Raw genomic sequence first — 144,179 nt, forward strand, 5'->3', positions numbered from 1 at the left:
TTATTTTCAAAACATGAATGGATAAGTTTTCAACATTGACCCTTGCAAAACTTTTGTGTTCCAAATTCCCCCCCTTCTCTCCAACCCTCTCCTCCAAATGGCAAGCAATCCAATATATGTTAAACATGTTAACAAATATGTTAAACCAATTATGGATATATATTTATTTATTCAATTATCCTGCTGCACAAGAAAAACCAGATTAAAAAGGAAAAAAATGAGAAAACAAAATGCAAGCAAACATTAAAAGTGAAAATGCTATCGTGTGCTTCACACAGTTCCTACAATCTTTCCTCTGAATGTAGATGGCTCTCTAGACCATAAGATTATTGGAACTGTCTGACCTTTAAAATTAAGGAAACCTAAGTGTAATACTGGCTCACACATTGAGTTAGCTTGGTGACTTATTTCCTAATTTATAAAAGGGATAATAGCATCTACCTCACAGAAGTTAATACATATAAAGTGCTTTACAGAGCAAAGTGCAATGAAATACTAGCTATGAGAGGATCTGAAGAATGATAGAACTAGGATTAGAATTTAGTCATTTCTAAGTGTTTTCACATTTCCTCCAAAGTAGGTCTGAAGCAATATAATCAAAGACAAGGATAAAAAGCCAATAAACATTTTGATACCTGTTATACTTCACAGATATTTTTTGTATTTAATAATCTAACAAGATACCAACTCAGCTCTATGGTACTTAACCAAGAAGTGATTAAAAAAAAAAAAAAAAAACAGTTCAAATCTCCAATAACAAAATGAAAAAATTAACTTCAGGTTCTTCATCTTTAAATAGTATCAGACTACCTCCAATAAGGCTATTATGAAAAATATGCTTTGTTAATTAATGCAGACAAGATTAGAAGGGAAGCAATAAATTGGGAAAACATTTTTACAGTGAAAGGTTCTGATAAAGGGTCCAAAATATAGAGAGAATTGACTCTAATAAGAAATCAAACCAATCTCCAATTGATTAATGATCAAATGATATGAACAGACAATTCTCAGAGGAAGAAATGGAAACTATTTCTAGCCATATGAAAAGATGCCCAAGTCAGAGCATTAGTCAGAGAAATGCAAATTAAGACAACTCAGATACCACTACAGACCTGTCAGATTGGCTAGAATGACAGGGAAAGGTAATGTGCAATGTTGGAGGGGATGTGGGAAAACAAGGACACTGATACATTGTTGGTGGAATTGTGAATACATCCAGCCATTCTGGAGAACGATTTGGAACTATGCTCAAAAAGTTATCAAACTGTGCATACCCTTTAATCCAGCAGTGTTACTACTGGGCTTCTATCCCAAAGAGATCTTAAAGAAGGGAAAGGGACCTTTATGTGCAAGAATGTTTGTGGCAGCCCTCTTTGTAGTGAGTGGCCAGAAACTGGAAACTACGTGAATGCCCCTCAATTGAAAAATGGCTGAATAAATTGTGGTATATGAATGTTATGGAATATTATTGTTCTGTAAGAAATGACCAACAGGATGATTTCAAAAAGGCCTGGAGAAACTTACAAGAACTGATGCTAAGTAAAATGAGCAGAACCAGCTCAATAACAATACTATATGATCAATTCTGATGGATGTGACCTTCAATAATGAGATGAACCAAATCAGTTCCAATAGAGCAGTAATGAACTGAAACAGCTACACCCAGCGAAAGAACTCTGGGAGATGACTATGAACCACTACATAGAATTCCCAATACCCCTATTTTTGTCTGCCTGCATTTTTGATTTTCTTCACAGGCTAATTGTACACTATTTCAAAGTCTGATTCTTTTTGTACAGCAAAATTACTGTTTGTTGCATTTAATTGGTACTTTAACATATGTAACATGTATTGGTCAACCTGCCAGAGGGGGAAGGGGGGAGGGGGAAGGAGGAGAAAAATTGGAACAAAAGGCTTGGCAGTTGTCAGTGCTATAAAATTACCCATGCATATATCTTGTAAATAAAAAGCTATAATAAAAAGAAAAAGAAAAATGTACTTTGTTGAGTAAACTGTAAAATGTTATATAAATACAAAATATTACAATTAATAGAATGGAAATTCATCGATGCTAATCTATTGATAATGATCCCTTAAGGAAATAAAATTTCCCAAAGCTATATTCTTCACTTTCATCTTGAAAGTCTCTAATTTCTTGAACATTGAAGGGTCCTGCTTCTCTCATCAATGGCTCTTCCAAACCCTAACAGAGTACTCTCTAAGATTCTACTCACAGTATTACAATTGGATTGGATGCAGAAAGGACTTTCAAAGCAATATAATCCAACTTTCTCTTTACTGGGAAGTAACTGAAACTGAGGGGGGGAGGGGTTACATAATTTACCCAGAGTCAACATATCTTGGCAATGCCAGAGACAAATTTGAACCTAGTTCTTGCTGACTTCTAAGATGTCATGATGTCTTTCTTACTCTTCTCTCTTTATATTCTCTCCAAAGTATACCCATTCTCATGACCTTAACTGGCACCTTGATAGCTTATACCTTTATGTAATGTCATAACAGTCAATGAAGAGCTTTCCTAATTTCATAATGTAGATAGTACAAATTCTATTTATTGTTCACTTTAGAAAGCAGACTCAAAGATTGTGGCTTAAGCATAGTAAGCCATATTTTACAGATTGAGGATATAAACTTAGTTCATCTAAATCCCATTTTTTTCCTACTGCACAGATGTGTCCAATTTCATATTGTATCAAGATCTCACTTCTACTCCAGTTCAGCATCTCCAATTTTATTGAACTATCTACTTTGATATCCATCCATCTAACCTATCTTCCCCTAAAAATCATATCCCAAACCAAAAGCATTATCCTCTCTATATTTTATCTCTATTCTCTTTTACACTTTCCTCTGCTGCTTTCTTCATATCAAAATAATCCCTAAAAAGGCAACATATTAAATGAGATAATATGTGAAAAGTGCTTGGCCAAGTTTTATAAAACTAATATACTGGAAAACAGTGGACTTGGGATCAGGTTGAAATTCTGGTTCTCTCCTGAGTCCATTCCATCACAGCCAAGGTGGCTTTAATGTCCCAGTCTGATCCATGCTATTCTATCTCAAAAACTTTCTCTTGATTACTATTACTATTACTCTTTCATATATTCTACATTTCAGCCAAACAGACTAATCTTCATTCTCAGATCATTCTACCCTTTTTCACTTTTGTACCTTTACATACGCTATACTGCCTTGGATAGAGAGCCTACTCTGGAGTGAGAAAGACCCAAATTCTAATTTAGTCTCAGGACTAGCTATGTGTTTGTAGCTATGTGTTCTTGGACAAGTCACAGAGTTGGATATGACTGGAAGATGAATGAACAACTGAACAAATTGTGTGCCAGGAGTCCTTTATTCATATTTCTCAGCATTCCATAGATATCAGTGTATCATATAGTTTAACCATTTTCCTCTCCTTATGTTACCGGCCCACAGTAATATTCCAGGCACACATCTCTTCAATGATATATGCTTCCAGCGTGTAGTTCCCCTATTTGTAATCCTCTACAAGCCAGGCAGTTAGGTGGCACAATGGATAGAGCTCTGGGTCAGGAGTCAGGAAATTTGAATTCAAATCTAGCCTCATATTCTTAACTAGTTGTGGGACCCTGAGCAAGTCATTTATCACTTCCCCAGTTTCCTCAACTGCAAAATAGGAATAATAAGATTATCTACCTTCCAAAGTGTGATGAGGACCAAATGAGATGATATTTGTAAAGTATTTATTATGTGCCAGACATTAGGATACAAAGGAAGTTATAAAATAGTCTTTGGCCTTAAGCAACTCACAATCTACATAAAAATAAGATGAAAAATATGAGAAGGTAACCTAAATCACTTTTGATCAGAGAAATACAAATTAAGGCACCTCTGAGGTACTACTATACACCCCTCAGATTGACTAAGATGACAGGAAAAGATGATAAATGTTGAAGGGGAAAACTGGGACACTACTGTTACCGCCGTTCTGGAGAACAATTTGGAACTATGTCCAAAAGGCTATCACACTGTGCGCACCCTTTGATCCAGTAGTGTTTTCTACTGGGCTTATGTCCCAAAGAGATCTTAAAGGGGGGAAAGAGACCCATATGTGCAAAAATGTTTGTGGCAGCTCTTTTTGTGGTGGCAAGAAACTGGAAACTGAGTGGATGCTCAACTGGAGAATGGCTGAACAATTTATGGTAAGGGAATATTATGGAATATTGTTGTTCTATAAGAAGCAATCAGCATGATAATTTCAGAGAGACCTGGACTTTTTCCCCCTTTTTTATTATAGCTTTTTATTTACAAGATATATGCATGGGTAATTTTTCAGCATTGACAGTTGCAAAACTTTTTGTTCCAATTATTCCCCTCCTTCCCCCCATCCTGTCCCCCAGATGACAGGTTGACCAATACATGTTCAATATGTTAAAATATAAGTTAAATGCAATATATGTATAGATGTTCATACAGTTATTTTGCTATACAAAAAGAATCAGATTTTAAAATAGTGTACAATTAAACCGTGAAGGAAATAAAAAATGCAGGCGGACAAAAATAGAGGGATTGGGAATTCTATGTAGTGGTTCATAGTCATCTCCCAAAATTCTTTCGCTAGGTGTGGCTAGTTCAATTCATTACTGATCTATTGGAACTGATTTGGTTCATCTCATTGTTGGAGAAGGCCACGTCCATCAGAATTGATCATCATATAGAATTGTTGTTGAAGTATATAATAATCTCCTGGTCCTGCTCATTTCACTCAGCATCAGTTCATGTGCATGACAAAAGCAAGATTGTATGATGATCAATTCTGATGGACATGGCTCTTTTCAACAATGAGATGATAGATATCAGTTCCAATGATTTCGTGATGAAGAGGCCCATCTAAACCCAGAGAGAGGACTGTGGGAACTGAGTGTGGTTCATAACATAGCATTTTCACTCTTTTTGTTGTTTCCTTGCATTTAATTTTCTCATTTTTTTCCTTTTTGATCTGATTTTTCTTGTGCAGCAAGAAAATTATATAAATATGTATGCATATATTGGATTTAACATATATATTTTGACATGTTTAATGTACATTGGATTTACTTGCCATCTAGGGGAGGGCATGGGGGAAGGGAGAGAAATTGGAACACAAGGTTTTGCAAGGGTCAATGTTCAAAAATTATCCATGCATATGTTTTGAAAATAAAAAGCTTTGATAAAAAAAAATAAAATAAAAGGGGGAAAAAAGGGGGGAAAAAAGATGAAAAAGGTTGAGGCATTACTGAGAAAAGGCAGGAAAATGATCTAAGGAGATGAGAGTTTCTTAAATAGTGATGGATATGGGAGGAGTTTTCCAATATTCATCTTCTACTCTTTTCAACCAGAGGGAAGGAGGTGCTCCAGGGGCCCAGTCTAACATCTCCAACTGACTTTTAGACATTTTGAACTTAATGTGCCTTAGATAACAAGTTCATTTTGTCTAAAATTGAACTTGTTTTCTTCACCCCTTCCCCCTTCTTAACTTCCTAACTATCCACCAAGGCTTGAAACCTTGATGTCATCCTTGACTCCTCACCTTTCTATGTTGAAACAGTTGTCAGGACACTAAATCACTGTTAGTGGAACTATGGACTGATCCAATCATTTTGGAAAGAAAGGTGGGATTATATCCAAAGAGTTAGAAAACGGTTTATACTCTCTGACCCAACAATATCACTATTAATTCTGTTTCCCAAGACATTAGAAGTGTAGGAAAAATAATTTATATGCTCTAAAATATTTATTGAAACTCTTTTTATAATGGCAAAGAACAGGAAATTGAGGGGATACCTATCAATTAGGGAATGGCTAAACAATTTCTAGTATGTGATTGTGATAGAATATTATTATGCTATATGAAATGATTATCTGGTTGATTTTTAGAAAAACATGGAAAGACTTTAATGAAATGATGAAAAGTAAAATGAGCAGAACGATGAAAATGTTATACATGGTAATAATGTTATTCGAAAAACAGGTTTGAACAGCTAAATCATTTTGAGTATTATAAACACTTAGATCAACTATAAAGAACCTATGAAGGAAGATGCTATCCACATCTAAAGAAAGAACTGTTAGATAGAAATATGAATAGTATGGTTTTATATATATCTATAGTTGCAGCTAATGGGTAGTTTTCTCTAGGTTAAGGTGAGGAAGGAGAGCAGGGGGAAAATGCATATAAGAGGACAAAAGAAAACTTAGAAGGAAACAAAAGCAAGGCAGCTTTGAAAATTATATGTAGTATTTATTATAATCTTTCAAAAAGTAAATGGTATAAAATAGAAATTCATGGTTTTATACTGAATCTTTTTATATTGTATTGTGTACATGGAAATGGCCTTTTATTTTGGTCTTTTTTGTATTTAAATGCAAAATGATTTAAAAAAAAAAGAAATAGTTGCCAATTCCTGTCATTTATACTTCCATAATCTCTCTCAAATATATTCTGCTATATCCTGTGACATTGCTACCATCTTGGTGCAGAACCCTATCACCGTACTCTGTACTATTATAATAGCTTGCTGCTTGATCTCCTTGCCTTAAGTTTCTTCCCCACTTCAGCTAATGCTCCATTTGGCTGTCAAACTGATCTTCCCAAAGCAATAGTCTTGCCAAGTCACCCTCTGCACCCCTACCTCCTAAGCAGTAAAGTCCAGTGACTCCCTGTTCCCTTTAGGAGCAAACTTAAATTCTTTCTTTGAATTTTAAAACCTCCTGTAACCTAGCCCTTTCCTACCATTTTAGTCTTCTTATAATTACCCTTCCATATACCCAGTAAATTCCTGTGAACCAAGATGATCCATCTCTTAACTCTGGCATTTTCAATGTTTTTGCCCCATGCCTGGAATTCTGTCCTTCTTCATCTCATTCCTAACTGCCCTGGCTTCCCTCAAATCTCTGATAAAAATCCCACTTTCTACAAGAAGCCTTTTCTGATCTCTTTAATCTTAGTGTTTTTCCTCTTAAATTATTTCCAACTTATCCTGTGTACATCCTGTTTGTATACAGCTGTTTGTTTGAGTGTTATCTCAACCATTTGACTGTGAGGTCCTTTAAAGTTACAAGCTGTTTTTTGCTTTCATATCACTTGTAACAGTGATTATTAGTATTTAGCATAGTGTCCAACATATAAGCAAGAATGTTTATTGTTAAGGAAAAACTTTTAGGTTAAAAGCATTGCAACACCCTACCAAGTGTCTGATAGCTATTCCCTATCATCTTCCAACTCAATTTTAGGCCTACATGCACAATTCTGATATAGCTATAATAGACTGTAGTCATATTATGAAAGCTTCAGTGCAAATTATTTTTTGTGTTATTTTGCAAAATATATATATTAAGTTTGAGAGCCTAGAGCCCAGAGCTATGAAAATAAAGGAGTGCAGTATTTCCCAGAACTGACCCCATGCTGCTTTATAGTTTTTGATTAATTTGAGGGGTGGAAGGGAGAGATTTAAAAAACCCTTCTATATTTTCCTCTATGGCTTCTATAGAACTTAATAAATGTAATACTTATTAGGCAGCTAATTTGCCTTGTATCACTAATTATCCTGATATATTATTACAAATTGTCTCTGATCATAGTTATTCCTCTACATTTATTATAGCTCCTATTCCATTGGAAGTTTCTCAAGGGCTGTGATTTTTTTGTCTTAGACATTTTTGTATCCCCTAGAATACCTTTTGCATAGCAGTACTTATTGCTAAGAATCTATTCAATTAAAAAAAAAAAAAAAGAATCTGTTGAATATATGGAGAATTGGAATTCAGTGGAGAAGCTGAGACCATATGCAACTGAGCAAATTACCTGAGTGTGTATATCAGAAGAATAAGAAATAAAAATGGAAAAAAAAAAAAAGAAAGAAAGAAAAATGGAAAAGGAGCTTACAAGTGAGCCAGAGAGGAGGAAAGCCAGAGAAGTAGTATATCAGAGCTGGTTCCTAGTATAGCTGTAAACATTAAGCAAGAAGGAGGAAAGATTATGACCATGTGCCCTGGTAAAAATAGAGACTGCTGTGAAGCTGAAGGCATGTCACTTAAATTGACAGTTCTGACAGTTGTGACTCTGTAACCCTCCTCCACCTTATCCTTACACACAATTAATCCACTTCTTGGAAACTGCCTACATCTCCACTTTCATTTGAAAAATTATTTGTCCTTGAGTCCTTGTAAATGCCCACCTACTGTCTTGCCTGGGACAGAACCCAACCAATTTGTCATGGAAGCAAGTACTGTCAGGCTTGTTTCTAGGGACTTAGAGATCATCTAGTTCAATCATTTAACAAATGAAGTGAAACTCAAGGAAGAAAAGTAACCTGGCTACAGCAAACAGCTTGAACCAAAACTTTGGCCAGGTTTTTTGCCCTCAAGTCCAGCACTTTTTGCACTATACACATAATTGTCCTGGTCTCTGATTATTATATCACTGACACTGACCACAACCAGCAACATTTACCATCTGCTTCTTTTCACCACCTCATCAGTCAGATAGTTTGTAGGCCAGTCATAATTGATCTAAGATCCTATAGGCTGGGTTCCCACTGGCATCCCCCTTAGCCCACTCTATTTGTCCTCACAGGAAGAGGGCCTCCAATGGAAATAGTGCTTACTCTGCAGCAGTAGCTGGCCACTCAGCAAACTCAAGAGTGCTGCTTGCCAAAAGCAACTGATCCAGCTCACAAGAGAATTCCAGAAAACTCAGTGAAATTGCTATGAGCTAGGTTACTCCTACTTCCCTTTGAGAAGAAAACAAATGCTTCAAGAGCAGATAGATACAAATGGATAACTTTTCATCAGAGTAATCAATATACTTGAGAAGGTCTCTGGCAACTTTCCAGACCTTTGATCTAAACCAGATAACTTTTTAGCCAAAAAGATTGTTGTATCTTCACAGTAATTACAACCTATCAATGGGCTGACCCTTTACTGAGCTGCTGGAAAGATTTTATTCAGTAACTGTGGGAGGCTTTTCATAACCTAGTTTACTACCTTGAAGTTATCCTTGACTTTTCCTTTTCCTTAAACCTCTAGTTCCCAAGACCTGTATATTCTACTTTCTATCCCTCACATTAGTCTCCACTCAATGAAAGCCTAGTTCAAGCCCTCTCAGCCTTTACTATTACAATATTCCTCCTAATTAGAATCCTAGCATCCAGTCTCTACTCTTTCCAAAATCATTCTCCATACACGTTCCTGTTTGATATTGTCAAAATACAAGTCTGCCCAAGTCAAGCCTCCTTAACCTGAAATTAGACATCCTCAACAATTCTTATTGTCTTTAAAACAAAAGACAAAATCCCAACATTTATCATCTGGTTTTCACCTACATTTTCAGTCTCACTTTATATTACTGTTCTTCAAAAACTTCATTTCAGTCAAATCAGCCTGATAATCTCAGAAAAGAAATGAAACAACTTATAAGTGAACTTTTAAAGAAAAATCCCAGACCAAATGAATATACACATGAATTCTAGCAAATGTAGTTGGTAGAGAAAAAAAAAGCAAAGAAGGAAAACTGTAGATAAATGTGATGTTTTTTCTAAAATATAATCATTCTCTTGGGAGAAGGTTTCTTGGGGAACTTCTGGAGGCAGCCTTAGTTTCAGTTCAGTTTCAATAATCACCTCAAATGCAGCCAGGAGTTAAAGCATAAATCTTTTGTTGTGTCTCTCAAAGTCCTGAATCTTTTCCTGGGGACAGTTAGCTTTCTTAGAGGCCTATCTCTCTCCTTGGTCCCTGAGAGCTCTTGTCTGAATGTCTCCAGCCAGCACAAAAGTAGAAGTGGGAATGACTCTTGATTCTCCTCCCAGAGAGTGGGCTTGTGGGTGGGCTTGTGAATCTCCAGAAAAGTTAATCCTAGTTATGAATCTCCCAAAGTCCCAGAGTGAGCTTTGTGAACTCTTCCTTATTTATTCTCTCTTAAAGGTGTGAATCTTATGGAATTATAGTGAAGTACTAAATACATGTAAATTAGAGAATCATTATCTCATCAATTCCACTAAGTACCTTGTTTCAAGTACTGGCCCATAACATCTCCTTGTAGGATCAGATCAATCATACTGAATCATGCTAAATTAGAGAATTATTGTCTCTATTCATTCCAGTGACTTAGCTCCATAAGAATCCTAACAGACAAATAGCTGTGATAAATATTTAATTTATAGGAATAGGTTCAGTGACATTACAATCAAGCTACTAAAGGATAACTCTGTAGAATTAAAAAAAAAAAAAGCCAGATTTATATGGAAGAACAAAAAGTCAATAATATAAAAAAAAAAACCATGAGAAAAGTAAAAATGAAGTCCTAATAGTATCAGATTTTAAACTCTATTACAAAGCTTTAATCATTAAAACTATTTCCCAAAAAGTTATCAAACTGTGCATACCCTTTGACCCAGCAGCGCTACTACTGGGATTATATCCCAAAGAAATACTAAAGAGCGGAAAGAAACATATATGTGCCAAAATGTTTGTGGCGGCTCTTTTTGTTGTGGCTAGAAACTGGAGGATGAGTGGATGTCCATCAGTTGGAGAATGGTTGGGTAAATTGTGGTATATGAAGGTTATGGAATATTATTGCTCGGTAAGAAATGACCAGCAGGAGGAATATAGAGAGGCCTGGAGAGACTTAGATCAACTGATGCTGAGTGAAATGAGCAGAACCAGAAGATCACTGTACACTTCAACAACAATACTGTATGAGGATGTATTCTGATGGAAGTGGAAATCTTCAACATAAAGAAGATCCAACTCACTTCCAGCTGATCAATGATGGACAGAGGTAGCTACACCCAGAGAAGAAACACAGGGAGGGGAATGTAAATTGTTAGCACTAATATCTGTCTGCCCAGGTTGCATGTACCTTCGGATTCTAATGTTTATTGTGCAACAAGAAAATGATATTCACACACATGTATTGTACCTAGACTATATTGTAACACATGTGGGGTGTATGGTATTGCCTGTCGTCGGGGGGAGGGAATAGAGGGAGGGGGGGTAATTTGGAAGAATGAATACAAGGGATAATATTATAAAATATATATATATATATAATTTAAAAAAAATGAAAAAAAAATCATTAAAACTATTTGTTACTGATTAACAAATATATAGGAAAGTCAATTAGTAGAACATTAGTCATTCAGAATCTATAGAATATAATACAGTATTTGATAAAACAAAAGACTCCATCTTCTGGGATAGGGACAGGGTATTTGACAAAAACTTCTGAGAAAGAGCAATCTAGCAGAATTTGGGTTTAGACGATAATTTACAACATAATACAATGGATAAATGACTCAAATATAAAGGGTTACTTCATAAAATTAGAGGAGTGGAGAGGGTGATACTCTTCATAACTATAGCTAATGAAAAAATTCTTATCCAAACAAGGAATAGAAAAGCCTAGGAGATACAATGACAATTTTGATTACATGAAATTTTTTTCTTCAAATTAAATCGATGCAGATAAAGTTAGAAAGGCAAGTTTTAATTGGGAAAATCTTTGTAGTGAATTTCTCTGATAAAAATCTGACCAAATATATAGGACACTGATGCAAAAAAAAAAAAAAAAAAAAAAAAAAAAAAAAAGTAAGAACAAGAGACATTCCCCAATAGATAAATGATCAAAGGCAATTTTCAAAGAAGAAAAACTAAATATAATTATAGGGGGCAAAGTCCCTAAATATTTAATAAGAGAAATGAAAATTTTAAAATGTTGAGGTTCCACATTAAACTTCAGATAACCCCAAAAAAGAAAAAAGGAAAAAAAAAAAAAAAAAGGATGACAGAACAGTCACACAAATACAATGTTGGTGGGACCATGAAATGATCCAATCATTCAGGAATGCAATTGGTACTATACACAGAATCACTAAACTGTGTCTGTCCTCTAGCCCAGAAATACAACTATTCAACTTATATCCCAAGAAAAACAAGGAAAGATGGAAAGAAAAGGACCTAAATGCATAAGGATATTTATAGCAGCACCTTTATTGTAGCAAAGAACTAGAAATTTCAATTAGGGAATTTCAAATAATTGAATTAGAAAGTTATGAAATATTATTACATCATAAGAAATGAAGAGAAATTTGGAAAGATTATACATAAACTATGAAAAGTGAAATGGGAACAACCAGGGAAACAATTTATATAATGCCTACAATATTGTAAAGGAAAACAACTCTGAATATTCAGGATCTATGATAAATAAAATGGCCAATCATAGCTCCTAAAGACTGATGATTAATCATACTTTGGTCCTCTTGGCAGAGAGACGATGGACTAGGGATATAGAATGAGACATTTTTAGATATGGCCAATTTGTAGATTCATTTTTTTTACTATAAAGATTTTTTTTTAATAAGAGGGCTTTTATTTGGAGGAAGAGGAAATTTAGGAGAATTAGATGGAAAGAAAAAAAAAGAAAATAGCATCAATGAATGGGGCAGGGAAGAGCAGAATAAAGTTTAGAAGAGAACACAGAGAAATGGAAATATTAGAAGTAGGTTGATAAATTTTAAATATAAAATCTGAAAAATCTACCACACTATACATAATAGACAGTTAGAACTTTGTATTCAGTCTTTTTGTTGTTGTTCTGTTTTTCTTTGTATTGACATATGCTTGTGTTTATTGGTCAAATTCATAATAATAAAAGGGGATATTTTAAAAATCAAGATAGCATCTATATGGGGCAGCTAGGGGGCGCAGTGGATAGTGCACCAGCCTTGAATTCAGGAGGACCCAGGTTCAAATTTGGTCTCAGACACATACCACTTCCTAGCTGTGTGACCCTGGGCAAATCATTTAACCCCAGCCTCAAAAAAAAAAAAAAAGATAGCATCTATATGGAGCATAGATTGGAGAAGAAAGAGATTTGATGTCACAAGATCAATTAGGGGGTTATTCCAGTAGTCCAAGTGAGAGGTGAGAAGGGTTCAAATTAGGGTGGTAGGCTATGTAAATGGGAGATAGTTGAAAGACATATTGTAGAGAATTGCTAGACTGTTTGAGGGAGAAAGTTATAAGGATGATTTCAAGGCTTCACACCTTGATAATTGAAGGGTTGATGATATTCTCAACAGAAATATCAATGTTAGGAAGAGAGAAGGGTTTAGATGAAAAAATGATATTTTAAATATGCTTATAGTGTATTAGGCCATTATTAGAACATATAGGTATGGAGAGATTGTTCTTGATCCTTTGCCTTGGCCTATACTTCTAGATTAGGGGATTTCCATTCTTTTGAAAGTTTTTGGATCTACAGGTCTCCTCATTTTTCTCCCCTCACTCATAGACAAAGTTACCTCAGAAATCAATACAGACAATTCCTTCTTGTACCATCAATTGAGTCTGTTTTAAATTTTATGCTATCTTAAATCAGTCTCTCTCATCCCCACACATCGCCACTATCACAATCTTATAACTTGCATGAAAATATTAATGGTATGATTATCAAATTTTAGAATGACGTGAAACTAAGAAGAATAATATAGTATGTAATCGATTTAGGAATTTAAAATCTCCACTGACTTGAACAATTTTTCCATTCTAACAAGATGAATTTTAAGAGAGATAAACATAAAGTCCTACACTTAAGTTAAAAAAAAAAAAGGCACAAATGCAAGATTGGAGGGGGGACAAAGCTTTATAGCATTTTAAATGTAAAAAATACCTAGGCGGACAAGGCTAGTCAACTTTATTTTTTTTTCTTTTTCTTTTTTTTTTTAATTTTTCTTTTATTTTATAATTATAACATTTTTTGACAGTACATATGCATGGGTAATTTTTTACAACATTATCCCTTGCACTTACTTCTATTCAGATTTTTTTCCCTTCCTCCCCCAACCCCCTCCCCCAGATGGCAAGCAGTCTTATATATGTTAAATATATTACAGTATATTCTAGATACAATATATGTGTGTAGAACCGAATTTTTTGTTGCACAGGAAGAATTGGATTCAGAAGGTAAAAATAACAGTTTACATTCATTTCCCAGTGTTCCTTTTCTGGATGTAGCTGGTTCTGTCCATCATTAATCAATTGGAATTGGATTAGCTCTTTTCTATGTTGAAGAAATCCACTTCCATCAGCATACATCCTCGTACAGTATCATTGTTGAAGTGTATAATGATCTTCTGGTTCTGCTCGTTTCACTCAGCATCAGTTGATGTAAGTCTCTCCAAGCCTCTCTGTATTTCTCCTGTTGGTCATTTCTTATAGAACAATAATATTCCATAACATTCATATACCATAGTTTACCCAACTATTCTCCAATTGATGGACATCCATTCATCTTCCAGCTTCTAGCCACTATGAAAAGGGCTGCCACAAACATTTTGGCACATACAGGTCCCTTTCCCTTCTTTAGTAGTTCCCTGGGGTATAAGCCCAGTAGTAGTATGGCTGGGTCAAAGGGTATGCACATTTTGATAACTTTTTGGGCATAATTCCAGATTGCTCTCCAGAATGGTTGGATTCTTTCACAACTCCACCAACAATGCATCAGTGTCCCAGTTTTCCCACAGCCCCTCCAACATTCATCGTTATTTGTTCCTGTCATCTTAGCCAATCTGACAGGTGTGTAATGATACCTCAGAGTTGTCTTAATTTGCATTTCTCTGATCAATAGTGATTTGGAACACTCTTTCATATGAGTGGAAATAGTTTTAATTTCATCATCTGAAAATTGTCTGTTCATATCCTTTGACCATTTATCAATTGGAGAATGGCTTGATTTCTTATAAATTAAAGTCAATTCTCTGTATATTTTGGAGATGAGGCCTTTATCAGAACCTTTAACTGTAAAAATTTTTTCCCAATTTGTTACTTCCCTTCTAATCTTGTTTGCATTAGTTTTGTTTGTGCAGAAACTTTTTAATTTGGTGTAATCAAAATGTTCTATTTTGTGATCAATAATGGTCTCTAGTTCTCCCTTGGACACAAACTCCTTCCTCCTCCACAAGTCTGAGAGGTAAACCATCCCATGTTCCTCCAATTTATTTATGATTTCGTTCTTTATGCCTAAATCTTGGACCCATTTTGATCTAATCTTAGTATGTGGTGTTAAATGTGGGTCCATGCCTAGTTTCTGCCATACTAATTTCCAGTTTTCCCAGCAGTTTTTGTCAAATAATGAATTCTTATCCCAAAATTTGGGATCTTTGGGTTTGTCAAAGATTAGATTGCTATTTTTATTCACTATCTTGCCCTGTGAACCTAACCTATGCCACTGATCAACTAGTCTATTTCTTAGCCAATACCAAATGGTTTTGGTGACTGTTGCTTTATAACATAGCTTTAAATCAGGTACACTTAGACCACCTTCCTCTGACTTTTTTTTTCATTAGTTCCCTTGCAATTCTCGACCTTTTATTCTTCCATATGAATTTTGTTGTTATTTTTTCTAGGTCATTAAAATAGTTTCTTGGGAGTCTGATTGGTATAGCACTAAATAAATAGATTAGTTTGGGGAGTATTGTCATCTTTATTATATTCGCTCGGCCTATCCAAGAACACTGAATGTCTTTCCAATTATTTAAATCTGACTTTCTTTTTGTGGCAAGTGTTTTGTAATTTTGCTCATATAATTCCTGACTCTCCTTTGGTAGATATATTCCCAAATATTTTATACTATCGACTGTTATTTTGAATGGAATTTCTCTTTGTATCTCTTGCTGTTGGATTGTGTTGGTAATGTATAAAAATCCTGAGGATTTATGTGGATTTATTTTGTATCCTGCGACTTTGCTAAAATTCTGAATTATTTCTAATAGCTTTTTAGCAGAGTCTTTGGGGTTCTCTAAGTATACCATCATGTCATCTGCGAAAAGTGACAATCTGATTTCTTCATTTCCTACTCTAATTCCCTGAATCTCTTTCTCGGCTCTTATTGCCAAGGCTAGAGTTTCTAGTACTATATTGAATAGTAATGGTGATAGTGGGCAACCTTGTTTCACTCCTGATCTTACAGGGAAAGGTTCAAGTTTATCACTATTACATATGATGTTTACTGAAGGTTTTAAATATATGCTCCTCATTATTTTAAGGAATAGTCCATTTATTCCTATACTCTCAAGCGTTTTTAGTAGGAATGGATGTTGGATTTTATCAAATGCTTTTTCTGCAGGCTAGTCAACTTTAAATTAAATATGAACTAACATTTTGACTAGATAGCTCCCAAAATGAACACAATATAATACTGAATTAATAAAAGTATGTCCACAATAAAGGAAATTTTGGTTTTACTACATTTTGTTCTGGTTAGATCATAACTGGAAAACTTTGTACTGAACTATTTGTCATATTTTAGGAAGGACATTGACCTTCAAAGTTAGAATAATAGTTGTCTTGACATAGATGAAAGATTTTTATGGAGAAGAAAAGGTTTATATATTTATATGATCAGTTGACTTTGCCACTGTCGCTGAATGGCAGTGGTCAAGCCAGCCAGCTTAGAAAGAAGCAATAAAGTCATCCTTAGGGAAACAGCATGAGCTAAGTCAATTAGACCATTGCCATCACCTCAATCATGCTTTCTTCAGACCCCCACAGAGGCAGCACAGGATCCAGAGTCCACAGTCCTTAGAAATAACAGTGCCCCTACACCAGTGGTCCCACATAGCCACTGTCTACAGAAGCAACATTTTTGTAGATGTTAACTGTCAAGTCTTCTTCAGGGACCTTGCCTCTCAGAAGGCACAGTTATTGAAAATCTAGGAAAGTTCTTGCCACTAAACACTTTGGTACTGTATCAGAAATAGATATGGTTTTTCATTATTATATTACCATTATTATTATATTAACCTCTTATACATTGTCTCTTTATTAGAATAGAAGCTACCTTGACAACAGGAGCTATCTTATATTTCCAGTTATATCCTCAGCACTTAGCACAGTCCTTTGCAAATATTAAGTACGTAATAAATGCTACATTCATTTATTTTCTGTGACTTTGGAAAAGATAAATAAGACCAACTCTTCTAAGTCAGAATAACTTCCTAACAAATAGAACTATGTGAAAACTAGAATGGATAGATGAGGTAGTAAGTTCCTCAATACTAGAGATAGGAAGAATGGCCACTTTTCAATAGTCTTACAGAAAGGATTCATGCACCCCCTAAGAATTCAGACTAGATAATATTTAAGTTCCTTTGAAATTTGAGTTTCTATGGCCAAAAAAATTAATAGATCTCACTTTTTTAATGTGTGGCTGAAATGACCTTCATAGTTAGTCACTGAAGTAACAACATGGGGAAAACTTGACAAGTTTTATTAAATCACATATTCTGATAAAAAAAAATTATTATCATTATGAGAAATTTCTGAGGAAGGCAAAGATAATATATTTTTCTAAAGATTTTTTATGATAGAAAATTAATGTCTTAGATTGTTTAATGTGAAGTCCTATTTAGAGATAAAGAACATAAACCCTAATAATACTCATGGATCTTCTGACAAAGGAGGTTGTCTAAATGGAAGCAGGTAGCCTAGCTCCTACATCTCTACTTCAGTAAAAATATAAAAGTAATATCAGATCAAAAAATTATAAATTCAATGAACAATTGAAATAAGTGGCTTATCTACCCCAGAACTGCATAAAAATTCAACCAGAAATTCCCAGGCAAAAACAAAGGGGTCCCACCAGCAAATATAGTACTTGTGCTCATACAAAAAAGCCAGTGACCTCCCAGTGCAATAGAAATCAGGAGGAGGCACAGATAAGTTCTGTGTCTTGAGTCAAGAGAAGAGATTCTCCCAAGAAAACCCTATTAGGCTTCTTGAAAGAGACTAAGAGCAGCAGTAACCAATGTTGTATGTCTGTGATCATGGCAATACTAACTCTGGGAAGGCCCAGGGCTCTGGTCTTCAAGGTCTCTGGTACTCTTTTCATTAGATATTAGCTATCTGTCAGTATGTTGGAATTAGCAAGAATTGGCTAGTAAGAGCTGATATTTTAAAATTTTTAAGTGTTAAATTTTTAGTGTGAGTATTTATATCTCCAATCTGAAAAGACTACAAATAAAGACTTAATTTATTGTTTCATTGGTTGTCCAGACATAGGAAGTGATGGAGAAAATGTTAATAATACAGATTAAACCTGTTTATGGAATTTTTGGAGAGGCACTTGCTAAAAACGTTTCTTAACATAGCCTTGTTTAGAGTGCCTTAAAGATCCAAGACTTTGAAATTCAAAGATTCAAGGGGGCCTAATCCTGACAGCAGGGGTGACTTAGTTTGAGACCAAGCAAGGCAGATCATTACATCCAAAAACATACCAGAGAGCAGAGCGAAGCACTGGCACAAAGTCCCAATTCAGTAACTAAGGCAGGAGAGATGAGTAAACAAAAGAATACACAGATGTCCCAAGAATTATAATAGATCCAAATATAGCTTAAGATAGAAATACACAGATGTCCAAAGAATTAGAATAGATTAAAATATAGCTTAGGATAGAAAATGGCAAACCTTACCTAAGTAATGGCCTCGCTGAAAATTATGACAAGCTAATCAAAAATCAAATGATTCCATAATACAGAATGAAATATTATAACACAATAAAAAAATAACTGACCTAGAAAACAAATCAAAGAGATATAGTTTAAGAATCATTAAACTTCCTAAAAGCCATGAGAAAAATTTTAGCACTATATTCCAGGAAATCATAAGTGAAAACTGCTCAGATCTATTAGCACCAGAGAGCAAAATGAAGAAAGAAAGAATACATATGCAATCTACTAAAAGATAAGGAAAGTTCCAGAAATGCCATAGCCAAAATCTAGAACTCCCATGTCAAAATAAAAATACTGAAAAAGCCCAAAACAAAGAGTTTAAAATACCAAAAAGCCATAATCAGAATCATATAAGAACCACTTCTAAGGAGAAGTAATTATAGATTGTGACATCCCGAGAGGCAAAAGCCTTGAGCTGAAAAATCTGAGTATTATACTACAAGTGAACCTTATTTTTTTTTCCTGAGAAAGAACATTTCAAAGTTAGGTATAGAAATATGCTAAATTCAACAGGAAAACAGGTGATCACATGGAGAGAGGAAACAAAGAAGGAAGATAATACCAAAGAGAATCATTGGAGGCAAAGCAAACTTCTCAATCCTAAATAGAGAATTAAAAAAAAAAAATAAGTAAAGAAATGAAAAAAATCTGGAAATTAAGGAGGGGTGCTCACCATCTAAGGACTAGTTGAACAAATTATGATATATGAATGTAATCAAAATTATTATATTGGAGAAATTATTACATTGGTGAAGTAATAAGAAATTATTACAAAGAATCCTGGGAAGTATAAACTGTTACAGAGTAAATAGAGCCAGGAGAACAATTTGTACAAAGACATAATGTTATAACAAAAAAAAACTTTTGTTCTGTTTTTCTATTCAACTAGTATTTATTGATTATTGTTCTATGAAATGATAAAGATAAAAAGGATACAGTTCTTGAGCTTAAAAAAGTCTTTTTTTGTACTTAATAGTATTTTTCCAATTACATTTAAAGATTGTTCCAAACATTCATTTTTGAAAGATTTTCCAGATTTTTCTCCTTCCTTCCTTTCACTCCTCTCTCCCTAAGACATGAAACAATCTGATAGGTTATATGCATGTACTATCATGTTAAACATTATAAAAATAAATCAGAACAAAAAGGGAAAACCATAAGAAAGAAAAAATCAAAATGAAGTGAAAATAGTATATACTTCAATGTGTATTCAGACTCCATATTTCTTTCTCTGAATGTGGATACCATTTTTCTTCATTAGTCTTTTGGAATCATTTTGGATCATTGTATTGCTGAGAAAAGTTAAATCTATAGTAGTTAATCATCACACAATGTTACTGTTACTTTGTACATTGTTGCTTGTTTTGCTTACTTCATTTAAGCATCAGTTCACATAAGTCCAAGATTTTTCTGAAATGTCTGTTCTTCATTTATCATAGAGCAGTAATATTCCCTTACATTCGGTACCACAATTTGTTCACATCTCCTCAATTTCCAATTCTTTGCCACTACAAAAAAGTTGCCATAAATATTTTTGTATATGTGTGTCTTTTTCCCTGCAAAACAAAACAAAAAGAATAATTTTGAAAGACTTAATTAAGAACTCTGATCAAAGCAATCATCAATACTATTCTACAGAACTTCTGACAAAATATGTTTTTCATTTTATGATAGAAAACTTATTGGCTCAGTTTGTGGAAGGATATATATATATATATATATATATATATATATATATATATATATTTGGAAGTTGCTAATGTAGGAATTTATTTGTTTATTATAATAGTTTGATTTTTCTTTTTTCAATGGGTAGGGTTGGAGAGGATCAAAGAGAGAAAATAAATACTTGGCAACTGGAGGAAAAAAAGAAAAAATAATTTCCGTGATCCATGATTACAAGTTCCTTCTATTACTAAGGTTTCGTGATTCTATTTTCCCTGACCCAAAGTATAAAAAGGTTCCGAATCTTCAATATGGAATTTATTCTTGGCAAGCACTATGATTCAATAATGACAAGCAACTAAACTAAGCATGTTTCATATCCTCTTTTAATAATACATTCATTAACCCACCACTCCCTTCTTATAGCTACTTTAAAATAATGCCAGAGGCTTTTTAAAACTGATTTGCTAGTAGTCAGCAGAACAAAATGCAAATATGAAAACATCTGAGTTGTGTCCTGACAGAAAGAAAATTCATATTATTCATTTCCCTCCCAAGTCATTGAAACTCTGACATTACCTATGTTCTATAAGATATGCTGTTTTTAAAGTCCCAACTATTATGATTGAAATAATAAAACAAGTTGGATTTATATATTTTTGTTTTAATCTTAGTAATCATAAATAGAAATTCTCTATGAAATTTTAGGTTATTCTTTTTAGTTTTCGTTTGGCAGGAATTTATAAAGAGTATATTGATGTTTGAGTTTTTATAGATGCTTTCTTAGGCTAAGGAAATTCTTTACTTAAACAAAGAGAAGGTAAAAGGTTCTCTAAATGGACAGGCAACTAGAGTTCTTATATCCGTGTGTCATTCTCCTCTCTAGCACTAAAATAAAATATAAAAAAAGAAAAGAATTTATGGTGACAATGAGGGGTGGTAATTTTTAGTATTGGAAAATACCTAAATGCCTTAGTGTGTTCATGGCCACATAGAGAAGTTATTCAATGTCACCAAATAAATTAGCATCTCTAAAATGATAGTGTGAATAAAGAGAAAATAGGATTAGAGTTACAATAATTCACCTTCAATCTATTTTTCAGGAACAAATTTTTAAGTGTGCTTAAACTAGATGATCATTGAGATCCCTTCCATCTGTAAATCCTATGAGTGTATGATATTAGATAAAGTGAGGAATCTGTATCCTCAACTTCTGCAGCATCAAAAGCTCCAAACCAGGTATAGGGACACCTGCCTGTGCCTCTGCTCCCTCCTCATTCAAACCAAAGCCAGGTTCCTAGAGAAGGAGCTGGTCAACCTTGCTCTTAGGAAGGATCTGGCTTAACCCAAAGACGGAATGAGATTCTAAGAAACTTTAGTGATAAGAGGAAATACAATGTAGTGGGAAAATCCTTGGACCTCAATTCAAGGAGTTCTCTCTAGGAGGAATAGGTTCTAGTTCCACTGTTAACTTGCTATGCCATTTTGGTCCAGTTATAGCTCCTCCTTAAGCTTTAGTTATTTCTGTAAGATGAGGGGGATGGGAATGATTTCTAAGCGCTTTTCAGCTCTGACATTCTATTTCCAAACAAGTGCCCTTCAGAAGGTCAAGAAAAGAATGTTTGTTCTATGGTTGTTAAACCAAACTGCTGCATGTTAAAATATCTGCAGCAACAAGTGGGAGGAAGCACCATTTCCAGGGTGAGCATTAGAAATTTAATTCAAGATAGTAGAATATTAAAATAGTACAAGTCTTCAGACTCATTTGGAAACAAAAATATCACCAAATACACCTGTTAGCTTGTCCTTTTGTTATAGATTGAGTTGTTATTCAATGATACAGGTAGGTCCTCATCTTTGTATGGTCCTCTTCAGACTTCAACTGCTTGAAGTAAGTTTACATCCATGTCTAAAGAGGTATTAAGAGACCCAAAATATATTTATCAAAGTTACAATGCAATACATAGAAAAAAATCAACCCTAGGGATCTGGGGAATTCTTTGCCCTACTGCTGTATTTCCTATAAGATAACTCTAATTCATATTCTATTTCTTTTCTTTTTTTAATTTAATATTTTATTTTTTCCCAGATACATGTAAAATATTTTTTTACATTTGTTTTTGTTGAGTTGCAGATTCTTTCCCTTCTTCCTTCCCCACTCCCTTCCCATTGAGAAGGCACATGTGACATTATGAAAAACATTTCCATAAAGGTCACGTTGCAAAAGAAAACATAGATGTCTCCTCACTCTCCCCAAAAAAAATTCTTAAGAAAAATAGTTTAAAAAAAAAGTATGCTGAATAGAGTGAACTCTCCCATAAAGTGGAGGCAGATAGTAGACTGGATTAAAAGCCAGAATCCTATAATATGTTATTTATAGGAAACACATTTAAAGAAGAGTGATACATACAGAGTAAAGGTAAAAGGCTGGAACAGAATCTATCATGCTTCAGGTGAAAGAAAAAAAAGCAGGAATAGCTATCCTGATCTCAGGTCAAGCAAAAGCAAAAATTGATCTAATTAAATGAGATAAGGAAGGAAACTATATCTTGCTAAAGGGTACCATAGATAATGAAATAATATCAATATTAAGCATATGTACCAAGTGGTGTAGCATCTAAATTCCTAAAGGAGAAATTAAGAGCTGCAAGAAGAAATAGACAGCAAAATTATAATAGTCAGAGATATCAATCTTGCACTCTCAGGATTAGATAAATTAAACAACAAAATAAATAAGAAGTAGACAACTCTGAGATACCACTACACACCTGTCAGATTGGCTAAGATGACAGGAACAAATAATGATGAATGTTGGAGGGGATGTGGGAAAACTGGGACACTGATACATTGTTGGTGGAGTTGTGAAAGAATCCAGCCATTCTGGAGAGCAATTTGGAACTATGCCCAAAAAGTTATCAAACTGTGCATACCCTTTGACCCAGTATTGCTGCTATTGGGATTATATCCTAAAGAAATACTAAAGAAGGGAAAGGGATCTGTATGTGCCAAAATGTTTGTGGCAGCTCTTTTTGTAGTGGCTAGAAACTGGAAGATGAATGGATGTCCATCAATTGGAGAATGGTTGGGTAAATTATGGTATATGAAGGTTATGGAATATTATTGCTCTGTAAGAAATGACCAGCAGGAGGAATACAGAGAGGCTTGGAGAGACTTACATCAACTGTTGCTGAGTGAAATGAACAGAACCAGAAGATCGCTGTACACTTCAATGCTGTATGAAGAGGTATTCTGATGGAAGTGGATATCTTCAACATAAAGAAGATCCAACTCACTTCCAGTTGATCAATGATGGACAGAAATAACTACACCCAAAGAAGGAACACTGGGAAGTGAATGTAAATTGTTAGCACTACTGTCTATCTACCCAGGTTACTTATACCTTCAGAATCTAATACTTAATGTGCAACAAGAAAATGGTATTTACACACATATATTGTATCTAGGTTATATTGTAACACATGTAAAATGTATGGGATTGCCTGTCATGGGGGGAGGGAGTGGAGGGAGGGGGGGAGATAATTTGGAAAAATGAATACAAGGGATAATATTATAAAAAAAATACTCATGCATATATACTGTGGGGAAAAAATTCTAAATAAAAAATAAAAAGAGAAAAAAAATAAATAAGAAGTTAAAGAGGTAAATAGAATACTATACAAATTACTAACAAAATCCAACAGCAAGAGATACAAAGAGAAATTCCATTTAAAATAACTGTTGATAGTATCTTTCTGGGAATCTATCTGCCAAGGGAATGTCAGGAACTATATGAGCAAAAAAATGGGTTCATGACCGGGGGCAGCTAGGTAATGCAGTGGATAGAGCACCAGCCCTGAATTCAGGAGGACCGGAGTTCAAATCTGGTCTCAGACACTTAACACTTCCTAGCTGTGTGACCCTGAGCAAGTCACTTAACCCCAGTCTCAGGGGAAAAAAATGGGTTCATGATTTAGACATAAAGAATGAGATTATAAATAAATTAAAAGAACATAGGATAGTTTACCTCTTAGACCTGTGGAGGAGGAAGGAATTTGTGACCAAAGAAGAACTAGAGATCATTATTGATCACAAAATAGAAAAATTTGATTATATCAAGTTAAAAAGTTTTTGTACAAACAAAACTAATGCAGAAAAGATTAGAAGAGAAGCAATAAACTGAGAAAATATTTTTACATTCAAAGGTTCTGATAAAGACCTTTTTCCAAAATATATAGAGAATTGACTCTAATTTATAAGAAATCAAGCCCTTCTCCAGTTGATAAATGGTCAAAGATTATGAACAGACAATTTTCAGATGAAGAAAATGAAATTATTTCTAGTCATATGAAAAAGTGCTGGTAAAAAAAGAAGGGAAAGGGACCTGTATGTGCCAAAATGTTTGTGGCAGCCCTTTTCATAGTGGCTAGAAACTGGAAAATGAATGGATGCCCATCAATTGGAGAATGGTTGGATAAATTATGGTATATGAATATTATGGAATATTATTGTTTTGTAAGAAATGACCAGCAGGATGATTTCAAAAAGGCCTGGAGAGACTTACATGAACTGATGCTGAGTGAAATGAGAACCAGGAGATACATGGCAACAAGAAGACTATATGATGATCAATTCTGATGGATGTGGCTCTCATCAACAATGAAATGATTTAAATTGTAATACCAGAGAAACTGAGCAGGATAGAGATTAGAGAACAATTTAACAATTTATTAAATGGAGAGATTTACTGGGACCAAATGGACCCATGGTTGGTCCCAGGGCTGAACGAGACTTTTGTCTCTAAGAATCCAACTATAGCCTAAGGTCTAAGATATAAGACCTTTATCCTAACATTAAAAGGGGATGGTTATAACCTGAGGCAGAGTAACTGAATAGGACAATTAGGGAAACTGGGTCAGGACATTAAAAGAGAACTGAGGCACAACAAAATCAGTTCTAATTGTTTAGTAATGAAGAGAATCAACTACACCCAAAGAAAGAACTATGGGAAATGAGTGTGGACCACAACATAGCATTTCCATTCTTTCTGTTATTATTTGCTTGTGAATAATAAGGAAGAAAACAAACATTTTTGTTTGTTTGTTTTCCTTCTCAGGTTTTTTACTTTTTCTTTCTAGATCCATTTTTTTTTTTTTTGGTACAGCAAGATAACTGTATAAATATGTATACATATATTGGATTTAACATATACTTTAACATATTTGACATGTATTGGACTACCTGACATTTAGGGGAGGGGATGGGGAAGAAGGAGGGGAAAAATTGGAACAGAAAGTTTTGCAAGGGTCAATGTTGAAAAAATTTACCCATGCATATGTTTTGTAAATAAAAAAATTTAATTTAAAACGAATGCTTCTATTTTCAGATAAAACAAATTCTTTCTCTGGGTATAGATAGTATTAGAAGATCTCAAAGCCCTTCTTTTTTTTCTTTTCTTTCTTTCTTTCTTTCTTTCTTTTTTTTTTTTTTTTTTTTGCTGAGGCAATTGGGGTTAAGTGACTTGCCCAGGGTCACATAGCAAGGAAGTATTAAGTATCTGAGTTCACATTTGAACTCAGGTCCTCCTGACTTCACAGCTAGTGCTCTATCCACTTCGCCACCTAGCTGCCCCCATCAAAGCCCTTCTAAAATAGACCATGCTCATATATGAATTTCAGTAATCTATGGCAAATCATTTGCTTTTTCTGTGCTCAGTTTCCTCATGTATAAAAGGGGGTTAGTTTGGAACAACATAAAGCAAAGAAAAAAAAAAAAAGAAAATTAAATATTTTTTTTTTTTTGCTGAGGCAATTAGGGTTTAAGTGACTTGCCTGGGGTCACACAGTTAGGAAGTGTTGTGTCTGAGGTCACATTTGAACTCAGGTCTTCCTGATTTTAGGGCTGATGTGAAATAATACCAGCTTTAATACTCTAAATACTCTAAAATAAGAATGACCAAGTTTGAACTTGGAAAAGAGTTTAGAAACGATACTTTTCTCTATTTTCTAGATAGGTATACAAGGTTGCATATATTGTCAGACATCAAAGGCTGAACTGCCTTTTTATCTTTCTTTTAAAAGAAAGATCTAGAGGATCCATCACTGCTTAAGGGAGGGAACAGGGATATATTTTAGGAAACGAAGGTCATTTAGTCAAAAGAATTTATTAAGTACCAGGTCCTATTTTTTTTGTGCCAGGTCCTATACAAAGCACTTCAGATTCAAAGAAAGGTAAAAGATAATCCTTGCTCTCAAGGACTTAACAGTCCAGTGACAAGCAATGTGCAAACAACTATGTCCAAACAAGATATACATATAATATAAATTGAAAATAAGCAACAGAAAGATAGCGCTCACATTGAGGATAGTATAGAAACAAAAGCTATTTATAAAAATTAAAATTTTAAATGAGGGAGTTGGATTAGGTGACCTCTAGGGTTCCCCTTCTGAAATCTATGATTGTAGATATGTAGTTATTTAACCTCTTCTTTAAAAGAGCCCCTCTGTTGTCTCTGCCACAGGATATTTCACTTTTGTACAGATCTAACATTTATTATGTTTTTATTATATCCAGCTGAAACTTCCACTTAGTTGTTTTACTTCTATCCTCTGGAGGCAAGCAGAATTAACTCCAATGCTCCTAAGAAACACTTTGAAAGTCAGTGATGGTGTGCTGGAGCCAGCTCTATCTGGCTTGGGAAGTTGATTGTTCAATATTCAATGTAAACATTTACACTTAGAAATCCTAATCATTACAAATCAAGGCTTGACTATTTATTTTGATTATCTGGACTTAAGAAAGCACATATTAAAGTATGAGTACATACTTTCCCCTTTACCCCCTTCCTCAGTTTAGGAATTAAACATTTACCAGAATACTAGTATACTTCTGAACTGCCCAGTAAACATTGAACTCACCAGGACTACAGAATAAAGCTCAGAGAATGGAAGTGTCACTAAGCTGAAGGCCTAGTTACTGTAAGTTAATGATGATCATGAGGATGATAATAATAATTATGATGATGACAACTGGTATTTATACAGAGCTTTAAGGTTTGCAGAGTGCTTTACATTCATAATCTCATTTGAGCCTCAGAAGAACTCCTGGACCTAAGTATAAATTTCAACATTCACCCTAGCAAGACCTTGTGTTCCAATTTTTTCCTCCCTTCTCCCCTCCCCTAGATAATCCAATATATGTTAAACATACAATTCTGTATATATTTCCACAATGATGCTGCACAAGCAAAATCAGGACAAAAAGGAAAAAATTGAGAAAGAAAACAAAAGTCAAGCAAACAACAATAAAAAAGCAAAAATACTATATTGTTGTAGTCAGGAAATGGGTGCAAATTTCAGCTGACACTGGCTGTGTGAGCCTAAGCAGTCATTTACTTTTCAATATGGCCCAGGCAATTCTGAAAAAAAATAAATAGCTGAATAGTTGCTAATCTGAACTGGGTAAGAAAATATCCTCTTTATCAATTTCCCCCACCAATGAAATCACAAGTTTAGACTAAAAAAATAAACAATGTGTACATAATGGGATTGTAATAAGGAAAATGCTTTATAACCCTTATAATATTACAAAAATGTAAGCTATGAAGACAGCATTAGCTGATGTCACCTATTTTTGGTTGCCCCATCACACTGTTTATTCGTATGGCCTATGAAAACTCTTAGCTCTTTTTTACTCAAATTTTTGCCTAGCTAATATCTCAAATTCTGTATTAGTAAAGAGGATAAAAACAAATCCTAAGTGTAGAATATCATTAATTCTATCTAAATCTATTAACTCTATTAAATTAAATCTTTGATTAGGTGTGGCTCAATAGCTAATCAAGACTTTTTTTTTGGATAATAATTCAGTTGTCCAATGTTTTAACTCTTTTAGCTGTCTCAACCACAAGTTTGATAAACATTCATTTATGCTTCTCTTCCAGCTACTGAATAAAATTGTCTAACAACACAGGATCAAGATAGAGGATCCCTTGAGTGCTCTAAATATGCCTAGATCATGGTCACATTGATTCATTAATCACTTTCCTTTAGGTCTATTCAATTCAATTCAATCAGTTTCTAATTTGCTTAACTACACTATCAACTACTCCTAGCTTTTCCATCTTGTTCATGAATGATTTTGTCAAATGTCTTACTGAAATCTTGATATAATAGATCTATAATATTCTCCTGATTTATCTATATAGAGTTACCATGTCTAAAACAAACAAACAAAAAAACAAATCAAAACCTAAAAACTCAATCCAACATGAGGTTAGTTGGAGTTAGTTGAATCCCATTAGTTCTTAGGGATCTTCCATTTGTAAACACTATTCCTTTAATAATACTTTCTAGAATTTTTCTAGGGGAAAAAGCTAAGCTTATTGGTCTATGGTTTGAAGAATACCTTTTTTTTTTTTCTCTCTCTCTTTTTAAAAAAATTATAACATTTTGCCATAAGCTCAGCTTCTCTGTTCTGCATGAATTTTCAGTGGACACAAAAGATCCTCATAGCCTCTAGTTTTATCCTTCAGTATCTCTAGTTTCAGTTTCTCTAAAATTGGTGGCTCTAATTCAATCATAGTAGTTAAATGCTCTCACTGTCTTCTCTCTCTTTTTCTTCCTTCTTTAATTCCATCCATCATTAATTCATCTCTTCCTTGATCCTTCTTATTTCTCCTTTATTCACTTTAAATAGTTGCTAATCTGAATTGGGTGAGACAAATGTCCTCTTTAAGGAGTTCCCCCCACCAAGGAAATTACATGTGTGGAACAAAAAAATAAATAATGTGTATTACCTAGGTCCTGAGGTTGCTGTAAGGAAAATGCTTTGTATACCTTATAGCATTATAAAAATGTGAGTTATCAAGATGTCATCTTGATAACGTTGGCTATTTCCTCCTCTTCTCTCCCTCTCTTCTCTCACTTCTCTCTCCATCTCTTTCTGACACACACATATCCCTCTTCCCCTTTCCTCTCGAGTTTCTACATATAATCTATATATAAATGAACATGTTTAGTAGATAAAGATCATTATTCTCCATTTTGAAGGAGAATAAACTAAGTTATAAAATACTAGGTAGGGATTATTCTCTATTTTGTAGGAGAATTAACTGAGAAGCAAAACATGTAGGTATATAAAACCTCTTAGCACAGTGGCTGATGGATGGTTGTCGTTATATAAATGTTAGCCATTAATAGCTATCAATTAACCTCAGAAGCCCTTTCCTGGAAGCCAAGAGACTTGGAGGTTTATCCCAGATCTACCTAAATTAACTTGCTCTGCGATTTCAGACGTCATTTTCCTTCTTTGGGTCTCAGTTTTCCCATCTGTAAAATGAAGGGGTAGACCTTCTGCGGGTTTTTGTAGATTACTGCGGGTTTACAAACCCAGATTTGACCTTCTGCGGGTTTTTGTAGATTACTGCGGGCTGTAGATTAGACCTTCTGCGGGCTTTTGTAGATTTCAGCGGGATAAGCCTAATTCTCAAATAGAAACATTAGCACCAAGAAATTCATGTTTTTTTACAGTTTGTGTTAGATTTTTCTCTCCTGGAACCCCCGCCCCTGGGATGAAGCCTAATGAAAGGTTGTGGTGAGATAAAGGAGAGGCAAAATAACCCGAGTCAGCTGGGATCCTCTACTGGCTAATTGCCCCAAATTGGCTGCTTTGTCAGCCTTTGGATTGACTCTATAGGACTCAGTCTTTCAGCCCCGGGGAAAAAAAAAAAAGGCAATCTGAATGACAATCAACAAAAGGACTGAGGCTGTTCCTGCGCATGCACGTTGCGGTGGAGGCAGGTCCGGTCCCGCCCGTTCGCTTGGTTCTGGCTGCTCCGTGGGCTGGCAATGGAGAAAGAATCGGTCGGTTGCTTATTAATTTTTTTTCAGACAGGGACTACTTGAGCAGCCTGAACCGAGTGAGTCCTGTTCCCTGTGGATTGGGAGGTAAGTTGAAGACAAGTGCCAAATGCCAGCAGTGGTCAGAGGTCTCCTCAAACAGGTTGCCAGGTTAAGAGGAGACGGCTGAATGATGTTTGTCGCTACAAGAGTTTGTGTGGGGGGGAAGCCAGATCACCCCGCCGAACTAGTCACCCGGCCAGCTTGTGGAGAGGCTGGGAGCAAGAAAAGATGAGGCTTGTCAGGAACGAAAGGACCCACACCGCCTGGGCTCGACAAGGCGATTAGGGGGCATTGTTTAGTGGCAGGCTGGGAATAAACTCTGGAAGTTTCCAGGGAATATTTAGGGGAAAAAAAAGCCACTCTCCATGCCCAAAGTCACGGCTCAATTCTGAATTTACACTGTTTCTTTTCACAGAATTGTGTTCGCTTCTTTGAAAAAGCAGGTGGTGTACTGTTAGCAGTCTTAAATTGGCAGCTGAGCAAATCTGGGTCTGTGGGCTGGAAGAAATTGGGGCACATCTCTGGTTTTAGGTGATATAAATAGCATTCTAACCGGGAGCCCCAGGAAACTCGAGCTCAGTCCTAATTTTGCCAACCTATCCCGTGAGATTTGGTTAGTCATGTGATATCCCTGAGCCTTGGTCTCCCCATTTTTAAACTGGAGATAACACATACTGTCTATCCCACTGGGTTGCTCTAAGGATTAAATGAGATAATAGGTGAGGAAAGAATTTAACATTTTATTTAACATTGTTATTACTCATAGCACAAATACAAATATACCTTTACTTAATCAAATAGGTTTTCTGTAAAAATTCTGTTATTTTTCCCGACACAATTGAAGAGGCATTACTTATGATGGGGAGGGAAATGAGTCCATTGTTATAAAGATCATATTTAGGACAACAGACCCTCAAATATTAAGCCTCCAAGATGCAGATTAGAAACCATTTATGCCTGACCATCTTGAGCAACCCTTTCCTATGATTCATTTATAGACTTTTGTCCTTGTGAATTACACAATTCATTTTTAGTAAGCTAATTATCTTTCTACTTCATTTTGGGACCACAAATTTTTGTAAATACTGCTTTACATATGTTAATAAGGGTTTTATTACAACCCAGATTTTTCTTTGTTGGGTTTTGCAACAATGTCACAAACTCTTAAGGTTATTGACCTAAAAGCAAATTTGTTACCATTTTTTATTTTCTTTATGAGCAACATAATAAAATAGTTTATACAAAATCTGATTATAATCTTTTCCCTCATCTTCCTTTGAATCACTTACATAATTTATGCCAACATGTCCCCTATCTCCAACTATTTTAAAGGTTTTAAAAAGCTATAAAGGAGAAGACTTTTTTGTATATTACTCTAAAATTCCCCTGTATTTCAAAATCATTATGGGCACTCGGAAATAGTGGGGGGAAAAAAAATTAATGAACACTGGATTCAGACTCAGAAGACCTTGGTGTTAAGTCCTGGCTCTGACAAAACTTACAGATTTTTTTTTTTTTTTTAAACACTTATTGTCTGTGTGACTGGGCAAGCTTGAATTCAATGATCTGCAAAATGGAGGTGGATACACAGGTTTTCAATAAGGAAAGTGCTTTGTAAATTGAAATATGTTGAACAATTGTGACTTGATATTGAAAATAAGAATAATGATGATGATAAAATATTTAAAGGAAATCAACAAATAAAGACTAATCTCTTCACATATGCCCTTAATCCTTTCTCTTCCTTTCTTCTCCAATAGACTACTATGTACTCAGTCATCCTCTCCTCCCATATAAGTTCCTTCCCTATTAGCTAGAAATATTTGTAAGTCTTCCTCATTCTTAAAAAAAAAAAAAAAAAAATCCTTGCTAGACTATATTGAGATATATTATCTCTATTTCTTAGCCAAACCCCTAAAAGAATTGCTTGTTGCTTCCACTTACTCTCTTTTCACAAGGCCATATAGGAAGGCAGTGGCAAAAACCTGATGCTTTTTTTTTGTATTATACTACATATACTGTATTGACTGGTTTGGGGCGTATGAAACTAGAAAGGGTAAGGGCTGGAAATTACATTAAAAGATCATATGACCCACTAGATTTTCCCATTAGTTGCATGTCCATAGGCAAGTGATTTTAATGCTTTTAACGCCACAGAACTGGGTAGTTAAGCTAGTTGATCTCCAGTGTCCTTTTCAATTTCAATTAAAGTGAAGACGTTTCACCTGGAGAAGACAAGATTGGAGGGCTGCAAAACTCTGAAAAAGGCATTCCACCCGAGCCATGTCTGTGTTCCAGTTCCTCATCTAAGCCTGAGGGGGCAAAGGCAGATATAGTCTAGAGAGCAAAAATTGATAAAATTAAGGAAAAATAAAGAATTATGTTGGGTTATGGTCAGGGATTTAACTGGGGTCAAAAAGCCAACCATTTGGCTGAGATTGAAGCTGGATAGAAGGGAGTGTTCAGGCTAGGCTCATGGACTGTCTGGAATAATTTGTGAGGATCCATAGAAAGCTCCAGGCTTTATACTGGAGGAATAAGATTGCCATTTGACTGTCTGGAATAATTTGTGGGGTTCCATAGAAAGCTCCAGGCTTTATACTGGAGGAATAAGATTGCCATTTGATGATACAGATTGGGTACTCCTCACCTTTCCATCTATGGGAAGGCTCCACGTTCTGTATATTACATCCAAGCAAAGTGTGTGGTGTCGAAGAATAGTCTGGCTTTGATTTATGCAAATTAGGCTAAGGAAGCAAGTTCTAGATTTACTGGCTCCCTCTCCCCTTACAGAACTGGTGACCACTTTTCTTGCTCCAGCAAGAAGCCAGGAAGAATGAAAAGGGACATAGTTCTGGCTCCCAGCTGTGGTTTCAGTCCCATTGTAACCCCCAACTATCATTTCATTCCATCAAACTGGCTTACTTGTTATTCATGAAAGTTGTCATTCCATCTTCCACCTCTTTACTTTTGCACAGGTGATCCTCCCTTCCCCTCATGCCCATAATATATTTCCTTCTTCCTTTTCTGTCTTGGAATCATAAGCTTTTTTTTCAAGATTCAGCTTCAGTATCACTTCCAATAAGAATCTTTTCCAAATGCTTGTGTTCTCTCCTTTCTCAAATTGTGTTTATTTGTGTATCCCTCATTTCCAGTTCCTCCCCCCAAACTCTTACACTCCTATCTTTCTGTGTAAACTTGATTGGAGCTATGTTTTCAAATTTTAGTTGTGTTTTAAGAACCTAACATAATGCCTTGCATAGGGTGAGTTGTTATTGACCTTTATTTTAATTTGTTGAATGTTGTCCTTTTCTCAGCCCCTTGTGCTGGGGAAGAGTGAAAACAGTGAAATTCTTTTCTCCAAGATTCAGGAAATTTGCTTGTGTCAACCTTGTGGCTATCATCTGCTAACCATTGGGCTGTTCTCACTTTTTTCTTTTTAGAAATAATGATTTATTATTAATGAATTAATATTATTATATTATAATATAATGAATATTATTAATAATGAATATCATTATTTACAAGTATAATTAATTTTTACAAATATTTATATTTCAATAAATACAATTTAAATACAGTGAATGTAACTTTAAATATCCTTTAGGATTCTTGGTTTGTCCATTTATTCCTGTTTATGATTTTTTTTTTTTATGGTCATGATTAATCTGTATTTAATCCTTCTGGTTTGGCTTATTTTCATTTTTAAATGCTTCATAAAAATCTCATTTTTCTCACACTTGTTCCTCTAATTCCATTATTTTATTTCATTCCATTAGCTTACCACAAATTAACTATTCTATTCACAAAGAGTAAGACAACTGAAATGACTGAAAAACTTTGCTCATTGCATTGATATGAGCTCTGATGTCTTTCATTATGGTTTTCCTGAGATTCTATTGTTAAATTCAGAGTGAGCATTTAAACCTCAGAAATCAGTAAATATCACAAATCTGGGCTTGATTTATTGTTTTGAGGATTGTATGAATTTTTTTAAATGGTGAAAATGTTAATAAAGCAGATTAGCCTTCAAAATGTGTCTTTTTATGGTAGATCTTGTTAAACATTAACTAACAAATCCTTGAGAAGGATTGTAGGGAGGGCCCAGTCTAGATTAAGTAACATAAATTTGTATCCAATCTCTTGGGCATAGTGCCATACAGATAAATTCTAAATAAATGCTTTTTTGGTTAGATGTGGATAAACATTTTTATTGTATTAAGTAAAGATGTCTCCAATTCTGTGACTTTTAGAATTTTTAACATAATTGATTAAATACTGTATTTTGTGCATGATTTTTTTCTACCTCTGGTGATACATAACCCTATGTTTTTATAAATGATAATAGCATAATGAGTTATGCTAATTATTTTCCTAATACTAAACCATCCTTGCATTTCTGGTATAACTACAATACGGTCATAATGAATTTTAAAAAACATATTGCTATATGTATTTTTGTTGTCGTTTAGTCATATCCAGCTTTTCATGACCTTATTTAGGTAGTCATATTCAATTCAACAATCTACTAAATACTTATTTTTAATAATACAGGTGTCTGGATCTTTTTTTTTTTTTTTCTTACCTAGATTTCCTCCATTCTCTTGTGAAGCCATTTGGAGCTTTAGATTTTAAAATTTTTATTCTAGAAGTTCTTTTATGCTTTCCCAAATTTCTCCTAAGATCAGATTATTATTTTGGCACTTTACATTCCTATAAATTAATTTCATTAGAGTTTTTTCTTTTATTGACATACTTCTATACATTTCATTTCTTCATCCCTTTATTCTATTTGTGGTGATTTCTCCTTTTTTATTTTACATTTATAAATTTGGTTTGTTCTCATTAAAAAAAAATATTTTACTTTTCTTCTAAAGCTCTGCAAAAGTGAAGAACTGGCCAGTGAGTCAAGAAGATCTAGATTCAAATCTTACCTCCTACATACACAGACTACATGATGTTGGGCAAGTCATTTAACCTCTAAGTGCCTAAGGTAATTCTCTAAAACAATAATACAAAAAGTACTGCTCTGCTTTAATGGATGGTTTTCCTCTTCATTGTTGTCCACTCTGATGAAATCCCAACTCTGGTTAAAAAAAAACAAAAACAAAAAAAAAACAAAAAAAAACCCAAAAACCAATAACTCATCTTTAATTATATTTGGAAACTTAATACTTTGATATTCTGGGTTTTTATTTTTTTAATTACATGTTCCAATTGTTTTCTCATTAGCTAATATATATTCAGGACAATATTTTGTCTTAAAAACTTCTTGAGCTGAATTCCATTAATTTTAGTTTGACAGATCTCCCTTCTTCCCATTCTCCTCTCTCTAACTAATTCTTGCTAGTTCTATTTTGTTATGGAATCCACTAATACACTTTGTAATACATAGTCAATGGTTAAAATGATGGGTCTGGAGTCAGGAAGACCCGAGTCTGAATTTGACCTCAGACTTTCACTAGCTAAATCACTTAACCTTCCTCAGTTTCACTTTTTTTCTCCTGTAAAATAGGGATGACAATAATAACATTTATATCCCCTGCTTTGAATTGGCCAGTAATCATCCTGATGCCCTGGATTAATCATTCTCCCAATGGGTAGAGCTTTGACCCTGGAGTCAGGGGGCACCTGAATTCAAATCTGGCCTCAGTTTAGCTATGTGATCCTGGGAAAGTCACTATTTGCCTCAATTCTTCATCTATGAAATGAGCTGGAGAAGGAAATGTCAAATTACTCTAGTATCTTTGCCCAAATAAAACCCAAATAGTGTCAAGGAAAGAACAGAAACCATTCAATAACAATTTTTCATACATTTTTATTGGGTTTTTATTTCCTGCTTGGAGAAAACACTTCTAGTCTTTTAAAGTCCCCTCCCTACAATCTGGCTCTAATCTACCTTTTTGATTTTATTTCATATATAGTGATTTCATATATATGTACCTCCAAATTCTCTATATACTTTCTTCTCCATACAGTTAAAAAAAAAATTAACCATCCAACATGGCTCATAAAAAAATGTGTATTTAAAAAAATAATGTTTTAATCAGAAAAAAGCAATAAAAAGGAAAAAAATAAAATAAAAAAACCTAAATACAAAATAGGAAAAAAAAAAAAAAGAAAGAAAAACAAAACATTTTTATGTGCCAACAAAACATCAGGAAGGGTTCAAATTATGTAATAATGAACTTCCATTTCAAGTAAGCATGTATAATAATAGAAGATATTATATTTATGATTATCCATCTTTGCTTTCTTATAGGTCATTCTTTTGTGCTCTGCTAAGCACTTTTCACTATGTTCTTTGTTCCCTCTTTTTATTCTCCCCTCCCCCAAGCAGTCTACAAACACAGATTGCATATATATATATGTGTGTGTGTATATATATATATATATATATATACACACATATGTATTTTATATATCATATATATTCACACCCACACATTTACCCACATACATATATATATCTACATACACACACATACCTATATGTAACCATTTTGTCTGTGTATATATATATATATATATATATACATATATTTACACATTTGTAGATAGACATGCATCTAAAACAATGTAGCTGACACATGTAGATTTTTCTCTTAATTGAATCTTTTAATTTGACTTGGTCTGAGATGCATAATTATTAGCCCTACTCTTTTTTTTTTTTTTTAAATAAATTCTACTCCTGATCTCTTCCCCCCCACCAAAAAAAATTAACCAAACAATAATGATTTTTTTTTTGTTTTGAATACACCATTTTATAATTGTATGGCCATGTGTACATATATTGTCTTTAACATCTTTAACATGTATTGGTCTACCTGCCACCTGGGGGAAGGGGTGGGGAAATGAGGAGAAAAATTGGAACAAAAGGTTTTGCAATTGTCAATCTGAAAAATTACCCATGCATATATCTTGTAAATAAAAAGCTATAAAAATATATCATTTTAACAAGGTATGAAATTCCCTGTCTCCTGTCTTAATCCCATATTGTTGATTAAATTTTAGAATACATATTGGCATCAACATCTTATTGATGAAGTTAACACTTGAACCCTAAATACATTTAGAATGTACCTTAAAAGTTAGTAAAGGAGTAGCTAGATGGCTACAGTGGATAGAGCACCAGTCCTGAAGTCAGGAGGACCTGAGTTCAAATATGATCCCAGATACACATCCTAGTTTGTGATTCTGGGCATGTCACTTAACCCCAATTGCCTTAGGGAGAAAAAAGTAATACAGAGTATTGACTAGAGGGAAATGGAGAAGAGTGGTGCCCTGTGCAATGATAGGTGAGAAAGGAGTCGTTGCATCCCAGAAGGTCCACTGGGAACCTCAGAAGCAGAGCAGGAAAGGATCTCTGAGATCAAGAAGAATTTCAGGAATAAGCCGCTGACTCAAAAAAGGAGCTGCTGAACTCTTCTGGACTGAATGGAGTAGTCCTAGTGCCAAACCTAAATGATAATCGGGGAGCACCAAATTCAGACCTGGCCCTTTATTAGCACTTCGAGTTATGCAGACTGAGCTGGTTTGAGAGAAAGGCATGAACCTTTTTAGTGACATCTTCCTCTCTCCACCACCAAGTGCTTCTCTTTTCTTTGGAAGATTCCTCTAGTACTGATAGAAATACTATAAGTCTTGAGGACTGTTAGGTTCCTGGGATGAGGTGGATGGGGCTCATTGTGGAAGTGAATTATTTGTTGCTCTGGCTAGCCCAAGTGAGTGCCTCCTTTTTGGGGAGACACTACCGAAAAGTAGGTGACACTTTCTGGTTATTGTTTGATATCTTGTTTGCCAGAATGCTTATGTGGGAGTTGAGAGTACGTACCCTTCTCGATAGACCTAATCATAAAACTAAATTCTGATGCTTCAGAGGGACAGCCTGAAAGAGGGAATAATTCAAAGTATTTATAAAACATGACCCCAAGATGGAATCCTACTAAAGAAATTTTGGGCCATGGATTACCATCATTATTCCCCTTTACATATTCCATTTTCCAAGTAATGCTAAACTATTCAATTCTTCCTCATTTCCACCTGTCACAATTCCTCTGGGCTTAGCTCAATTGCTACCTTTTCCATGAAGTTTTCCTCGCCCCTATTTTACCCCAACTCTCATTCCAGCTGAAAGTTTTCCTTACCCCTATTTCACCCCAACTTTCATCCTCTTTCTCACCTCCAATTTTCCTAGAGCACTATCTTGATCTCTTTTTTTCCCCTATTCTCTGTGCCCCTTTATATTTTGTTCATCTGTATTTCTCTCCAAGTAGTTTATACACTCCTTAAAGGCAGGAAAGTTTTTTTTTTTTACATCTTTGTATACTTGCCTATTTTAATACAGTGCTTTGTTCACAGTAGGCTGTTAATATCTTTAAGTGTAATTAAAGTGAATTTGTGTACCAATTATAGCTCCACCATGTTGCTATTTCAGGATGTTTTTACATAGATCCAAAGAAGTCTTAGGAGTTAGAAAAATGAGTTCTTTTGCAGGACAATTATTGACTTGTGGTTTTTTGGTGATGATGTGTGGTTGGTAGATCCTGGTCTAAGGGAGTTATAAGGGAATGGTAATAGCTCTGTCCAGGAAAGTTAGCCCAGAGTAGAGAGTTGGTAAGCCAGCTTATAGCTTACTTAAGTGCAATATAATCTGTTTTGGGAGAAAGGTTTTTATTTTGTTTTGTTTTTCTGAGAAGCCTTGCCAGGCCAGGGAATGTAACAGGAAAGGTGCCAAGATTACTCCAACACCATTTGGCCTTTGTCTGCATTAGAAATCAGGGACAGAATTAGTGAAATACTGAATGAATGTTGTAATCCCTCACACTGTTGAAAGCATTGTGCAGTTCATCCAGTGTGTTTTCATATACCTTGTCTTTTATGTTCACAACAGCCATTTTGTAGCCAGACAAGACATAAAGCATAATTGGGCTGGCTCACAGTTTTAGAAGCACATTGATAAGCTTTAGAGAATTCTGAGGAAAGCAGCCAGGATGGTGAAAGGCCTTGAGTCTGTGCCATATGAGGATATGATGAACCAACTGGGGCCATTTAGCCTTGGGAAGAGAATATGGGGGATAAGAGAAGGAAGAAGGTGATAGCTGTGCACAAGTATTGGAGAGATTGTCATATGGGGTAGGGCTGAAACTTGCTCTGTTTGGTCCCAAAGAGTTGGATCAGTGGGAGCAATGGGTGGGAATTGCAAAGAAGCCAATTTAGACCAAATGTCAGAAATAACTTTTTTTAGGTTTCTTTTTTTTTTTTTTTTTAATTTTATAATTATAACATTTTTTTTGACAGTACATATGCATAGGTATTTTTTTTTTTTTTTTTACAACATTATCCCTTGTACTCCCTTCTGTTCCGAATTTTTCCCCTCCTTCCCTCCACCTCCTCCCCTAGATGGCAGGCATTCCCATACATATTAAATATCTTATAGTATATGCTTGGTACAATATATATGGGCAGAACCGAATTTTGTTGTTGTTGTTGCAAAGGAAGAATTGTATTCGGAAGGTAAAAATAATCTGGGAAGAAAAAAAACAATGCTCACAGTTTACACTCATTTCCCAGTGTTCCTTTTCTGAGTGTAGCTGATTCTGTCCATCATTGATCAATTGGAATTGGATTAGCTCTTCTCTATGTTGAAGATATCCACTTCTATCAGCATACATCCTCATACAGTTTCATTGTTGAAGTGTATAATGATCTCCTGGTTCTGCTCATTTCACTCAGCATCAGTTGATGTAAGTCTCTCCAAAACTCTCTGTATTCCTCCTTTTGGTTATTTCTTACAGAACAATAATATTCCATAACATTCATATACCATAATTTACCCAACCTTTCTCCAATTGATAGGTATCTGTTCATTTTCTAGTTTCTAGCCACTACAAAAAGGGCTGCCACAAACATTTTGGCACATACAGGTCCCTTTCCCTTCTTTAGTATTTCCTGGGGATATAAGCCCAGTAGTAGCACTGTTGGGTCAAAGAGTATGCACAGTTTGATGACTTTTTGGGCATACTTCCAGATTGCTCTCCAGAATGGTTGGATTCTTTCACAACTCCACCAACAATGCATCAGTGTCCCAGTCAGAAATAACTTCTTAACAATTAGAGTTGACCAAAAGTTAAAATTTCTCTTACTCAGAAATCTTCAAAGAAAAGATAGATATCTGATTACTCATCTGATATTTTATAGTGGAGATTACACGGAGATTACAAATATCTGATTTTATGCTCACAATAACCCTGGGATGGGTGTTACTGTGTTTTAAATATAATAATAATAATGACTATTATTATTATTATTATTATTATTATTATTATTATTATTCCTGAATGAGAGAATCGAGGCAGTCAGAGGTTGTGACTTCCCAGTTCATCCAGCTAGGAAATGTCAGAGTTTAAATTTGAACTATGGGTCTTCCTGACTTCATTTCCTGTATCTATCTACTGAGTCCCCTAGCTGTCCCAAGAGGAAACTAGGTCCCTTGCTGAGGTCCCTTCTACTTCTTAATTTCTATGATTTCTCATAAGAAGCTCATCAGAAATCCCATCACTTATTCCAGGTCAGAAGGCTATGATGGACTTGAGCTGGTACTTCTGAGAACTATGTCTCAAGTCTTAGTCATGCTGGGGTTTTTTGTTTGTTTGTTTGTTTTGTTTTTTTTTACTATAGCAGGTGGACTTAAGCCTTGGTAAATATTTGTTGACCTTGGGGACAGATGGTGTCTTATTTTATCTTTATATATGACCTAGTTCAGAGTATCATGTTCTTTGTAAGGAGTAGGTACTTAATAAAAATTCCTCTTTGTTAAATCGAATGAATGAGGTTTGAAAAGTGAATGACAGATTTGCAGTTTGATGTGTAACCTTTTCTGTTTTATTGTATATACTGAAAGTGCTCATTTTAGTTGATGCTCGCTAAGTTCTTAGTTTTTAAAATTGGAAAAAAAATCTAAAATGAATTAAATAAATATAATTTAATTACTTCCACATTTTTAAGGCTACTAATGCCTGTTGTATTGATTCAGGTTTTCCCTGCCTTACTTTCAGGAAGAAAATAAACTTATTTTATATCAACTACTTGAATGTAAAGAAATATGCATTCTGCTAAGTACAACTGAATTTTATCTAATTTATAAGTAGACAGATATGTTGGCTCTCATAAATTCTGATTCATTTGTGTCCTCTTATAGATAAATAAATAGATAAATAAGCTTTTGCTACCAATTCAGGGTAGGGCCACATACCAGAAATGGGGAGACACCTGGAGTCAAACCCCAGGCAAGATTCAGGAATTGGGTGTGGGGCTGGGTCAGGAATCAAATAGGACCAGACTGACTGGTGACAACCTGTCTGGGCCTCTCTTTACTAAAGTTCATAGGATACCAATTCCCTCATTTTATACATGAAGAAACCAGTGCCCATTATGGTTATGTAAGTTGTCCAAGGTGCCAAATGTAATAAATGTTAGAGGTGGGATTTGAACCCAGGCCCTTTGCCAGTACTTATGCTATTGCATCAGCCCACTTCTTTTGTTTCCCTAGGCTGGTACCCTGTTTTCAGGTTGTGGTAAAGGTACTTTCACATTATGGCATGGATGTTCTGAAAACAGTACCTATGGAATTATAGGCCCTGGTAGGTAGGCCTGGCAAGCTGGAAAGTCTGCGGTGATCCTGACCTAAGGGTTGGGATAGTCGTGATAGTTAACAAGTAGGGAGGATCATCCCCAATTTCTGAATGTTTTTGGTCACAACAGTTGTCCAGAAGCTGTTCACTAGGGAAAAGGAAGCGGGGATTGGGTTCTGTGTTGGTCACGGTGAGAACTTCTACCTCTGGAACCAAGGATTTTTGGGAGTTGGAGGAAGGTCAGAATAGGGGATAACTAGGGTCTAGAACAAAAAACTTTGGGTGCTTTAGGACTCCAGACTCGGAAATTGAGGCTGAAATTTCATCTACCTAGATTAGAGGATGGAATTTGGGTTTCAGTTAAACAAACCTTGCCATTGCTTCTTGATCATAGCTTAGACATGAGCTGAAAAATCCTTTTGGTTTTATGAATAATCTTATGGTCGGTTAGTGTTCAATAGTTTTACAAATCTTCTCTTGAGAAGATGAATGACAGCTTACTGGGGATTTTGTAGAAGAGATTCATGTGATAAAAGTTTGTATTGAGCATCCCCAAAGGTATCTTTCAGATATGAGATCCTGAGATGTAGTCTGAAGCCATCCAAATATTATTTATATTCTATTACTCATTCAACAAGTATTTATTAAGCCTAATTATGTCCCAAGTACTATATTAAACTTGGAATAAAAAGAAAAAATGAAAAAAGCCCCTTGAAGAGCTTACATTTATAATGGGGAAAACAACGTGTGAACACACACACACACACAAATTTATAAGATATATGGAAAGTAAACATATAAAATAACTTAAAGAGGAAAGTGCTATCAGCTAGGGAACTAGGAAAAGTCCACTGTAGAAGATGACACTTATATTGAGTCTTTTTAAAAATTTTATTTTATTTTTAATTTGTGGAATAAAACAAACATTTCTGTAATATAGTATAATAAAAAAAAGATGATGGAATATGAAATTGCAAAGCTACTATGTGCAACTTGCTATTTTCTTTTAAATATATAATAAAGTTATCTTTTTTTTCTTCTCCTCTCTCTTGCCCTAGAGATGGCTACCATTAGACACAAATATGTGTGGGGGGATGGGGGGAAACCATTCTATAATGCTTCTTTTTTTTATATATATATATCAGTTCTTTCTCTAAATGCAGATAGTATCTTTCTTCATATATTCTTTGTAGTTAATTTGAGTTTTTATAATAGCCGGAATGATTTATTCACTCAGTTATTCTTAAAACAATATTGCTGTTGTTGTATACAGTGTTCTTTTGTTAATTTCCCTCTTCGTTATTTTGTTTGAGTCATATCCATATTTTTTAAGATCCCTGAGCTTATCATTTCTTATAGCACTGTAGTATTCTATCGCAGTTATGTACTGTAGCTTGTTTAGCCTTTTTCCCACTTTACAGGTATCACTTCAGTTTCCAGCTCTTTTCTGCCACAGAGAGCTGCTATAAACATTTTAGGTTCTTTAATTTTCCCCCAATCAGCAGTGATATTGCTGGGTCAAGTGGTATAGGCAATTGAATAACTCTTTGGACATAATTCTAGAGTTTTTTCCAAAATGAACTTTTTTTTTTTTTTTTTTTCCTGAGGCAGTTGAATTTAAGTGACTTGCCCAGCGTCTCACAGCTAGGAAGTGTTAAGTGTCTGATGCCACATTTGAAGTCAGGTCCTCCTGACCTCAGGGCTATCCACTGCACCATCTAGCTGCCCCTGAACTGAGTCTTAAAGAAAGGCATGGATTCCAGTAGGAGGTGGGGTAAGAACATTATAGGCATAAAGAATAACCGATGCAAAATCATGGATACAGGAGACTGTAAAATCATGTACAAGGAACTATAAGTGGGCCAGTAGGGCTGGACCATAGATCATAGGATGCTTTTGTTACAGTCAATTCAAGAAGTGATGAGGATCTGTATTTAGCAAATGGAGTGGAGAAAAGAGATCTATGCTGGAAATGTTGTGTAATGAGAAATAACAAGATTTAGTCCCCAATTGGCTATATGGAATGAGTGACAGTGAAGTTGAAGCTGGAGAGAGGAAGGTGCAACATTAATTATTGGAAAAGTAATGGAGTCTGAATCAGTAATGGGGAGTTCAGAAAAGAGTTGGGTTTTGGGGGAAAATGAATTCTCTTTTTGGTAATATGGGTCTGAGATGCCCTCAGGACATGTAACATCCATTACATATCCAGTAAATGGTTCATGATGTGGAACTGTAGCTTAAGTGAGTGGCTAGGGCTGGATATATAGACTGAGTAATCTTTGATGTTAAGATAATTAAATCCATGGGAGTGCATGAGATCACCAACTGACGGTGTAGAGGGAGGAGAGAAGATTGTACAGAGCCCTTGGCTATTCTTATAGTTGGGGGAAAAAGGATGTATGATGAACTGAGGACTTGTTTTGCAGATAGGAAAAGAACAAAAAGAAAGAAGTATCAGAAAAATTTAAAGAATAGAGTATTTGGGAGCAACAAATAGTCCAGTGCCATACAAAAGATGAGAATTGGGACAGCTAGATGGTGTAATGGATAGCCTTATAGTCAGGAGAACCCAAGTTCAAAAAAAATTTTTTTATATAAATTGTTATGTAGTCTTTTATATAGCACATATATATATATATATATCCCTGATGATATTGAAAAAGTAGTTTCAGTTGAACTGAAATCACTAGTGATTTCTTAATTATAAAATCTAATACTAATTATATGTGAACTAATACTAATTAAGTCATATCAAATTGCATTGGTTGACGGTGGGAATCTAGTGGTTGCCTCTCAGGAGTTGGGCTTCAACTTTTTAATCTTCAACTTAGAAACTTGGTGACCCCTACAACTGTACCAACATAGGATTGACTGCTGTTTTTATATATGGGCCTAGCTGTGTGTGTCAGTCAAAAGATGTTTCCTATATGCTGTCATATGTTTTCACCCAATGGCCCAAACCTACAGTTCTCTTAAACTCATTCACACTTATTCACTCATCATGATGAAATATTATGAAAACTTCCAAATACTTAGTTTACACTGTTCAGTGATTCAATTTGAGGTGTCTGGGCCTTCTATGATTACATTGATTGAAAATTTTTATTTTCAAAATTTATTTTCAATTATTATATTCTAATTACTTATTGAAAAAACATAGATGTCATTTGTCGAAGCTTCTCCTTTCCCTCTGACATCACTCCCTATAACCGTTCTCTCCTGCTAAGACTTACTTCTCTACTTCTAGCTTGGATCCTATTCTCTCATGCTTCTTCTTTAGCAGATTTCTCTGACATTATTTTCTTTTTCTCTAATCTTCAGATTATATAGACTCATTCCCATCTTCCTAGAAAGATGCCCAGGTTTCCCTAAACCTTAAGTACCTTGACTTGATTCTTCTGTGCTCTCAAGCTGTTATCCTATATTTTTCCATCCTTCACACAACCTCCACAGTGATAGTCTTAAAGCAGAGGTTTGATAATGATATTGTCGTGATCAATAAACTTCAGTGGTTCCTTATTACCTCTAGTATCAAATACTTAGGCTTCTATTTGGCCTAAGCCCTTCACAATTTGGTTCCAGAATACTTTTCTAGCCTTCCCGGAAAAATACCTTCCTCTTCTGCAGGAGCTGGGTTGCTCAGTGGGGTGTGGGCCTGCAGTCAAGAAGACTTTGTTAAAGATCTGGTCTCAGACACTAACTATGTGACCCTGGGTAAACCACTTAACCCTATTTGCCTCAGTTTCCACATCTGTAAAATGAACTGAAAAAGGAAATGTCAAACCATTTCAATATTTATGCCAAGAAACCCTAAATGGTATCACGGTCAGATATAACTGAAAAACAACTGAACTTCTACACTCTAAGGTCCAGCCCAAACTGACCTAATGTATTCTTCGTAACATTCTACCTCCCATCTGTCTTTGTACCAGCTGTCTCTTAGAATGCATTCTCCTTACTTCTACCTTTTATATTTCTTGAGACTTCTTCAAAAGTCACTTACATTTGTGGGTCTTCTCTCTACATCTAGAAAAAAATATATTGCCTTGAATTTATTTTGTTTATAATTTGCAAATTCTTATGCATGTACAGTTGTTTTACCCCATAGAATGTAACCTTCTTGCAGGCCGAGATTGTTTTGTTTTTGCCTGGGGATTCTCAGTGGATAGTCGACATTGAATTAATGCTTGTGGCTTGATTGACTGATGAATATGCTTGACTTTTTTATTTCTTAGATCCTTCTGCCATGGCTGGTTACCAGGAAGGTGAGTCTCCCCCTCCTGGGGAGAACTCAGGGGATGAAAGTCAAGGGGATGAAGCAATCAAGATTCTTGAAAAAATGAAACTGAATCAGAGACTTGCAGCAAAGGAATTGATTAGCACAGAGGCCAGATACGTGCACAATCTCCAACTCTGTGCTTCCGATATCCGGAGCCAACTGCATGAGGTAACCTGCATGTAGGAATGGAAGAGAGGCAGGGGGCAGCACCCAGACCAGCGTTCAGTCCTCTCAATCCCTCTGAAGGGCAGTACCATAAATCATCAGCACTATACTTAAGCCCTAGTGATCCTCCAGAGTGGAGGGAGGGAGTTTAGTGCAAATCAAAGCTCCAGGTCTACATATAGACCACTGAAATTAGGGTAGATCCTGGTAGCAACTGAGACTTGTCCCTATTCCCTTGAGTCCTGGGGGTCCCTGCTTTCCTGCCTAACTCTGCTATTTATAACTTGTGTAATTATGGGCAAATTACTTCCTCTCTCTGAGTCTCATCATGAAAACTTTTGAGCAAGAAAATTTATGACTAGGACTATTTCCAAGGAGGTTATTTGGTAGCAATGATAATCATCATAGCAATTTACATTTATATAGCACTTTACTATGTATGAAATGCTTCCTAAGCATTGTTTCATTTGAGTCTCAAAATAACCTTGCGAGCTAGAGACTACAGGTAATCTCCATTTTTGCAGTTGAGGAAATAGGTTCAGAGAGGTTTAGTACTCTAGGTCACCCAGCCAGTAATTCCATCAGAGGTGAGATCTGAATTCAGTTCTTCCTGATTCCATTTTATATACTATACCTGAAGGGGAATAAAGGACCATATTGAATGAAATGTTCAAAATAGCATTCTGTGATGGAAAATATACCTAATTATTGGGGAATGACTGAATAAATTATGGCCTATGAATATAACATACTATTGCTGTGGATAGAAAAAATTTAAAGAAATGTGGGAGGTCAAGGTAGAATCAAGAGAATATGCAAAATGGCAACAAAATGCAAATTAAAGACATCAGTTATTTAGTATTTATTAAGTGCCTATTTAGTGCCAGATATTGCTAAGAGCAAGACTTATACAGAAAGGCAAAGAAGCAATCAAATTCTGGTCAGTCCAAGTTAATATGCTATCACATTCCTTCCTTTTGTTAAGAATTTATAAAGAAATCTTTTTGAGGAAATATACTTTGTAGGGGATTTGTTTGGATGTTTGTTTTGTTGGGAAGTTGTATCAAAGCATCAGTAATTTTTGTTTCTTTTTCTTTTTCTTTTTAAAACATTAATGTCAAAGTAAAGGAAGACCAAAAGAGGAAATTGATTTAGATGATCTCTGAAATTCCTTCTGGTTCTTAATTTTCTGATTTAGGGTTCAGTGTGACTCACTTCATCTTCTTAGGAGAGCGGGAGAGACTTTATCTGCTCAACAAAGTTCATGCCAAAAGGCAACCTAATCTTGTCTGATTTCTGACCTAGCCTGCACCTTACTGCCTGAATTCTGCCTTATGATTGTGCTATGTTGAAGTGAGATTTCTCTGCCAAAATAAGATGTTCACTATGGCCCCTAGCTTTAGGAAAAAGACTGGTCCCCATTAACTGCCATAAAAGCTTAGAATTGAAGGTCTAGTCTAACCTTTATTCTAAGGTAAGAATTCCATCTCTGTTATCCTTGTCTGGGGAGAAGTACAGGTTTAGAGTAATGCTTCTTTTTCAAAATTTTCAATGACAAGGAAGTTACTATTAGCAACAGCACCATTTAGTTTGGTGAAAGCTAGTTATGTATCCTGCCTCTGACACTTATTAGTTATGTGATGATGAGCAAGCCAATTAACCTCTCTGAGCTTTAATTTTCTCATCTGTCACATGGGAATAATAATAGCTTTAGCAGTTACCCCACAGGATTAGTATCCCAGTGAGAACAGTTTGTAAGTGTGCTTTGTAGACCTCAAAGCATTATGAGTAAATGTTAGCCATTATTATTATTTGCTATTATCTTCTGTGGTAGCCCATTCTTCAAAATCACAGAATTTAGTAACCACTCAATCTAAACTATGCATGAAAAAAATTCCAACTATAGTATACCTGACAAGTAATCATCCAGGCTCTGCTTTAAGACTGTCTTGGGAGGGAAAACTTGCCACCTCTAGGCCCATCCACTTTTGGAAAGCTCTGATTGTTAGGAAGTTTATCTTTATCTCAAATTTAAGTTTGCCTCATTGTAACCTTTACTTGTTCCTGTCTTTGTGCCTGAGCCAAAAGGAACAAGTCTATTCCCTCCTTTACATGATATGATACCCCTGAAACATAGACTCAAGGCCTTTCACTATCCTTTTTGCAATCCTCCAGACACTACAGCTTTTCAATGTTCTTCTTAAACTGAAACTCTCAAAATGGAACATCATTGCATTACTAGATTTCTTAAATCTTTCAAAGTTATTTTTCTTTGTAATACTTTAATATAAATTACTGTTCTGGCTCTGCTCACTTCACTCTGTATCAGTTCATACAGGTCTTCCAAGGTCTCTCTGAAATCATCTCTTTTGTACTTTTTAATCTTTTTTTTTAATAATAGCCTTTTATTTTCAAAATATGAAAACAGTTTTCAGCAACCCTTTTGTAATTTCATAAGGTGAAATAATATCACTTTTATAATTGTATATCATAATTTGTTCAGTTACTCTGTAATTTATGAGGGCCCACTTTTTTGCTACACAAATTGTTTCTGTAATAGAGAGCTGCCATAAATATTTTTATACATAAAGATCCTTTCCATTGATAATTCCTTATAATAATGATAACCAGCATGTATATGACACTTTAAGATTTGCAGAATGCTTTATAAGCAACATCATCTTTCCTCGCAACTGTTGTGAGAGGTTGATGCTATTATTATGTCCATTGTACAAATTGCTCAGAGTCATAAACTAATAAATGTCTAAGCGGTCCAGTGCTTTATCTAGCTTCTTCATAGACATTATTTATCTGTTTTCCCAAGCCCCATTGAACAATTGTTATTTTGCTCTTTTGATCATCTGTCTTTGTCTAAAGAGTGTGAGGGAAAACCTCCGAGTTATTTTAATTTTAATTTCTCTAATTGTCATTTATTGTTTTTTTGTTTGTTTGTTTTTGCTGATAGCTTCAATTTTTGCTTTTAAAAACTACTTTAATATCTTTTGATCATTTATCTATTGGGGAAATAGCTCTTGTTATAACTTCTTAGCATAAATTTGAATTAGTTCCTTATATATCTTGCAAATGGACCTTTATCAACAAAACTTTCTGCAAAGATTTTTTTTTCCTGGTTAATTGTCTTCCTTCTATTTAAACTGCATTAGTTTCGTTTATGCAAACGCTGTTCAGCCACTTTTGGATCCTGACTGCCATCCCTAGAGTTAGTTATCTCTCCCAGCTTTGTACCATCTGCAAATTTGAAGAGTTGTTATCTATGCTTTTGTTTAAATCATTGATAAAAATGCTAAACAACACAGATAACAGTAGTAGTATTCCACTGGAGAACTCTTGCTACTGTGGCATTGAACCATAACAGTTACTTTTAGAATCTAAATATCTAGCCAGTTCCATGATATACTAGATCAAAACTTTGATAAAATCTAGGTACATTATATGCACGGCATTCCCTTTATCTACTTATCTATTAAAAAAAAAAAAAAAGAAAATTAGGTTACTTGGCATAGTCTATTCTTGGTGAACCATAAAAGCTCATTGTAATCACTACTTCCTTTTCTAAGGATTTTCCAACCATCTCTTTAATCCATTCTAAAATTTTCCCAAAAATTAAAGTTATGCTCACTGGCCTTTAGTTTACACACTTGGTTCTATTACTTTTTTGAAAATTGAGACATTTGCCCTTCTCTAATTTTGGGGCACCTCTTCCATTTTCTATTTCTTTCAAATATCACTGAAATTTTTCATAGGAGCTGAAAATGTAGTTTGTTTTGAACAGTGAGTTGAATTCATCAAGGGCAAGTACTTTCTTATACTCTAAGGAAAAAACAAAAAAACAAAAAAAACACTTCTGTTTCTTACTCAGTTTTAATATAAATACATCTTAATTTAAATACATCATGCTTTCTCCTTCTGACTTCTATATTGTCTTAGAAGTTTCATTCTTAATATATAACACTATCTTATCTCTCCAATTCCTGTAAACACTTACTTATCTTGTTTATGATGAATAAGGTATGTACATCTAAAGCCATGGTTCATTTATGGGTTTCATTTCACCAAATCTCAGCAATACTAATGAGATCCAGTTGAGATCCTTGTGGATCCTTTTATTTGTTGCTTCAGTTTTAGGCACTTATTTTTTGAAAAGTCATTTACCTTGTATCTATTTTATTTTCTCAGTAGTATTTTATTTTTCCAAATACACAGAAAAATAGTTTTCAGCATTCATTTTTTGTAAGATTTTGTGTTCCAGATTTTTCTATCTCCTCCAAAGTAACAAGCAATCTGACATACATACATACATACATACATACATATATATATATATATATATAGATACACACATACATATATATATATATAAAACACATACAATACTTTTAAACATATTTGTTATGTTGTGTAAGAAAAATCAGCCCAAGAGGGAAAAGCCACAAGAAAGAAAAAGCAAAAAAACAATTATTTTTAAAAGGTAAAAGTACTATGCCTTAATCTACATTGAGTCTCCATAGTTCTCTCTCTGAATGCAGATGGCATTTTCCATCCCAATCCCATTGGAATTGTCTTGAATCACCTCATTGCTGAGAAGAGCCAAGTCCATCACAGTTGATCATCATATAATCCTGCTGTTAACTGTGAACAGTGTTTTTTTGGTTCCGTTCATTTCATTCAGCATCAGTTCATTTAAATCTTTCCAGGCTTTTCTGAAATCAGCTTGCTCATCATTTCTTATAGGAAATAATATTCCATTACATTCAGACACTATAACTTGTTCAGCTATTTCCCAAGTGATAGGCATCCACTTAATTTCCAATTTCTTGAGCACTTTTCTGTGGCACTTTTGTACCATATATTTGAAGTTTGCTAAGGAATTCATTTCTTGAATTTTGTTTCAATAATTATTATTATTATTTTGAGTATAAAAAGTTTGCTTCTCCTTAAGATATCCTCTTCAGGAAGGGTCTCAAATTTGTTTTTTAACTTAACTTGTACTGCTATCCTTTTCCTTCCCTTCCTTTGCTATGTAATACTCTTTCCCTTTGCAACATCATGGACAAGAGTCTCCCTTCTCTGATCTCAGAGCCCTTTCTTCCAACCCCTTTAAAATCTTGCTTCTGTTCTTTTTTAAAGGAATACTTCATTCTTTCTAACAACCTAGTTTATATTAAAGTTTAGATAGGCATTTTAAAGTCTTGTCATATTCTTCTCTAGGAGGGAAATCGACCTACATTTGGAACACAGATAATCGTCATACAACTATGCAAGAAACAGAGTCATTGCACAGTTGATGCAAATTACTGCACAATTTTCCTCATTCTCTGAAATGTTTGAAATTTTCAGTCTTTTAAAAAACACTTTCAAGGATTTATGTCTCAACCTTATGAGTCTCATTAAAACTTTAGGCTAGTTATCACCTTTAAGGATTTGACAATTCAACTTCATTTCCTCAGCCTCATTATCAACTATTGTGGTGTCTGCTATGCCAACCTTCAATTTGTTTTTATCACTTTTCCCCAACTACCAATCTACTCTCTCAATTTGTTTTACCCTCTAATTACTTCATTTATATGTTCTTACTTTGCCTCCCATCTCCTTTCTCCTTTTCCTTCTTGGGTCTTTTGTTCCTTCTATAACCTTCTCTCACACAAGCTCAAAGAATTAGTTTTTTGTCCACCTCTCATTTTTGGGAAGTTTTTCCTTATGATGAATTGAAGTCTTCCTTTCTCCACTGGTCCTAATTATGTCCTTTGGGGCTAATGTTTTCCATTTGAGAGCACTTTATATACTTGAAGATACCTATTATATCTCTTTCCCTCACTGGCAAGTTTTCTTTTACCTAGATTAAAAAGCCTACATTCTTCCAACCTGTACTTATTTAACCACAGGGAGAACTCATGATAGGGGGCAGGGGCCCTAAAGCCCCAGGCACTGATATATGCATAGTTTATTTAGCTCCAAATAATCACATCTGCTATACCCGGCTGGAGTCTTGACTCTTCCCCCAGGGAATGGACTAGAAAAAGAGCTGCCATTCAAGACCTCTCAGACTAAAAGTAGTTGTTCTTTCCAGGTCACAGACTTTCTGACTCATGTTCTGCTGATATTTTTGTGCATTTCAGGTAGCTAATAAGGTTCATGTGAATCCCTGAAAGACTTAAGGATTCATTCTCTTTGGCTTTACATCTCCATTTCAACTTTTCTGAGCAAAATATCTTCTGTCTTTTTAAGAAATAGGATCTCTTCTGTCTTCAGCCCTGAGAAGTAACTTGGTTTGCTCGGGATGGCTAATTTTGGGGTTAGTTGGGCACTGTGGAGATGTGTGAACCCCCTTAGGCCCTGGGTCCAGTGACTTTCGAGAATATCTAAAGCTGTCTTGTGAGTCTGAAATAACCAAAGTATAACCACAACTACAACAAATAGCTAAGATGGTCAAAAAGTTCTTTATAAAGAATCACCAGTTAAATGGCATAAAAATAAAATTAAATGGAGGAAATCAGTATTTTCAGTACTGACTGAAACAGATGGAAGAGAAAAATGGAAATAGGAAATAAAGAGATTGACTAAAAAGCAGGACAACTTAGCCTGTATCTGGAGTGAAGATTCAAAGGAGACAGTTACTGTCTTATTCTTCCAATTTATATACATTCACTGTCTTCTACTCCAGTCATTGTCCTCTTTCACACCCTACTGTATTCGGATTTTACTCAGCCCTGCTGGCTCCCCTGAATTTGACTCTGATGGCTTCTTCTTCCCCGCCCCCCCCCCCCAGCCCTTTTAAAGTCCAAGGCAAGATATGTGAAAACTCTAGTTATCTGTCCCAGCTAAAGTCAAAACCACTAGAATTTGGGAAATTCTGGGTAGTATTCTCCACTATCTGCGTCCCCAAAGTTTCTATGGCTATGGTTACACTTGTAGAGTGTGCTTTTGTTTCTCTTAACTCTCCCTCTCTATAGTTCTCGTTCTGTCTCTCTGATTCTCTCATAAACTCTAGCCTGCCATTATCTAATTTAGAACTGATCTAATACTCCATGTTCGGTATGATCAGAACAGAGGACAGAGGAACTACTATCTCCTTAATGCTGAAACCAGATTTCTCCTCTGTTATCATTAGAAGCTGCCACAATAGACAAACAGTAAATCTCTGGAAAGTGAGAATAGGTGCTAATAGGGGTAGGAGGCTCTGTTTGAGATACTCTTTAGAAAATAATATATGTTTTATTAAGTCTTTGGCTCAAACTGAGAAGTAACTTGGTTTGCTCTGAGTAGCTAAACTAGACAAGCCTAACTTGAGGCTAGTTGGGTACCGTGGAGATGAGTGAATTCCTTAGGCCCTGGTGTCCCATGCCTTGAGTGAATATCTGAACATGTTTGAGAAGCTTGTGAGTCTGAAAAAACCCAAAGCACCAAAACACCTAGAATTAGTCGGCAACATTTCTTGTTTTGTACATCTGCTTTTGTTTTTGCTTTTCTTTGACAAGGGAAGGATCAGGGAGGGAGTCGGAAAAGTGATACAGCTTGGAAACGGATGTGATGTAGAAAACAAAAAGTATCAATAAAACTCTTAAAAAGCAGTCTCAGCCTGGGAAGGGACATTAGGAATTGTCTAGTCTTACCCACTATATAGAATGCTGTATAAATAGGGATTATCTTTAAATCTCTTGGGTCCTGGTCTCAGTTTTGTACCCTATTAAGTTACTGCAGGGTATTGAGCCAAAGTGGTAGTCATTCCTGTTCTCCTTGTACCGGACAGTGTTCTTTGTGTTCGAGGTCTGGTATCATACAGAACAAGAGCTTGCCTGATCTGGGTGAGATTTTTTTTCACCAATAAGGATTGGTCTATACTTTAGAGAAAAGGTAGGCAGATGGGTTGATTTTCCACAGGGTAATCCAATCTTTCTAAGATGTTCAGTTTCTAAACAGTTTTGAGAATTGAACTCAACCTTCACAGGCATAAGCTGACCATCCAAGACTCAGATGATGGGCCTCTTATTCTGTGTGTGTGTGTGTGTGTGTGTCTGTCTGTCTGTCTGTCTGTCTCTGCCTGTCTATCTCTGTCTCTCTGCGTCTCTGTTTCTCTTTATCTGTGTCTCTGTCTCTCTCATTAGCATTCATAGAATTACAAGTATTAATCCTTAGAGGTTAATCTATTTTTACAAGAAGAAATCTAAATTTGGAGTCAGGAGATTTCCTGGTTCTGCAATTCCTTATTTGTGATAACTTTGTAAAATAACTTTTCTTTAGGCCTCAATTTTCTTTTCTTTTTTAAATTTAAATCTTTTATTTTCTGAATATATGCATGGATAATTTTGATATTCCCCCCTACAAAACCCTGTGTTCTAACTTTTTCCCCTTTCTTCCTCCATGTTCCCTCTCCCAGGCACTGGGCCTCAACTTTCTTATCTGCAAAATGAGAGGCTTGGCCTTTCCATGTCTACATCCTTTGGCAACAGTGATTTTTCCAGTTCTTTGACAAGTATAACAACTTACATTTTTATGACACTTGAAGATTTACAAATAATCTTCACAATAAACCTATACTGGTAGTTAATAGTGACAAGAAACCCTAACTCTAATTATTTATATGATCCTAGCTGAGTAAACCACTTATCCTTTGACTTTTTTCTTGATCAGCAAATCAAAGAAGTTGAACTGGATGATTTTCAAGGTCCCTTTAGCTTTAAAATCTGGGGTCTTTTAATTATGTTAAGACTTCTAGGCAAAGTCACTTTCTGAATGGGAGGCAGCCCACATATTTGCTCTATTGGCATCAGGCCAAAAATGGTCAAGAAATCCAATGAGAAGTTATAGTAACAGCCTTTTTCTATCCTAGAACTTCACACAAAAAAAATCAACTAGAAGGCCACAGGCAAGAAGAAAGGGCTACTTACCAAACAAAGCCAGCATCAGAAATGGACTGCAAAGCTTTGTGTTTAAAGGTTTCCCCTAGAAAACCTGACAAACCTGTGCAGTCAAGAAAGTTACACAAACCCTATCCCGGCTTAGGGTCTTTGGGAATCTCAGGGAGCCGCTCCAAGCAGTGACCACTGCAGAGCTCCCACCAGGATCCCTCGGGCTCAGATGCTGAATTCCTTAACATTCTTTTCTGAGATGTCAGAGAGGGCTTTGAATATCTACTACTCTGAAGCTTTAAGACTGGTGGGTAATTAACCCCAGGAAGTCCAGAATCCCAAGGCAAGACCAGGCAGGATGGGACTACTCCACCCAAAAGTGTAGCAAGAGTAGAACCTAGCTTTGTCACAACGCCCTAATTCTGTAATAAAAGCAAAAGAGGCAAGTACATCAAAGAAAACACTGACTAGTATAAAAAGTTAATGTAAATCTAAAGATTCTCCTGGACTGCAAACACTCCAAGGGAATAATGGACTTTCTATGAGAACTACATGAATAACCAGAAGATAGGAAGTAAGAGGTTAGTAAAAGAAAATAAAAACTTTTTTTTTTTTTTTTTTTTTTTTTTTTGGTAAGACAATTGTAGTTAAGTGACTTGCCCAGGCTCATACAGCTAGTGTATAATTAGTGTCTGGGGCCACATTTGAACTCGGGTCCTCTTCACTTCAGGGCCAATGCTCTATCCACTGTACCATCCAGCTACCCCAATAAAAATTCTTTTTTTTTTTTTTTTTTTTTTTTTTTCTATTCATTTTTCCAAATTATCCACTCCCTCCCCCCGATGGCAGGTAATCCCATACATTTTACATGTGTTACAATATAACTTAGATACAATATATGTGTGTAAATACCATTTTCTTGTTGCACATTAATTATTAGCTTCCGAAGGTATAAGTAACCTGGGTAGATAGAAGGTAGTGCTAACAATTTACATTCGCTTCCCAGTGTTCCTTCTCTGGGTGTAGTTATTTCTGTCCATCATTGATCAACTGGAAGTGAGTTGGATCTTCTTTATGTTGAAGATTTCCACTTCCATCAGAATACATCCTCATACAGTATTGTTGTTGAAATGTATAGTGATCTTCTGGTTCTGCTCATTTCACTCAGCATCAGTTGATGTAAGTCTCTCCAAACCTCTCTGTATTCCTCCTGCTGGTCATTTCTTACAGAGCAATAGTATTCCATAACATTCATATACCACAATTTACCCAACCATTCTCCAATTGATGGACATCCATTCAACTTCCAGTTTCTAGCTACAACAAAAAGAGCTGCCACAAACATTTTGGCACATACAGGTCCCTTTCTGCTCTTTAGTATTTCTTTGGGATATAATCCCAATAACAGCAATGCTGGGTCAAAGGGTATGCACAGTTTGACAACTTTTTGGGCATAGTTCCAAATTGCTCTCCAGAATGGCTGGATTCTTTCACAACTCCACCAGCAATGTATCAGTGTCCCAGTTTTCCCAATAAAAATTCTTAAGGAAATTTCTTTAAGGAAAGAAAATAGCTTAGAATAGAAAGTGGTAAAACTTACTCAATAAGAGACTTCCTAGAAACAAAAGCAACATTATCATCATTTTTTGAAGGTGGTAACAATCTGTTGCCATCTGCCTCAATTAAGAATGCTGTTTTAGACTGTCCAAATTCTTTACTCCCTCATGTCTATGCAGGCCAGACTTATCAACTCTCCCTCCCATCCTACCCTGCTCTTTCATTATGCCTTCTGTGATCCCGGTTAATTATAAATAATCTTTCATTTTCAACATTCCTTCCTGTAAATTACTTTGCATTTTGTATTGAATTTTTTATGTATATATTGTCCTTCCCTCACAATATTATTGGAAGTTCTCTCTTTTTTTTAAATTGAAGCTTTTTATTTTCAAAACATATGTAAGGATAATTTTTCCTTTTTTTTTTTTTTCTTTCTTTTTCTTCTGGTTTCATTTTTTTTTAATTAATTTTTTAATTTTATTTTTTATTAAAGCTTTTATTTACAAAACATGCATGGGTAATTTTTCAACATTAATCCTTGGAAAAACCAAATTTTTCCCTCCTTCCCCCTATCCTAGATGGCAGGTAGTCTAATACATGCTAAATATATTTTTAAAAAATGTTAAATTCAATATATGTATACGTATTTTTTATTAAATCTTTTTATTTACAAAACATATGCATGGGTAATTTTTCAACATTGACCCTTGCAAAGCTTTCTGTTCCAAATTTTTTCCTCCTTCCCCCCCATGCCCTCCCCTAGGTAGCAGGTAGTCTAATACATGTTAAACATGTTAAAATATGTTAAATCTGATATATGTATATATATGTCTATATATATACATATATATATACCTATATATATATATTTATACAATTATCTCGCTGCAAAAGAAAAAAAATTGATTCTAGAAAAAAAAAAAAAAAACAAACCCTGAGCAGGTAAACAAAATTCAAACATCGACAAAAAGAGTGACAATACTATGTTATGGTCCACATTCAGTCCCCACAGATCTCTCTCTGGGTGCAGATGGCTCTCTCCATCACAGACTATTGGAACTGGCCTGAATCACTTCACTGTTGAAAAGAGCCACATCCATCAGAATTGATCATCATATAATATTGATATTGCTGTGTATAATGATCTCCTGGTTCTGCTCATTTCCCTTAGCATCAGTTCATGTAAGTCTCTTCAGGCCTCTCTGAAATCATACTCCTGATTGTTTCTTATGGAACAATAATATTCCATAACATTCCTTTACCATAACTTATTCAGCCATTCTCCAACTGATGGGCATCTACTCAGTTTCCAGTTTCTTTCAGGAGAGTAATCACCATAAAACTAGCCAGGTGTTAAAGTCGAAAAGTCTTTATTGCCTGGTGCTCAGTTAGTTTTCTCATGGCCTTCAGAGGGGACTTGGTTTCAGTGGAGAAAATGCAGGAGGTCAGGCCTGCTACCACAAGGTGTGAAATGGGATGAGTGAATCTGTCTCTCAGTCCCCCAGGAGAGCCACTAGGAGCCTGACCAAAGATAGAATGAATCTTTCTCCTTGGATCAAGAGCTTGAGCTCCCGCCTCCAGTCCTTTGTCTTCTCTGCCCTGACTCTGGCTGAGTTTGTCCCAGTTTATGTGCTCTCTTATAATTACATTATCATAGGTATGAATCTTGTAGAACTATATTAAGTACCAAGTACACGTACTGAACTAGAGAACTGTTAATCACCATGCTAAATGAGATAACCATTGTCTTTATCAATTCCACTGAGTTAGCACCTTGTAAGAATCCTTGTTTAAAGTACAAGAGTTTTGGTCCATAACAAGCTGCCACAAACATTCTTGCACATATGGGTCCCTTGCCCTTCTTTAAGATCTCTTTGGGATATAAGCCCAGTAGTAGCACTGCTGGGTCAAAGGGTATGCACAGTTTGATAACTTTTTGAGCATAGTTCCAAATTGCTCTGCAAGGATAATTTTTCAACATTGACTCTTGCAAATTGTTGTGTTTCAATTTCCCCCCTTCTCCCATGCCCTCCCCTAAATGGCAAGCAATCTAATATATGTTAAACAGGGTAATAATATATAAATCGAATATAGGCATATAATGTAAGTCATTTAATGGAAGAGTTATTTCATTTTTTTGGTCTTCATGTTCCTTGTGCCTATATTGTGCCAGGACAAAAAAAGTACATATTTAATAAGTATTTGATGAATTGAATTGAATTTTTTTTTTTAAATTTCTAAGTTTTTCTGAGAACATCCTGTTGATCATTCCTTATAGTATACTGGCGTTTTATCGCAATCATATGCCACAACTTATTAGGCCATCCCTGAACTGATGGGCATCCCCCTAAATTTCCAATTCTTTGTCACCATAAAAAGAATACATGTAGGTCCTTTTCCTTTTTTATGATCTTTGAGATACAGCCCTAGTAAAAGTATTATTAGGTCAGGGGGGATGCATGTTTTTAATAGTCATTTGGACATTGCCCATAATATAAAAGTATTCTCTAGAATAGTTCAATTGGTTCATAAGTCAATCAATTATATTTCAGTTTTCCCACATCTCTTCCAACATTTGTCATTTTCCTTTTTGTCATATTGGCCAATCAGATAGATGTGAAGTGGTACCTCAGACTTCTTTAATTTTTTTTTTTTTTTAATTTATTAGTGGGGCAGGTAGGTGGTGCAGTTGATAGAATACCAATCCTGAAGTCAGGAGGACCCGAGTTCAAATTAGTTTGACATTTGACAGTATTAACTATGTGATACTGGGCAAGTCATTTAATCCCCATTTGTTTTTCCAAAAAAGAAAAAAAAAATTATTAGTAGTAGTAAAGTTGAGGGCCTTTTAAAGCAATAATTTGCGATTTGTTTTTCCTCTTTCATAAGCTGTAATAAACACATGCTTAATTTATTCAGCTTGCCATTTATGCATTTGGATTTTGCTCTTGAATATTTTGTTACTTGCTTTGAACTTTTAGACTTTGCTGATAATTTTTTTTTAATTTTCTATTATATTTGCTACAAACATTTCTTCAGTTTTTTTAATTTTCTCACTCTCTGCCTGACTGTCTCTCTCTTTTGCTCTCACTCTCTTGCTCTCTCTCACTCTCCCCCCCGTGTATATTATATATATATATATATATATGTCTGTTTTTATCTATATCTATATGTATATATGTGTGTGTGTCTGTTAGAAATTTTTCATTGTTATAAATTGAATTCCTCTACCTTGTTCCCAATAATGTTTTTTTGCTTTTGAATAGAAATTTGTTTCCCTTTTAGAGCTGAGATAAACATTTTTTTACTTTTTTTTTTTTTTTTTGAGTTTTTACATTTGCATATAATTCACCTGAAGTTAACGTAGTACATAGTGTCAGATATGGATGTGAAGATTTTTGATGTTGTTTTGGACATATTGCTAACCAGTTTTCTGAAATTAATAAATGATTCAAATTTGTTAGCCCTAAGATTATCTCCTTCCTTCTTTTCTTCACTCCTCTACCATCTTATTCTTTTTTTTTTTTTCTTTCAAAATACTTTAATACCTAAATCTGACCCAAAGTCACTGTTTTTCTGGTCTATAAATGAAAATCCTTTTATAAATTTCTCAAATGCGTGTAGCTTTAAAAATTGTTACCTGTCATCTTTCAAGAAAGTTTTATTTAATGCTTTAAAAATAATATTAGTTCCTTTCTCAATAACCTTTCCTGAAATATGCCTACTCCTTCCTTGTCCAACATGTTGGACATATTCTGATACCATATATCTTTTTGTAGTTTATCAGCTTCCACTTCTGTGGAGAGAAGATATGTGAACATTTTTCAGTGTTTTAATCAGAATTCTTATGTCTTAGAATGTAATTTCTTTGTTTTATTGATCATGGTACAAATTATTCGCTTTTTTCTCCATTATTATGTATCAATTCTTACAAGTTTCCCCGTTTCTCCAAATTCTTTCTAACCATCATTCCTTATATCCAAATAAGTTTCACCATCTCCCAATTGATGAATAACCACGTTGTCTCCAGTTTTTTGCAATAAAAAAGGGCTACTCTAAATATTTTTGTAACTGTGATATCATTCTGCCTGGTCATTTACCTACTTGGGTGAATTCCTAGAAGTGGTTCATAAACTTTGTGACAGATTAGTGATCATTTCTTCAGATAGTTCCTAATTCCCCACCTGGCTATGCTTCTTTTAGACTTCTTTAGCTTCTCCACCAGGCCTTTTGGGTACCTGCTTATCATCTTTCCTTTTGTATTATTTTCCCCCATTACTTTTACAAATGAAGAAACTGAGGCAATCAGAGATGAGTTACTTGCTTGGGATCACATAGCTTATAAATATCTGAAATCAAATTCAAACACTGTTCTTCCTGACTCCAGTCTGGTGCTTTATCCACCATGTCACCTAGCTATCCCAACACATAATACAATGCCTAGCACATAGTAGGTACTTAATAAATGTTTATTGTGAATTAGTCTAAAAAAGTCACTAGATAGGAGGAATACAGAGAGGCTTGGAATCTGATGATTAATGTCTAGTGACTTTTTTTTCTTTTTTTTTTTTTTTTAATTTAGAATTTTTTTCCACGGTACATATGCATGAGTAATTTTTTTTATAATATTATCCCTTGTATTCATTTTTCCAAATTATCCCCCCCTCCCTCCACTCCCATACATTTTACATGTGTTACAATATAACCTAGATACAATATATGTATGTAAATACCATTTTCTTGTTGCACATTAAGTATTAGATTCCGAAGGTGTAAGTAACCTGGGTAGATAGACAGTAGTGCTAACAATTTACATTCACTTCCCAGTGTTCCATCTCTGGGTGTAGTTGTTTCTGTCCATCATTGATCAACTGGAAGTGAGTTGGATCTTCTTTATGTTGAAGATATCCACTTCCATCAGAATACATCTTCATACAGCATTGAAGTGTACAGCGATCTTCTGGTTCTATTCATTTCACTCAGCATCAGTTGATGCAAGTTTCTCCAAGCCTCTCTGTATTCCTCCTGTCTAGTGACTTTTTTAGACTATTTCAAAATTATTTTCCAGATTAATTTGTAGCTTTATAAATATAATATTAGTATTCTTGTGTTCACAATGCCCGTCAAACATTTACTATTTAGTTTTCTTCATCTTGGCCAATCTGATAGGTATGACGTATCTAATATATTATTATTAATGATTCAGAACATTATTTCACATCATAGTGGTTAACTTATATTTCTTCTTTTGTATACTGCCTGTTCATATCCTTAACTACTTGGAAAACCACCTTCATTTTCTAAAAAGAGTTCTTATCTTTGCCATGAAAATGATTTTTAGATGAAGTCTAAAAATTGGATATATCACATTTCTGCTTCTGTTATTTTTTAATTAGAGAAATCCTTTATAATTAGAATTTTTCTTTTTTTAATTTTTTTTTAATTTTTCTTTTTTATTATAGCTTTTTATTTTTCCAAATATATGCAAGATAGTTTTCAACATTCACTTTTGCAAAACCTTGTGTTCATTATGAAATACAAAATGGATAATTTCAATTATATTAAATTTAAAAGTTTTTGTACAAACAAAATCAATGCAACCAAAATTAGATGTGAAGCAGAAAACTGGGAAAAAATTTTTTACATCTAAGGGTTCTGATAAAGACATCATTTATAAAATGCATAGAGAATTGATTCAAATTTATAAGAATACAAGCAATTTTTCAATCAACATGGTCAACGGATATGAAGATGAATTTTCAGATGAAAAAATTAGTTATTTCTAGTCATATGAAAATATACTCTAAATCATTATTGATTAGAGAAATGCAAATTAAGACAATACTACATACCTCTCAGAGCTAAGATGATAGGAAAAGGATAAATGTTGCAGGGGATGTGGAAAAACTGGAACACCGCTACATTGTTGGTGAAGTTGTAAACTGATCATTCTGAAAAGCAATTTGGAACTATCCCAAAGGGCTATCAAATTGTGTATACCCTTTGATCCATCAGTCTCACTATCAATCTGTATTCCAAAGAGATTACAAAAAATGGAAAAGGACCTACATGTGTAAAAACTGTTTGTAGCAGCTCTTTTTGTAGTGGCAGGGAACTAGAAATGGAGTAGATGTCCATCAATTGGGAAATGGTTGAATAAGTTGACAAAATCTGATGGATGTGGCTCTATTCAACAATGAGGAAATTCAGGGCAGTTCCAAAAAATTTATGATGGAGAAAGCAATCTGCATTCAGAAAGAGGACTGTGGGGACTGTGTATCACAATATAATATTTTCACTTTTTTTTGTTGTTTGCTTGGGGTTTTTTCTTCAATTTTTTTCCTTTTTGATCTGATTTTATTTGGGGGGGGGGGCTGAGGCAATTGGGGTTAAGTGACTTGCCCAGAGTCATATATTTAGGAAGTGTTAAGTGTCTGAGACCAGATTTGAACTCAGGTCCTCCTGACTTCAGGGCCGGCATTCTATCTATTGTGCCATCTAGCTGCCCTTTGATCTGATTTTTTTTTTTTGTTTGTTCAGCATGATAAATGTGGAAATACATATAGAAGAATTGTACATGTTTAACATATATTGGATTACCTTTATAAAAAGGGGAGGGAGATGGAGAAAAATTTGAAACAATTTTGCAAGGGTGAATATTGAAAACTCTTTGCATGTATTTTGAAAATAAAAAGCCATTATTTTAAAACAACCTTGTGTTTTAATTTTCTCTCTCTCCCCCCTTACTGTCCCATAGACAGCAAGCAATCCAATATATGTTAAACATGTGCAATTCTTTTAAACATTTCCCTATTTGTCATGCTGCACCAGAAAAATCAAATCAAAAGATGAAAGGAAAAAATAAATGAGAAAAAAACCCAAGCAAACAAATGGCAACAATAGCAAAAAAAATAAAAAAAGAAAAAAAGAAAATATGCTTTGATCCACATTCTGTCTCCATAGTTCTTTCTCTGGATGCAGAAGGTTCTTTTCATCACAGGTTGGAATTGCCTTGAATCATCTTATTGTTGAAAAGAGCCAAGTTTCTCACAATTGATCATTACCCAATCTGTGTAAATACTTTACTTGGTTGTCTACACTTACTTAGCAACAATTCATTCAAGTCTTTTCTGGTTTTCTTGAAATCAGCCTGCTTGTCATTTCTTATAGAATAATATTTCATTACATCCTAACTTGCTTATTCAGCCATTTCCCAACTAATGAGCATCCAATGTATTTCTTTGTGGCTTTTTTTCCCCTTGAAGTTCAATATTAATCTGTTTATGTGAGTTAAATTGGGGGTTAACATTTTTGATATCATATGAATTTTGTCTGTGTGCTATCATAGCACCAAAGATTAAGAATTGGAAAAGACCTTATGGCTCAGGTATTTCAACTCACTAATTTTACAGTTGAGGGAACTAAGGAAGACCAAGAAAGTTTAACTGACTTGCCTGAGATCATGAGTTGAATCAAGGATCTGCCATTTATTAAAGCCAAGACTTTTTCCGCTTCATCATGCATCTGCCCAGTCATTCCCTATTTTCAATATTTATTTTTTTGTATAATTTTCTTGTATAATTTAAAGTAAAATGGTGTCAAATTATACACAGTCTTTGGCAATCTTGACATGTAAGTTTTCACTGTCCTTCATATCTATGTTTATTGCTCACATTGATTTAAACTCATTTTGTTTTTTAAATTTTCTAAAAAAAATTATTTTCATTTTCTCTATTCCTTCTACTTTTTCTTTTAATTTTTAATAAAATATTTCCACCTATCATCAGATTCATAGCTTTTATTATATTATCAATGGATTTTGTTAAACTGTTGGGTTTCATCATCAGTTTTCCACTTTTTAGTTCCATCTTTATTTTGAAATCTGATTTTTCTAATTATATTTAATAGTCTCTATATATTTATTGTATCTTAGAAATTTGGTTTTTTTATGGCATTCTCCTTGGTGATGTTTTTGCTATCTTTTTTTATTTTCTGAGGATTTCTGCCAGTTTTGCAGAAATCTTGGATCTAGATCTCAATTAAAAAGAACTTGGTTTATTTCATATCTGTTCTTTTGACTTCCTGTTGTGATTCATGTTTTTTAGTTGCCAGAGGGAGACTTGGATGTGATATTCTCAAACATTAATGATATTATCAAAATCAATAGCCGTTTCCTCAAAGGCCTAGAAGAGGCAGAATCTGAAGAACAGCTAAACTTACTTGGTAAGTATACTAACATTCAGCAGAATGCCACTGATAACTGGCTTTAGCATCTAGTCCCATTTGAAATTCAGCTGCTTATTTAGTATATGTTTGTGGAGGGTCTTCTATGTGTAAAGCCCTATGGAAGACACTGAGGATGCAAAGTAATGGTGGAGTATATGATGTGTTCTATACCTCCACCAAATTATTCCTTATATGGGTGGATGTGGGAATCATGAGCCTCTTAGCCTAAAAGCCAGTTCTTAATATTACCTTCAGGTTCCTGGTAACTTGAGCAATTCAATACCTGTTTTTAAATACTCCTTGCACCACATAGTGATACTCTACCAGCTTAGCACAATTAGAACTATTTAATAGAAGAGCGAGCAGATTATTTTACAATCTGTTATTCCCTCTTTGAGCCAATCCAATGAAATTAAGGTTCAAATAATGCTCATTCCCCCTCTTTCTTTCCCTCAACTGTAAAAGGTCCTTTGTGCAACATAATTTACCTCATTTTGCCTCCCCTTTTCTCTTCTCCCAGTACAATCCACTCTAATTTCTTTTTATATCTTCACCTTACAGTCCACTCATATTTCCATTCTCTACTTCTTTTAACTGCTCCAACAAAGATAAGTTCTCAAGAATTACATGTATTATCTCTCATGTAGGAATGTAAACATTTTAACTTTTAAAAAGCATAGTTTTTTTCCTTTTCATTTACCTTTTTTATGCTTTTCTTGAGTCTTGTATTTGAAGATCAAATTATCTGTTCATGTCTGTTTTTCATCAGAAATTTTTGAAAATTCCCTATTTCATTGAATGTCAATCTTTTCTCCTGAAAGATAATGCTTATTTTTAATTGGTAGTTGATTCTTAGTTGTAATCTAAACTCCTTTGCCTTCCAGATATCATGTTCCAGGCCCCCTGATCCTAATCCTAGGTCCTAGGAAACTGTGATTGTGGCTGCTCGATATTTGAATAGTTTCTTTCTGGCTGTTAGCAGTATTTTCTCTTTGATCTGATAATTCTGGAATTTAGCTACAATATTCTTTGGAATTTTCATTTTGGGATCTCTTTCAGAAGTGACCAGTGGATTCTTTCAATGACTATTTCCTCTAGGATAATAGGATAGTTTTCCTTAATGATTTCTTGGAAAATGTTGTCCAGGTTCTTTTTTAATCCATTATGGCTTTCAGATGGTCTAGTGGTTCTTAGATTGCCTCTCCTGGATCTATTTTCCAGGTTAGTTGTTTTTCTGATGAAATATTTTACATCTGTTATTTTTGATTTTTGAAAACTGATTCTTGATATGTACTTGATTCATTCACTGCCAGTTGTCCAATTCTAATTTTTAGTGAATTATTTTCTTTTTTTTAACCTTTTGCATTTGGCCAATTGTACTTTTAAAGAAGTTCTTTAGTTCAGTGAATTTTTTTTTCCATTTTGCCAGTTCTGTTTTTAAAGTTTTTTTTTTTTTTCCATTTTGCCAAATTATTTTTTAAGGAGTTATTTTCTTCAATATCCGTGCTTCCTTTTTTTTAGTTGTTGGCTTTCCCCCCCCAAACTTAGGTAATTTCCCTGCATAGTTCTCATTTCTTTTCCCCATTTTTCTTCTCTTTTTTAAGATCCTTTTTGAACTCTTCCAAAAGAGCCTTTTAAGCTAGCACTAGTTCAGAAGTCTCTTTGAGGCTTCACCTGAAGACATTTTGCCTTTACTGTCCTCTTTGGGTTTGTGTTCTAGTCTTCCCTGTCTCTGTGGTAGCTTTCTATAGTCAGAGCTCTTTTTGCTGCTTTTGCTCATTTTTTAAAAATTGAGCTCTGTTCCTAGGGCACTGAGGAGATTGACCCACGCTTCTTTTTTTAGGGGACAGGGGCTTCTTACTGATTGTGTTGGGGCTGGGGCCAGTGGTGTTTCTCACAGAAAGCCTGTGCTGGGTGGGCCTGGCCATTATGCTGAAGTTTGGAGGCTCACAATTTGCCTTCTATGGTTGCATTGGAGATCTTACAGATGGCTGCTGATGCACTGGTCTTCTGAACCAGGACAGAGTAGTCAGTGTTATAATTTGGCTGAGTCTCTCTACAGATTTCCCACACTGGGCCTCCCCTCACCTCCCTCTCTTCCTTTCTTCCTTCCTTCCTTCTTTCCTTCTTTTCCCCTTACCTCCTTCCCTCTTTTTTCCCTCCTTCTCTTCCTTCCCTCTGTCCCCACATAGGGTATCATACCCCTATCTACACATGCTCTTAAAAGCTTTTTTTTCCTTTTGGTTCCCTGAACCCTCCCAAGATATCTTGGGATTTATTGTCTAGATTTTACTCTTAAATCAAAGCAACTTAGACATTATATCTTAATCCAAAGCCACTCTGATCCTCATTGATTGGCCACCAATAGGTCCCAGGCTCAGCCCCATTTAGATATTGTGTAGTCCTGATTGACTCAGATTGAGTGTAAATAGCAATCATTTCTGCATTGGTCAGAAACCACAAGGCCCCCCAGAAGATGTATCTAGATTTCTCTGGACCAGGCAAAAGAGGAAATTCTCTGCCTCAAATGCTCCCCAGCCTTAATCACTGAATGGGTGCAGTCTCAGTCAGACTCTGATCTGTTGAAAACCTTAGCTTCTAAGGCCAAAGTTTCCCTCTGCTTCCAGGGCCATCTCCAGTCCTCCTGATCTGTATCTGGCCAATGGCCCCAGATGGTTCTGGAGGGGAAAGTGAGGCAGGCGACCTAGTACAGCCCTCCTTCACTTAAACCCAACTCACTTGGATGTCACCATGGTCCTCTTTCAGAAGGAAGGACAAACAACAACTCAGTTGAGACAGACCTTTCCTGAAGTCCTTCTGAGATATCTTAAGCTGGAAAATTATTACTCTCTGAATGTTTGTGGATTGTTACTCCACAATTCATCCAGGAGCTTGATCTAGGGTTAATTTTAAGGGAGGCTCAGGCAGTGGCCTGTCTACTCTCTGTCATCTTAGCTCTGCTCCCCTTTATATTACAATTTAAAGAGTAACTTCCTAACAATAATGGAATGGGCCACCTTGAATCACTCTTGAGCTGTTGTCAAGTGAATTTCTTCTTTAGTATACTTGGATTTCTGAAGTTATCTCCCAGAACTGAGATTCTCTGATTTTTCTAATTCAGTGCTGATTTTTCATTTCCTTTTTCCTGTCTCTATGCAGCCTCCTGTCTCTCTATAACAAGGGAGAATTGTAGATACTTAAGATGCTTGTTATCTTGACTTGTTACTAACAGCAGCAGTAATAAATGAAGTAGGTAGTATAAGAAGTTATTTATTTTTATTTTTATTTTTATTTTTCAGCCATGCAGATTTATAATCCATCTGTGCCTTCTCATTTTTTAAGATTCTTGTTGGCACCCTTCCCATAATACTCCATTCTGATCCACACCAGATGTCTTTCTCTTATTTTTTTAAACATATAATGGGTAAAAAAATAAATAAATAATTAAGTGCTGAATGTGGACTTATATTTTATTCTCGAGGCAGTAGGGAACTATTAGATTGAAGGCAGGGAGAACAATTAGGAGACTTGCAGAGAGTACAGACAAAATGTGACACATGATATTGCATGGTGCAGAGTGGGGAGAAAGATGTGAAAGTTGTAGGGTTAGGATCAATAGATATTGGCAAGTGATGGGATGTGGGCATTGCACAAACTTGGGCAACTAGAAGGTTAGTAGTCCCAACAACAGAAATAGGGAAAATTCTAGTAGGGATGGGTTTTAGAGGCACTGTAATTAGTTCAATTTTAGGTGACCTTTATACTATGTAAAAGGTTGTTTTTGTCAATCATATCTCTCCATTGCCTTTAGGTCAACTGCTTTTTTTTTTTTTTTTTTTTTTTTTTTTTTCAATACATGGTTACATAACATTACCAAGACAATGTGTTAAAAAGGATTTTGTTTTATTTTGTTTGTCAGAGAGAGTTCCATGTCAGAAAATACTGTGTGGCTTCCCACTTACTTTCTTTTATTCAGTTCAGGACTATCTCTTTATCTACCTATAATGCCTATTCCAGATATATTTATTAATGATCAATGAAAGCCTGCCTGTCTAACTATGTGTTTTAGTCTGGACACTAGACATTCTTCATCCATTTGTTTTTTTCTTCTGTGGATTAGGTTCTTTCACATCATCATGAATCTTGTTGAGGAAACTTTAGTACTCCACATTTTAATAGAACCAACAAAATACAATTGGTAAATAAGAGCATTTAGAAATCTCAGTATCTTTAAATAATCCTTGTTCATTTGGATTCTGTGTTGAACATCTTTCATGATATAGGTAAACACTTCTATTGAATATGCAACTTTCCTCCCGTAGCAACTTTATTTGTGTAAAGTATTTAGTAATTGTATTAATATAGTTTCTGGGTTTGTTGTGGCAGATAGACTCCCAAATATTTTATTTTGTCTACAGTTATTTTGTGGATTTTTTCTTTCTATTTCTTCTGCTAGACTTTGTTGGTATTATATAAAAAATGCGGATGATTCATATGGGTTCATTTTATATCCTTCTACTTTGCTGAAATTAATTATTTCCACTAGTTATTTTAGTTAATTCTTTAGGAGTATTGATACAGTTGGTCATGTTTTAAAAAAATATTTCAAAGTTGTTTCTTGGTTTATTCATTTTTATCAAGTAACATTTATTAACTACCCAGTGCTAGGAGTTGTGCCAAGCTCTGGGGATACAAGGAGTGAAAAAAACACAACAAAACAAACAAAAAAAAAAGTACCTACTCTGCAGGCACTTGATCTAATGGGAGAGATAACATGCAAACAACTATGTCCTCTATATAATGCACTTTCCTGATATTTGATGTTGTCATTTGCCTCTTGTCATATCTCATTTCAATGTGTATTTATTCATTAAATAGGCATTATTTCTTTTTTCAACAGTGACATTTTTTTCCTATCAATAAGCATTTGTTTTCTATCTCTTCTTCTCTTCCACTGCCATCCCATTAGAAAATAAAAGAAAAACAGAACCCCTATAACCAGTGATTATTATAGTCAAGCAAAACAAATTGGCCATGTTAAAAAAGTCTCATTCTGCATTTTAAGTACATTACCACTTGTTTAAGAGATATGTAGCATGTTTCATCACTGATTCCTGAATTGTGCTTGGTCAGTCAATGCACAGATCAGAATTCTTTCAAATCTTTTGAAGTTTTGTTATAAATTATTGTTATATTTTTGCTCACTTCATTCTACATTAGTTCCATTCCCCACTTGATAAGTAGATGGATATGAATAATCAATTTTCTAAGAGTCAGCTGTCAATAGTTGTATTTTAAAATATATATATTCCAAGTCACATAACAATTAGAAAAATGCAAGTTAAAGAATCTCTTTGAATTTACTTCACATTTATCTGATTGGCAAAGGTGAAAAAATGAAAAATGACAAAGAGTAGGAGCTGTGGGAAAATAAGCACATTAATGCTCTAATGGTAAAGCTGTGAACTGCTCTAGGAGTTTTTGAAAGCAATTTGGAATTATGCCCAGAAAGTGACTAAACTGAGCCTACTCTTTGACTTCTACTCAGCTTATACTGTAGAGATAGGAAAAAGAAGAAAAAGACTCATTTAAATAAAAATCTTTTGTAACAATTTTTTTGTAGTAGCATAGTCCAAGAAACTAACAGAGTCCATCAATTGAGGAATATATGAACAAATTATAATATATGAAAGTAGTGATATTATTGTGCCTCAAGAAGTGATGGTATGAATGGTTGCAGAGACCTGAAATCTTTTATGAATTGATAGTTAAATGAGACGAATCAATAGAAAAATATTATACAATAATAATATTAAGAAAACAACTTTGAAAGGCTTAAACTTTTTAGCAATGCAATGATAGACCACGATTCCAGAAGAACAGTGATTAAGTATACTACTCACTGATAAAATGTTGATAAATTCTGGGTGCACAATGAGATCTACATTTTTAAAAGTAATTCATGTGAGAATTCATTTTGTTCGACTAGAAAGATTGATTACAGAGGTTAGTTTTTCTTTTTTTTTTTTTTTCCTTTTTCTTTTTCCATAGAAGGAGTTGGGAGAGAAAATAGATTTTCATTCATTTAAAAAAAAAATCCACCTATATCAGTTAGTACAAATTTTCTCATATTTCTCTTCCTTAGAAAACTGGTTATTTGTATCTTTCATTTACTTATCAATTGAGGGAATGGAACTGGTACAGAATGAAGTGAGCAAAAACTCAGTAACAATTGATATAATAACATGAATATAAAGACAACTTTGAAAGACAATGCTGTTGTATAAATTGTTCTCCTGGTTCTATTTACTTTGTTCAGTTCTTGCCAGGTTTCTCTGAAACCATCCCTTTTGTCATTTCTTACAACACAATAATATCTATTACACTAAGTTTCTTTAGTCATTGCCTATTTGATGCATACCCATTTAGTTTTCAGTTCTTTGCTATTATAAAAAAAATAAGTGCTATAAATATTTTTGTACTTGTGGAGATCTTAATATATTGGCAGTACTTTATTGGAAGAAAACTTCAGGGCAATTTTTTGCTCTGCTGAATCAAATGCTTTAAAAATAGCCAAATGGCAAATATAATAAGACCTTTCATTCTCTTTGCTTTTCATTCTGTTATGGATTCAGTTATTCTTAAACATTCATTGAGCATCTCTACTACCTACTATGAATGCTCTCTTTTCTTGTGAAAAAAAATTACAAGGACCTCCTAAATTTTTTTGACAATTGACATAAAAGCAAATCTCATTAATTTTTACTCATCACTATTCCCCAAAATTAGTTTCACTGCTTGGGAGATTACTAAGACCCAAATCCCCAGTTCTCTCAGGGCTAAGTGCACTGGCACTGTGTCAGCTAACCCTAGAACATGTTCATATCAAAGCTTAAGCTTCCTCCCTATCACCTACCTCAACTCACAAAATTCCATATACTTCTGTCTTATATGGTTCATTATCAATCATAATTCTGGATACTACAGTCTCAATTTGATCAAATTCAACAAACTTTTAAGTACTATGTGCAAGGCCCTCTGATAGGTGTCAGTGTCACAAAGATTAAAAATATTATAATCTTTGTCTTCAGTTTTAAGAGTATTTTTTTTATGCTTTTAAATCAGCTTAAGCCATAATGGGCAGCTATGTACTCTTTTTTTCTATTCCTCTTTACATACTTAATCCCCTTGAGACTCTATTATAAGAAATTACATGAGTAAATACATTTTATCTGCTATAGGATACCATTTGTGAAAATTTTATTATATTTTCATCATTGATGCTATATAAATATATACACTCAGACACATAATCATCATGAGAATTCTATATTTTTTTAAAAGCAGCTATCCTGCTATGGGATATTATTGTTCTATAAGAAACGATCAGCAGGATGATTTCAAAGAGATCTGGAGAGACTTACATGAACTGATGCAAAGTGAAATGAGCAGAATCAGAAGATCATTATATATGGCAACAAGATTATATTATGATCAACTCTGGATGTGGCTCTTTTCAACAATGAGGTGATTCAGGCTAGTTCTAATGGTCTGTGATGGAGAGAGCCATCTGCACCCAGAGAGAGGTCTGTGGGGACTGTGTGGATTACAACATAATATTTTCACTTTTTTGTTGTTGTTTGCTTGCATTTTTTCTCTCAAATTTTTCCTTTTTGATTTGATTTTTCTTGTGTAGCAAGATAATTGTGGAAATATGTATAGAAGAATTGCATATGTTTAAATATATATTGGATCACTTGCTGTCTTGAAGGAAGTGGGGGAGGAGGGAGAGAGAAATTGGAACACAAGATTTTGCAAGGGTGCGTGTTGTTTTGCATGTGTTTTGGAAATAAAAAGCTTTATTAAGAAAAAAAAAGTAGCCATTCAGGAAAAATGCAAGTTCTTTGAGGGCAAAAGAGTTTTATTCTCATTTCTGCTTAATACCTCGCACTCATATAGTGCATTGTACACTATGGTGTTTTAATCTAAACAAAATATTTCCACTATCATTGATTATGAGAATGGATCACTTTTGAAATTCTCGTGAAACTGTATCATTTACCATATCTTTATCCTTTTTCCAGGTGGATCATCTTAGGAAGAACTAAATTTTATATCTTAATTTGGCCTCCTACCAATATTTTTTCAGTCTCCTTTTCCTCTCTGTTGCTTTTATTTTTATGAGTTAATAATGCTTCTCCACTATAATGTTTTACAAATGAATTTGTGGTCTAAAGCAGTATGTAGAAACTGCCACATTTTTCTGCTTCACATGGAAATCAACTAATTACTAAATAAGATGGTTTCTTCTCTTTTAGCCTTTTTATAATGACAATTCCTATATGTTCATAAAGTTATGAGGAAAGATCAAAGTTATTCTCTTACCATTTTTTAATATCAAGAGCTTATTTGAATAGGCCAATTTGTAGCTATTAAAATTGCATATACCATTATCTTCACATATTATTTTAAATTAAACTTTAAAAACCATAATATTTTGTCACTCATGTTAGTGAGAATACATATCCACTGAAAATTAAAATAATTGTTCTAGACTCACTTTTTCCATCTTTTTCCAAATAGCTAGGTTAATTATTTGCTTGAACATGTTTTCGTTCTCTCAGACTACAGGTTCCAATTTCTTAGGTAGTATTTTTGACAAAGAATCCTAAATGAGCTGGAGGAAGAAATGGGGCAAAAATCCCAAATGGGATCATATAGAGACGGACACAATTGAAAAAATGACTGAACAACAAGAAATTACTGAAAACAAAGAATCTGTACCCCCCGAGTGAATTCTTAGATCTTTTCTTAGATGTGTGCCTTTTTAGATGTCAACTTTTGCTATTTGAGCTAGGATAGTAGGCAGAAAGCCATGGCTTTGACCTTCTACTGGGATGAAGGCTGTTGGACTTTGTCAAGGAGAGGACTAGGGGTCTTTATCTAGTAGACCAAGTTGATGACCAGCTTGAGATGTCCAGTTATAACTTGAGAAAGTAAATTTATTTGCATATTAGAAGCCCTTGAATCAGTGAGAGTGAAGTTCTCATGACCATTTATGACTTTCTACTGTAATTACCAGATTTTATACTAATAAGTCTTTAAGTTCTTTTAGGGCAGAGGTTATGTCTTATTTAAATTTGCGTTTCCTCCAGCATTAAGCATGGTACTGTCACTAGTAGGTACTTAATAAATATTTGGCATGTTGTTGGTCATTTATTTCAGTTCTAACTGAACCTTCATGATCCCAGTAGGATTTTTCTTGGCAAAGATATTGGAGTGTTTATCATTTCCTTGTCTAAGTCATTTTGCAAATGAGGAAACTGGGGCAAACAGGGTTTAGGGACTTGCCCAGTGTTATATACAGCTAGTAAGGGTTTGAAGCTAGATTTCAAGTCAGATTTTCCTGATTTCAGGCCTGATGTTTTATCTACTGAGCCACCTAACTTCTCCCAAATCTCTGATACACTCCCATATACATATATGTGTGTATCAATATATACATACATATTACCATAGCCAATGGAATATATGTATGTATATAGACATAATATGTGTGTATAAATGTATACATATATGTAAGTAGATCTATTCACACACACACACAAACACACAAAATCCATCTAGATATAGAAATGGCTTAGGGTTGGTAAAAGTTAAAGAAGAGATTCAGAGTCACAAGCACTTGATTGTGGCAACCAAGATATTTTGATACACAAATTAGTTCAGGGGATATATAATTAAGCATCTTGGAGCAGAAAGGGGCCTACGTGGCACAAATCCTGGATTGAGACTCTCTTCTATGTTTTCCTTTCCAAGTAGTCATCCTATCTCTCCTTGAGTGTCATATGAAAAGAGGTTTAGTATGTCCCAGTACAGCCCACACAACTTTAATTATTAGGAGTGAACAAGTATGGTATTTAAAATTTTTTTTTGTTTTTATTATGTTCCAAGCACTGTTAGATATTAGGTATAATACAAAAATGAGAATGCCATTGCCTTCAAAGGAACATAGATTCTATTATGAACAACATATTCATGGAACAACTGTTAGCAATGAATAAATACAGGGGATATAAAAAATAAACACAAAGTCACTGGAAGGGGTAGCTCTAATAATTGAAGGAATCAAAAAAGACTTCTTAAGGGAGGTGGCATATGAGTTTAAAAGGAAATAGAAGAACCAAAGAAGGAGGTGAGGAAGGAGGACATTGCAGGTGGGGGGCAATCTGTAAGAGACCTGAAGGTAGAATGGCTCTACGGGGAATATTAAATAGATCAGAGTATGAGAACAAATCAATTATAAGCAGCCTGAAAAAAAAGTGAAGATCCAGACTATAGATAGTTTTAAACACCAAATAGAAAACTTGTACAGTATCTTAGAAGGAAGAGGAGCCATTGCAGTTTTTTGATCAAGCAGTGGTCTAAGAAAAAGGAGGTGAGAGCCTGGACTAGGGAGGTTATGGTATGAGTAGAGAGGAAGGGTGGATTCAATTAATACTGTGGAGGTGAAAATAAGATTTGGCAACTGGTTGAATATAGGAATTGAGTAAGAATGAAGAGTTGATAACGACTCCTAGATCATAAAGTTGGAAAACTAGAGAAAGTTCCCCTAGATAGAGGTAAGAATATGAGAAATAGAAGGGGAAGATGGATGGTGGATGATGATTAAAGGGGGCAAAGATCAGTATATTTTGAATCTTTTGACTTTGAGATGTCCAGGGCACATTGAGTAGAAATGTCCAGAAAGTGATTATAAATATTAGTGCCAAGAGCTCAACAGGAAGAAAATAGCTAGATTTACAGACTTTGGAATTATCTGGGTAGAAATGAGAATTAATCCATTGGAAACTGCAGAGATCACCAAGAAAGTGTAGAGAAAGAAAGAGGAGAAGCCTCAGGATACATATGGGACCCATACTTGGAGGAGGCACCTGGCATGAGGAAGACCTGAATTAAAATCCAGCCTTGGACACTTACTGTGTGATCCTGGGCAAGGCACTAAACCTCGGTTTGCTTCAGCTTTCTCTACTGTAAAATGTGGAATGCCTTCTACTTGTGGGCAGTAAGGTGATAAGTTGGATGGAGAGCCAGGGCTGGACTCAGAAAATTGAGTTGAAATAGGACCTCAGTATAGCTAGATGTATGACCTTGGACAAGCCCCTAACTCTTTGACCTCAGTTTCCTCATCTTCAAAATGAGTTGGAGCAGGAAATGATAAACCGCCACTCCAGTATCTTTGCCAAGAAAACCCCCAATGGGGATCAGATACAACTGTAAACAATTGGAAAAAAAAAATCTTCCATATAGCACAATGCCTGGTATGTAGTAGGTGCTATATAAATGCATATTCCCTTTCCTTTCCCCTGCTCATACAAAGGAGATGGAGAAGAATCAGTCACATCAGTATAAAGAGGAGGATAATCAAGTTGTGTCATAACCCAGGGCAGAGATTCCGGAGGTAGGTGCTGTTCAATAATGTCAAATGATAAGGCTTTTCAGGCTCATTAGTTCAACTTTATCCTAAAGCAGTAATGAAAGGTTATAGTTTCTATTGTGTGATCACTGAATAATTTTGGCTAGAATTCCTCTGTGTATTTTTACAGAGAATTGCCACGTAAGTGTGAGTGCCTAATAACTATGCTGTTTGCTAGTGACAGTACTTCACTATATTAAAAAGCATGCTTTATTGTATCGAAGAGGTTTAGTTCAATTAACCTTTCATCAGTTTATTTTTAAATATATCTTTTATCACTCTGGATTCTTTCCAAGACTTATTTGTGATTTTTCTGATGTCATAACAAAACTAAATACGCCTCTTTAGCTCTAAATTGCTTCCTGAGAAAGAAATAACCTATTACTTTTATTTTTTCTGGATCCTCTAATTATTATTAACCATTTAATCATTCCTTTCTTTGTAATGGAATTGTGCAATTAAAGCACAGTCTTCTTGCAAATTAGGTCTGACCTAATGGTTTGACATAAAGGCCAAAAGGGGTAAAATTGTGTGTAGCCCAAGTTTACTGGCCACAAAATTCACTGCTGAATGCTTTTTCAACAATATTAGTTTGTTTGTTTTTTCCTTTATGGACAGCTTAGGCTTTATTAAGAGAACCATAATAGGGAAATTAAACAGTGAAATAGATTAAACACTGGGCTTTGAATCAGAAAGACTTATCTTTGTGAGTTCAAATGTGGTTGCTGTGATCATGGGCAAGTCACTTAACCCTGTTTGTCTCAGTTTCCTCATCTGTAAAATGACCTAGAGAAGGAAATGACAAACTACTCCAGTATCTTTGCCAAGATCAACCTAAATAGGGTCACAAAGAGTCGGATATATTTGAAATAACTCAATAATAACAGCAACTAATATCAGAGAAGAAAATGCTGGGTCCACTCTACTCTGCCCTGGTCAGAATATATCAGAGTATTATGATTAATCTGGGTACCGTATTTTAGGAAGTACTTTGATGAAGGCTGGATGTTGTGAAGAGCACGCTTGGTTAGGTATAGTTGATCTAGATGGCCCCTTAAAACTCGGATCCTGTAGCTCTGGGAGGGGTCAAGAAGGAGGAGCACTAAGAAATTTAGCAATAAAGAAATTATTACTGACCTTGAACAAACTGCTTCAGTGGTGACTGAAGATTGATTGTCAGATTGTAAGAGGCTGAGAAGTGAGTAGGAGAGGAGAGAGTGGAAGCTATGAGTTTTTCTTAGTAGTTTGGCTATTCAAGAGAGAAAAGTAAAACAGTAGCTTTTGAGGATGGCAGAATCAAGTAAAAATAATTTAAGGATTGAGACGTCTGGACATGTTTTTACATTCAGATAATGAGCCAGTGGGTAAAGAGAGTGTGAAAATTAGGAAGGAATGAGAGAATGATTGAAGTGATAAACTCCTAGAAGAGATTAACACGACTCATCCTCTGGATTAAAGGAAGAGAAAATGGGTGATGTTGAAGTGATTTGAAGTATGGAAGTGAAGCCTTAGGGGAGTTCTGTGGCAGATGTCCTCCATTTTTTCAGTGAAGCAGGAAGCATAGCCATCTGCTGAGGAGGAAGGAGAAGGTATAACTACAGGTGGCTTAAGAGGAAAAGATTTGGACCAGACTTTGTAGGTAGTGGGTGAGAGAGGCAATTAGAGCCTACTTGAGAGTAGAGAGCTTACAGTAGTCAGCAAGATTGTGTAGTAGCAAAAACAGCTGGTAGGTGGGATGATAATGGAAGAAGTCCGTGATTGGGATCTTGAAAAGGATGGGCACTCTTAAGACAGTGGGGCAAGGGATTTACAAGTACAGGGTGGTGCAAAAACTAGAAACCTAATGGATCAAGATTTTGAAGGGAAGAAAGTCAAGATGGAACAGAGGAGCTCACGGTCTGAAATTAAGGAGGGATGGAATGGATAGAGTATTGGTTTAGGGAAGGTGGGAAAGGTAGAGATGAAAGGTCAGGAAGTATGATCAAATAGAGGAATTTTTTAGAATTTTGTCAAGGTGGTTTGGGACTACTTCCTCAACTAGATCTTTTTTTCCTGAGGTTATTATTATTATTATTATATCTTTTTATTTACAAAACATATGCATGGATAATTTTTTCAACATTGACCCTTGCAAAACCTTCTGTTCCAAATTTTCCCCTCATTCCCCCACCCTCCCCCCTAGATGACAGGCAGTCTAATACATTAACTAGATCTTTTGACTTCATCTTCACTGTCTTTTTTACTATATCAGACTGCCTGTTGGATTGGGACTATGAATTAAAAATCTTGGAAATTATTCAGAATCTGTGCATCAGAAACTAACCAGGGGTGGAATAGATGTTACATTCTAGAGTATGGGTGATCCTGAGGAATACCTATATAATTTGGGCAGGGCTCACTAGCAATCTGTAGTAACAACTGCCTTGTGCTTTTGGGTACAGTGGATACTGCTAGAATAGAAGCTGGCTAGAATTCCTTATGAGTTAGCACTATCATTAGGGGACTGAAAGCCCTGAATTTGGTTTATAAAGTAGATCGTTAGAAGTCTCTATGGGAAGAAATAGGGCCTTTTACCTATAATCTTTAGGAGTACTCTAGAATGGGATTTTTATGTGACAAAAGAGAGTATTAATCATTTGTGAACAATGAATTATACAAAGAAATCTGCCTTGTGGAAAATCATTATCCATGTTTTTGGACCACTAGGTAATCTATTCCTTGAATTTCAAGAGGAGATGGAGAGCGCTTATAAGGTCTACTGTGCCAGCTATGATCAGGCCTTGGCTCTGGTGGAGTCGTATAAGAAGGTACCCAAGCTACAGAAGATAATTCAAGATGTCATCACTGCACTGGTGTGAGTTGAAACACTAGGGAGGGTTGGGTAAGAGATAGAAGAAGCTAGAAGTCAATTTAAAATTTTTGTGTCATCTATTAAGACCTCTGTCAAGATAACTGGTTATCCAAATGTCTTCCATTCTGGTCATATCATAACTGAAAGATACTGTCTAGTTCTGAGTAGTACATTTGAAAGGGAAATTAACAAGTTAGAATCTCTAAGGAATTAGAGATTTTTAGTTTGGAGAAGACTTGGGGAGAATATTTGAAGCATATCCTAAAGAAAAAGGATTGTATTTGTTCTATTTGACTCTAGAGAAAGCATCCTGGTAGAAGTTATTTGGAATAATTTGAGGCTGTAACAATTACCTGAGTTTTTTGACAATGGAAGGCGTTGTTATGTTCCTAGAGATATTCAAGCAGAGGTTGGTTGACTTCCTGTTGTAGTAAGAGATTCCTGCATTAGTGGGGAGGGAAAGGAAGAGATGACCTCCAAACACTGTTTTGGTTCTGAGATTGTACACTGCTAGCTAAGCCACAGTCTTTGGGGAGTTCATAATGATTACTACATGGTCAGAAGCATATGTGGGCAGAGCTGTGAAAAGTTTATAAAAGTTGCAATAATGACACATATGAATTTCTAAAAATCACCATGCTCTCTCTGCAAGTTCTCACAAAGAAAACCACAAGGCTTATTAATAAAATAATGTTGAAGGTCCAACACTCAAAAACTGCATCAGTGATGCATTTAAAAAAAAAATACTTATTAAAACAACTACCCAGTTTTATATGTGTGAAATTGCTTAAAAATGTATAAATACCATAATATATAGTGGCATTTATGGCCTCAGGCTGTGCTGCTCAGCTAGTGTCTTAACCCTTGGACTCTTGAAAATTGGGCAGGCCCTACTCTGGACGTTAGCAGACAGTGAGAGGGGGTTGTACCAGTCTTCCTCCCTCCCACAGCTCCTATTGTATTAGAAGATGTATAATAAGGCAATTTATTTTGAAAAGGATCCAAAGTTTGCTCGTGAAAGTGGGTCTTGGAAGGGTTACAGCTTGTGAGTTATTATGTAGTGGTTCTGTGTTCTCTTGATGTTTCTTGAGAATGAAATAAGATTTATGTTATGCTCGTGTCTTTCACTAATATATGAATCACTCTAGAAAAATTGTTTTCAGAACAAGTGTAGCAGAACTGAATTATATTGTATTAAGATATTTGCATTTATTTATATTAAATTGTATATATATGTGTGTATATGATTTATTTGAACTTGTGATGTCACTGGTATGGGAAACTACCAGTACACAAATTCCCTTTTCTGATAGAATTTGCCAGATTATGTTTAACTTTATGGTCTTAGAATTGAGCCCAGCACTAAGATGTTAAATGTCTATGATCATTCATCTAGTAAGTGTCACCAAGACAGGATTTGAACCCGTCTCCTTAAAGTTGGCCTATTCACTTTATCATCTTATTTCTTAAAGCATAGTTCTTCCCTGAGAGTCTACATTCATTCTAGGGCAGAGGATAATTAAGATCAAAAAAGGCAATGAAATATTATTTGCTGGTTAACCAACTGTCCATAGGTTGTAATGAAGACAACAACATATGGATATGAATTCGTTTTCCTGATTTTGGGCTTTTGACTTTTAGCTGCTTTTGACATTTCTGTTAAAAGGACTCACAGAGTGTTCAAATCCTTAATTTTAGCTTCAGAATCAAACATTTTTATCTATTAAGCTGTATGTCTCCAGTATTGCATGATTCCTCACTCCCCCAAAGTATATATGACTACACAATTTTATTGATAATTCTTTTGATTAGGAAGAGTTACATATAATTAAGTTAACTGTTCATATTCCCATAGCCCTGGGACTAGGTAAAATAGATTAGATAAATAGATTTGGGAATCATTTACATTGAGACAGTAATTAAAAACCAACAACTATTGAAAGGAAAATTAAAGTCTCTGGACTGAGCTTTGTGGGAAACTGAGGGAAATGATTATTTCTCTTTTGCATTTAAAACTAATTATTGAAGTAGGGCCAAAGTTTTTCCCCTTTTCTATTTTCTCATCCAGAAATCAACCAGTAGTAGTAAATCTTGGGTAAAGACTCACCCAGATTAAGATTTAATCAAAAACAGTAAAAGAAATTCTAAGTTTAGGCCAATAGATGGATTGCTGCTCTTCTATCTACTCAGGTCTAGGAAAAATGTGGATTCTCCCTTTTTTTGGGTAATAGAGAAATTGAAAAAAAAATTTTGACCAAGATTTGGGTGATACAAGTCATATATCCTCAAGACTTTTATTAGATTGAGCCCACATCTCATAATAACCATTTTCTTACTAATTGTTAACCAATCAAAATTGTTTGCCACCCTCAAAAACACCACCTTTCCAGGATTAATAAGTGTTGAGTGGGTTCTATAAGGGTTTTTGACACTTGAGAGTGCTACTGACCTCTTTTATTAATAAAATACTAGCATTGTTGATAAAATGACTACCTAGAAACTATCTCTCGAACTTTGTAAATGTCATAACACCATGGTTAGAAGTGAGACATAGATGTTAATCTGGCAGGGGTAGCTGTGAAGGAATGGTTAAACGGTAGGTGAAGAAAAGAGATGTGTCATGATGGAGAGAATATTCAGGAGGAAGGACTAGTGAAGAAGAACCAGGAATGAGAAAAAAGTCATTGGACAGAGAAATTCACAGATTGTTGGTAATCTAGAAGAGAATAATTTTGATCCAAAGATAAGAGTGATTAGGTAGGAAGCTAGACTGCCGAGGAGGAGAGGAAGTAGAAGAAATGACTGTAGGAAGAATGTGACTATGAATTGGAGAACACAGGAAGAGCTGCTGGTCTTGGCAAGGAGAAGGAACACCTGCTTATCAGTGACTAAATCAAAGGAGAAAATGAGGGTGATTCAATGGGATTTTGAGGTTCAGGATAAGGAAGGAGAGAGGAAGTACACAACAGATGTCCCCTATTTTCTCAGTGAAGTAGGAGGTAAAATCATCTGCTAACCATTAGAGGGGGCGGTGGTAGGAGACTTGAGGAAGAAGAGAAATTTTAGAACAGCCAGTGTGGGCAATGCAATGAATCAAATAAGGAAGGATAAAAGTATTGCTGTAAAGCATTGAGGACCCAATCACTTTGACCTTCTTTAGTGGTCTTACCCAGAAGGAGGAGTATATAAGGCCAATAGTAGTGCCATAACCAGAGTATATTGAAGTCACCTTGAACTTGCTCTCAAGAGCTGATTTTTAAATATGAACATTTGTACCTTAGAAATAGGCAAACACTACAAGTCAGGACTGAATTTGTTTTCTTGATTGTTGGCTTAATAAAGTGATGGAGAATATTATAATAATGCAGAGTAGCCTTGAAAGTGTATTGTAGGTACATTTTCTTCTGAAAAGTTTGTTAAACATTTTGCCAGCACATCTCCCAGGGAGAGGATAACCCAGGTTCAGGGTTTTCTTCTACTACATCCTCACTGACGGGGTGAAAGCTATATTTCAAAATAAATGGTTTTCTTTGTAATCTTATGTGTGTTTTAGCTTTTTATCATTTAAAAACATCCTTGGGCTTTCCCATTCTGCCAAAGGGATTCGTGACCCAAAAAAAGTTTAAAGGATCCCTTATGTGATTCAATCTCCTCATTTTATAAATAGGGAAAAAAAATGAGGTCCAGAGAGAATAAATGTCTTTCCCAGGATTACTCGGGGAGTTAGTGACAGAGCTGGGGGTTAAAACATCAATTTCTGATTCCTAATCCCCATTTCTTTTTGCAATCCAAATCCATCTGACTAATTTGTCCCTTCTCCATTTCCCCCTAGGCCACAGGCAGGAGCCTCGGGCCTTACTTTCCTGCTGGTGATGCCGGTGCAGAGGGTGACCAGATATCCACTCCTGCTACAGAAGATCCTGGAGAATACGCCACCCGATGACCAGGCCTATGAGGCTTTGCAGAGGGCTACCAGAGCCATGCAAGAGGTCAATTCCAACATCAATGAGTATAAGAGGCGTAAGGAAATTGGTAAGGATCTTGGTCGGTTGGGAAAGACCCTCAGACTTCCAGATTATCTGTATCCTGGCATTTGAAAAATAGAAGTTGTTACTATTACTGCTTCCAAAGAAACTGAATTTTAAGGAGGTAATATGACCCACTAAAGACAGAAAATTTCTCCAGTACACAGAAGCCCAATATTAACAATTATGATTACAATACTTTAGGGTTTATAAAATACTTTGTTTATGACAACCCAATGAAATAGGTAGTGAGAACTTTTTTATTTTTATTTTATAGATGAAAAAGCAAAGACCTAGAATGGCTGGTTGACTTGTCAAAGACCACGTGGCGAGTAGGAATAGGGATTCAAACACCCCCCAGGTCTTATGACCCCAAGACTGTCTGAGAACAGCATGCATTGTTGACTACAGCATGTGGCTTCTCAACACTGGAAGCCCCATCATCCTTCTATGGGCCAGGAACCTCAGCTCTTTGTTTTTCTTGTCTTTATGGCCTTTCTTCACAATTGTGTTCTGTTACGTACAGTGACCCAAAACTGCCCTACACCAGACTTCTCAGGGAAAATCTTGTTCTCTCATGTATCCTTTCCCTCCTGCTCTGTTCCTTACTCCCCCACAGCCACGAAATACAACAAGTTGGAGCATCTGACAGTCAGGGAGAGGTTGGCCCGGATTAATACACACTCTATCTCCAAGAAGACTCTGCGTTTAAGTCAATTGTTCAAGCAAGAAGCTGGGATTGTGACCAGGGTGAGAGTCTTTTGTTACTTATATCTCCTGAACCTTGCAGTCCTGGGCCCTACAAGGGGGATGTTCTGATAGATGTGTAACTAAGAATTATTTTTATCTAGGGCAGAAGCAGTTGGAGGAGATCACGGATAGTTGGGATAGAAATGGTGGTTTAGTCAGGAATGAAGTGGCAGTATTGCCCCTTTCCCTGTCCTCTCACCCTTTCTCTTATCTTTACCTGGGGGTCTACCTTCCCCCACACTTCATGGGTATAAGCCCTAGCATGAGGACGTTTTTAAGACCAATGGGGAGGAAGCATTCCTTTCTGAGGGGCACTACCTCTTAGATATTATTGGCACCTGTGGCAAAGCCAGACCAAACACCCCAGGTATGACTGCAGGAAGGAGACTCAGAGCTTGTGAGTATCCCGGGAATGTCACTTGTCCCACAAGTAATTATCATTCACTTTTCTATAGCATGTTCATGTTTACCAAATATTTTGTTCATAATAATCCTGTGAATTAGATGGCACAAGTATTTATTCTCTCTATTTTATAGGCAAAGTACCTGAGGCTCATATCAGTAATGGAAGCCCAAGAGCAAATACTTAAGTAGTGTGGAGCTAGGTGTTGAATTCGGGTCTACTACTTCTAAGACCAATGTTCCTTCCATTATATCCCATTACCTCTCATCATAAAAAGCTCAGTTGTGCCTCTTATGGATTAGAGAGCATAAATTTCAATTGTTCTGATCTCTTTTGTCACCTAAATGTGTGAAAAGTGTTAAGTATTCTAGAATGTGAAAAGTTTAGCTAAGCAAAATCAGTATATATTTGTTAATTGCCTACTATGGGCAAGGCTACTCTCAAGTGCTTAGGATATAGAATCAAAAATTAAATTATTCCTAATGAGTTTACATTTTACTGGAAAGAAAGAAGGAAAAAGATAGTGTGATGGGGCAATTGAGGGTGACTGAGTATTGGTGCTGTAATGGGATTAGAGATGAAGCTGAAGAAGATGTGGAAAGGCCATAGTTCCACATAAATCCATATGTAGCACTAAAATTAAAGAGCAATACATAATTTAATAGCAACTGAAGCAAAGAATTTCCTCTTTCATCAAGTCCCAAAAAATCTAAATAAATGAATCTGGGAGAGGAAAACCCTCAGATTTCTGGGCAAAGCAGAAATGACTGTTATTTACATTCAATCTGAGTCAGTCAGGATCTAAATGATTATATGGGCTTGATCTAGGACTTATTGGTGGCTAATTAGAATCAGATTGGTTTTGGTTTAAGATATGGTCCTTAAGAATGAAATCTAGCCAGTAAACCCCAAGATACCTTGGGAGGGTTCAGAGGTGAAAAAGAAGAAATAATTCTTTTACAGCATATGTAGGTAAGGATATGATACCCTATATTGCCGGAGGACTCTTACTGTTCTCTCTGTGTGTCATATGGTTTTATTACTCTGTGTCTTTGCTTAGACTGATCCCCTTGTTGAAGTTTTAGCTGTCCTTCAAGGTCCAACTCAGATCTCTGTCCCTCCAGAAAGTTTTCCCTGACCCCTGACTTTTTAAGCTGCTCTTATGCAGTTGTAATGCAATGTATGCAATGTAACCTTTGTTAAGTTCCATAAGATTAAGGATTGTCTTTTCCAAACTTTGTATTTTTCCATAATATAGTATACTGTACATTTGTTGTTTGTTCATATCATGACCCCTTAGGCCATACTATTTGTGGGGTTTTCTTAGTAAGAATACTACAGTAGTTTGTTGTTTCCTTCCTTAGATATTAACACTTAAACAAGTGAAATGACTTACCAGGGCCACCTAGTTAGTGAATTTAAACTCAAGTCTTCTTGCTTTTAGACCCAGCACTCTACCTGCTGAGGCATCTAGCTGTCCCATTTACTTCATAAAGTAAGAGTAATAATACTTATAATTTCTATCTCACTGATTGCTGTAAAGCTCAAATGAAGTAGTGTGTGTAAAATGCTCTGCAAAATTTCAAAGCATGATTCAACCATTAATTTTTTATTATTATTAATCTTGAAATTTAACTTTTATTACTTGGATTTTAGACTGAAGACAGGGAGTTTGATGACTTGGAAGAGAAGTTCCACTGGGTGGCATTGTGTGTGAATGAACTGAAAAGCAATGTGGCATCTTACCTGGAGAATTTGGAGGTAACTGTTCTATGTGCCAAAAGAGAGCCCCATACAGTATTCAGCTTATAGGTAAGGCAAGTGACAGAAGGTGAATACTCAGGAACTGCACAGTCCTGTAAAATAGTGTCGGGGCTTGCAAAATGAAGAGGCATACCAATAGCAACAAAAAATCCAGTTGCTGTTTTTAAAGCTATGTTGAGAACAATAAGAGACTCCAAGGTGGAGTAGGACCCTTGCTTAAGGTTAACAGATTAATGATGTCAGAGAAAGGAGAGAATGACTTAATTCTTATTCTGCTTGTTTTCTTTGCTGAGAAGAAAAATCTTTTCACCTGAACAGGAAAGAATGAAAATGATTGATAGGGAATGGAAGCCAAAGATAAATGAGATGTTAAAAGTAACTAGTTAATCTCTAGAGTTCAAATCACTTGGCCCTGCCTCAGGTACAAGTTGGCTCAGATGTCCTTTCTAATTCTCAGATTCTGTGATGTCCCTGATGAGCCCTGATCAGGTACAGATTGGACTTGGAGCTGCTGTCTAGCTCTTAGCCTCTGTGTGTAAAGTGCTAGCTTTAACCATGACCATCAACCAGCAAGTGCTTGAGCCAACTAGTACCCTTTAAACAAAGAATACTATTGGCTTTCTTGGCTCAAGTTTTGAGGCCATTTTAGAATCTCTTGTCCTGTCTCAATTGGTGAGCAGATTCAAATTGGCACAGACTCAAGGAAATTACTCTGGTTAATAGCTGTCCTTGAGGAATCCTGATGAAGCCCTGACAAGAGTCATTTATATGTCTTTCTCATCATTCATTTCTGTTGTTTTTCCTTTAATCTTTGTCCCCAATGCCGACAAATTCCAGAGGGGAGGATGCCCATGGCCCTTTTCCAGCTCATATCTGTGGATTTTCATTATCTTGTGTTATGTCCCTTATTCTGGCCCAGACTTTCCTCAGGATCAAACCTCATGAATGTGATCTGGAGATGGAAGGTGGACCTGTGCAGCAGTATTGCTGCCTTACGAGAAATCTGCACCTTCTGGTCTTCTTGGAATTTGTAAGTTCCCTTGTTTCTTTCTCTGATACATGATGGAGCCTGTGGATTAAGGATATAAGTATTCTTAAGGTCAAGTACAAGATTGGCCTGAGCCTCCAGGATGGAAAGAGATTTCTGGAGCATTTTAGACAAAGTATCTGTGGTAGGAAAGACAGGAGGATAATTTCCTTAGTTCCTCCTTGACTTCTTGATCTTGGTCCTTTTCGTTTGGATCTGGAACAGAACTCTTTCTACCCTGTAGGAAAACATACATGCAAAAGAAAGATGATTCCTGCCTTTGGGAGCTTACATCCTTTTTTTTTTTTTTTTTTTTTTAATAATATTTTATTTTTCAAATACATGTAAAGATAGTCTTCAACTTTTTTTTTTTTTTTTTTTTGCTGAAGGAATTGGGGTTAAGTGACTTGCCCAGGGTCACACAGCTAGAAAGTGCTAAGTGTCTGAGGCCAGATTTGAACTTGGGTCCTCCTGAATTCAAGGCTGGTGCCCTATTCACCTCATCAACTAGCTAACTCTCAACATTCATTTTTATAAAACTTTGTGTTCCAAATTTTTCTCTCTCCCTCTGTTGCCTCCCCCCACAAGGCAGAAAGCAATCTGATATATATTAAATATGTGCAATCCCTTTAAACATATTTCCATATTTGTCATGTTGTGCAAGAAAAATCAGACTAAAAGGGAAAAAACCATGAGAGAAAAAAACAAGCAAACAAACAACAAAAAATTGAAAATACTATGCTTTGATCCACATTCAATTTCCATTGTTCTCTCTCTGGATATGAAGGCCATTTTCCATCTCACGTCTATTGAAATTGTGTTGAATCACTTCATTGTTGAGAAGAACCAACTCCATTATATCATCACATAATCTTGTTACTATGTATAATGTTCTCTTAGTTCTGCTCACTTTACTCAACATCAGTTCATGTAAGTCTCTCCGAAATCCTGTTGGTCATTTCTTACAGAACAATAATATTCCATAACATTCACATACCACAACTTATTCAGCCATTCTCCAGTTGATGGGCATCCACCCAGTTTCCAGTTTCTTGCCTCTACAAAAAGGGCTGCCACAAACTTTTTTGCACATACAGGTCCCTTTCCCTCCTTTAAGATCTCTTTGGGATATAAGCCCAGTGGAAACACTGCTGGGTAAAAGGGTATGCACAGTTTGATAGAACCTTTGAACATAGTTCCAAATTGCTCTCCAGAATGGTTGGATCATTTCACATAATGCGTTAGTGAGGGAGTTTTCATTTTAAAAGGAGAAGGTAGCGCATAAAAAGGAGCTTAGAAATTGGGGACAGAGAAGGTACCCAAGGTGGAGGGGACTGAGGGAGGAGTAAGTATGGCTGGATTTGCTCCTGAATAAGGTTCCAGGGAAGAACTCGCCTAAATTTCCTTTTCTAATATTTGTTACCTGTCTCAAAGGGTTGTCACAAATAAACTACTCTCAAAAAGCACTATGAAAATGTTCTAGTAGTAGTAGTAGTAGTAGTTGTTGTTGTAATAATTCTAAGGATGACCATCAGAGACTCATTTCTACCTAGAGAAGAACCAGGAATTTACACACAGCATTTATTGCCAGTCTTTTTCAGGCTGGAGAGGAGCTTTTAAAAGTAGTTTCTCATTTTGTAGTGTCGGATTTGGTTCTGCCTTAAATCAGGAGATTGGGCACTGTGTCCTAGTTTATCTGTTTCTCTTTAAGATTTCTTTCCGGGATGTACACTCCAGGGTATGGCAGGATCTCTCTCTAATGATGCTTCTTTCCCACAGAAGCAGAGGCTGGAAAGGCTAGTGTACCATCCATTGGGCCACCTGTCCAAAGCCCTGCTGGGGCCCCAAAACCTGATCAAGAAGCGTCTGGACAAGCTGCTGGACTTTGAGCGGATAGAAGAGAAGCTGGCTGAGGTGGGCAGCATGACCTATGAAGAGGAAGCCACCAGGCACACCTACCAGGCCCTGAACTCTCTGCTGGTGTCTGAGCTTCCTCAGTTTAACCAGGTGGTCACACAGTGGCTGAGTCAGATCTTGCACACACTCATGGCCCTCCAGAGGGATCTTGCCCAGCAAGTGTTGCAGAGGGCAGAAGGAGAGATGGCTCAGGTAAGGAAGGTTTCCAGGTCCTTTGGGTTCTCAGCAAGAACTGAAAAGAGACAACCCTTTGTTTTTTAGAATATTTCTCAGCTGACTTCCAGATAGATGGAAGACAGAGATAACCTAGACTTAATCTTTCTACTTTCTAGGAATAATCCCATCTGATAAGATAAGTCTCTGTGCTCCTAAAGGGGTAAGGAGGAGTTCACCTCCATCCTGGGGATAGTGAGTGATTAATAGACTGGAAGTCAACCATGATAAGCAAGAAAAATGAATTGAAGTATTGAAGGTGATCAAGCCCAGGGTTCTAGAGATCCTAGAAAGCAAACTTTGAACAGAACAGAGATTAAATCAGAAATTTTAGAGGTAGGGCTAGGCAAGAAAGGGAAATATCTTGTCAGAGTTTGGGGGAGAATTCCCACTTGGAGTTGGTTTGAAGAAACAATACAGAGGGAAAGTACAAACTTTTGATTTAAGTTTGCTGACTACAAAAACCCAGCCACAGCCTTTCTGATACTTCACCCTACCAATCCCTCTTTCATCCCCTCTTGATCTTAATCATTCCCATGACTGCCCAGATTGAACCTTCCCTCTCCCACAACAACCAAAAAAAGTGTCCTGTAACTTTCAGACACAAGGAAGGCTATGTGTTTGAGGATGCTTCAGGGAAAAATTCTAGAAGGATTCTTTTGTAGTTTGTGAGCCAAGGATTTTTGTTAATCCAAACCCATGATTTACTCAACCTGGGAGAATTTCCAGTGTGGAAACTTCTTCCCCCCATGATAGTCAGTAACTCATCTGTAACTTCCAGACTTAGAGAGGTACCTGAAGTGGGGAGTGGAACAAGGCACTTAGAGGTTAAATGACCTACTAATCAGATGGAACCCAAGTTTCTGGACTGATTCTGGCTCTGGTCCATCATGCCACATTGTCTCTATAAGACAAGTTTATGTTGTATAAGGAGAAACTTTCTGTCACTCAACCAGTTGACTTATAAAACTTTAAGATATATGTAATATTTTGGCATTAGCCAACATATAACATTAAATAACTTCATGGATGACAAATCCAACAGATTTTTTGAGGAAAGCCAGAAACCTTTTCTGTCATATTTGACCAAAAGATGACAATCTAATTAATATCTGTTCAAGTTCTGTAGTGGAAAATTCATTTCCCTCTGTTATCTCAGACTCATCTTTCCCACTAGGGTCATTTGACTTTATGTGGAATCAGAATTATAACCATTTCCTATCGTTGACATGTTCAGTCATTCCAGTCTTGTCTGACTAATTGTGACCCCATTTGAGGTTTTCTAGGCAAAGATACTGGGGTGGTTTGCATTTTTTTTTCTCCAACTTATTTTTACAGAAAAGGAAACTGAGGCACATAGGATTCAGTCACTTGCCCACAGTCACCCAGCTAGAATAAGTATAAGAATAGAATCACTGGCCGGGATCTAATACATGCCACCTGGCCAGTAGGAGGCAGTTAGGTTGGCTTGGTGGATAGCTCACTGGGCCTGGAGTTAGGAAGACCTGAATTCAGCCTCAGACACTTACTAGCTGTGTGATCCCCAGGCAAGTCGCTTCTTCCCTGTTTGCCTTAATCCACTGGAGAAGGAAATAGCAACCGACATAGGCTCTTTGCTAAGAAAACCCCACAGACGGCATAGGGGCCCAAAAGAGTCAGACATGACGGATATATTGCTATCTCACTTTTGGGCAGCCAGGTGGCAGAATGGATAGAATGCTGGATCTGGAGTAAGGAAGAGTCATCTTTCTGTTCAAATCAGGCCTTAGACACTTAGCAGCTGTGGGATCCTGAGTAAGTCACTTAACTTGCTTGCCTCAGTTTCCTCATCTGTAAAATAAGTTGGAGAAGGAAATGGCAAACCACTCCAGTATCTCTGCCAAGAAAATGCCAAATGGGGTTTCATAGTTAGAAATGATTGAAAACAACTGAAGAACAACAATACTTGGTCAATAGGTTACCTGTTTAAAACATAGAAAATGACTGTCAAGCAAGCAATAATTTTGCAAGCATTGCAAGCTCTTTTCATTCTTTTCTTCTCATCCATCCTCTTCTGCTTAGTCTTTGACTTCAGTCTCTTTTTCCTAGCTGCCCCACAGCCATGTTTCTGAGTCTGACTTTAGGAAGCTGGTGGAGGACACGTTGGGCAAGACCAGTGCCCAGCTTCATTCCTTTCGCCAGAACTTTGAGAAGGTGTTGCCAGTTCCAATAACACAGGTAAGCATTCCAGGGGCCTCACCTGTACCTCCATATTCCTAGCACAGACAGGACAGTGCATGAAGTAAGAACAAATAAATATTTATTGGTTGTAAAAGCAAGATTTTCCTATGGAGAAACATCAACCTAATGGTACACTTTGCCTCTAGTTTTCCTGCTTGGGAGAAGTTTTGTGGACTCTGAAGATTTTCACAATTAACACTATAGCAGTGGGGTAGCCAGGGGGTAGAGTGGATAGAGCATTGCCCCTGGAGTCCGAAGAATCTGAGTTCAAGTCTGATCATAGACACTTGCTAACTTTGTGATCTGGGCAAGTCGCATAACTCCAATTACCTCCAAAAAACAAACAAAAAAATTGTAGTACTGTGGATCTAGAAGGGAATTTGGAAATGAAGGACCATTGTGTTTTTCAATTCTAAGATTCTGGTATCTAAGTTCTATTTCTCATTTTATAAATGTGGAATCCTGGTAGGAGAACACTCTTGCTGAAGGTCACAGTGAATGAAGGATAGACAAAAATGAAAGCCTAATGCTCAACACATTGCTTCACATTGGGTTTGCCAGAGAAGATAAAACTGGCCAGAATGAGGAGGCATGTTACTTTAGTATAAAGAAAATGTTCCTCATGATGAGATGCCTTTTCAAAGTTATTCTCTCTCAAGTAAAGACTGGATGACCATTTATCAGATTGTAGGAAAAAAATGCTTAGAAATAGGTTAGATATGGTGTTACCTGGGGGTATCCCTTCCAGCTGGGATGGTGGGTCGTTGCTCTAAGGCTCATTACAACTTCTCCTATGCCTAGCCACTCCAACCTGCTGCAGAAAGACAGGTCCAGACCCTCGTGAGCAAGTATGGCCCTGGCAAGCTGTACCAAGTGACAAGTAGCATCAGTGGGAGTGGAAATCTGGCTCTGACCCTTCAGAGAGGGCAGATTGTGGCTCTCCTTCAGGACAGGGATACCAAAGGCAATACTAATCGTTGGCTGGTGGACACTGGAGGTATGTATACAGGGGATTTCTTCTTTCTCTTCTTTCTCTGGGGAAAGCCCATGAGCCATTCCACAAAGGCTGATGGGAAAAAAAAAAAAAAAAACTTATGTAGAACAATCAAAAAGTCATGTCAACCGTGTCACAGAAGAACTAATAAAAGAAAGAACTGTGGCTTTACTTATATTTATTTATTTATTTTTACTTGAGAAGAGAAGACTTGAGAGAGAAAATGATCAGTGTTCCAGTATCTGAGGGGTTGTCATGGAGAAGAGAAATAGAAATAGAAATAGAGTATTAACATTATGTGTCACTTTAAGATTTATAAATCACTTTAATTATATCATTTTGATCATCACAAAACTCCAAATCTGACATGATTTACTTGGTCAAGCTTCTTATTAAGTTATTAAATTTGTTCTTTTGGTCCCCAGCAGACAAAACTAGGAGCCACAGAAAATAAACTTCAGCTGCAAATAAAGATTTAATTCCCAATAGACAGAGCAATATCCAGCAATGGAATATGCTGTCCTGTAAAGCTGTGAGCTCCTTTTTACTTCAGAAGTATTCAAGAAACAGCTAGATGACCACTCATCAGGAGTGCTTGAGAGATTTCAATGTAACTGACCTCTGGTCTATTCCAGCTCTTAGATTGCTAGGCTCACTGGTCAGTGCTGAGTGAGTCCTATCCTGTATGTGCTGGAATTCTCCATTTCTGACCTTTGTATTCCAAAAGTTAGCATGAGACTCCTGTTTTTGATGCTAGTTGCAGTCAGTATCAAATATGGGTGCCAGTGTTTCCTTTTGGTTAAAGCATACTTGGAGTGCTTGGGCAAAGCTCCAGAATACCATGTGTTAAACAATAGGATTTGACTTAATGTTCACACTCATGGGGCCTTCTCTTTCTTTGGGGAAATGAGCTCATTTCATTGTCCTGTCCTTTTCTTAAAAGTGGCTGGCCTGGAGGAAGGAAAATACATAGTGTCAGGAGGTAGACACTCAGGGCTGTGGGGCAGAGCTGATGTGTAAGCAGAGGGCACAGTGCTAGGTGTAGTTCTTCAGAGTCATTCAGTTATATAATTCTTTACCACCTTACTTCATTTTCCCAACCCCTCAGTCAGTAATGACCATCTCCCTTGGACCACCCATAGCATTTATTCTTGTGAACTTTGGTATACAAATCCACATTTATGTCTGACCCCTGTCCTGTAATGTAAGCTATGTGAAGGCAGATCTGAACTTTGCCAGAGAAGACAAAGGACTTAATACCTTTTTTCTTTACCCTTTTAATAAAATTTTTGTTGAATGAAGGAAATTGGAAACTTGTTTATCCTCACCAGAGAACTAGCTACCCATCTCAGAAAAATTTCCATGTGCATTGCAGGCTATCGGGGGTATGTGCCAGCTGGAAAACTAGAGCCGTATCAGGTGGTCTCACACGAGGAGCCCAGCATGCAGACGGGGTCAGGCGATGGTTTCAGGTTCCCTCCGGCAGAGGCTTCCAGGGCACCAGCCCATGCTGCCATGCCTGTTTTTCAGGTAAGTTTAAAAGAAAGGACAAGTCAAATTTTCGTCACTCTTTGTGTATAATGTTTCTTTTTTTTCTCCTTTGCCAGAGAACTCAAAGTGCTTTTAAAAAAGTTTTAATACTGGTGTTTTATATCAGTTCACTTCCCAGTGACTCATCATCCTGCCTCCATAGATTTTTCTCTTATAACAAAAGAAAAATCAAAGCAACACATTGATCATGTCAACATCGTCCTCATTTGATCCTACGCTGGTTACCATCTGCATGAGGAGATAGCTTTCTCAGAGCCTGGGGTTTCAAATAAATACTCCATTTCATAAAAACATTTTAATATCCCCAGGAGCAAACTGTTTTGAAGGAAGTTGGAAAATATTTCCCTGCAATAAAAGCATTTGGCAAGGAAGTTCCTTAGCATCTCAGAAACTGCTGAAGAACTAAAAAACATTTTTCTATTCTCCTTGCCCAAAGGTCCCACCACTGAGTCACAACTCAATTAACTTGGAGGTAAAGTTAATTCTAAAGTGCTTCAGATTTACATCTTAGATTTTTAGCTCAACAGTCCCTGATGATGTTCTGAGAGTAGAAAGAAGAGGGGCAAGTAATTCATACCTTCTCAGTTCTACCACGATCCTGACCCATCACACATGCTCTGACTCTTCTGCTGAAAGATGGGTCCTTTGAACTCAGAATTGTTCACTGCATCAATCAGAGTTTTAGTGGCTTTCAAGTCTTCTTTTCCTCTTCATTATGGTCATTATGTATATTGTTCTCTTGATTTTCCTTATTTCTGTCTGTATCAGTGTGGGTGAGGTTTCTCATGTTATTCTGCATTTGTCATATTCATTATTTTTTTGTGGCACAATATCCATTATATTCATAGGTATACCCTTTCTCTGGATTTTCATGGCACTATTCTTTCCTGGTTCTTCTACTATTCCTGCTATTCCCAGGATCCTTTGCAGCTTCATTTCTCTGTCCCTTTCCCTAACTGTGGGAATAGCAGAAAGCACTATGCTGAGCTCTCTTTTCTTTTCTCTTTATACTCTTCCCCTTGCTGTTCTTGTCAGTTCCAATTAGTTTAATTATTATCTCTTTGTAGATGGTTCCTAGGACTATATATTCAATTCTATTTTTTCCCTGAGTTTTTGTCCTATATCATAACTTGTCCATTTGAATCTTAAACGAAATATATCCAAAATGAAACATTTTTCATCCCCAACTCATTCCTCTTTTGAATTTCTCTATTTCTGCCAAAAGCATCCTTCCAGTTACACAAGTTTTTATCCTTGGTGATTTTCCTCTTGCTCATCCTATGCATCTGAACAGTTGACGCATCTTGTCAGTTCTATCTCTTCATAACATCTTTCACATATTTCCCCCTTCTCTGTGCTCCCAATCTATTTCAGTGCCTCATCATCTCTTATATAGACTATTTCAATATTTCAATAAACTCCTAACTGATCTATGTGCCTCAAATCCCTCCCCTATTCATTCTGTCCTTCACATAGTTATTTAGCCATTTCCAGAGCTTTGATATTTTTCACTTGATCTGTGTTTAAATCCTTGTCCCCCCCTGATTACCATCTGGGAGCTTGAGAAAAGTCATTTCACTCCCAAAGCTGTCCTTTTCTTCATCTCTAAAACAAGATGGTTGGACTACATAGTATTACTAGGGTCATTTTCAATTTGAAATTTATGATGCTATGATTCAAGGAAAATTTGCAACTGGGATGCAAGCAAAAAAAACCCAGGAAGCCTACAAACAATAAAGATACATGGTTTTATTAGAGACAAAAGAAAATTTTAAGAAATTAAATCATTTTAATATTTTGAATTATAAAATGTAAGAAAACATGACTCTTTTCCTTATATGATTGAAAGGTACATATTTGAAGTCACAAGTTAATATTATATACCTTGGGAGAAATTAGATGTATACTTACATTAAAAGTAGGTATAAAGTCAGAAATGAATCAGAACAAAATTTTAAGTACCTCCAATATGCCAGACATTTTGCTAAGTATTGGAGCTACAAAGACGAAGTTTATATTGCAATAGAGAGGATGATATGTACCTATGTGTGTCCATCCATATAAGATGGGTTTGGCTTTTAATAGAAAGAGCCTAATGACTGAAGAGTATCAGAAAATGGTTTATGTAGAAGGTGACTTTAAAAGAAATGAGAAGAGTTCATTCTAGGTACTGGGAAAGCCTGTGCCAAAATACAAAGCTGGGAGATGAAACCTTTTGTGTGTAGAACAGGGAAAGGCAGTGTGGCTGGATCTCAAAGTGTATGTGGGAAAGTCGGTAAGAATGACAGGAGGAATACTTAGAAAGGTGGGAAGACCATGTTGTGTAAGACTTTAAATAGCAAATAGAGGCACTTATATTTGATACTAGCAAAAATAAGGGATTTACTGAGAAGGAAGATAATGGGATCAGATTTGTTCTTTAGGAAAATCATTTTAGCAGTTATGTGGAGGATGGATTCTTGAGATAGAACCCCAATTAGGAAATTGTTGAAATAGCTTAGATGGGAGATGAGAAAGCATGAACTAAGTGGTCAGTGTGTGAGTAGCAAGAATATAATTTAATGCAAAGTTAATTGAGCAAATAGAAATGGCCAGAGTCATTATCTTATTTGATATGTGAGGTAAGTGAGGTGAGGAATCAACAATGGCATTAAGATCATACACCTTTGTGATTAGAAAATAATAAACAGGAGGAGACGGGTCTGAGGGGAAAGAGAATGTGTTTGGAATTGGATTTGTTGAAGTTGAGGTATGAGAATGGCACTCAGAGAGGGAATTAAAAGAGATTTATCCATAAACATTAGTCCTCTTTGACATACTCTTAAAATGTTAGTAATTAAATATTCTCAGACATGGTTGCTTAATACTTTTTCTTTGTAGAATGGAAAGCTCACTGAAAGGTATGGGTAGAGAGGTTATAGCTAGAAATGACTGTGATGCGAAATCATGTCAACAATAAATCTTTTAAAAGGAGAGAGAAATGTTAACAAGTGCAATAAAGACATTAAAGGAATAATCACTAACAATAAAAAAGTTAGAAATATCTCTATTTGAAGATGATACGATTTTATATATAATATATATATATATACCAGCACAGTCAACAACAAAAAAATTAATTGGGATAAAATTACTTCTGTAGAGTATTCAGGTATAAGATTCTCATAGAAATAATTTTCACATATATACATTATCCAAAAGAATCAGGGTTAATTGGGAAAGAAATGGCTTTTACAACAGCAACAAAGGGTTTCACATATTTGTTATTAACTTAATTAAGACATATATGAAAGGGGGCATCTAGGTGGTACAGTGGATAGAGCACCAGCCTTGATTTCAGGAGGACCCGAGTTCAAATGTGGTCTCAGACACTTAACACTTCCCAGCTGTGGGACCCTGGACAAGTCACTTAACCCCAGCCTCAGGGGAAAAAAGACATATATGAAATCTGTATAAAAATAACTTCAAAATGCTTTTGACAGAAATCAAGGAAAAATGCCTAAAGGGATGGGTCTGGCTCATCCCTTAGGTTAAACAAATATAATAAAAATGTGAAAACTTCCCAAACTAATTTACAGATTGAAAATAATACCAAACTATTAATAGGTTATTTCTTTGGGAGGAGAGAAGAGACTTGGTTCAGACCTTTATTTTATCAGTATAGAGAAAACTAATAGCATAGAAACAAAATGGACAAAAATATTTATAGCAAATATGTCAGATAAACGTGTAGTATCTAGAATCTATTGGAGCTGTATATTGGGTACCTAAATTTGCCTTGGGTGCTCTGCTGATCACCTAATTTACCAGTGAGTAAACTAGTTTTCTACCAAAGCATATCCACACAACTCTGCAATTTATTTTCTTCTCGGGGCCAGGAACACTGAATTAAGTGACTGTTACAAGGTCATACAACCAGCAGATATCAGAAGAGGACTTGAACCTAAGTCTGTCTGATTCTGAGGGCAAGTTTCTAACTACTGTGCAACTCTGCCTCTCAGATCATTTCTTGGAATTATCCAAAGTCCTGGCACAATTCATATGGGAAAACAGATAGGAAAAAATATCAAGAAAAGCAATAAAAAAGTAATGATGGCTAGAGACTAACCGATCAAATTTGTAATATACTCTAGAGCAAGAGTTATTAAAAACTGTCTGGTACAAGAGGAAAAAAAACAGATCGATGAAACAGAATAGAGAACCCAGAAATAGTTCCCTCTCTCTCCCTGCCTCTTTCTTTCTTTTCCTCTCTCTGTATCTGTTCTCCATGCATGTATATATACACACATGCATATATACGTACACACAAAATATAGACATACATGTATATATACACCTATGTCTTATGTGTAAATATAAAGCACTTTTGGAATACATACAAATATGTTGTATGTGTATATGGATACTACATATACATACTGTATATATGCATTTAAAAATACTCAATAAATATACATAGATCTATGTAATTAATATATATATATATATATGTGAGTGTGTATGCACATGGTTTTTGACAAACTTGTGTTTTGAAAGATCTAGGGAATGGAATCAATATCCAATAAAAACTGTTAGGAAAACTGGATGGTAAAAGCTAGGTTTGGATCCCTTATTCACACCACACATGAAGATAAATTCTATATCAACAATCTAAATATTTTATAAAATGTAGAATGCTAAAAGAAAAAGGATTACTGGATTCAGCCATGGTGAATAAGAATATTTCCACCAAACAAACAAATGGAAGAAATTATTAGAGACAAAATCAATGCATCTGACTACCAAAAAATTTTAGATTCTGTACAATAACAACAACAACAAAAGTAAAATATCTATATTAACAAAAAAGAAATGAACTAGTAACAATATTTGCAGCAAATTTATTAAGACAAAAGCTTGACATTTAGAATTGATAGTATCTGTATTGGGGTTCCTTCTAGGATATATTACTTATCACATGCATACATGTTAACTTTGCCTATAGCATTCAAAATCACATGAGTAATCCCATCCAGGATTAAGGCTCCTTCCTTAAAGGAGTCCAGCCCTGGGAATTCACTTAACTGATTGACAGGGGATGCTCTGATAAGGGGGCATCAGAGGGGTGAAGTGGATAGAGTGTAGGACCTGGGGTAAATAAGACTCATCATCTTGAGCCCAAATCTGGCCTTAGACACTAGCTGTGTGACCTTGGACAAGTCACTTAACATGGGTTCCTCTGTAGAGTGAGCTGGAGAAAGAAATGGTTAACCAGATCAGGATCTCTGCCAAGAAAATCCCAAGTGGGATCACAAAGAGTTGTACACAAAAGAAACTACTGAACAACAAAAACTCCAATAAGAATTTTTCACAAGCACAGAATGGATTTTATCAAGTCATAAATAAAATGCAATCAATCAAGTAATTAATAACCAACAAGCATTTTTTAAGCACAGGTACTGTGTTTAGCCAAGAGGATATGGCAATAAACTTTTATTACAGTCTTTCATAGACTGATAGGTCTACATGTTGTTTCCCCTAATAGAATGTAAGTTTTCTGAGGTCAGGAACTATTTGAATGCTGGAACTCTGTCTTCCCAGAAATCAGCCGGAGTCAGGATCACTAAATGTCTTTATTCTTGATCTTTTACGATCAAGGTCAGGGGATTAAGTCTAGCAATCTCCCCACACACCTTCCTTGCTCCAATGCCACGAGAGACAGAGAGTTAGCGTCTCAATTTCCTCTTCCTCCTCCTACCCCTCCCACACATGTCACTCCCCCCCCCTCTTTGTCCCACCAATCAAGTCAGCACAGAACAGCTGGGGAGGGTCAACCTTCAAACACGTTAATAGGGAACTTTCCAATTGGCAATTAGTCTCACATGCTTCATTATCCAAGTGCATTTGCTCAGTTCTAGCCCTTTACATTTCATTTTTTGTTTCTGAATCCCTAGCTCCTAGCAAAGTGCCTGACGCAGTAGAAAGTCAATAAATGCCTCTTGAGTCATTTATTGATTCCTCATGCACAAGTTTTTTACACTGATAACATTATTGACTTCCTTGAATACATAGGAGTGCATTCATAACACATCTATTTATATGTATTTCATTCATGTACATATATACTGTGTGTATACACATGTGTATATTGGATATGTGTATACACGTGTATATTGGATAGGGTTAAGACTTAGACTTAATCTAGAAAAATCTTGAGTGAGGATATTCCTCCCAACAATGCAGATCTTCCTTTTCTTCTCAACTTCTAATCTTGGAGAATTTTCTAGGGCACAGACCTCAAACATACCCGCATTGTGGTCAAAACACTTCTGACTGAGGCCCAGGTTGGATTAAAATATAACTGGAAAATATTTAACAAAATACATAAAAATGCAATAGAACATAGAGAATATTAATAAATCATTTTTAGGTCAATATTCAGCCAGCAGGAATGCTTATGTATGATTTAGTATTTTGTTTGATTTTGGCATTTCTATTTTAGATCCCTGAAATGACTTGGCCAGGGTGATACCATAGTTAACAAGTGTTAGAGGCAGGATTTACAAACATGAACACATACGTGCATGTACCCACCTGTTGCACACACACACGGCTACTCCCAGGATTTCATGGGTGCCATACTTTCTGAGACAGAGGTGAGCACTAGTATCTCTTTTCCCTGAATAAGCCAAACTCCCCATTTCAGGATAGCCAGATACCAACCCAAACTAGGGATTAAACAGAAAAGACACCAGAAAGGATATGAAAAACAACTATGAGCATGAACCTGTGATGAGAGAACCATTATCCTCTTAAGAGAAAGGAGTGAACAATGCCAGCAAAGGATTTAGTGTGTGTAAGGTCCCCATCCCTGGAGGTATTTAAGTAAAATTGGTGGTACCACTAGTGAAGAGTGTGGTGCATTTTGGGTTTCCGGTAGCTCTAACAACCTCTGAGTGCCATCAAACCCTTAATTTAGAGAAAGAGATAGAGACATTCTCAGAGAATGGCAGTGAGAGATGCTGAGGTGAGACTACAGCCATCAGAGAGAAGGGGAAAGTCTGAGTATCCTAGCAACACTGAGAGTTGGAAGAAACCCGCAGAAGCCGTCTGGTTTAACCCTTTTGTTTTACAGATGCATAAGCTGAGGTCCAGGAAAATGAGATGATTTGCTCAAAGGTAGTAAGTGGTAGACCCAGTGGTTCAGACCCAGGTCTTATCACTCCAAATACCATACCTTTTCCAGTGTACCACACTGCCTCCCAGGGCATTGATGGCCAAAAAAAAAAAAAAGAAAAAAAATTAATTTGAACCACTTTCCTTCAGTTTGTTCTTGGATTATGATGATTTCCTTCATCTCCCTGTTTTTTTACTCTGTGTTCTAGGTGGTGGCTGCATACCCATTTGTAGCCAGGAGCAGCCATGAAGTGAGCCTACAGGCTGGGCAGCCGGTCACGGTTCTGGAGAGGCAGGACAAGAAGGGGAACCCAGAATGGAGCCTCGTGGAAGTGAATGGACAGAGGGGTTATGTGCCCTCCAATTTCCTCGTCCCTGTTCCAAGCCCTGCTCCCTGGGGCTGGAGTCTGCCCCCTTGTGACAGCCCCCCGTCCCACATGTAATGGGGGGAATAAGGGAGAAGTTGGGAAGGGTGGGCTTCTCCTTTCTAATGCCCGGGGCCAGACATCCCCTCTCCCTGCCCAGGGGTCTGGGTTTGAATTCTGGTTCTCTCCCAGTTACTATTTACGGGACTTCAGATAAGTGGGGCACCCCGTTGGCCCACAGGTTCTTTATCTGAAGAATGAGGGGACCACAGTCCATGGCCTCTGAGGTCCCTTTCAACCCTAAAGCTCTGCTCTGGCCTTTCCTTTGAGAAACAGGTATAATGTTGGCTCTTTCTTTCCCTTAGTAGTATTGGGAGATGACCCGGAATCCTCTCAGGAGAGTAGAGCCGCTGACAGTAGCTACTCCATGCGAGCATTGATCCCAGGGGACACTGGGCAGGAGATCTTTGCTGGGTATGTCTGATTGGACTGAAGGGCCTTAACGGGCATGATCTATAAAATAGCCAGTGTAGACACTTAATAGAGACTTGTTTGGTTTTTTTTAATCAACGTGTAGGGTAGAGTATATTAGAATGCTGGGCCTGGCCTTAGGGAAACTGAGTTCAAATCTAGTTTCAGACACTTAATAACTGTGTAACCTTGGACAAGTCACTTAAACTCTATTTGCCATAGTTTTCTCAACTGTAAAATGGAGATGATAATAGTACCTACCTCCCAGGGTTGTCGGGATAAAATAAGACAGTGTTTGTCAAGTGTTTAGCACAGTGCCTATCATATTAAGCACTACAGAAATATTATTTATGATTAGGGAAAAATTCAGGAAGTCCTGTTTATTGGTTGCTTGAGGTTGGCTTTGTAGTTCACTGATCATCTTTAGAGATTTTGTGATTCTTATCAAATTTTCCTTAAGTCGAACAAAATTCAAGCTCAAATTATGAATGTAGCACATGTTTGATGATTGTTTCAGTGAAAGGTTATCACTTTCAGGGGAGGAGAGGTTGGGGATCAGTCTCAAAAGCCACCTGTGTCCCAAAGCTAGCCCAGGCAATCAACAGAGTTTGTGTAGAAGCTCATAATTGGTCAAATTTTCAAAGATAAGTTGTCTGAATTGAGAGAGAGACAATGTATGTTTTTAATGCTGGCTAGAATTTTGGGGCCAAGGTCAGAATGTCTCTGCTTTTTTAGGCAAAAGATAAAACAAAACAAAACAAAAAACATTCATTGCAAGATATACAGAGCAAATAGTAGAGAGTATGGATTTTTTTTTAATAATAAAGATTAGATGGGACAAAATTAGAGTGAGTTTCCAAGCATGAGAAGAGGTAACATTTTGATTTAGACAACCTATCCTGTTGTAGCCACTAAAATAGCCTGAGTGATGCCTTTTGAAGTGGTCACAGGAATAATAGAGCCTCATAATTAGTGGTAGCAGGAAATTAATTTTCTGGTGTTCCTCTAAGAATGGTTGCTTTCTGATAATAAGAGAATCTCTTGATTCAGACCAGTTCCAATGGTCTTGTAATGGAGAGAACCATCTGCACCCAAAGAGAGAGGACTGTGGGGACTGAGTGTGGATCACAACACAGCATTTTCACGGGTTGCTTTTTTTTTTTTTTTTTTTCCATTTTTTATTTTTTTCCCTTTTTGATCTGATTTGTCTTGTGCAGCTGATGTGGAAATATGTGCAGAAGAACTGCACATGTTTAACATATATTGAATTTTTGTTAGGGGAGGGAGTGGGGGAAAAGGAAGGAGAAAAAAAAATTTGGAAAACAAGTTTTTACAAGGGTAAATGTTGAACACTATCTATGCATGTGTTTTTTTTTTATTATATATATATTTTTATAATATTATCCCTTGTATTCATTTTTCCAAATTATCCCCCCCCTCCCTCTACTCCCTCCCCCCATGACAGGCAATCCCATACACTTTACATGTGTTACAGTATAACCTAGATACAATATATGTGTGTAAATACCATTTTCTTGTTGCACATTAAGTATTAGATTCCGAAGGTATAAGTAACCTGGGTAGATAGACAGTAGTGCTAACAATTTACATTCACTTCCCAGTGTTCCTTCTCTGGGTGTAGTTATTTCTGTCCATCATTGATCAACTGGAAGTGAGTTGGATCTTCTTTATGTTGAAGATTTCCACTTCCATCAGAATACATCCTCATACAGTGTTGTTGTTGAAGTGTACAGTGATTTTCTGGTTCTTATGCATGTGTTTTGAAAATAAAAAGCTTTATTTAAAAAAGAAAAGAAAAGAACCTCAGTCCACACAGTCCCTTTGACCAGCTCCAAATCCACTTTACCTAGCATTCCAAGTTCGTTGTTCTCCCTTCATCTTGAACAATGGAAGGAATCATAGAATCAGGAAGGCTATCCATACAATGGGACCAGATTGTTGAGAAGTCACTGCTGAAAATACAATGTCAGAGGCCAGATTAAAATGAGAACTGCTGATTTAGGTTATGCTGGAGGTGTATTTTTGTTGAATGTATTTTATGAAGATCTACATAAAAGTTGTTTTATTTTAGAAGTATGGGAGCTAGGGAAAATAGCCTGGAGCGTCTACATTTCCATGTAGGGGAAATAAAGGTTGCTTTATGACTTGTAGGAGAGGATCCATAGTCTGTTATAGAACATGGAAGTTTGGGTACTGTTGTTTATATCAGTCAGTAGACATTTATTAAGTGCTTACTATATGCCAGGCCCTGTGCTAAGCTTCTAGTACTAATAGCAAATTGATATAAGTATTAGTGATACTGTTGGGGGAGTGGGAGTTCAGACAAGGGATTTCATCTGTGTGTGGAGCTTCAAGTGTAGCTCCCCCTCCCATGATGTGTCAGAGTTGGCCTTGAACCCATGTCTTCCTCATCTCAAGGCCAGTCCCCTTCCCCAGACTATGATAATAACTTGTCTGTAGCACTTTAAGGCTTACCGCGCACTTTCCTCCCAGCGCTGGGATATAAGTGATTTTAAGTATTATTCCCATTTGAGAGTTGAAGAAACTGGAGCTCATTAGTAAGTGACTAATAAAAATTACATCTGTAGTAAATATTCCAGTTCTTTTGAACTGGACCAGCGCTCTTCTACCCCACCCCACCCCCAGCATACTCTTAACCTGGCCTAAAGCTTCCACATTAATCAGCAGAGGATGCAGGAACTGGGCCTAACCAGTTCCCCTAATGCCAATGTGGCTGGGCATGCGCCATGGCAGGAGTACTGCTGAGATCTGAATGAGGAACTCAACAAATTGAGCCTGGTACTGGGGCCGCGACAAGCGTCACTGGGAGGTGACGCTGCTGGAAGAGACTGTTAGCCCTGACAGGACCAGTGAAAGGGAAAATGGGAAGCGGAGAGTCTGGGGAGGCTGGCTGGGGCCTGGCCGGGGCCCCTGGGCACCCGACTCTTAAATAACTAGTGGAAAACTAGTTCTCGTGAACTCTGTAGCTAGATTAAGATGTCTGGGATTTTGAGATAATAGTCACTTGGGAAAAGTGGAGAATAAGTCCTTAGGTGTCTTTAGGGGACTTAGTAGAATGTGCCTTTGAATTGAATCAGAGCCATTGATTGCACTGTGGTGTATTTATTACTCTATAAATATTTTAAAATTAAAATGTCTTAGGTATTATTTATTTTGTCCAGGCCTTGAGCCCTAAAATGTTGATTAGGCTCTATGATGGAGACCTGAAAGAGAAGAAACTAAATGCTTGGGGGAGGGGGATCTTACAAACTAATACCAGAAAGGGTTTAGATTTTATGAACTGCTTAGTTCCTCCCATGCTCTTGCTACTGAGCTGGGTGCTGTATCTGGGGATCTGGAAACTAAACCTTTATATCCTGTTTATATTAAGTAAAAGAATTTAAATTTAAAAAAAAAAAATTTGCCTGGGACAGCGAGGTGGTTCAATGGATAGAGCACCAGCTTTGAAGTCAGGCAGACCTGGGTTCAAAGATGGTCCCAAGCATTTTTAACACTTCCCAACTCTGGGCTAGTCACTTAATCCCAACTGCCTCAGCCAAAAAAAAAAGAAAGAAAAAAGAAAATTGCCTAATTGATTCTGTCTCTGTATCAGAGTTTCTTAACCTTGGATCCATTCACTTGGATGGGGGGGGGGTGAACACAAAACATGACATCTTTACTTCAGTAGGTTGCTTTCCTTTTTATTTTATGCATTCAAAAACATTATTCTGAGAAGGGTCCATGAGCTTTGCCAAATGAAGCCAAATTGATGCAGTAAAAACAAAAAAACAAAAACAAAAAAACATTAAGAACCTCTGCTCTAGATCATGAATTTGCATTTAGGGCTAGCGGGTTCGTGGTCTAAGAATGTGCCTTTATATAGAATTAGAAACATCATACTGTGAAATATTTATTACTTGTTAAACAGATTTTATAATGTACTATGCTATTTAAATTCTTAAATAGGACCATTTCTATTTATTTCTGGAAGAGAGAAGATATGTCAGTTGTATCCCTCTCTGTGACCTATTTACCTTCCTCATGACTCAATTTCCTGATCTAGGAAACGGGGAAAATGATGCTTATGTTACAGGAACACTGGAATGAAGGAGAATGTGATGAAAAATAATCTAAATATTGGCTGTATAGAAAATTGAGGACTACTTGAAATAAAAAATTTAACTATATGAAAATTTGTTTTACTTTTTTTTTTTTTCTTGCCAGCACTGGGCAATTGGGCTTAAATTATTTTACCAAGCTTCAATATTTATTAAGTGCTTACTGTAGGTGTAACCCTTTGCGAAAGATACAGATCTCTAGAATTTAAAGTATTTTTAGAGACTACCAATTCCAATAACTTATTTTATTCTTTGGATGGAGAAACTGCAGCCCAGGTAGAGGAAACACATTTGCACAAGGTCACATAGCTCTATATGATTCCATTCCTGCTCTCAAGATGGTCATGAAGGAATTGGGACTAATTGGATATGATAGAGCCAAGTAAATTTAGGTGTAATACATTCCATAATCCTTGGTTTGTTGTTTTATATCCTTTTCCTTAATGGATATAAGAATGTGTTTATTATTTAGGACTTTTAATGCTATTCTAGGAAATAATTGATATTGTTTGCTAAAAATGTATAAAGGAAAAGTTGTAAGGCCTTAAAGTAAAGACTTTGTTGTCAATTAACCAAAAGAAAATGATATTATTCTTGGCTATTGTCAAGTTATTTAGAGATAAAATAACTTCATTTAGTTCTTACTGACTGCTCTGTTTACCTATGCATTCTTTACCCAGTTTCCTTGTTACTTTATGCTAAACTGCTGGAAAGATTGCTGCTTGTTTCCAAAATGACTATGCTAATATGATTTAGCATTGTAAATTGCTAATTTTAGTTCAAATGAAAGAGGTTTTTTGGGTTATTTTATTTTTAGCACCCTAGTTTGAATCGATAACAAATTTCTGAATTCTGCAATCAAATAACAGGAAAGATGACTTTTTCTCATACTATGCTCCTGTTCATTTAGCCAATCACTGCCCTAAAATTTTTGGGAACTAGAAAATTGAAACATTATTATGAGTCAGTGATGGGACCTTTTCTCGATTAAAAAGGGAAAGCTGGTTCTTTTGCTCTGGACCTCCCCTTTCCCACCAACTCCATCTGGAAGGTTACTACCCTGTCTTTAGGTGCCATAAGCCTTCTGAGACATTTAGGAGTTACCAGACTCCACTAGGTGATCTGAGACCACTTGCTACTCAGATGTTACTCCATTGGCTGATGGAGAGCCAATTTGTGACTCAGACCTGAGGGTAGTCAGGCCTAATCTCTAGCCCTCCAGAGACCTCTACTGGCTACATAGTATATTCTTTAATTAAGCTCCTTAGATTGTAGAATTTCCATTTTTACTTTATTTCTTCTCTCCCTAGGTGTAATGGTTAATTGAATTTTAAAAATCACTTATTTAGAGAGAGCAATCTCCATGAAATGTAAGAAGCAATGGCAATATAGGGAATCAGTCTACATAGAGAGGAAAGAGCAGTTCCTCTGGAGTTTTTTTTTTAATTATTTTTTATTTTTTACTACCTTGTTAAGTTTAACATATGCTTTTTTAACTTAAATATTTTATTTCATTTTAATGGTATTTTTCCAAATTCAGCACTCATTTTTTTATAGCTTTTTAATTTTTCAGCATTGACCCTTGCAAAAATTTCTGTTCCAACTTTTCCCCTCCTTCCCTCCATCCCTCCCCTAGATGGCAGGTAGTCCCATACACAGCATTTATTTTTGCAAAATCTTGTGTTCCAATTTTTTCTTCCCTTCTCTCCCCTGCTCCTCCCTCCCCAAGACAGCAGTCAATCCAATATAGGTTCATATTTCCATATTCATCATGTGCAAAAAAAAAAAAAAAAAAAATCAGATCAAAAGGGGAAAAAAAACACAAGAAAGGAAAAATAAACAAGCAAACAACCAATCAAAAAAAAAGGTGAAAATACTATGCTTTGATTCACATTTAGTCTCCATGGCTCTCTCTGTGCATATCACAAGTCTATTGGAATTGCCAGGAATCATCTTGTTGAAAAGATCCAAGTTCATCACAGTCAGCCATCACATAATTTTGTTACTATGTGTACTATTTTCTTGGTTCTGCTTGCTTAACTCGATATTAGAGAACTCCAGTTTTAAATCTGTTTTGGATGATTAGTAGCTATGTGGCTAAAGACAGATTTCTTCCTGGGCAAGAGTGACCTAGATCACTTCTGAGGTACCTTCTAGATCTAACTCTATGATTTCGTGATTTGATTGTTTTTGCCTCTTCAGTTATTTCCAGATTACCAGCAAAATAATCCTATTGTATTTATTAAAAGAAGCAGGGCATTAATTGAGTATGTTATAAAACATGGAAAGTTTCAAAGGGCGTTCTAAGCCAAAGATTCAACAGGAAGGAAGAGAGTAACATGCTTTTGAGAGAAAAAAGATAGTTTTCTAAGGATTTTTGCTTACAATATCAAGACCTGGGGCAAAATTGAGTTGGTCAGAAGATCTGGAGAGCTGCTCTTGCTGGTTTCTGGTAAGTATATGGATATGAGCTGCTCTCCCTCATCTTGACTGCTAGGATTGAATTCATCTCTGGAACGCTTTTTTTTTTTTTTAAGGCTCTTTTAAATTTTATTTTAGCTTTTTATTTACAAAACATATGCATGGGTAATTTTTCAGCATTGACCCTTGCAAAACTTTCTGTTCCAAATTTTTCCCTCCTTCCTCCAACCCTGTCCCCTATGTGACAGGTAGTCTAATACATGTTAAGTATGTTAAAATATATGTTAAATCATATATATATATATACAGTAATCTTGCACCAAAAAAATAAGATAAAGAAGGAAAAAAAACCTGAGAAATAAAACAAAATGCTAGCAAACATCAACATAAAAAAATGAAGATGCTATGTTGTGCTCCACACAGTTCCCATGTTTCTCTCTCTGGATGTAGATGGCTATCAGTGTCCCAGTTTTCCCACATCCCCTCCAACATTCTTCATTATCTTTTTTTGTCATCTTAGATCTCTGGAACACGTAAAGGTATTTTTATTCCTATTTTATAGAAAAAAACAATTGAGACTCAGAGTTATTTTATTTGCCACCTAGAAAATATCAGAGTTAAAATTTGCAGGTTTCCTTATTGTAAATCCAGTGATTTGTCTTAGATCATTGTGTTGCTGAAAAGAACAAAACCTATCAAATTTGATCATCTGCACAATATATTGCTGTTACTGTATACCAATGTTCCTTGTTCTACTCACTTCACTCAACATCGTGTTTTTCCAAGTTATTTTGAAATCTGCCTGCTCATCATTTCTTATAGAAAAATAGTATTGTATTAGATTTATACCACTATTTGTGCAACCACTCACCAACTGATGGGCATCCCCTCGATTTCCAATTCTCTGTCACTACAAAGAGACCTGCTATAAACATTTTTGGTACATGTGGGTCCTTTTCCCTTTATAATCTCTTTGGGAACTAGACCTAGTAGTGGTATTGCTGAATCAAAAAGTATGCAATTTTATATTCCTTTGGTAATTGCTTTCCAGAATAGTTGGATCAGCTCATTACTTTACCAATAACGCATTCATGTTCCAATTTTCCAACATCTCCATCATTTATCATTTTCCTCTTCTCTCATACTAGCCAATCTGATAGATGTGAGGTGGTACATCAGAGTTCTTTTAATTTGCAATTCTTGGATAAATAGTGATTTAGAACATATTTTCGTATGACTATAGATAGCTTTAATTTCTTCATTAAAAACTACCTGTTCATATCCTTTGACCATTTATCAATTGACCAATTATCAATCAATGACTTGTATTCTCATAAATTTGACTCAGTTCTCTATATATTTTAGAAATGAGGACTTAATAGATATAATGGCTGTAAACATTGTTTCCCAGCTTTCTGCTTCCCTTCTAGTCTTGGTTGCATTTGACTTTGTGCAAAATCTTTTTAATTTACTATAATCAAAATTAAGCATATTGTCTTTCATAATGTTCACTATTTCCTTTTTAGTCATAAATTCTTTCTTTCTCCATAGATCTGGCAGATAACATTACTTGCTGTCCTAATTTGCTTGTGGTATAACCCTTTATGTCTAAATCATGTACCCATTTTGATTTTATCCCTGAAGCTGGAGACTTTGGATTTACCAAGAATGGCCATTACTTTGTTGTGTTCGTTTGCTTCTTCTGTGGTGTGCCACTAAAACGTTCCACTGATAAACCTTTGTTTCTTATCTGGTAACAAATCATTTTGATAATTATATTATAGTTTTAAATTTGTATTGCTAGGCCTCCCTCTCCCCCCTCTTCCTTTTTCATTGTTTCTCTTGAGAGTCTTGATCTTTTGTTTCTTCACATGAATTTTTCCCCCCTACATTTTTGAAGTATTCATTTGGTAATATAATTGGCATGGCACTGAAAAGGTAAATTAATTAGTATTGTCATTTTAATTTTTTTTTTTTATCAGCCCTATGAGTAATTGACTTTTTTTCAATTTAGGTTTGTCTTTTTTTTTTTTTTCCCCCTTAAAGAATGTTTTGTAGTTGTATTCATAGAGTTCCTCTGTATGTCATGGTGTAGATTCCCAAATGTTTCATTCATCTGTGATTATTTTAAATGGAATTTCTCTTTCTAACAACAACAACAACAGCAACAAAAAGAATGGCCATTCTCTCAAATCCAATCTCTTGCTTTCCCTTCTCACAGGAATCAATACCTTCCTTGGAAAAGGTAAGAAGATAAATTGGTAGAAATATAAAGACTTTTGCCTTCCTGTGAGCCACACCTAGAGATACTCATTTGGACACACATAATCAATGTGGTGAAAACCAAAATCATGCACAGTGCACAGAAGTATAAAGAGGTATAGGCTGGAGTTAGAAATACTTTCAGAAACCACACTCTTGTGCATTTAAATTCCTAGCTAGGAAAAAGATAGCTCACCCATTATTTTTTTTCTGCAATAATGGAAGCTGAAGGACATCAGTTTCCTCACCACCATGGGAAAGCGTGGGGATTAGGATACAAAGCCACATCCTTGGATTCTTTTGAAGAAGAATTAGAAGTCCTCAAAGGTCTTCTCATCACCTTTGTGATGTCATTGTGTGCATGTCTGTGAAGAGGGAGAGGGGGTAAAAGGAGGAAAGAAAGAGGAGGAAGAGAAAAGAGAGAAAAAGATAAGTATAGCAGATGAAAGCTTGACATCTAAAACATTACAAGCTGTTAAATTATGGTGGTACTTAATTACCTGTTCATGATATAAATAAATGACTAAAGGATATAACCAGTTCATTTTCAAAAGAGGAAATAGAAATTGTTCATAATCTCTTGTCTTTCCTTGTTATTTGATTAAATAACATTAAAACAACAAGGCTATACCATTTCACAGCCATCAAAAAAGGCAAAAAAAAAAATTAAAAACAACACAATGCTGGCAGGAATAGAGAAAAATAGGTACAAAAAATTAGACATTGCTGGTAGAAGAACTGAAAATTTGCAGAATATTTTTGGAGAACAATCTAGCAGTTTACAGAAGAGGTCACAAAAATATTTATATTCTGAAAATATTATTAAATATTTTAAAAGTTATTTGTTCAAAGTTTTTTATAATAGCATATCATGAAATTACACACACCCTCACACACACTTCAAGAAACAACCTAAACATAACTACTATTCTGTAGTGTAATTAATAGAACCAATAGAAGAATCTGGAAAGATCTTCATGAATAGTACAAAGATTAAAGAGTAGGACCAGAAGAATGTAATGTACATAACAATCAATTTGAGGGTGGAGAGGTTAGAAGAGAGAGGCAAACTGTAATGTAAATTAACTCCTTTTGCCAATGCAGAGCAATCTGCACCTTAAAAGTTTCAACAGTTGCCTAGTTTCTCACAGCTAGTGTGTGCCAGAGAAGACTTGAAACAGATTTTCTTGATTCTGAAGCTCTCTGTTATGACAATGCTATTCAAACTTCTAAAAATTATTTCCATAATACAAAATTTAAATTGTTTTAATTTTCCCATCAGTAAAAAAATTCATATGTCCCTAGTATGTGTGCATGTTAGTTTATTCATAAATTTTATATTTATATATATATATATAACATATATGTAGATATATAAATATATACTCATAGCTTCAGCTTCACTAATCTACTACACTTTGACATTAAAGATATCCTTTCTTACATTGTACACAGCAACAATAAGATTGTGATGATCAACTCTGATGGGCTTGGCTCTTTTCAATAATGAGGTGATTCAGGCCAGTTCCAATAGACTTGTGATGCATTTAGGAGGAGGACTATGGGGACTGAATGTGGATCACACATAGTATTTTTACCTGTTTTGTTGTTCCTTGCTTTTTTTTTTTTAATCTGATTTTTCTTGTGGAACATGATAAATGTGGAAATATATTTAGAAGAATTGCATATGTTTAAGCTGTATTGGATTACTTGTCTACAGAAGGGTGTGGAGGGAAGGGAGGAAAAAAATTTTGAAACATAAGGTTTTTACAAAGGTGAATGTCAAAAACTATCTTTGCATGTATTTGAAAATAAAAAGCTATTTTAAAAAAAGGATGTCCATTGTAATTACTATTAGATAGAATGCTAGAAATATTAACTATAGCAAGAAGACAAGAAAAAAATTAAGGGAATAAGCATGGGTAAAGGAAACATTTTTATAATTATTTCAGATGGTATGGCAGTTTACTTACAGAATTCATCAACTAAAAATGTAATTGAAACAATAATTTCAGCGATGTTGAAAGATAAAGTAAACCACACCAATCATCATCATCTGTGTATTGCCATCAAAATTCAGCCAAAAGAGAAATTCCCCTTAAAATAACTGCAAAAATTAAGACAACTCTGAGATACCTCTATACACCTGTCAGATTGGCTAAGATGACAGGAACAAATAATGATGAATGTTGGAGGGGATGTGGGAAAACTGGGACACTGATACATTGTTGGTGGAGTTGTGAAAGAATCCAGCCATTCTGGAGAGCAATTTGGAACTATGCCCAAAAAGTTATCAAACTGTGCATACCCTTTGACTCAGCATTGCCGTTATTGGGATTATATCCCAAAGAAATACTAAAGAGCGGAAAGGGATCTGTATGTGCCAAAATGTTTGTGGCAGCTCTTTTTGTAGTGGCTAGAAACTGGAAGATGAATGGATGTCCATCAATTGGAGAATGGTTGGGTAAATTATGGTATATGAAGGCTATGGAATACTATTGCTCTGTAAGAAATGACCAGCAGGAGGAATACAGAGAGGCTTGGAGAGACTTACGTCAACTGATGCTGAGTGAAATGAATAGAACCAGAAGATTGCTGTACACTTCAATGCTGTATGAAGAGGTATTCTGATGGAAGTGGAAATCTTCAACATAAAGAAGATCCAACTCACTTCCAGTTGATCAATGATGGACAGAAATAACTACACCCAGAGAAGGAGCACTGGGAAGTGAATGTAAATTGTTAGCACTACTGTCTATCTACCCAGGTTACTTATACCTTCAGAAACTAATACTTAATATGCAACAAGAAAATGGTATTTACACACATATATTGTATCTAGGCTTTATTGTAACACATGTAAAATGTATGGGATTGCCTGTCATTGGGGGGGAAGGAAGTGGAGGGGGGGGATAATTTGGAAAAATGAATACAAGGGATAATATTATAAAAAAAATTACTCATGCATATATACTGTGAAAAAAATTCTAAATAAAATAAAATAACTGTAAAAAGAAAAAAAGCATCTACCTTCTAAAACACTTGCAGGAACTACATGAATATAACTATAATATAATCTTTATATAAGTAGAATTTGAAATAATTTGTCCAAATATTAATTGCTCCTAGGTAGACTAAGGCAATATTTTAAAACAGTACTACCTAAATTTATTTATTCCGCACATGTCTGTAAAACAAAACAACAACAACAACAACAAAAAATCAAAAGTATTTATAGAGTTTATATATACATATATAAACTGGAGGAATAAAAAGTCAAGAATTTCTAGGGAATTAATGAAAAAGAAGTGGGAAGGAAGAGAGGCTTGAGTAACACCAAATCTACCAAACACTACAAAAAAATAATTATCAGAATTATTTGGTACTGGATTTAAATAAAGAGAGAGAGAGATCATTGCAGCAGAATCGATATATAGCATTAGAGAAGCAAATGAGTTAACCAGATACTTGATAAATTTTAACGCCTTAACTAAGGGCAGCTAGGTGGTGCAGTGGATAGAGCACCATCCCTGAAGTCAGAAGGATCTAAGTTCAAATCTGATCTCACACACTTGATTCTTCCTAGCCCTGTGACCCTGGGCAAGTTACTAAACCCCAATTACCTCTATTGGGGTAAGAACTCATTCAACAAAAACTTTAGGGAAAACTGGAAACCTGGAAAGCAGTATGGCAGACTTAACACCTCTCACTTTTTAGCAAGCTCCCCTAAGTATATGACTTAGACATTAAGGGTGCCATTAACAAATTAGAAGAATAAGGAAGAGAAAAAAATGTGTCAGATCTATAGTTTTGTAGATTATCTACAGATGTAGAAAATTTTGAGTTATTTTCATGCATATTTATTATAAAGGTTTTACTTTCCCTTTTTTTTTTTTAACAGAGGTGGTGGGAAAGTAAGAAGAAAAAAATTACATTAATAGACAAAAAATAATTTAAAAAGGAAAAAATATACATTATAAAATGTTAGTTGAACAGATTTTTTTTTAAAGAATCAGATATAGTTTAAATAATATCTGACACTTTATGATCAGACCTGAACTTTAGGAAAATTCACTTTGGCAAGTTCTATGGAGGATGTATAAGAGAGAAGAGACTTGAGGAAGATGGTCTTAAGAGATTGTTGTAATAGTTCAGACAAAATTCCTAATGAAGATTTTGATTTGGAAGGAATGACCCCCCAAATTATGATACTTTATGCTTTTATATGAATTTTCTTAAATGTAAGTGTAAGCAAGTTTAGTGGTTGTATTGATGTTCAATGTTTTCAATAAGACTTTCTAAAAACTATCTAGAAGTCAGGAGACTGAGTATCCTTAGCTCCTTCACTGTCTCTTCATTTGAAAAGAAATATTAAGATTCCTATACTCAGAGAGTTGGGATTTTGGGCCAGGAAGAAAATGGAGATTTGAAGCCAGACATTCTATACAATTGTACATGACTTCTTGAAGTGTCAGTTGTGGTGAGGGAATACACTAATTGATCTCTAAGGCTTTTTCCACCTGTAAAGGTTATCTTTGGACCACTGAGGAGAGACTGTGTTGTTCATGTGGCGCATGTAATGCTCTTTGCCACTAGGTGGTGGTAAGATCCCATCTTAATCCCCTGCTAATGATGCAGAGTAGAGCTTTTTATTTCTAGATACCTTGTTTAATGCAAAGTAACTGATATTGGACTGTCAGGCTAAAATGTCTCTGAGAAGCAAATTTTATAGAATCGTAGTCTCTCAGAGCTAGAAGGGAGCTCAGAGGTCATTTAGATCAACCTTCTGCTCATTATAATAATATAAACTACAACATCCGTGACAAGTGGTCACCAGTGAGTCTCTTTCTCTAACAACAAACTCAGTCAAAGAGAACACACTCACTCAATCAATAAACATTTATTAAATGCTTATTATGTGCCAGGCACTATTCTCAGAAATGGGTACTACTTATCAGAACAGTATATTAATTGTTGGACAATGCTAACTTGTAGAATGCTTTTTCTATTAAATTGAAATCTGTCTCTCCGAATCTTTCAACTCACTGGCTGAGTTTATCATAACAACCGTATGACAGCCTTTCAGATATATGAAAACATCTACCTCAAGCCTTATCTTCTCTAGATTAAATATCCTTAGTTCACATAGACTTTCCTTGTATGCCTTGACTTTGAGTCTCCTCATCTTCATAGGTATCCTTTTCCTGACCCAATTCACTTTGGAAATGCCTTTTTTGAAATGTGGTACCCAGAAGGAAACATGAATACTTCAATTATAATCAAACTTGAACTAACAACAACAGGATTACCTCCTCTGCCATTCTTAATCAAGGTGGCATTAGGGGCAACTAGATGATATAGTGAATAGAATACTGGGATTGGAGGCAGGAAGACTCATCTTTCTGAATTCAAATCTGGCCTAATACTAGCTGTATCAGCTATTGACATTTGACAAATCATTTTGTCCTGTTTGCTTGCCTCAGTTCCTCATGAGCTAGAGAAGGAAATGACAAACTACTCCAATATTTTTGCAAGAAATAGTAGCTTTGCATGAATGATGTGTCAGACATTATATAAATCTTAAGGATACAAAAAACAAATAAACAGTTCTATATCAAAAAGAAAAAAAAAAGAAGAAGAAGAAGATTGCTCTTAATATCTTGGAGTACATAAAGCCTATCTTTTTTTGTCTATCTACTCCATTGTTTATGTGCCTAGTAGTGAAATCTCTACATCAAAAAGTATGAACACTTTAGTTATTGTCTCTGAATTATTCCAGATTGGTTCTACAAATTTTACAACTCTATCAATAATTTATTAATATGTCTGCCTCTCTACAACTCCCCCAACACTGACTATTTATATTTTTTGTCATCCTTGCCAATTTCCTGGGTATTAAGTGAAACTTCATTTTTTTTTCCTGATTTTTACTTTTTTCATTATTAATGATTTAGTGTATTTTTCAAATGATTGTTAATTTTATTAACTCTTTGTTCATAACCTTTGACTACTTTTTCAGAGGGGAATGGTTTTTAACCTTAGATATTTCTATTAGTTGTCTATTTATCCTATGTATCAAAACCTCATCAGAAATATTTGCTATAAATGGGTTTTTCTTCCTTAAAAAAAAAAAAAAAGAAAGAAAGAAAAAGAAATAGTAGCTTTGGGGGGGGAGCTATTATGCCACAATATTCATTTAAAATGAGCTTTCAGGGCTTTAGAACCCCCAGGTTGTTACCCCATCCCCCAGAACTGTATTCTAGTTTTATCTCCCAACTTATTTTTTTTTTAAATTTTTTTTTTTTAATAACCCAGTTTTTCAATATGTTGAAATCTTTCTGGATTTAAAATCTGTCATCCAATGTATTGGCTGAGCTTCCTGAGCTACATTTTGTTTTTATCTCCATCTAAATTGTTGAGCACAGTAGGGGTTTGTGGGGGGTGCAGTTTAAATATTGAAAAAAATAGAGATAAAGACAGAGCACTCAATACTCAATCACAGAACTTTCAAGATGACATTATCCATCAACCATTCTTTGGAGTGATGATTTTGTTAGAATACAGTTGAAAGTTCCTAGTAGTACTGTTGCCCTCCCCTGGTAAATATCTCTAATAGAATCATTCCATAGTGAAAATAAAAATGTTTTCTAAAAGTCCAAAGTTCCCTTGTGAAAGTAACTTAGGCCAGTCCCAGAGTATTTTTTCTTTGGTCAAGTAGAAGCTGCTGCCTTTTGCGACTCTTATTCTCTGGAAGGTTAAGCACTAACTCAGATGTAGATAACCTTGCTTAATATGCAAGGAGTGGACCTGCCTTGAACTTTACTCAGGAATAATTGGGCAGGACACCCAACTGCCACTGTAAATATGCACACCCTGGACTATTTGGCTCCTCCCTTAGAATCAGAGTTGCATAGTATTTGTTACTGCCTGCATGAACCTCAATGGATCCTTCTTTGATTATTCTATGTATGAATTGATCATGGTTTTGTTTTGTTTTGTTTTGTTTTTCTGGTTATATGTGTACTTTTTTTTTAAAGCACATTTCCTATATGAATCATATTAGGAGAGAAAAATCAAAACAAAAGGGAAAAACCATGAGAAAAAAAAAAAGACAAAAGACAAAAAAAAAAAAAAAAAAAAAAAAAGTGAACATAGCATGTGTTGATTTATATTCAGTCTCCATAGTTCTTTCTCTGGATACAGATAGTGTTTTTCATTGAAAGTTTATTGGGATTGCTTTGGATCACTCAACTACTGAGAAGAACCAAGTTTTTCATGATTGCACAATCTTGCTGTTACTGTGTTACAATCTATTCCTGTTCTGCTTGTTTGGCTCAACATCAGTTCATGTAAATCTTTCCAGGCCTTTCTAAAATCATCCTGTTCATCATTTTTTAATAGAACAATAATATTCCAGTACTTTCATATACCAAAGCTTATTTAGCCATTCCCCAACTGATGGCCATCTATTCATTTTCCAATTGTTTGCCACCAATATGTCTTATATTAGAGGAGGTAGGTGGTACAGAAGACCTGAATTTCAATCTGGCCTTAGAATACTTACTAGCTGTGTGACCTTGAACAACTCACTTAACTTTTGTCAATCTCAGTTTCTTCAACTATAAAATAGGGGAAATAATAGCATCAACCTCACAAAGTTGTTATAAAGACCAAATAGATAGCATTTGTATAGCACTTAGCATAGTGTGTGACAAACAGTAGGTGCTTAATAAATGTATGCTTCCCTCCCTCTCCATCCCCACTCCCATGATAAAGATAATCAAAAGGAAGCATTTTTGAAATAAGAGCCTAATACAGCAAGGTTCTTTAATTTTCACTGATATAGGTACTCCCTTCTACTTTGTGGATTGCAAGTTCTTTGTGCCTTAGACAATAAATAGGGGTTTTTTTGGTTACTGTCATTGAAAAAAAAATCACCAAGTGGTTGCTCATTCAGAAGAATGAGTCCTTCTGAATTTAGCTAGGTTGGTTCCAGGAGACAGACATAGCAGACCCTCAAGCCTATACTTGAAGGCTTTCTAGCTTTTCTGAGATCAAAGAGTTTGAATTCTATTGGCATAGGCTCTAAAATCCCAAAGTTTTCGCTAGAAAAGTATGTGTGTGACTACCTAATCCTATAGCCTATCTTCTTTAAAAGGGAAGCAGTATGTATGGCCTAAAAAGATAAAAATAAATTTAAAAAATTAAAAAAAATGGAACCCTTACCAGAGGTCTGATTCCCAGGTCTAGCTCTAGTAAATTGCTTTGTGTCTTTGTGGAAATCTTCAAATTTTGGTTTGAAGATCTCCAGGATTAGGGATCACAGTGCTTCCCAAAGAAGTTGACATTTCGCTGATTCTAATTATTAGGAAGGGACACTTGGTGGTACAATGGATAAAGCACCTAGACTATAATCAGAAAGACCAGAATTCAAATTCTGTTTCAGACATTTAAGTATGACTCTTGGAAAGTCATTTGATAAACACTGTTTACCCCAATTTTCTCATTTGTTAAAATGAGCTGCAGAAGGAAAAGCCAAAAAATTATTAGAGTTTATCTATCAAGAAAACTTCAAATGGAGTCACAAAGAGTTGGACACCACAGAACAATAATAACACAAAATTATTAGGAAGTTTTTACTTTTTTACATTGAGCTGAATTTTGTCTCTGAATTTTTAGTTCTACACATTGGGATCAAGTAGGTCAAGATTTATCCCTTGTCCACCTAATAGCTCCTCCAATACTTGAAGACATCTCTAAATTACAGATTTTCAGAAATGGAAAAGAAGTAAGAGGTCATTTGGTACATGCGGCATCCAATAGGAAGCCTGACTACGTAATCAAGGTGAGAAGTCATCATCTTCACTTGGTTACCTCAGTGAGTATGATCCAATTCTTTCTCAAAGCCCATCATTCTACTTTTGTACAGCTTCAATTATGGAAATTTTGTCTTATGTCAAAATATATCTTTTTACAAACTCAATTCATTGCTCCTAGCTTTGGTGTTGGGGGCCTCCTTCTACGTGATAGCCTTTCAAATAAAATTATATTTCCTTTCCCAATATTCTTCCTCTGAAGTCTTCTCTTCAAGAAAACACACTTATTAGCAGCTCTTATACCTGATTATATGCCAAGAAGCTGAAAACCTAAATGAAATGTATGAATGTTTATAAAAAAAATACTCAGATTAATAAAATAGAAAATTTAAAATTTAAACCATTTGATATGAAGAGGAGAATTTAAGGAAACCTTAAATGAAATCACAAAGGGAAGGAAGATTTAAGCTAATTCAACTAATTTTAAAAATCTAATTGTAGAACTTTGAATGTTTCTTTGTTAAAAATAATTTTATTAGATTCAGTTAACTTTCTAGTCTTTTGAGATCTTCTTGGATCCTGACAGACATCTAATGCTTCAATTATTCTTCCTAGTTTTATGTGATTTTTCAAATCTGACAAGCAGTCTTTTTATGCTTTCATCTAAGTCACTAAAAAAAAAAAAAAAAAAAAAAAAACCCAAAAAACAAAGCACAAAGCAAAGGTGAGAGTGCTGGGAAATTACACCAGAGACTTCTGAGTTGATATTGCCCTTTTAATGACTATTTTTGAAGTTCATACAATCAGTCACTTCTTCAGCTAGTATTAATATCATATTTTAAAGTTTTCAAAAGACGTTACAAATATTATGTCATTTTATTTTCACAACAACCCTGAGTGTTATATCATCTTACAGATGGGAAACTGAGGCAAATAGAGGTTAAATGACTTGCATAGAGTCATACAGCTAGTAGGAATCTGAAATTTTATTTAAGCTTCAAAGGTGAAGATATGAAGGGAGCTAAACATATGAAAATAATCTTAGTGTTTTAGTGTACTCAAGATGAATATATAGTGTGATGTGACACCCTAAAAAAGCTCATGCACAATGGATAGAGTGCTGGACCTGGAGTCAGGAAGACTCATTTTCCTGAGTTCAAAAACAGCCTCAGACACTAACTGTGTGGCCCTGGGCAAGTAATTTAATCCTGCTTGCCTCTGTTTCTTCAACTGTAAAATGAACAGAGAAGGAATTATCTCTACATCAAAACCCCCAAAATGGGATCATGAAGAATCAGACATGACTGAAAAACACCTGAACAATAAGCCTTAGTGTTTTCTCTCATGATAAGGTCACATCTGGAACATTGTGTTCAAGTATAGATGCCACATTTTTAAAAAGAACATTTATAAACTGGAGTGAATCTAGAGGAGGTGACAGGTTAGGAACCAGGAGACCATGCCAGAGGAAAATCACTTTTAGCAAATAGGTATGTTTAATTAAGAGAAGATCCTGAATTATCCTAACTCCAGGCCCAACTTCTATCCACTGCAACACCAGGTTCTGCCCCGGGGCCCTCTTTTTTCCTCTATTTTATTTCACTAGGAAATCTCATCAAGATTTAATGGATCTCAAAGATGATGATTTTTTTTCTTTCTTTTTTAAAAAAATTTTATTAATTTTATAATTATACATTTTTGACAGTATATATGCATGAGCAATTTTTTTTTATAACTATCACTTGTATTCATTTTTCCAGATTTTTTCCCTTCCCTCCCTCTACTTCCTCCCCTAGATGACAGGCAATGCCATACATTTTACATATGTTACAGTATAACCTAGATATAATATATGTGTGTAAATCCAGTTTTTTTGTTGCACGTTAAGTATTGGATTCCGAAGATATAAGTAACCTGGGTAGATAGACAGTAATGCTAATAGTTTACATTCAATTCCCAGTGTTCCTTCTCTGGATGTAGTTGTTTCTGTCCATCATTGATCAGCTGGAAGTGAGTTGGATCTTCTTTATGTTGAAGATATCTACTTCCATCAGAATACATCTTCATACAGTATTGTTGTTGAAGTGTATAGTGATCTTCTTGTTCTGCTCATTTCACTCAGCATCAGTTCATGCAAGTCTCTCCAAGCCTTTCTGAATTCATCCTGCTGGTCATTTCTTACAGAGCAATAATATTCCATAGCCTTCATATACCATAATTTACCCAACCATTCTCCAACTGATGGACATCCATTCATCTTCCAGTTTCTAGCTACTACAAAAAGAGCTGCTACAAACATTTGGCACACACAAGTCCCTTTCCCCTCTTTAGTATTTCCTTGGGATATAAGCCCAGTAGTAGCACTGCTGGATCAAAGGGTATGCACAGTTTGATAACTTTTTGGGCATAGTTCCAGATTGCTCTTCAGAATGGCTGGATTCTTTCACAACTCCACCAACAATGTATTAATGTTTCCCACATCCCCTCCAACATTCATCATTATTTGTTCCTGTCATCTTAGCCAATCTGACAGGTGTGTAGTGATATTTCAGAGTTGTCTTAATTTGCATTTCTCTGATCAGTAGTGATTTGGAACACTCTTTCATATGAGTGGATATAGTTTCAATTTCATTATCTGAGAATTGTCTGTTCATATCCTTTGACCATTTATCAATTGGAGAATGGTTTGATTTCTTATAAATTAGGATCAATTCTCTATATATTTTGGAAATGAGACCTTTATCAGAACTTTTAACTATTAAAATATTTTCCCAATTTATTACTTCCTTTCTAATCTTGTTTGCATTAGTTTTGTTTGTACAGAAAATTTTTAGTTTGATGTAATCAAAATCTTCTATTTTGTGATCAATAATGATCTCTAGTTCTTTTCTAGTCATAAATTCCTTTCTCCTCCACAGGTCTGAGAGGTAGACTATCCTCTGTTCCTCTAATCTATTTATGATCTCATTCTTTATGCCTAAATCATGGACCCATTTTGATCTTATCTTGGTATAAGGTGTTAAGTGTGGGTCCATATCTAATTTCTGGCATATTAATTTCCAGTTTTCCCATCAGTTTTTTTCAAATAATGCATTTTTTCCCTAATGTTGGTAAAAGATGATGATTTTCAAATCTACTTATGCAGCCCTAACCTCTATGCTGACTTCTAGACTCACGTATCCAATACAATGTATTTTTGAACATCTTGAAGTGGACATTCTAAGGACATCTTAAACTCAACATGTCCAAAACTGAACTTAGTATCTTTTTCTGAAATCTTTTCCTCTTCAAATTCTCCAATGGAAGGCATTCATGATAATCTGGGCTCACAAGATAGCTATCATCTGTTACTCCTCACTGTCCCTCACCTTCCATATCCAATATACTGCCATAAGCTTTTGATTTTATCTTTGCAACATTTCTTGCATATGCTCCCTTCTCTCTTCTGACAATGACACTATTCTATAATGTCATCAGTTCAAGTCTGAGTTAAAGCAATCACTGCTGGTTGGTCTGTCCACTACAGGTCTCTCCCCACTCTGGTCTATCTTCCAGTCAGCTGCCAAAATGATTTCCTAAAGTGCAATTTTGGCTATATAATCCTACTTCCCTAACTTAATAAAACTCTAGTGATTTCCTATCGCCTACAGAATCAGAAATAAAATTCTTTTTTTAGATTTTAAAGCTCTTTGTACCCTGTTACCCTCCCCCTAACCACCCACAGCATTCCAGTCTTCTCACCGTATTTACAGCCCCCACTCATGTACTCTGCAATCCAGTAGCACTGACCTTTTTGCTGTTCCTAGAACAAGATTGTCTGTCTCCTGACTCTGGGCATTTTTACCAGCTGTTGCCCTAGAATTTAGTGCAGTGTCTGACTCAAATGCTTAATACATGTTATTGAATGATTTCTGAATGTATATTTCTAACACTCTCTACCTCTTTCTTGTCCACAAGAATAATTTGATGAGGTCATTATATCTGTAGCATTCTCCTCATGTCTCTCTTTAGTTTTAGGAAGAATCATGGAGTGGAGGGGAATGATTTCAAGGTGTGAGACCTTCTTGGTATGGAAATTTCCTCCATTAATGTAAATTGGTAATTTATCCATAACATAGTTTTAGAGAATTTACCTGTATTGCTGAGAGTTTCAATTACTTGCCCATAATCACAGAGCTATCAGAAGGGTAACTTGAAATTATGTCTTTCCTACTCCAAGATTTTGGAATAGGAAAATCTATATAAGCAAAAGATCAGCAGCTAGGGCCTCAATGAGAAACATTCTAAGAAATAATTTAGAATTATTAGAGAAAAACCACAAAAATTTTCATACCCTTTGGCCCAGTATCCCACTATTGGTCATGTGCCCCAAGAAGGATAAAAAAGTCCAGAAAATTACAAATATACTAAAATATTAAAAACAACTTTTGTGGGGGCAACTCCCCTCACCCCTCAAAAACCAAAAACTTAATTTTGAAATAAGGTGGATGCTTTGTTTGGGAAAGGCATTGGCCAAAATTGTTTGGGAAATTGTTGAACAAAATACTATTTCACTGTAAGAAATGATCGGTATGAGAAAACCAGAAGAACATGAGAAAACTTGTATGAATTGATACAGTATAAAGCAAGTAGATCAGGAAAATAATATATTTAAGCACTATAATAATGTGAACAGGAGAAAAAAAAGCCACAACATAAAAGGAAACCAAACTTTCATTAATTACAATAGTCAATTTTAACCCTATAAGGCAGGTAATTAAATATTCTTTCCTTCTTTTGGTAGAGAAGTGAGACATTAAGTTATGTGTCTGAAGTAGGTACTATGTTAGTTGGGTTTACTTATTTGTTTTCAAGACACGGTTCAATGGGAGAGGTTATATTGGGATACGGCTGTGATTTTTAAAAACAAAAACAAAGATAAAGAAAAACAACTGAGGATATACATCTGATTATGCTTGGGTTTTCTCTCTTTTGGCAGAATGAATTTTTAAATTTTTAAATTTCTACTTTAGCAACTATTTCCTCTTCATTGATCAGGAAGAATAAAGTCCAAAAGAATAAATGAGTGAATGAAAAAAGTATTTATCAAGTGCTTATTCTGTGTAAAACACTATGTGAGGTACTGGTGATATGAATATAAAATGAAGACAGTCTATGCTTTCAATGTCACATTCTATTGGAGGAGGACAATATTTATGGGAAGATTCCACTTCAGGGAAGATGGAAGAGCCAGTGATCATAGGGGTTCAGATATTGAGTCCCAGGGATTCTCAGGTTATATTTAATGTCAGATAGCAAATGTCTGGTGTAAGTGGTAAGACCCCAATGAGATCTTAGTAGAGAGACTGTAGTTGCTAAATACTTGCTAATACAAGGAATGTGAATGGACATGTTTATCTGGCCAGGGAGGAGGGGTGATCTTGGAGGGACCTAACCTACCACCAGACCTGAAGGCTGTAGTGAAGTAAAAATTCTGGATTTCTTTCAAAACTGGTGGACATGGAGGGGAGGGAATATCATTGTCCTGCTAGAAGGAAAAGGGAAGGGAGCACTGATAGTAAGGTTGAAAGTGGGAGGAGAATTTCCCACAGCGCTTGTTCCTGCTTGTCCTTTTGTATAGCATCTGGGCCAGTGCTTGTGCCAGAATAATTTCTATGCCTTTTGAGGAATGTGCTTTCATTAAGCCAAGTCAAAATTTTATCACGTGCTCTGCTTTTGGTAAATTTCCAGCAGCATATATGAATTCTTGAAATTCTTCATCACAACAATATCATCATCTTTCCATGCTAAATAAGTGATCTGTTTCCTAAATTCCCTCTCTATTTCATCTTTTTGGCTAGGTAGACTGAGATATATTCCCATAAAGTTATCATTTAGATTTTTCTATTTATTAATCCTACTTAAAATGTGTTCTATCTTGTCAGAAGTTCTTTTGGCTCCCTAGGATTCCTTACAAAAATATAACTTTTTTTATTCATAACTGTGTCTAGAGGGGGCAGCTAGGTGGCACAGTGGATAGAGCACCAGCCTTGAATTCAGGAGGACCCAAGTTCAAATGTGGTCTCAGACACTTAACACTTCCTAGCCGTGTGACCCTGGGCAAATCACTTAACCCCAGCCTCAGGGGGGGGAAAAAAACCATAACTGTGTCTAGAGAGTATTAAACTGTTCATCTCTTTTCCTTAATTCTAAGTCTAGACCTCAAAAAGATCAAAGAAAGAAGAAATCATCTATACATATAAAAATATGTATAAGGAGGTATCTACCTAATAAGGAATACCTAGACAAATAATGTTATATGTTTGGACTATTATTGTTCTAAATTATAAAATGGACACTTTTAGAGGAAACCAGAAAGTTCTTTATGAACTGATCCAAGGTGAAGTGAGAAGTAGAACAATTTATATAATGAAAACAATATATGAGAGAAAAAAAAAAAAAACTTTGGAAGATTTTTAAAACTCTGATCAAACCAATGAAAAACCATGAGCCAAGAGGACTGAAGATGAAATATGCTATCATCCTCCTCATAGACAAGTGACAAACTTAAGAAGCACAAAGAAACATACATTTTTGACAAGGTTAATGTGGGTTGGACTATGAGTATTTGTAACAAGGGTTTTATTTTTTCAATTGTTCAGTGGAGGAACAGGGAGTGAGAGGAAGCTTTTAAAATAAATACATTAAAGGTAAATAATTTTAAAATATATCTTTGTAATTAAAATGCTACTCCATCTCATCCCTTCCTCTGTTCAGTTCCTTTTGAATGAAATATCACATTCCAGAGTCATATTTCAGTCATAGTTCCCATGTCACTCCCAAGCCACTAAGTCTGAACTGGTAACAATAATATACAAAAATGCAACAAAGTACAAATTTGTCTTTTCATTAAGGTCTATAGTTTCCCTGTTTATTACATATATTTCATGCATCTGTAAAGAGACGTCTGAAGTAATGGGATTTTATTGCTGTTTCACTTCTTAGATACTGTATCCTGTGAATAATTGATTCTTTTTTTTTTTTTTTTTACTATTCCTTTTCCTATTTGTAGCTGCTACAGGGGCAAAGGCAATATTGTATAGTCCATAGAGAACTGATTTCAAGATTAGGATAGTTCAGGTTCAAATCCTGCCTCTTAACACTTTTTGGCCTCAGAATCCCTTTATACTCTTACAAATTCTTGAGGACCCCTCCCTACACACACACATTCAAGAGCTTTTGTTTATGTGAGTTATATCTATTGATAATTGCCATATTAGAAAATAAAATAACTTGAAGTATTATTATGAGAATAGTTTTTACCCATTGAAGGTGTCTTAAGAACTCCTAGGAATTCCTGAAATAAGACTACAAGAAAGTATTTTATTAGTTTGCATTAGACATATAATTTATGGTTCAACCAAGATGTTTTATATGAATCTCTCCACACCGGTGGAAAGGCTAATAACTCAACACTGCCTGCTGAGAGGAGGGAAAGCGCTGAATTTGGAACATGGGAGAGGAGAGACATTCTTCTTTCTAGCTTTGAAAGAGAACATATGGTTTTCTAGATCCTCTTTGGGTAGAAACAGCACGAGACACACATACACACACATAAAGACATACAGAGAGACATAGAGACAGAGACAGGGAAACAGAATAGAGAGATGAGATAGAGAGACACATAGACAATGAGAAAGATAGACACAGAGAACCCATAGGAGACATCTGTTTGTTTGGGGGCAAGAGGAGGAAGGAAAAGCAGCAAAAGAGACCTAGAAAAAATGGTCAGACAAGTAGGAGAAACAGGCAAGAGAACCAGGAAAGATCACTATCTCTGAAGCCAAAAAAGGGAAGAATATATCCAGAAGAGGTTGGTCAGCAGGATCAAAAGCTGAAGAATGATTAAGTGGATGAGGACTGAGAAAAGACTCTTTCATTTAGGAACTATGAGATCATTTACTACATTGAGAGAGGATTTTGAGTTGAAAGGTCAGGCTACAAGTGATGTTGCTGCTTACATAATCATAATCACTGAATATTTTTATGGCATTCTAGAGTTGATGTGATTTAATAATCATTGCCATTCACTTTTAAGACAGGATCTGGTAGTACTGGTCTGAAACACATTTTAGTGTTCATATTGTAATAGAGCAAAAAGGTGCTGGGAGAATGAGTATTATGAGATGATTTGAGTCTTAGTAGAATTACTCTTGGAGGCAGCTAGATGGTGCAGAGGATAGAGTCCTGTAGCTGGAAGACTTTCTGGGATAAAATCTAGTCTCAAATACACATATCCTGGGGCTTAATTTAATCCTGTTTACCTCAATTTCCTCATCTATAAAATGAGCTAGAAATGGCAAAGCACTCTAGGATTTTTACCAAGAAAACCCCAAAATGCGGTCATGAAGAGTCGGAAACAACTGAACAGCAACATAGAATTACTCTTGTTTGCAATGATTCTGAGAACATTAAAACTCCAAGTTGTGGTTTGTTTATACAAAGTTGGTTTTTACCAGTATGGAATTACCAATCTGCTCTTCTATCAATATGCCAGAGCCCTAGGTCTTCTACTTAAAACAAGCTTATTGTATGCATGCTATAGTGCACAGACCTTTATAGGGCTCTAAGAAGATTACTATTCACTAGTATAATGAAAATTCAAGAATAAATTCTAATACCAGCTGTTTTATTTAGAGCAATTCACTTCAAGATACAGTAGAATGAACCTTGGATTTAGAATCTGAAGTTCTGTGTTAGAAATCTGGTAATTGGAAAGTTCAAAAGAAAGATTGGGCAGATCTGACTCTAAAAAGCAAAACTATCTAGGAAAGTCAAAAATAATAATCATGTTATACAAATGAGGTACAGAGGAAGAATAAACTCAGAAGCATTAGAAAGGGGAGGAGGGCTTATAGTATTGTAAACCTATTCACATTGGGAATGGATTAAATAGGCAACACATATATACCATGAAGGGTATAGCACCCTCCAAAATCTATAAAAAATTAAGGGGGTGGGGAGGTTTGGGAGAAGGGATAGGATAAGATGTAGTACAGAAGGATATATAGGTTTATGGAGGTGGGACATGTATAGATTAATGGGAGGGGGATAAAGAGGGAAGGAAGAGGGAGGGGAGATAAAGGAGGGTCCTATGGGTAGGGGGAGATTAAGTAATTGTAAGGCAAATAGAGGAGCAGAATTAAAGTAGAAGAATTATCAAGGATAGGAAATAACAGATATACAGAAATACTACAATAAGCATTAGGAGTAGAATTTACTAGAAAACAAAGCTGAGCTAGTAATCATTGATTTTAGACAAAGTCAAATTTAAAGATTCAATCAAGAGAGAAATCTATATGTCAGCTATATTATGATTGTTTTAGATGCATGTTTATATACATACATATGCATATATATGTGTGTGTCTGAGTATATGTGGATATGTATATAGATCTATGTATGTGTGTATATAGACATATGTATACGGGTGCATCCATGGGTGGATGTGAATGCGTGTATATATATGTGTATACACACACACACATATATATGTATACACACACACATATATATATAAATATATCTGTGCTTAACTGTAGTCTGCTTGGAGGAGGGAATGAAAGGGGGAAAAGAATAAAATAAAAAATGCTCAGCAGAGAACAAAATAATAAACTTCAAAGAAGCAAAGAAAAGATGGACATTCATGAATATTTCTTCTATTATTATATATGCTTTCTTGAAATATAAATATACTGTTATATATTTGAATCCTTCTTGATAGTCTGCTGGGCACATGACAATGCTTTGTTTTGTTCTGTTTTCCTTTTCTGTCTTTCTTTTTTCTATTTTGCTTTTTAAATTTTCTATTTAGTTCAATTAAAAAAGGATTTTTTTTTTAATTGACTGCCAATTAATAGTTGTGTTTCCTTGCAAAAGTAACTTTTTGGGGCTTCATATGTAAAATGAGAAAAACAAACTAGATAGTCTCTATCTATCATAAAAATCTATTAACCCTAAAATCTTCAGTTTCCATGTCTTCCCAATAGGGTTAACAACACACAGAATTATCATGAGGAAAATACTTTATAAGCTTGTGAATTCTTGTTATCGTTGTTGTTTGTCCTTCATTCTCAAAGAGGGCCATGACATTAGGGCAGCGATGCCATGACATGCAAGTGAATTGAATTTAAGTGAAGGAGGCTGTGCAAAGTCATCAGCCTCAATTCTAATAAACTTGGGATGGAGAGTGCCATCTACATTCAGGGAGAGAACTATGGAGACTAAATGTGGATCAAAACATAGTATTTTCACCATTTGTTGTCGTATTTGTTTGCTTGTTTTCTTTCTTGTGCTTTTTTTTCCCCTTGTGATAGATTTTTCTTGCTCAGGATGATGAATATGGAAATATGTTTAGAAGAACTGCACATATTTAACCTATATTGGATTGCTTTCTGTCTTGGAGAGGGGGGAGGAGGAAAGGGAGGGAGAAATATTTGGAATACAAGTTTTTGCAAAGGTGAATGTTGAAAACTATCTTTGCATGTATTTAGAAAAATAAAACACTAGACACTTCAAAAAAATCTCATGACCTTTTAAAAGTCCATTTTATAGATGAAGAAACTAGTTCAGATAAGCTGTGACTTAACTGGGGTCTCAGAGATTCCTGGTTTCCTGAATCTAAGTCCAAAGTTCTTTTCACTCTATATATAGGACTTTTCACTATATATGTAGGACTCTATATATAGTCCTAGAATAATTATAACAAACATTTACATAGCATTCAAAGTTCTGCAATATCTCACACAACATTTCATTTGATCCCAATACTCCTTTTTCCCCAAGAAAAGAGATTCATAACCCAATGATCATTTCCATTGCTACTCTGAAGAATGTGACAATTTACTGCCCTATGACTTAACTGAGAATCCTGAGGATTCCAAATTATAGATTACTCAACCAGAAATTCCTTTGTGAGTTACTACTATTCCCTACTTTCTTCTACCTACCTATTCATGTTAGTTTTATTCTTCTACCCTTATCCTATTCTACTATAAACTCTCATTGTTTCCTTTGAAACCTTATTTTACTGTTAACAAATATTAGACCTGTGGTATTCCCCACATTCTAGGCAATATCACTTCATATATTGTATACATACATGCTTGCCTTCCCCAATAGAATGTAAGTTCCTGGAGGCCAAGGACTGTTTTGGTTTTGTCTTTGTGTCCTCAGTACCTGGGGAAAATGCCTAGCATATGTGTGTGTATGTATATTATATACATATGTATATGTTTATATGTGATATGTGTATATAATAGTACTTAATAAATACTTGTTTAATTGAACAGAAATCAATCCATAAGCATTTATTAAGTGCCTACAAGATACTAGGTGCTGGGGATATTCATAACTCTAACAGATCTGAGACAACATTTATTTGGGAATTTCTTCAGAATACTGGAACTGTCCACATCTGCTCATCCTGTGCAAGCCTTATTCTTGTTTTCTGCAACTTTTGCTATATCCTGTCTTTCTCCTACTATACTATCCATAAGGATATCATTAGACCACTCTTGCCTTTCATTTTTCAGCTCTCACTCTTTTTAAAAAAATAATAGCTTTTTATTTTTCAAAATATATGTCAAAATAGTTTTCATTTACCTTTGCAAAACTTTGTGTCCAAATTTTTCTCCTTCTATCCAGCAAGTCATCCAATATAAGTTAAACATGTACAATTCTTCTAAACATATTTTCACAAAATCCTGGGATAAGAAAGTATGCCATAGGGAGAAACTCACTGAACATAGATTGTTGAGAGTTGAGTTCACATCAAATTTCTGTGATCCCTCATCTCTCTGAGTTTACTTTCTTTCTCTGTTAAATGAGAAAATGGAATTAAATGATCTCTAATATCCTTACTTGTCTGACATTCTATTATGCTATGAAAAAGCCACTTTAACCCAGCAGCAACAATATGGTGGAGCCAACTCTTACTGGCTCCCAAGCTGATGGTAAATTTTCAGTATAAACATTTACACCTCAGGAAAGCTGCAAACTTATATAAATATATGTTTATATAAATCAGAGTTTGATTTAGTGTGCTATTGATTATCTTGACTTAAAGTGTTACAGGAAATGTTAATCAAGTGAATTAAACTTAAAAACATTTCTCCTGGAGGGTGGGTTGTTAAATATTCACCAGCACATTCCTTGGCTAACAATTGTTTAATTCAGTTTAACAAGCAATTGTTAAATATCTGCTAAGTAGAAGGCATTGCAAGGGAGCTAGGTGGAATATGAATAGAGCAATGGAGTTAAAAAGACCTGAATTTTAATGTGACCTTAGATACTAGTTATGTGACCCTGGTCAAGTTACTTAACTCTGTTTACCTCAGTTTCCTCATCTGCCAAATGAATTATGTCTAACTCTTTCGACCCCATTTGGGACTTTGTTCTCAAAGATACTAGAGTAGTTTTGATGAGGTCTAGATAAGGGATACCTAAATAAAATTAGTATTAATTGAGGTCTAGTGGCAGGTTTGGGGTACAGGGAGTCAAATGGAGCTCCCCTACAACCCCTTTGGATTCGGTGCAAGGATATAGAGTTAAATGAGTTTTAGTGGCAACGCAAGAATCCCTTGTAAAGGAATTTACAGGCCTGAAAACTTAGATTGATAAAAAAGGTTTATTGTAGGGTTTGGAAGTAAAGTTAAAGTCTGGTTAGTAAAAAGTATTAACTAGAGGAAGAAATATACCAAAAGGGGCCGACAGAGAGTCTGTGATGCAAAGCATGGTGCTTACATGTTTCAACCTTCTGCCAAGAGATGATTCCAGCTTGGCTCTTTTATTTGCTTGAAGGGGCCTATGGGTGAAGTCCCAGGTTGATTCCTTGAGGGCCAGAACCCCCCCCAGGTGGGGGTTGGGAAACCTGAGCAGATCATTAGAATGGGGGCTGGGTACAACCCAAATTAGCTCAGATATAGATCTCTCCCTTGGAATACAAAAGGGTAGTTTTGACCAGATCTTGTAAATCAAAGGTCAGTCCCAAAGGGGATTGGAGATCAGAAAAGGAAACTTAAAGGGGCTACCGCCCCCATCAGTTTGACATATCCTTTTCTAGGGCAGTATGTGTACTGTTTTTCTTGATTTTCCATTTGGGGAGAATGGAAGTGGGAGAGAAAAAAGATAGATCTTCATTTGAAAAAATAGCATTTAGAAAACACAAGTAGATGCATTTTTGAATATTGTTTGTGAAAGTTTACTTCTTCCACACTAATATCTTCATCAAGGATGCCCTCATAAAGCTTTTATATATATAGGAAGATAGGGATATGAGTTCATGACTGATGATTTCATGGGGGAAACCTTCTTTTGAAATCAATAAGATCTAATACTTTTTTCCCTATGCCTTTGGTATCTTCCTCTGCTTTAGAGACTTTATAAATCTGTCCTTCAAGACCCTTACAATTATAATGCCTCCAATATGGATTTCCTCTCTCTATACTTGATTCTATCCTGCTGTTTTTTTTCCATTTTAGTTCTTTTTAGGGACATCACTACTTCCTCTGTGGTACTTCTGGGACTGTGATACTAAATTCCAAGTGTGATGGTATCATTATCCTTGATGAAGAAAAATTTTTGCAAATCTTTTGCGTTTTTCTACTTTTTGTAGTTTTCTTTCTATTTTCATCTTTGAATGCCTTTGTTGGGATGATTTTATTTTGTTAAATATCTTGCCAAATTTTCTTTAGTTTTATCCTTTATTGATTCTCTCTGCTTTATGGAAAAAACATACAGCTCATTATTATCCATCATTTTTTCTTCAGTGGATTTTATAAATGACTGCATGGAATCACTCAGTGCTGCCTTTGGGAACCATCTTTCTCTATTTGATAAATAGGTCATATTTTTGCTGAGTAAGGCATTTTTTTCTGTTTTTTTTTTTTTTTTTTGGGGGGGGTCTTTTTGTTGTAGCCCTTAATTCACATGAGTTTAACTCCTGAATGAAATTATCATAACCAATGTCAGTGTCATTTCTGTTGTCCATTTCTCATTTTTGACTGTCACTTTTTAATTTAAATAATTTAGGCTTAATCTTTTTAATTGTATATTGATTCATTTTCTCATTACTATACTTTTCCCCCCAGTTACTGTAAATTTTGCTCTAAGCTCTCACAAATTCAGTTTGTCTCAAGTATAAGTGACTCAAGTATAACTCTTATATCTGTATCAAAACTTAATTAGCCATAGTAAGCCATTGGGCATATAAAGAGAAAAACAAAATAAGTTTTGCTTCTAAGTAACATCTTCTAATGAGGAATAAATGGTCACATATAGGTAAAAATAAGATATATACAAATCAAATACAAATAAATCTTAGAGAGGAAGGCTCTCATAGTTGGGGAAAATCAGAAAAGTCTTTCCTTGTCGAGGTTCTTAATCTAAGTCTTCAAGGAAATCAGGATTCCAGGAGGCAATGGTGAAGGAGAGCTTTCCAGTTGTGGGAGACATCTAGTATAAAAGCATGGAGATAAGAGATGGACACATTTGGACATTAATAGTACTAGGACAGTACAGGCACAGTAATTAGAGTGTCAGATCTGAAGTCAGGAATATTCATCTTTCTATGTATAAATCTGGCCTCAAACACTTCCTAGTTAGGAAATCCTGGGCAAGTCACTTAATCCTGTTTGCTTCATATTCTTTTTTTTTTTTTAACTAAGGCTTTTTTTTTTTTTTAAATAGCTTTTCATTTTCAACATTAATCCTTGCAAAAACTTCTGTTCCAACTGTTCCTTCCCTCCACTCCTCCCCTAGATGGCAAGTAGTCCCATACATGTTAAATGTGTTAAAGTATATGTTAAATATAATATATGTATACATATTTTTACAATTATCTTGTTGCACAAGAAAAATTGGATTTAGAAAGAAGGTAAAAATGTCCCGAGAAGAAAAACAAAAATGCAAGTAAACAATAACAGAAAAAGTAGAAATGCTATGTTGTGGTCCATACTCATTCTCCAGAGTTCTTTCGCTGGGTGTAGCTGATTCTGTTCATTACTGATCAATTGGAACTGATTTGGATCCTCTCATTATTGAAGAAAGCCACTTCATCAGAATTGATCCTCATATAGTATTGTTCTTAAAGTGTATAATGATCTCCTGTTTCTGCTCACTTCTCTTAGCATCAGTTCATGTAATTCTTTCCAAGCTTCTCTGTATTTATCCTGCTGGTCATTTCTTATAGAACAATAATATTCTATAACATTCATATACAACAATTTATTCAGCCATTCTCCAATTGATGGGCAACCATTCAATTTCCAGTTTCTAGACACTATGAAAAGGGCTGCCACAAATATTTTTGCACATATGGGTCCCTTTCCCTTCTTTAATATCTTTTTGGGATATATTGCTTCATATTCTTCATCTGTAAAATGAGCTGGAAAAGGATATGGCAAACTATTCTAGTATCTTTGACAAGAAAACCCCAAATGGGATCATGTCCAGTCAGATGTGACTGGAACAATTGAACATAACACCAACAACAATAAGCAGTTCATGATGCAGGGATTGAGTGAGAAATTTCATTTGGAAAGAAAAATTTGGGAATCATTTACATGAACCCATAAAAGCTGATGAGGTCTCAAAATGAGAGAATAGAGAGAGAAAAGAAAAGTGGACCTAAGCAAAAGCCTTGGCCAGAAGGAGTGGGGCAATGCATTCAAGTTAAGAGAAGGAAGATGATCAGAGAAGAAGAGACTGAGGAGATGCCAGGAAGGTAAGAGAAGAACCAGGAGAGAGGAATGTGGAGAGGAGGGGATCTCCTGGTGGAGAATTGACTTAAAAGTGTCAAATGCTGCAGAAAGGTCAGGAAGAATGAGGATTCAGAAGAAAAGAGACCATTGGAGTGAGCAATTGAAAGGTCATTAGTTCAACACAAGGAATAACTTTGATTCTGGAAGACCTATGATGAAGTAAGCTATCTACCTCCTTATAGAGAGGTAAAGGGACTGAGGGTGCAGAATTAATAAATATTATTATATATTAAAATATATTTGCACAGAACATATGTATTCATATATATGTTTGTGTGTGTGTGGATTTGGATATGGTCAATATAGAAATTTGTTTTACTTGTCTATGCATATTTGTCATAGATGTCTTTTTCTTTTTTCAGTGGGGAAGAGGAGAGTTGGAAGAGAAAATAACTCTTTGAAAAAAAATTAAATTAAAAAAACCAAGATCTTGCAGGTGTCTGAACAAAACAATTCCAGTTGAGTCATGAAATTAGAAGACTAGTTGTAGAGAACTAAGAAGAGAGAGAAAAGAGGAAGTAGAGGCATTTTTTCTTCACCAATTTGGATAAAAGATGGACGAGAGGCAGGATTATAGCTAGTAGAGATAGTAGGAACTAGTGAGTTTTTGTTTCTTGTCTTTTAGGGATGGAGGAGATGGGCATTTTACAAGAGCAGAGAAGAAACAAATATGAGAAGAGATTAAAGATTACAAAGAATAAAGGGATAGTGGGAGCAATCCACTAAAGAAAATAGGAGGAAATGAGACCAAGGAGACATAGAGGGGTTTGCTTTAGCAAGAATAAAGTCCACCTCTTCATCAGATCCTGAAATAAAGTAGGAAATAGCAGAGAAATGGGGAGGGAAGAAAGTCAGGGAGCTGAGATGAGAAGAAGTTTATGGCAACTATCTTTAATTTTTTTCTATAGGACATGCGGTGAAGTTCAGTGTAAGGGGTAGGGAGAATTGTGGTAGATTTGGAGAAAGAAGGGAAGGTCTGAACAACTGCAAAGGCAAATAAGATTAAGATTTAATTAGGGAGGAGTAAAAGAATTTCCTTTCTATGCAGAAGGTCCATTTGATTGGACTACTTAAAATTGTAGTAGAACCAGTCAATATGGTCCTATAACTTCTTCCAGTTTTGTTTAACAACAGATTAAGTAGAAATAGAAAAGAATAATGGTGGGAATGATCCAAAATTGGAGATTAGTGAGATATGAATAGTGGTAGAACATAGAATAACAAAATTTGAGAGTACAGGACAGTGTAAGGTTGGACTGATTCTCAAAAGGATCAAGATTTGGAAGGGAAAGCAAATATAGCCAGAGCAGATATAATGGCCTGGGAAAGTTCTTAGAGGGTGGGAGAAAGATTGCTGTTCTGAGAAAGGATAAAGAATAGAATAAGGAATGATGCACAGAAGGAAAAAAAAATGATAGAAATTAATGATCAGTTAGAATGTCTAGACCCTAATATGTAACACTGTTAAGTGATGGTAAGACAAAGAGTATTATCATCCCCATGTGGAACAGAGCAGTAAATCATGAGAACTGAGGAACTGGGAAATTAGGGTATTTTAGGAAACATCAATATAGATGTTGAAGTCCTGTAGTTTGAAAGCCAGAGTCAGGGTGGAGAGAGAGATTGTAAGGCAGGGACTGAACTTATTGGAAAAAGAGAGGGAATATTTTGGGGGTTGGTAGATAACAGCAAGATATGAATCATGGATAAAATAACCCTCAGAGGAGAAAAAATTGCTAGATGAGGTTAATAAAGGGAAGGACTGTTAGAGTAAGAAGAGAAGACTGACTCCCACTCTGGGACTAATGAGTCAGGGAACATGAGAGACAGTATGAGTAGTAATGGAACAGATGGTCAGGATTTAGTATCACTTAGGGAGAGCCAGGTCTCAGTGTTAGAAGATGGGAAGAGCAAGAGAGAAAGGGGTCCAAAATAAAGAGTATTTTGTTGATAATAGATTGGGATTTTTAGGACAAAGTGGAAACTGATGGACAAAGACAGAGTGTAGTATTGGAGGTGGAAACATTAAGTTGGGGATAACAGATCAAGTATCAGATGTTAGGGGAAAAGATTTTAGTCCTAGGCAATTAGAAATTTTGAATCACAATGATTGGGAAATCAAGAGGGTTTGAAAATTGATAAGTGAGTCTAGGCAGAGTATTTGTAGATTTTTTTTGGATATGTCTGATGGAGAGATATGCTTTATTTGACTATGCATATCTGTTATAATGACTTGATTTGATTTTTAAAAATTTTTCAATAGGAGAAAAGGTAAAAGGCAGAGGCACTTAATATATATATACTGGATATGCATGCCATAGCTCAGATTGTTTCTTGTGCCATACTTTAGCAGGCAACCCAGGCTTCTCACTGCTTTTGTTTGGGTATAATAAATCCAAGATTTAGCTAAGTTTTGTGGAATTTTAAATAAGAAAAAAAGAATGCTCCTTTGAATCAGGCATACCTTGACTGCAAATTGGAGTAAGACATAATGTAAGCTTTTGGATGAGTCTCAGGTCTTAATTGCTCTCATCAATGTCCACACATGACCATGAATACTTCTTTTTTATCTTGCCCCTTTGTATTCTTTTTTACTCTAAGTGAAGGCATGTTGGACTAAGTTGTGGCTTTGTGAGTTTTGAAGGTTGGAGAGTGAACTTGTAGGGGTCCAAGAGCAGAATTATTAGCAGATTTTGAATACAGTCAAGCCTAGTGAGAAGAGGAGGCCTAAATAATTGACTCAATATAGAAATAGATCAAAGACGGTGAAGAGGCAGTGACAGGGACTCATAGGGATTCATTCATCAGCTAAGCCATAGTCAGAAGGGAATTTGGGAGGTTATAGTTATGGAGAAAATGCTTTAAATTTGAGCTGTTCTCCATAGGGATCAAGGTGTTTTAAGGATCAATGTGCTCTCAGGGAATTGGGGGAAATTTCTGTTTTTGTTAAAGGAAAGGAATAAATATTTATACTAGCTGCTCTTATGTGCTAATGGGTCTATGGGATACTCAAAAGGACTAGCACTTCTAGTATGAAGGCTTACTCTTCAGAGCTGTTCATCCACCTTTGGTGTTCATCTGTCACCGAACTCTCCCCTGTAACTCTCAAGAAGTTTAACTTGCACAGTGACCACAATCTGTTAAGCCATTTAGGGAGATGGGCTAAATTAAATTGAGAGTGACCAACAGTGACCAACCCTGTGGCAAGTTAGGGAGGTGTCTCCCCCAAGCATGTAAAGACTTACCCTGGTGGAATGGGCAGATGAGGATGTTTGTTCCACTGGTGATGAAAATTGCTGAAACAGATGCTGTGGAATCACTTAGAACTTGGTCAGACAATGAAGATGCTAAGACCATCTACTACATTCCTTACCATGGCCAGTTATGACTGAACTTTCATGACTTTAGAAGGGAGAGTGAAGACTCTGCAACTCACTTAACTCCAAGTCAATACATCATTCTGCGAGGTCATTAGTCTTTGAAAATGAAGGATAAAAAACAGTTATACTACAACTAAGACTTTTACAATTATTTGGTCCTCAGAACAATCCTGGGAGGTTGGTGTTATTATTATGACCCTTATTGCAGCTGAGGAAAAGACTAAGTGATTTTGCCCAAAATCACACTACTAGTAAGTATCTGAAATAGATTTGAGCTCAGGTCTTCCGGTCTCCAAGCCCAACTCTCTCCCCACTGCACTACCTACTACTATGTTCTTAACTAATATCTCTTTAAAAAAAAATTTTTAAATAAATTTAAATACTCCTTTAGGAAGAAAAATGCCAGTGAAGAAATTGATTTTGGGGGGAAACATCATCAGCCTGAGATCAGGTTCAGTCAGCTCCTGCTTTGTATAAAATTGCTGGCTTCCTCTACTATTCTCTCTGAGTTGTAGCATCATTTCAACATCTCTGGGGGCTACAACTGATGTGCTTCCTGCCACCATCCCAGCTGCTGTGAGAATAAGTCAGATAGGCAGGCCATAAACACCCCCACATACCCCAAGTGCTTGGCCTGCTTGGCAAATCCCATAAAAGTCATTTGGGCTGATGCCGGACATGGTGCTGCTAAGCCAGCCACTGACATCTCCACACAATATAACCTGCATATCCTCTGAGTCAGATGAGCCAGTTGGGGAACCGGACACACTTTTTGTCCCTGATTCACACTGAGCAGGATATAGGGTGAAGTCATCATACAGTTTGTTTCTTGGCTGAGTCTGTATACTGTTGGAGAACATAATTACCACACCAAAAGGATCCATCAGCAAGTGTTTCTGGGTGCAGACAGTGGGATCTTATTTAGCATCTGCTGATAGACGAAAGAGCTGTGGATTTGTAATCAAGAGGGACCCACATTCAGTGTTTGTTACTTGTGTAGTCTTGGGCAAACTAATTTCTCAAGACTAAGTTTTCTCATCTATAGAATGGGCTTGTTGTGCCCCAGAATTGTTATGAAGATATTGCTTTCTAAACCTTAAAATGCTATGTTGTTGTTCAGTAATTTCAGCCATGTCCAAGATTTTGTGACCCCATTTGAGGTTTTCTTGTCAAACAACAACAACATTGATGTGGTTTCCGATTTCTTTTCCCAGTTCATTTTACAGATGAGGAAACTGAGGCAAAAAAGTTCAGTGATCTGCCTGGGGTCACTCAGGAAGATGGATCTTCTTGACTCCAGTTCTGGCACTCTATCCACTGAGCTACATGGCTGTCCTAAAATATTATACAAATGTCATCTCACTTCAGTGCTCAGGGGTAGGTACATCTAGTATTTCCTTCCCTTTTCCTAATATATTATCTCTGTTGGTAGATTGAGGTGTATCATGGGAGACACAAAATGTTATATATCAGATAGGAACCCCTGAGCCAACTTTCATCTTAGACAACTTGTGTTAGGGGCTCTGCTAACTCAGAACTATTAATCAAAAACAATATTTATTAAGAACCTATGGGCCCTTTCAAAGTCCGATTCTTTTTGTTCAGCAAAACAACTGTTTGGTCATGTATACATATATTGTATTTAATTTGTATTCCAACATATTTAACATGTGTTGGTCAACCTGCCATCTGGGGGGTGGGGTGGGAAAGAGGGGAAAAATTGGAACAAAAGGTTTGGCAATTGTCAATGTTGTAAAATTACCCATGCATATATCTGGTAAATAAAAACTATTTTAAAAAAAGAACCTATGAGCTTAATAAATAAAATCTTAAAAGGATGGTATCCTGTTAAGTGTTGGGAATACAAAAAACAAAAGGAGTTCTTACCTTCAAAGAACTTATATTCTATTAAGAGAAACAATATTATGTATATGAATAAATACAGGATATATATGTATATGCCTATATGATAAAGTCAAGATAATTTTGAGAGGGAGGACACAAGTAGCTAGAAGGGCAGAAAGATCAGGAAAGACTTCACGTGAAAATTAATGCTTGAGATGAGGTTAAAGGAAGCAAGGGTTCTAAGAGACAAAGGGGAAGAGAGAAAGCATTCCAGGGATTAGGAGCAAGTCAAACAAAGACACAGAGACAAAAAAAAGATAGCTAAAAAATGATAAGGAATAGCAGGAAGACCAGTTTGGGAAGAGGAAAAAATGCATGAGTTTGGAAAGGTAGGTGCAGCAGGTTGTGAAGCGTTTAAATGCCAAACAGAGAAGTTAATATTTGATCCTCCAAGAAATAGGACCTGATGGGCTTTATTGAAGTGGAGTGGGGGTTGACACTAGCAAAACTGTGCTTAAGGATAAATCACTTGGGCAGTCATGTGGAGGAGAGCTTAAGTTAGAGAGATCAATTAGTATGCTGAAGCAATAGTCCATGTAAGAGGGGATGAAGGCCTGAACTAAGGTGGGGCTGTTTGTATAGTGAGAAGGCATTCCCCAATAAATAAATGGTTTAAAAATATGAACAAAACAATTCTGAAAACTTGCAAAGTGAACTAATGTTTCTTCCAAATCACTAATAATAAGGATGGACAGCAAATCAAAATAACACAGAGGTTTTACCCCACACACTTCAAATTGACTAAGTTGAACAAAAAAATAGAAATAGTGAGTGTTGGAAGGATTGTGGGAAAAAAAAAAAAACATACTGATACATTGATGGTGGGGTTGTGAATTGGTGCCATTTTGGAAAGCAATTTGGAATTATGTAAACAAAATGTCTAAAATATCCTTTGATCCACAGATATCATTATTGGGCTTTTCTCCCAAGGAAGTCACTATAAAAAAGTGTTCACATATATACCAAAATAGTTATAGCAGCACTTTTTTTGTGATGGTAATGAACTGGAAACAAAATTGATGCTCATCAATAGGGAATGGCTAAAAAAAAATTATGGTTATTTGAATATGATGGAATATTACTCTGCTAAAAGAAATTCATGTAACGTGATATTGACTGAAATAAATAAAACCAAGAAAACAATACACACAATAACTACAAGATTGTAAACGAAAAAAGTAGCCACATACACACAAATCAAAAGTGAATGTTACAAAATTATAAAGTACCAAGCATGGCTTAAAAGAAGAGAGAACACTCCCAACCAGCCCTTAAAGGAAGTATAAAGTCCATAGGTATTGCAAATTACCCTTGATTTTGGATCTTTTCAATGTAATAATCTGTTGTGCTGATTTTTTTCCACTTCTTTTTTCTTTCTTGTTTTAAAAAATATGTTATTTGTTATATAGAATGGTTCTCTGGGAAAGAAATACTAGAGAAAACTATCATAGTGGAAAAAATACTTCATAAAAACATTTTTAAAAAAAGAGATAGGATGTAAAAGAAATTAAGAAATGAAAAAAAAAATTGGCAATGCTATCCCTTCACTAATCCATTCAAGGCAGGAAAAACAGGAAATGTACTGAGAAATAGTGAATAGTACATTTTGCTGGATAATGAGTATGCAAAGAGAAATAGTGTGAGATAAGACTAGAGAGGTAGTAGACAAGAGTGTATCAAGTGATGGAGAGAATAATTTGAATTTTATTTAGATGACAGAAAGCTAATGTAAAGGTTCTATTTAAAGGAATGACATGATCTGATTTGAACACATTGAAAGTTAACTTTGTAATAATGTGGAGGTAGAAAGGATATGGAAGTAGGAAGATCTGTTAGGAAGCTATTGCAATATTTCAAGAGAATGGTAATGAGGGCCTAAACAAAGCTAGGGATACATGAACAGAGAAAATAGGAGGAGAAAAATTGGAACAGAAGTTTTTGCAAAGATCAATGTTAAAAAATTGCCCATGCATATGTTTTGTCAATAAAAAGCTATAATAATAATTTAAAAAAGAAAAATGGCACTATGAAAAAAATTTAAAAATAAAAATAATTAGAGAATAATATTTGAAGAAAGAAAGCAACTAATAAAAAATAAAATAGTATTTAATTTTTCCAAATACATATAAAAACAATTTTCAACATATATTTTTGTGAAACTTTGTCTTCCAAAATTTTCTCTTTCTCCCTTAGGATAAGCCCTTCTCCAAGACAGCAAGCAATTTGATATAGATTAAATATGTGTAATCCTTTTAAATGTATTTCCATATTTTGTCAAGTTGTGCAAGAAAAATCAGATCAAAAGGGAAAAAAGAAAAAAAAACATGAGGAACAAACAAAAAGTTGAAAATACTATGTTTCAATCCACATTCAGTCTCCATAATTCTCTCTAGATGCAAATGGCACTTTCTGTCACAAGTCTATTGGAATTGCTTTGAATCACTGCATTGTTGAGAAGAGCCAAGTCTATCACAGTTGATCATAACATAATCTTGTTACTGTGTACAATGTTCTCCTGGTTTTGCTCTCTTCACTCAGTATCAGTTTATGTAAGTCTAGGCTTTTATGAAATCACCTTAGGCTCTGTGTTGTCTGGGTTTGTAGCTCCTGGGCTATCTTGCTGGACTGGCTCTATCACATTGGCCAATCATATAAGGTGGTTGCCCATCCATCACAAACTTAAGTAACATTTCCTTGATAATTAGTTCATGCTTCCATTTTTAGCTGGCCTCTGGAAGTCCAGGATTTGACTCTACTAATCCATGTTAGGGCAGCAAGGTGGTACAGTGGATAGAATACTGAGCCTGGAGGGAAGAAAACTCATTTCCCTAAATTTAAAATCCCGCCTCAGACTTTTAATGAGACCATTCATTCATTCATTTAACAAACATTCCAGAGAAACTTCTGTTTAGGGTCAGAAGGGACTAATCCCTTCCTCCCTGGGGCTAGGTGCTGGTCCTGCCTGGGAAAATCAAAGAAAAATCACATCTTCCTTATCTCAGGAAGCCCAATTGTCAACAAAGGAGACTGGACTCATAGGAATATCCATATAACTCCATTATAAAGCAGTTTGTGCTCCATTCCTATAAGCTATCAGCTGATTAGAATAATGAAGACATTTTAAGAGCATAAATGTAAATCCCTTCTTTTGGTTCAAAAAAGTCAGTCACAAGTATAGGATGGGAAAGATATAACTAATAGAAATTTGTGTGAAGATTTAGGAATTTGGGTTTTGTTTGTTTTTTTTTTTTTTTTACTTTGTAATTTTAAAAAATTGATTTATTTCAATTATTACATTTATTTTCTCTCCTTAATTAACAGAATGAAGAAAATGAAGAAAAAAATCCACAGAGCCATTGTAACAAATATACATAATAAGAAAGACAAATTTCCATGTCCAAAAATTGTGTTTCATTCTGCATGGTTAGTCATCAA

At 35.6% G+C, this 144,179-nt stretch overlaps 1 protein-coding gene across 3 annotated transcripts; it reads left to right on the forward strand.

Moving 5' to 3' along the window:
* The first annotated feature begins 29,992 nt into the window (after positions 1-29,992).
* Positions 29,993-104,645, forward strand: ARHGEF37 (Rho guanine nucleotide exchange factor 37). Of its 3 annotated transcripts, XM_074291747.1 has the most exons (14): positions 29,993-30,157; positions 34,990-35,105; positions 45,981-46,192; positions 64,719-64,836; positions 79,022-79,169; positions 82,999-83,198; positions 83,811-83,941; positions 86,001-86,105; positions 87,028-87,138; positions 88,915-89,244; positions 91,354-91,482; positions 92,287-92,482; positions 93,855-94,009; positions 101,395-104,645. In XM_074291747.1, exons 3-14 carry the CDS (start codon positions 45,992-45,994, stop codon positions 101,626-101,628), a joined length of 2,058 nt encoding a protein of 685 aa, XP_074147848.1. In that variant the 5' UTR covers positions 29,993-30,157; positions 34,990-35,105; positions 45,981-45,991; the 3' UTR covers positions 101,629-104,645. The 3 variants fall into 3 exon arrangements, with proteins under 3 accessions (XP_074147848.1, XP_074147849.1, XP_074147850.1); XM_074291748.1 differs by lacking the exon at positions 34,990-35,105 and having other exon boundaries at positions 30,006-30,157; XM_074291749.1 differs by lacking the exons at positions 29,993-30,157; positions 34,990-35,105; positions 45,981-46,192 and adding an exon at positions 76,220-76,300.
* Positions 104,646-144,179: the final 39,534 nt, after the last annotated feature.

This window comes from Sminthopsis crassicaudata, chromosome 2, assembly GCF_048593235.1.
Source record: "Sminthopsis crassicaudata isolate SCR6 chromosome 2, ASM4859323v1, whole genome shotgun sequence".
In the NCBI taxonomy this organism is placed as follows: Eukaryota; Metazoa; Chordata; class Mammalia; order Dasyuromorphia; family Dasyuridae; genus Sminthopsis; species Sminthopsis crassicaudata.

Excerpts from the sequence above, each read along its gene's own strand:
- ARHGEF37 (XM_074291747.1), top strand. The coding sequence starts at position 45,992 with ATGGCTGGTTACCAGGAAGGTGAGTCTCCCCCTCCTGGGGAGAACTCA. Across the intron at positions 87,139-88,914 it reads TTCTGGTCTTCTTGGAATTT|AAGCAGAGGCTGGAAAGGCT; the intron begins GTAAGTTCCCTT and ends TCTTTCCCACAG. Across the intron at positions 94,010-101,394 it reads CTGCCATGCCTGTTTTTCAG|GTGGTGGCTGCATACCCATT; the intron begins GTAAGTTTAAAA and ends TCTGTGTTCTAG.